The sequence below is a fragment of the Podarcis cretensis genome, assembly GCF_951804945.1.
Source record: "Podarcis cretensis genome assembly, chromosome: 12".
Taxonomy (NCBI): domain Eukaryota; kingdom Metazoa; phylum Chordata; class Lepidosauria; order Squamata; family Lacertidae; genus Podarcis; species Podarcis cretensis.
The window spans coordinates 6,254,749-6,398,927 of NC_137181.1; the positions used below are offsets into that span (position 1 = coordinate 6,254,749).

Consider the following 144,179-nt stretch of genomic DNA (forward strand, 5'->3'; position numbering starts at 1 on the left):
GGACTAGGATCTCAGTCACCACTGTCCCTGTTCATTGTTGTTTGTTGTTGGCATCCATCTGTCTCAGGAGATAATGGAGGGGTGCGCTTTTGGAGGTGAAGTCAAACTGTTGGAAGGTTGCATCGCCTGCTGTGACTGTAGAGACCAATAGGGAAGAGACATGTTTTGTTGCAGCTGGGGCAGATGAAGGCGTCCGGTTGTGCTGCAGCAGATACACCATGACATTTCTTCTCTCTGCGCTCCTCCCAGCGGTCATTCTTCCTCTGGTCCCTGCTATGGATGCACAACCTCACTGTCTGTCTCCAAGGGCTGCCGTCGTCTGAAAGGGATTCCCACAGACACAGATTATGCAGACATCTTTGTAGACATCTCTGTAAATTGGCAGAGTTGGTCCGCCAATGGGTCTGGTGCCTGAAGCTAGCTCCTCATACAGCACCTCCTTGGGGATCCTGCCATCTTCCATTCTGTGGACATGACCAAGCCAATGTAGATGCCGCCAAGACAGGAGTGCCAACATGCTGGGAATATGGGCTTGGAAGAGCACTTCTTTGTTTGAAACTCTGTCCTGCCATGTGTTACCCCAAATCCTCTTAATACGGTGCATGTGGAAGACACAGAAGCATTGCTCCTGAACAGTTGTCAGTTTCCCATGACTCGCTTCCGTAAAGCAGCATGCTCAACACGCAAACCTGGTAGACCTTCATTTTGATATCGGATGTAAGCATCTCGCATTCTTTCATACCCATTTAGAGAGGCAAACCATTGCCGTAGCTGCCTTGCAAATGCGTATGTCCAGCTCAGCACTGATGGAAAGGTTGCTGGTTATGGTGGAACTCAGGTAGACAAAACCGTCTACAGCCTAAAGCGTGTGGTCATCAATGATGATGTGCATATGCAAAGTGGGTGGAGCAAGGAATATAAATTTTATTTTTGTACATTATGCTGGTTTCTACAAACTATCCTCCATCATCATCATCATCATCATAAATTTATATTTGTACCCCTCTCTCTGGCCGGAGCCAGGTTCAGGGCGGCTAACATCATAAAACAAACATAGTATACAAAGAACATAAGAACAGGCAATCAATTAATTAAAATTCCTCTTAAAATTAGTTCAGAACAAATTAAAATCTGGACAGATGGCAGTTCATGGGTAAAATTGAGAGTGGTTCATATTCTCCAGGGCCAAATGTTAAAGGTAAAGTTAAAGGGACCCCTGACCATTGGGTACAGTCATGGCTGACTCTGGGGTTGCGACGCTCATCTCGCTTTATTGGCCGTGGGAGCCGGCGTACAGCTTCTGGGTCATGTGGCCAGCATGACTAAGCCGCTTCTGGCGAACCAGAGCAGCGCACGGAAACGCCGTTTACCTTCCCACCGGAGTGGTACCTATTTATCTACTTGCACTTTGACGTGCTTTCAAACTGCTAGGTTGGCAGGAGCTGAGACCGAACAACAGGTGCTCACCCCGTCGCGGGGATTCGAACCGCCAACCTTCTGACTGGCATGTCCTAGGCTCTGTGGTTTAACCCACAGCGCCACCCATGTCCCTAGGGTCAAATGTTACCACAGGTCTTATAAAGGACCTGTGAGCGGGCTAGGAGGCCTCTTTAATACTTGTTCTTATACAGAAAGAAAAGAATCAGACTGAACCCCGACCAAAGGCCTAGCAGAACTGCTCCATCTTGCAGGCCCTGCGGAAAGATGTCAAATCCTGCAGGGCCCTGGTCTCTTGTGAGAGAGCGTCCCACCAGGCTGGGGCCATGGCCAAAAAGGCCCTGGCTCTGGTCGAGGCCAATCTAATCTCCCTGGGGCCTGGGATCTTCAGAGTGTTATTATTTGCAGACCTTCAGGTCCTCCGTGGGGCATACCAGGAGAGGCAGTCCCATAGGTATGAGGGTCCTAGGCCATGCTGTCTGGGGCATGATGAGAGTTGTAGTCCAAAACGTTTGGAGAACCCCAGGTTTGGAAAGGCTGCCACAGAGCCTTCAAAGCATTTCTCATGCATTACATCATTGCATTCCTTAAAAAGGAATGCAGTCCCATCGGAAAGATGTAGAAGCCCCTTTCATGTCAGCCACAAGACCTGAATTGTGGCTTTCCTATTTCATAACTCTAGGCTTTTAACCACATTGTTACGCCGCTTCATTTGCTCAAAGGTCTGTTCCCTCTGTGGAATGTGACGGAAAAAATATCAATGCTAGTTTTTTCCTCCAAGTTGTTTCAAAGCCAGCAGACATTTTGCACCTCTCAAAGCTGGGGCCAGCTGTGTTCTATCACAAGGGGGCAGGCAGCGAGAAGGCCCTGTTTCTTGTCCATCCCTCCCACCCCACCTCCAAAGACATTTGTTTTATTAAGAGAGCTTCCACCGGTATGGGAATCATTAAGGGGAGTATCACAAATGTCTCAGAAGGGGGAGCATGGCAGAAGTGTGGATTTGCCTTTTCTTAACCATGAGATCCCATTTTTGCAAGCTATTTGCAATTATCATTGCCTCTGAGTGTATGCAGAACACCTTTCCCTCATCATTTATGAACCATATGTGGTACAGAGGAGGCCTTCTTTGTTTTTTCTGGTAGCACAGTTCTATAGAGAGGAACAACTGTTCCATATTATCAATCTATTCCACTCGTTAAAACAAAAGAAAAGAAAAAAAAATTCCTTCCAGTAGCACCTTAAGGACCAACTAAGTTAGTTCTAGGTATGAGCTTTCGTACCTAGTGTATCTGTATCTGTGTGTATCTGAAGTGTATCTGAAGAAGTGTGCATGCACACGAAAGCTCATACCTAGAACTAACTTAGTTGGTCTTTAAGGTGCTACTGGAAGGAATTTTTTTTCTTTTCTTTTGTTTTGACTATGGCAGACCAACACGGCTACCTATCTGTAACTATTCCACTCGGTTAATAAGGGCCATGTCAGCATCTATAATGGCCACAGGAAAATATATTTTCCGTGTCTTTTGTTGTTGTTTCGTCATTTAGTCGTGTCTGACTCTTCGTGACCCCATGGACCAGAGCACACCAGGCACTCCTGTCTTCCACTGCCTCCCGCAGTTTGGTCAAACTCATGCTGGTAGCTTCGAGAACACTGTCCCGCCATCTCATCCTCTGTCATCCCCTTCTCCTTGGGCCCTCCATCTTTCCCAACATTAGGGTCATTTCCAGGAAGTCTTCTCTTCTCATGAGGTGGCCAAAGTCTTGGAGCCTCAGCTTCAGGATCTGTCCTTCCAGTGAGTACTCAGGGCTGATTTCCTTAAGAATGGATAGGTTTGATCTTCTTGCAGTCCATGGGACTCTCAAGAGTTTCCTCCAGCACCATAATTCAAAAGCATCCATTCTTCGGCGATCAGCCTTCTTTGTGGTCCAGCTCTCACTTCCATACATCACTACATACATCATTTTGTGTCTTTTATCCCCCTACAAAAGTAACAACAGCTTGGGGCAGAGAAGCGGGGGAAATGGCATGAGAAGAAAAGGTTTAAAAACCCAGAGCACCACATCTCTGCTCTTCAGAGGTTGCTGATTAGCAGAGCAAAAAAATGACATTTTAATCAGCTGGGGCCCTACCATTTGCATCATGCCATTTGGGCATGCGTAATACTTCACAACCGAAGGGACGTGGGTGGCGCTGTGGGTAAAACCTCAGCGCCTAGGACTTGCCGATCGCATGGTCGGTGGTTCGAATCCCCACGGCGCGGTGAGCTCCTGTCGTTCGGTCCCAGCTCCTGCTCACCTAGCAGTTAGAAAGCACCCTTAAGTGCAAGTAGATAAATAGGTACCGCTTTATAGCAGGAAGGTAAACGGCGTTCCGTCTGCTGCTCTGGTGCCAGTTCGCCAGAGCAGCTTCGTCACGCTGGCCACGTGACCCGGAAGTGTCTGCAGACAGTGCTGGCTCCCGGCCTCTAGAGTGAGATGAGCGCACAACTCTAGAGTCTGTCAAGACTGGCCCGTATGGGCTGGGGTACCTTTACCTTTACCTTTAATACTTCACAACAAAGGGACGCGGGTGGTGCTGTGGGTTAAACCACAGAGCCTAGGACTTGCTGATCAGAAGGCCGCAGTTTGAATCCCCGTGACGGGGTGAGCTCCCGTTGCTCGGTCCCAGCTCCTGCCAACCTAGCAGTTCAAAAGCAAACCAGTACAAGTAGATAAATAGGTACCGCTCTGGTGGGAAGGTAAACGGTGTTTCCGTGCGCTGCTCTGGTTCACCAGAAGCAGCTTAGTCATGCTGGCCATATGACGCCGGCTCTCTCGGCCAATAAAGGGAGATGAGCGCCGCAACCCCAGAGTCATCCATGACTGGACCTAATGGTCAGGGTTCCCTTTACCTTTACTAATACTTCACTAACCCTACAAAGGTGGGTTAGCCAACATGGTGCCATTCAGATGCTGTTGTATTGCAACTCCCATCATCCTTATCACAGTGCCTGGTAAGCGCATTATGCTCAGAGGCAGGCTTTTGCACTGGTGGTACCAGTGACGTGCAACGCCCCCCGCCTGCTGAAATGCGAGAGGCTCCCTCAGTGTTGGCATTCTGCCATCTCTTGAAGACGCACCTGTTTAGGCAAGCGTTTCCCTGAAATGAACTTCTGGTTTCATTGTTTTAACTGGGGCTTTTTTTAAAAAAAAAAAAAAAGTTTTCATTGTTATGCTTTTTAATTGTTTGTATTTTAATTAAGGCTGATTTAATGCCCTAGTGGATTTGCTACTGTGTGTTTTAATTATGCCGTAAACTGCTCAGAAGGGGCCATTCTGGCATATAAGTAGCATATTAATTAAATTATCATTATCATTCCTGAACATCCACCAATCTGGCTGGGGCCTGTAGGGACTTGGGAGTCCAACCACTTTGAGTGAGAGTTGTGTTGGCTGCCCTCACTTGTGGATAAGTATTCCTATTACCAACAGGGCGAGAGGTGATGGCTTGTCTCAACCCACCTTCTCTACTCAAAGCTAAGGTGACATTTTCACCCAGGATTCCCTTGGCTGTCAGGCAACACATCTGCTGTGTGGGACATATATGTGTTATGGGTAAATGCATACCGCCCACAGCATGTTCACAAAGGGCAGGGGTGGGGAACATGCTTTCAACCCAAGGGCCACATTCTCATCCCAGGGTTTCCCAAACTTGGGTCTCCAGCTGTTTTTGGACTACAACTTCCAGCAACCTTAGCTAGCAGGACCAATGGTCAGGGATGATGGAAATTGTAGTCCCAAAACAACTGCAGACCCAAGTTTGAGAAACCCTGATCTAGGCAACTACGTGCCAGTGGCAGGCAGGGTAAGAGGGGGAAGCGGGTGGAGCAATTCATGTAAATGTTATCTTTGTAAGGTAAAGGTAAAGGGACTCCTGACCATTAGGTCCAGTTGCAGATGACTCTGGGTTGCAGCGCTCGTCTCGCTTTATTTGCCGAGGGATCCGGCGTACAGCTTCCGGGTCATGTGGCCAGCATGACTAAGCTGCTTCTGGTGAACCAGAGCAGCGCACGGAAACACCATTTACCTTCCTGCCAGAGCGGTACCTATTTATCTACTTGTACTGGTGTGCTTTCGAACTGCTAGGTTGGCAGGAGCAGGGACCGAGCAACGGGAGCTCACCCCGTCGCGGGGATTCGAACCAAGTCCTAGGCTCTGTGGTTTAAGCCACAGTGCCACCCACACGAGGGCTAATTTCTTCCATCCAGACAAAAGAGAGGCATCCCCAGAGTTAAGGGACGCATTCCAGCTTTGGGGAGGGGTGGATATTCAGGGTACAAAGTGAGGTGTGTCGTATGGAGAGATCTGAGGACCAAGTAAAGAGGTTTAGAAGGCCACATTTGGTTCCCAGGGCTGAGGCTTCTCCCTGCCCCAAAAAAGAAAACTGATTTAGGGTTGCCATACGTCCAGATTTTCCAGGACATGTATTCAGAATACTGCAGTCAGCAGCAGTGCCTGGGCGGAAATTGGGGAACTGTATGGGGAAATCCAGATGTATTGCAGCCCATATTGGCAGTTTTTGCCATTCTTCCATAAAAATAGCTCAAAAACTGCATTTTTGCGATTTTGTGCAATGAGCTCAACAACCTTTCTGTCCAGATTTTCACTGTTTGAAATTTGGCAACCCAACTGTATCAGGTTAAGAGAATGATCCCCTGAGCCACTTCTAGCAAGAGTAGTGGACATTTCTTACATATTTACATTCCGTTGACCACTTGGTCAATAACCCGAGTTCTCTGGGTGCAACACAGGTGGAGAAAGACTTTAAAACCACAGTTTGGAGCATGAGTCAATAACAGCACCAACACACAGGACAGCCACATCAAAGCAGAGCTTAACACTATTTCAGCAATGATAGGGAGAGCCACATGATACATGATACAGAGAGCCACAAGAAAATGTTATTTGCTGAGCTAAAAGCCACAGTTCTTAAACCACATTGAAATGCAGGCATTACAGTAATAAAATAATTGTTTTTAAAGGCTAGAAATGATGTTAAAGGAGGGGGCCAGGTGAACCCCTCTGAGGATAGCCTTTCACTATACTGATTTATTGTAATAATATGAACCTTTCAAAGCCTTTATCACCCTCACAATTAAGTTGTTTTAAATTGCTTTAAATAGTGTGTTGTGCTGCTGTAACCCATCCTGGGACCTTAGGGTGAAAGTCAGGTAATAAATTAATAACAATAATCCACATACAGATCTCAGAGTGTCCTCCAGAATATTATATCATCTGTGTTGAAGAAAACCAAGCATCAGCAGTTTAAAACTTTCCCCACAAAACAGGTAAATAACCCCACACAGCAAACCATTTTCATGGACCAGATTCTAAAACAGTTTTTTGGTGGGGGAATGGGTTGTATGGTCTGACATGTGCAGAGAGAGGGAATGTTATCATTCCACTTTTTACCATACATCTCCCCTTCGGAAAAGCTCTCTCCTCCCGCTGCTTCTGGTTTGACTCAGCTCACTTGCAGGCAGTCTTTTTATTGAGCATGTCCTGATTTGTAGGGATGCGGGTGGCACTGTGGGTTAAACCACAGAGCCTAGGACTTGCCGATCAGAAGGTTGGCGGTTCGAATCCCCGCAACGGGGTGAGCTCCCGTTGCTCGGTCCCTGCTCCTGCCAACCTAGCAGTTCAAAAGCACGTCAAAGAACATCCGTTCCGTAATAAAACGTAACTGGAAACACCTTCCTGGCAACAAATCTTTTCCAAACGAAAGAAAAAAGCACCGGAAAGTGTGGGATAACCACCACGATAGAGATATTGTATAACCTCCTCCCAGATTTACAAATCAGGTAAAAGGTAAAGGGACCCCTGACCATTAGGTCCAGTCGTGGCCGACTCTGGGGTTGCGGCGCTAATCTCGCTTTGTTGGCCGAGGGAGCCAGCATACAGCTTCCGGGTCATGTGGCCAGCAGGACTAAGCCGCTTCTGGTGAACCAGAGCAGTGCACGGAAACGCCGTTGACCTTCCCACCGGAGTGGTACCTATTTATCTACTTGCGCTTTGACGTGCTTTCAAACTGCCAGGTTGGCAGGAGCAGGGACTGAGCAACGGGAGCTCACCCCGTCACGGGGTTTCGAACCGCCATCCTTCTGATCGGCAAGCCCTAGGCTCTGTGGTTTAACCCACAGCACCACCTGTGTCTCTTATCTAACTGATTAGGTGAGAGATAAATATAATAAATAATACATAAACTTTAATGATCTCTAACCATTGGCCGTACTTGTAGGTGTTGATGGAAGCTGGAGTGTATCAAGTTCTAGAGGGCCATGGGGTCCTCATTCATGCTTTACATAAGAGCCCAAGAAGAACCTCACTGGGCTCATCTAATCCAGTGACCAACCAGGTGCCCATTGGAAGCCCACAAGCAGCTCCTGGGCATAGCAATGCTCTCTCGCCAACTGAGGTTTCCAGGCATACTGCCTCCAACACAGGTAGCAGAAGGTAGTTATCATGGCTAGTCGTTTTTATCAATGGTGCCTCTACAATGACTTGGCCATGTCCACAGAATGGAAGATGACAGGATTCCCAAGGATGTGCTCTACGGTGAGCTGGCTTCAGGCATTACAAAGATGTCTGCAAATGTGACATGAAATCTGGCAACATCAACTTCACCCTTTGGGAATCCCTTGCAGACGATTGCAGTGCCTGGAAGAAATGCTTGGTGCATCAGCATCAGCACAACCAGACGCCTTCATCTGCCCTGGCTGGAACAAAACATGTCTCTCTTGTACTGGAGTCCACTGCCACAGCACGTACTGCAGCCTTCCAACGGTTTGAGGCACACTCCTCCATTGTCTCCTGAGACAGACAGATGCCAGTAACAGTAGGATTGGTGTCTGTTAACTTATACACCGCTTCTTGGAAGCAAATGCCATTGAAAATGAGAGTTACTTATGCCTAGAAATGGTTAGGAGCCCCACTCACAAGTCTGACTGGGCAGCCTAAGCAAGGTTTAACTTGTAGACCAAGATCTTAAGAGACCTGAAAGCAGGAAGAGAAAGTGTATCAGCAACATCAGTTGCAGCAAAAATAGCTCTCAGCTTTGTCAAGTCAAAGCAAAGCAAGCCAATGTCTTTCCATTGGGGAGATTCCAGTTTCCCTAAATATGAGTTGACCGAATGTTTCTATTTCTGTAAATAGGGCTTTGTTGTTGTTGTTGTTGTTGTTGTTGTTTGTTTGTTTGTTTGTTTGTTTAAAAAAAGCTCCAACCCAACCCTATGTATATTTGCTCAGATGTAAGCCCCAGCTGGGGACGCGGGTGGTGCTCTGGGTTAAACAACAGAGCCTAGGACTTGCTGATCAGAAGGTCGGCGGTTCGAATCCCCGCGACGGGGTGAGCTCCCTTTGATCGGCCCCAGCTCCTGCCAACCTAGCAATTCGAAAGCACGTCAAAGTGCAAGTAGTTAAATAGGTACCGTTCCGGCGGGAAGGTAAACGGCGTTTCCGTGTGCTGCTCTGGTTCACCAGAAACGGCTTAGTCATGCTGGCCAAATGACCCGGAAGCTGTACACCGGCTCCCTCGGCCAATAAAGCGAGATGAGCGTCGCAACCCCAGAGTCGGTCACAACTGGACCTAATGGTCAGGGGTCCCTTTACCTTTACTAAGCCCCAGCTAGCACAATCAACCCCACTCTTGTGTCAGTGGCACCCGGTGCCTCAATTTATGCTTCAAGAGGGGCATCTGCAGCTCAGGTTTAGCAGTGGTAGTCTTAAACCACCTGAACTGATATCTTGCACAGCACGGTTGTCCTCAGTGATGAATTTCAGTTATGATTTCCAGGTTTTAAAAAATCATTAATTTTCAGAGGAGCTTAAAAAGGAGTGGCGAAGATAAGTCCACCAAGGGTTGGTGTCTGTTTGAAGAAGCATCCCATTGTAAGAGGGAAGGAGACACACCCCGCCATCCAGCCGGCTGTCTACCTCCCCTCCCTCCCCACGTCCCTTTCTTTCTGCTTCGCTCGGCTTGTGTATTAGAAGGACGCGTGTTTGGGTGTGTGCATTTCAGTCTGAAATAGAAGCAATTTCCCTTGAAAAGGCTGTGAAAATCCCCCTGCCTTTGAACACGGAGGCACTCGCTCCTTTCCCTGTAATGCTATAATTGCCTGGGATTTTCACCTAATGCAGAGGGAAAGTCCAAGAGAAGAGCGCGCGGCTGTTTTGCTTCTCTCTCTCTCTCTCCATCGCCCCCGCCGCTCTTTTTCCATTATCCCCACCGACAACCATCACCACATCAGATCCTCTTTGGCAGAAGCGCATACAGCAGAAGGCACGGGTGGGGTTCTGGGAGCGTCATCCGAAAAGATGCGAGTAATTGTGGGTCCAAAACTAAGGGGGTCGCAATCGCTGAGACACACCAGACTAGTAGCTGGCCAATCCCACGCCATTCAAAAAGAGCCCCCCGCCATATTTAAGCGCCAGAGGGGCTTCCAATGTGAAACCGGATTGACTCCAGATTGGTCGGCCCGCCGCAGAGATCTAGGTTGTGATCCCAAACACACTTTCCTGGTATGGGCGAAAGCCCCGTTGGCCACAGCTGGATTTCTTTGCATAGGGTTGAGCTGTGAACTAAGTATCTCAAAGTTAAATGCGTCTACTCGGGTGTAAAACCACACTGGTCTGCAACAGAAGCTACTTCCGAGTGGGCGTGTTTAAGTGGCTGACAGGGCAACCGTATTCGCGGGCTACTCAGGAGTAAATCCATTGTGTTCGATGTGGCTTACTCCCAGGTAACCGGGTAGAGGACTGCAGCTTAAAGGGCTGGTTTTCAAAGCGTATGTGTCTAGATTCGGAGTCTAAAGCAGATTGGAACTTTTAGTGGATTCAGTTCAAACAAATTAGCGCACAGTCGCGTCCGGATTCCTATAGATAAGCATGCATACGACTGAAATGTTAAATAGGCCGCGGATCGGGATCTCTGAACTCTGGGAAACGGAAGAAAGAGTACAATTGTGTGTTTTTTAAAAGAAGGATTTGGGGACTAAGGGATTCACATCCACATATTCATTCATTCATGTCTATATCAATATCTCGGATTCCTTAACACATCAAGGTTTTATAAATATAACCGCACTAGGGGGGTGGCCTTTAAAATATAATTTCCTTCCAGGCCTCGTTTGTGTGTGATCTTTTTTTTTAAATGATTAAAAAATTAAATTTTAATGTCAATATTAAGATGAGGTGGCATTTCTGGTACGTCTTTCAAGGCATGGAGGATGAGAGCGAGTAATCCCACCGGATGGACTGGGGCTTACTTCCAAGTAAGCGTACAGAAACCCAGGCTCTGAAAAGTTCCATCCCCAAACCTATATGGGACCTTCTAGTCAAGAAAAGTCTGGGGCGATGGGGAGTGGCAAGGAAGGTCTCCATTAGGGCCGAAATCTGTCAAAACGCACCGCCGTCTCCACCTCTTTGTCTAATGCCCAGCAAATAGCAAACAGAGGATCTGATGGGGATGTTGGGTGTTGTTTTGGCACGCGTGGGTGGATAGACTTCTTTTTCTAGCGGGTCTTCCTTCCTCTGTGCGGTAACGGACGCTGGTGCTCGCAGGAACCGAGGAGATTTGGGAAGGATCGCTGCTGGTGGGGGAGGCGGAAGAGATCCACCCTTTATTCTCCCAAACGGCTAAGGCTACATGCACTCGATCCTCTGAATCTGTACTGTGAAACGATCCCCCTCCCTCTCTCTGTCTCTCAGTTTGCCTTATTGGCGTGAGTTCCAGACGTTTAATAGAACACGTGCAAAGCAAATTCTCTAAGAGTGCACGCCTATACACGCCTCCTCAGAAGGTAGTCCAATTGAACTCAATGGGGCTTACTTTCGAGTAATTATAAGAATGCAGCCTCAAAAATCTAAGCCGAAGGAAGGCTACGATCCTGCTCCCCATGTTTACTGGAGCTGGAGGAAGCGCCGCTGAACTCACAGTGAGGACTTACCTCCGAGGAACTATCTCAATTTAGCGCGCGCCCTGCTTAATTGAGTTTTGGATCACGGAGTGAGATTCCACTCCACCTCCCTTAACGCTGCAAGGGCGATCCCGATTCTTATGTGCGGTGATCTGTTCAGAGTTCAGCTAGGCATCGATTTAAGCGCGCCGCCGAACTAGAGGATATGGAAATTAAGTGTGGTGGAAATCCCAGGTAAATGTGTCTCTCTCGGTCTGGAATGTGGGCTCCTGAGGATTCATCCGGATGAAACCCGTTTAAATCCAGATTCCTCAACTTGAATGTGTTGTGGATGAGAAATGTCTCTCCCCTGCCCCGGGTGCCATAAGGAAATTGACTCTCCATCCCTCGACAGTGAAGCAATCTGCCGCAACAACTTCACTGCCCGGTGAATTCGGAGCGCAACGGATTCGGTCCTGCTCCGCTTAACCGTCCCAATCCTAACCACGCGCGCAGCTCCAAAGTAACTCCCTGGTGTTTTTAAAGGGGCTTACTCCAGAGTAAGAGGGCAGAGGGTCGCCTCCAAGTTCTGCCTTGGAAGCAAACCCAAAAAGGAGCCTTTGAAAGCAAAGAGTTGCGTTTCGGGGACCCGTGTACTCCGCCTCAACTAGGTCGTGCGGCTCTCTCACTTACACACTTAAGCCGGCTGCTTGGGAACAACGCTGTTGGGCGCGAGTATTTCCTTCCGCTCACACATAATAAAATAAAATAAAAAACATTGCATGCACACGCCAACCTAACGATGATTTAGTCGGGTAAAAGCAGAGATCGTTTGAACGTCGACTGGAACGTTCCGCCGTGGGGGGCGGGCGGGCGTGGATGGGGGGGGGGGAGAGAAATAAAGATCCCCCCCTCCCAGATCACACCGGTTCCTCAATGGATGTCTCGCCTTGGCTGAAAGTTCCTGAATTCCTCCGATTTTGTTGAAATGTAAAACAAGAGGGTTGGCTTGCCGGGGGTGGGGGCGGCGGAGGAGGAGGAGGGAAAGTCCTTTGAAAATGATTATTAATAGTGCGGGAAAGCGACTCTTAACATTGAGCAGGAGCCTGATGCTGGTGTTTGGGAGCGATAAAACAGATATATTATATTTTATTTATTTATTTATTTATTTATTTATTTATTTCGGGTGTGGGGGGGGGGGTGATAAGCATACCCGCTCCCACATGCAAGGAAAAGATCGGCGACTCGGGTCTTTATAACGACCCAATCCTACTTTCCCCCATATTTTATAGGTGGGTTTCCTCCCCCACCCCTCTTCTTTTAAAGCATTTTAGTGGCTCCTTCCACCCAGGGAGTGAAGTCCGCACAGGTTGTTATAGCTACCCTGAGCCACAGGGGTTCCCCCTGTCTATTTAAACCCCCTAAATCTTCCTTTCCCCTTTTCTTCTTCTCCGCCCCCCCCCTTTTCTTAAACCAACCCCCCTCTCTACTTCCCATCCTCCCCACCCCTCCGGGGGCTGGTGGGCCAACATGTCCTTAATGAGTATTAAAACACTATCTCTTCGCAATTAGCTCATTCCTTCGCCTGGCTTGCTGGATTGACGCACAGCGCAGAAGGAGCTGGAGAAGCCCCGGCAATTTCCCCTTTGGCGATAAGTGCTGATTGGGTCTCTCGCTCATGCAAGCCTGCTCCAAACTTTTTTCTTCTTCTCCCTCCTCTCTCCCCTGCTAAATGTTTGCCTTTAGTGTCTCTTGGCTGCGAGAAGAGGGATTTCCCCCCCCTTAAAAAACCCACCTCTCCGATATTTATTTTTTCTTATTTATTGTTTTCGTCTTCTTTGAGAGAGAAGACGAGAAAGAAGATAATTTCTATATAGATATTTATATATACCTATATACACCCATAGATAGATATATACAGGGAGAACTAGCTACCTCCTTGGGCTGGGTTGGTTTTTAATTTTTTCTGGGGGGTGGGGGTATTTTCTCCGCCCCCCTCCCCTGCATCCAAGAAGAGAAAGTTGGACGTTTTGCTGCTTTTAGAGGGGGCAGATATTAAAAGGCTTTTTTTGCCAACTTTTGAGGGGCGAGATGGCCCTTTTGGGATATTTCCTGTTTCTTTGTGGGTTGACCCAAGGTCTCTCAAGCTATCCCATCTGGTGGTAAGTTGACTTTCTTATTGATTGATTATTTGGGGGGGGGGTAGAGTGAACCCCTTTTTCTCCCTCTAGCGCTCGCTTTTCAAAGAGATGTTGGATCCCTCCCGTTCCCGAATATGTTGAATGTGGAGGGGAAAGAGATTGTGGTTCCTAAAAGGGTTTTTTTTTTTTTTTTAAGAACGCACTCCCCAGCCCCTGACGAAAGTCTTTTTATTTATTTAAGCTGTATGTTTATTTTGACTGTGTTAGCCCTGATCTACCGTTCTCCTACTGTAAAGTTAAAAAAAAACCCAAAAACCTGAAAAGGTGGGGAGGGGGTGAGAGAGAGAGAGAGAGAGAGAAGAGATCAGAGTTGCTGGGTTGTGTGTTTTTTTAAAAAAAACTTGCTTTGATCCTCTCCTGCCAAGAACAAAAGGTACTGAGTGAATTAAACAGATAATGATACAAGTCGACACGAGTTTTTCAAGGTGATTTTAAGCTAGTCATGTGGAAGGAGAGGAGGAGGAAAGCATACGCTCTCCGACAAGAGGAATATATATATGTATAGATTGACGTGCAAAATAATGTGTACGTGTGTTTTTTAAAAGCACAAGCAAAATATTGTACAAGCGCGCAAAATATATATTTTTTTCGTGGCGACCGAGATGGACTTGCCTTCGCCTTGGTAAGGTGGGAGCCTCCCCGCCCGCTTCTTAAATAACAACAAAAACAACAACCGACAATCATGGGATCTTGAAACTTGGAACGAAATTCCTAAATATTGTGCCTGGATGAAATTCTGTCAACATGTGGGTCCCAGGATCTGCGTCAATGCTCTTTCGGTAGAACTGAGAGGTGTGTGTCTGTAGATACCTATCGCCAAAATATACACAGATTTTCCTTGGTCTCTATAGTGGCTGCAGGCAGATTCAGTGGGACAGGGCATCATCGTCACCCCCCCCAAAAAAAATCTTCTATTCCGATTTGAGACAGTGAAGGTTCTTTAAGCACTCAGTGCAGAGATATGGACTCTGTATCTAGATCCCTAACTACCTGGCGTCCTCTCTCCTTCAGAGATGGTCCTACTTAGGTTCTTAGGCTATTCGATCCCTCTTTTACGCCTGGGTCGAGGCGCCTTTTGGATCCGGCTCTTCCTCCAAGGAAACGGCTGAGAGGCTTGTGCGCCTCGCTGGTTCAGTCTGGGGAGTCCTCAACTCCTGGAAAAGGATCCCCTTTTCTCTCTTTCTGTCCGGCCAGGCTGCACAGAGACTGTAGGCGGCGGCGTTTGAAATTGACCAGCCTCGAACGAAAGACTTCGGGAAGGGAGGCGAAATTGACTGGGGCTTGCGCGGGTGTCCGGAAGGCGAAGCCTCTTTTTCCTCTCTCCACCCCACCCCGCCCCCGTCCCGCAACCATTCCCAATGATTCCTGGAAGCAAAGAGAAACGCGACCCAAGAAGGAAATCTGATTGAGGGTGGTGGCGAAAGGTTAGGCAAAGATTAGGGTTTGGTGGCGGGGGGGGGGAGGGAAGGATTGCGCTCGGAATGGAGAAACCATCAAGACTCTTAAATGAATGGCTGTCAGACGCTCGCTTTCTCCATCAAAGCGCAGAGCGCTCGCCCAGTTGGTGTTAATGTTTCTGATAAAAAGTCTGGGAAAGGTAAACTGGGAAAGGCTAGCGACGCTGCGCCCTGCCCCTTTAAGAGCTCGGATTTGGGTCTTTTTGCGGCCAAATGTGAAGGGACTAAAGGAGAGAGAGACTTGGAGAGGGAGAGGGGAGAGTTAGGCGCACGGGCGTGTTGCGGCACATCAGCCCGATCGGCGGTAATTACAGACTCCAGGGAGTCGGGAAGGAGGAAGGAGGCGGCGGCGGCGGCGGAGAAGCCACCGCGGTCGTTCGCGGGCTTCAGCCGGGCGGAAAGTGCGCCCCCGAGCCGAGCGCCGCAGGAGCGAACCCGAGAGCAGGCTTCGAGGGGGGCGGGTAGCGCTCTTCGCCCGCCGGGGCGCGCATTCCCACGAGCGCAGAGGAGGGAATCGAGGCCTTGGCGAGCGCTGCAAGTTCTTACTAGAGGCTGGGGGCGTTCCTGGAATTTTAATAGCCCTCCGCCACCCCCATCCCCGGAGGTATTGCCTGAGCGCCACCGACTAGCAAGCTGCAGAGCCGAGTCTTGTGTCGAGTCGCCCCGCAGGCAACCCCACACAGAAGCCCCACACACGCACGTGCTGCCTCCCGGCAGAGGCTCCGCTGGAGCAGTTGGTGCACTCGGGAGAATAAAGCGGCATAAGGGTTCACGGACTGGGACACTTTAGGCAGCCGTGGGGAGGGGAGGAAGGGGAATGGACCCGCACGACCGTCGTCCCACCGGCAAATTTCCTTGCACATGGAAAAACAGCACCGTCTTCGGGAGTACAAGAAAAGGGTGGGTGGGTGTGTAAGAGGGAGAGAGCGCAAACCGAGCGTGCAAACCTCCCCAACGCCCAAGTGGTGCAGTCCGGGGTTAGTTTCACCACTTGCTCGCAGTTTGCGCATAAAAAGGCCCTCTGTGCGCAAATGCACCTGCCTGTTTGTAGCTCAGATGCCCTTTCTTAAAATGTTAAAAAGTGTGTACAAGGTCTAAACCAAAGGTTTACACATACATGGATGGTTCCTTGTTTCTCGGTGTTCTGCTTCTGGGGATAACCTTTAGGACATTTTAAAAAATTAAATTAGATTTGGATCTCATGAGTAATGCCTTGTGTCAGATATAGGCATTGACGAAGACGGTTTTTGCAGAGCATCTATGCACATCGTATTAAAATATTAAGCCCGGCTACTGCCTGAAACACAGGACAATATAAGGAATGGATGTTCATTTCGTTAGGGTGATCTAAAGACAGAAGAAGGGCGATACACTCGATCAGTCTCTTTTTTTTTTTATGCGATCATAAAGCCGAACAAGCTGATACCCTAGCAAAAGTCTGTGTTGGAAATACAGGAAGAGCATCTGCTGGTGTACAAAAACGCAATTTCCCTTGCACACACTTTTTTTTAAAAAAAAGCCGTTTTAGTCTCCTTAAGCCACCTTGCTTTTTAAAATCCGGAGGAAAGGACAAAACTGGCATCTCCTAAAAAGCTCGTGTCTGTGTTTGTACTCACCATTCGCCTTTATGTCAAAATGCGGGGCGGAGAGCTGGGGTCACCCAGATTCCCAGAGGAAACAGAAGGGAGTTAAGACAGTTTCTTGAGAGTAATTCAGTACTCAGGTGTATAATGAATTACTGCTTCTACAGCTCTATATATGTGTAGGACAGTGGCAGACTGAAGCACACTTGACTTGCACGTTCAGTTTTCATTGAAAACAACAGACCATTCCTTGCAAGTAACCGTGTTTATAGGATCAGCTTACAAAGGCTCCTTTTATAGCAGGTCCGAAAGTGGTTACAGAATTTTGAGGGCTTTTTATACATTGTTTGTGTGTGTGTGTGTGTTTTAGAGGCACGTATAAAGCAATTTGAAAGAAGCGGCTCCCTTTACTAGCAATGCAATCCTTTACATGTCTACTCAGAAGTAAATCCACTGAATTCAGTAGGAATTGCTCCCGCGTCAGTAAGCATATGATTGCAGCCTAAATGATCAGCAATATGTGAGAGATTGCAAATACGACTTCGACCCAAAATCCAAAATACTCTACTTAAAAAATCGCTTACAAACATTCCCTCCCCCCTCCGGAAAGAATTCCAAAGAACATTCGTTTTTTTCCATTCCCTAAAGAACGATATTTAATTAATATATAGGAAACTGGGTGGGCAGGGGGAAAGGCGGGAGAAACTCTCCTTTTAGAAAATAAGATCGATTAAGGCTGCAATCCTATAGCCACTGAGATCAATGGGGCTTGCTTCTGAGTAGACCCATAAAGGAACGCGCTGCGGAGAGAAAGTAGCAAGGCGGGCGTGTGAAGAGGGAACGCGGTTGAGGAAAAGGCCACCGTGTCTGTCAAGCGCGTTTGTTTTGTCTGGACTGCTATAATGTACACGTCTCTGAACATACATTCTCTCCCTCTCCCTCTCCCTCTCTCTCTCTCTCTCTCTCTCTCTCTCTCTCTCTCATTTTCTCATTCTCTCATTTTCTTTCGGGGCGGGGGGGGGGGGGAGGCGGGCGTCGTCGACGGCAGAATTCCCCAAATAGTTCAGGTATGACAAAGGGCACAAGATAATAAAATGTAAATATTAAATCCTTGATAAGACAGGTTACCTCGCACACCTGGGCTGCAAGCAACGTGGGGGGAGGGAAAACAAGTAGCTACGCATTTATTCTAATTCGAAAAAAGCCCCAATAAGCGAAGCCCTTCAATTTCACTATAAATGCCCCCCCCCAAAAAAAAAACCCTATGGAAAGCGACAAGGAAGAAGAGGGCAATTTCCTTATATTTTCGCTCAACCCGCCCCCTATCCCGCCCTAAAAAATATAGGTTACGACCCTACACACATTTATCTAGGAGTAAGTGTCATTGAACTCAGTGGGCTTACTTCTGAGTAGGCATGGCTAGACTTGCACTTGCAAGTCAAGACCAGAATCTTCAGTGCAAGCGTGATCTTTACAGGGTAATCCTAATCAGATTTATTCAGAAGGAAATCTTTCGGATCCTGGGATTTATTTTCCAGATAAATATGTTCAGAACTGCAGCTTCTGTTTCTTGAGGCGGGGGTTCAAACCTGCCTGGGAATGATACTCGCTGTCTTTGCTCCCAGTCTGCAAATGAGATGGCAGTGTTTAGTCGGCAAGCGCTCTACACATGCTCAAAGGCACTAAAATCAGATTGAAATGCTGAAATCAAAGTTTATTTTATACTCCTTGCCGTCCAAAACAGGTTACACAGCGAACAATTTATATTAAGCATCTCCGCCATGCCATCAAACGCGCACTGTATTAATTTTATTTATGGGGGTCGTGAGCTCTGAAATCTTAACTAGTGTTCTTCCAAACTGGGGTGGTTGGGGTATCGTGGCGAAGCTCGTCATCAAGGTATAAGCCAGCGAAATAGGTGCCCCAGTTTACGGTCTGTCTGGAAGCCTTAGTACATTTGCACCTTTTCACACGTGACGTCTGTTTGCTTGTTTAAAATCGTGTGCGTTGCAAATGCAAACCCCTTGTCAACCAAAACATACATTTTAGAGTCTTTTCACACCCTATGCTAAAAGTGACTTTGAAGCTCTGCTATTTGTGGCACGTGTGGATGTTGTTAATCCGAGCAAGAAAGCTGAGTGGTTGTATCGAAGCTATACACTGTAGCCAAGGTTCTACAACTCCGTTACAGACCGACTCCCTTTCATCACGTGCTATCCCATTCACACGTGTAGTAAACAGGCAATATCCTTTTGGGGGCACGTGAGAATGCAGACTTCAGGTGTTGAAACCTGGCTATTGTTTTTGATAGAAGACTAGTAGATTTCATTGAACTGCGGTTTTTTCTTTACTACCGTCTTCCCCTTTTAAAACTGGCTCAGACCTGCTGTAATAAATAAAACCCTGTTTCAAAATAAAATAAAAACCAAAGGACTGGAGGAACTCAGATTTGTAAAGTAACCACTCATATTAAATTCAGGGAGCTTATCTCATACCTCATCCTCCTAAACATGATTGCTTGGGAATAAGTAGACTGGAGGGCACAGTTTTAATGTTCAGATCCAAACGTTCCCATTTAGGATTACACTCCATTGAAACCTACTAGACTTATTTCCAAGTTAGGACAAAATCCTTGCCATGCACACTTCCTTGAGAGTCAATAACCCTCATGGATGAATACAGTGGGATTTAGTTTCGAGTAAACACACACTAGACCTGACTGCGTCTGCCTTTGGAATCTGCAGTGAAATGTCACATTCAGAAGAATTCTAAACTCTTGGAATGTGATTGGGACCATTTTGGGGGGAAGCATGATAAGTTCCACTTAGTTCACTTACACAGGAGTAAACCTCAAGAATTTAACCAACAACTTCTGATCATCTGACTGGCCACTGTGAGAAGAGGGTGATGGACTAGGTGGGCCCTTAGTCTGATTCAGCAGACTCTTCTTGTGAGTAGACATCATCGCTGTGAGACGCTGGTCTATAAATTAGAATTGAAATAATGGGATCCCTTTAGAGAGTACCTTTGCCAACACCCAGCCTGATCCTATGCACATTTATTCCCACTGGGTTCAGAAGTAACATAGCGTCATAAGCACCTCGACTCAGAATAAGGTTTTATTGAATTGAATGGGTCTAGGATTGTAGCCCAGAAATCCTCCGCTTTCGTACCCCAGTTCCATATTATCTGAAAGGGGTTGTAAAAGTCACACCCCTCATTAGCAGCCCTCATTACCTTTGTCCAAACCCTCCTCTCCCCCCCCCAACCCAGCCATTTCCATTTGATTTAGGAACCTTATCCAAACCATTTCAGCAGCAAGATCCACAAACAGCTTTTTGTTTTTGTTTTAACTGGCCTGAGTGGAAAAAAGCCAGCAAAACCAAGGCTGCCATTCCGTCACTGCCACCACCCTGCAAAAAAGCAAAAAAAAATTAATTTCACAAGCATAATATAATAATCCCTGTAGCGCCTGCCTCTAGAAACCTGTGCTATTTTTATTAACGCATCTGGAGTCACGCCTCTTTTGAATTATTATTTTTTAAAGAACAAATTGTGGGGTGTTTTTTTTTTAAGAACAAAGACGTTTTCTCTTATAGAAAAAGGAGAGAGAGAGAGAGAGAGAGAGAGAGAAGGCCATCAAATCTTGCATCTCTTGGTGTGCATATTTCTTCTCCATCAGACCAAGATTTGAACTGCAAAGGGCGGGGGGGGGGGGGGCGTGTCTGGAGGTGGATGTTGTGGAAAATGCAGTCACCTGCCTGCTGAGCAGCCACCCCTCCACACCTAATTTGTTTCCTTGTGTAAACTAGTTTCTGGATAGTTAATGACATTTAATTATTATTTTTGGGTGTGTGTGCTTGTGTGAATAGGCAAACTGTCCTGGACAGTTAGTTAATCCAGCTTCTCTTAGCCTTTCCCCATTTCAGCTCGGTGTGTGCACATCTGCCTTAGCGAGCTGGGTTGGAGCCCAGGTCACACGGCCTCTTGGAATTCTTCACCCAGTTTTGTGGGCATGGAAACTTGGGGGACCAGTTCACCCCATTTTTCTCCAGAAATGGAGAAGAAACTGTCCCAACAGTTTCCATTTTTGGGTTTAGCAGGAAGTACTTTTTACAGAGCACATAAATTATGGAACTTGCTCTCACATGGAGCAGGGACGGCCACCAACTTGAATGGCTTTTAGAAGAGGATTTAGACAAATTCATGGACAAGGGGAGAGTGCTCCTGTGCTCAAATCCTGCTGGCTTCCCACAGTGGGCAGCTGCTTGGCCAATGTGAGAAGAAAGAAGATTCCACCTAAACATTAGGAAGAACTTCCTGACAGTGAGAGCTGTTCGACAGTGGAATTTGCTGCCAAGGAGTGGGGTGGAGTCTCCTTCTTTGGAGGTCTTTAAGCAGAGGCTTGACAGCCATATGTCAGGAGTGCTCTGATGGTGTTTCCTGCTTGGCAGGGGGTTGGACTCGATGGCCCTTGTGGTCTCTTCCAACTCTATGATTCTATGATTCTATGATTCTAGAACAGGGTAGTGGACTGGATGAGCCACTGGCATTATCCAGGAGGCTAGTCTTATGTTCTTATGTTCCCCTTCCAGCTGCAACCATGTTGGCATCCCATGGCCATCATTTTGCATCATCTGCAATGCCCAGGACCCTGGCTTCATTCCTAGCATGGAAAGTGGAGGGGAATGGTCTCTGTCACCCAAACATGGTTGAGACTATTCAGAGTAAAAACCGAAAAGTGGCCCCTTTTTGGGGGGGGGGTAAAAATGTCATAAATGTTCTCAAGAAACACATTCTCTGAGAAGCTTCTTCTCAGCTCTACGCTGGTGGAAAGCTTAGTCCTTTGCACAAATCCTAGAAACTAAGGCTGTAACTAGCCCCTCCCCCCTTCGCCTTGAAGTAAGCTGCATAGGTCCTGATTTGTAGGGACGCGGGTGGCACTGTGGGTTAAACCACAGAGCCTAGGACTTGCCAATCAGAAGGTTGGAGGTTTGAATCCCCGCGACGGGGTGAGCTCCCATTGCTCGGTCCCTGCTCCTGCCAACCTAGCAGTTTGAAAGCACATCAAAGTGCAAGTAGATAAATAGGTACCGCTCCGGCGGGAAGGTAAATGGTGTTTCCGTGCACTGCTCTGGTTCTCCAGAAGTGGCTTAGTCATGCTGGCCACATGACCCGGAAGCTGTACGCTGGCTCCCTCGGCCAATAAAGTGAGATGAGCGCCGCAACCCCAGAGTCGGCCACGACTGGACCTAATGGTCAGGGGTAGCCTTAGACTAGCATTAAACTCAGTGGGACAAGAGCAACTGTGCACAGGGTTTTATTTTGGCACAGCTGGATTAGTAGCGTTGAGTGCAGAATTAAGATCTGCTTTGTACCCAATATTTATTCATCCAGCAGCAGTAGATCCAGTCAACACACTGGATGTTGTTATGGCAGTCAGCGGTTTGCCCCTCCCCCCCCCCAGCATTTTGTCCAGAAAGCTTCAAACATTTTTCCTCTGAGGGATTCTAGGATTGGCCAGCAAGTGTTCTAGTAAGTAGCCAAGTTTCTCAAATCGCTCACCAGGGACCAGCCATCTCTGCTATGTCAAGAGATTTTGCTCAAAGTGAAAATTGTGAATTGAAATCTGAGGACTTTCCCCTTTCAAAATATCTGAGGAATTTTGTGAGAAGCTCCCCCTCCCCCCAAAAAAAAAGATGGAGGGAAGGGAAAGCAAGCATAAGAAGAGTCCTGTAGCTTCAGGCCAAAGGCCCATCTATTCCAGCATCCTGTTCTCACAGTGGCCAACCATTCACCATGGATATTTTGTTAACCCTGGTTGATGGGATATTGAATGGAATAGTTAAATAGTGCAGTTGATCTATTAGATTCACTCCCACAAGCTAAAGCAATGGCCAACAACTGGGGTAGCTTTAAAAGAAAACTTGACAAATCCACAGAGAATTCCCCCTCTGAGTGCACAGAGTTCTTCTAAACTATCAATTTGAACTGGGTACCACCTTTTGAAAAGGGACGCGGGTGGCGCTGTGGGTTAAACCACAGAGCCTAGAACTTGCCGATCCGAAGGTCGGCGGTTCGAATCCCCGCGACGGGGTGAGCTCCAGTTGCTCGGTCCCTGCTCCTGCCAACCTAGCAGTTCGAAAGCACGTCAAAGTGCAAGTAGATAAATAGGTACCGCTCCGGCGGGAAGGTAAACGTGTGCTGCTCTGGTTTGCCAGAAGTGGCTTAGTCATGCTGGCCACATGACCCGGAAGCTGTACGCCGGCTCCCTCAGCCAATAAAGCGAGATGAGTGCCCCAACCCCAGAGTCGGCCACGACTGGACCTAATGGTCAGGGGTCCCTTTACCTTTACCTACCACCTTTTGAAGGGAGCCAGCAGTGTGAGCTGCATGCACTGAGTCCGTTGCTGGGTGCAGGGGTGGTGCTGGAGGCTCTTGTCAAAGCCTCCAGATTTGACTGTAGCATGGGAAACTCTGCAGCCAGGATCTGACACCTCAAACAACCTTCTCTGGTTCTACCTTGACCCGGATTGTGGGCCAGGGGAAGAGCAAATGAAGGTGACTTGAGGGAACCAGATGGCTGGAAGTGGTTCTCCATGGTTCCAGGACAGGGGTCTCTCGCAGCCCTACCTGCAGATGCCACTGCTTGAACCCAGGACCATCAGCATGCAAGTCAGCTGCAGTACCACTCAGCTACAGCCCTTCTCCATACAAGGAACATAGTGATCTGCCTTGCACCACCAGAATGTTGGTCCATCTTGCTCAGTATGGTCTGCACTGACCAGCAGCAGTTCTCTAGGGTCCCAGGACAGGAGTCTTTCCCAGCCCACCCTGGAGATGCCAGAGGTTGAACGGCCCTTACCTGAAGTATTCCAATCAAAGGTATGCATTAAGTTGAAGGAGTTAGAATCACTCTTTCTGGAACTATTTAAAACTGGATAGGACAAAGCCCTAAAGAATTTACAGTAGGAAACACGTCCCCGGGGAGAATGGAACGCATGAGCTCATCGTAAGCCTTCCACACTCTGCACTCAGGTATGTGAGTCAGGGAAGGAAATGTCTTTTTAAGTTTATGGGAGCTGCAATGTTGTCACAAAACACAGGCTAGGTAGGGATCACAGCAAGTGCCATACCTTTGTAAAGGGTGATGGCTATGTTCTGCCTCCACTGTTGGAGGCAGCAATGCAATTCTGAGTTTCAGTTGCAAGAAACTGCAGGAGGTTTGTGTGTGTGTGTGTGTGTGTGTGTGTGTGTGTGTGTGTGTGTGTGTCCTTGCATTCATGTCCTGCTTGCATGGGCATCTGGTTTGTCACTGTGAGAACAGGATCCTGGACTAGACGGGCCACTGCTCTGATCCACCAAGGCTTTTCTCACATCCTTAGGAGAACAGCAATCCTCAGGAAAAGAAAGAACACAACATCTTTTCTGGAGATGTCTCTACATTGGTTCCTGTTCCTAGAATGCATGGTTTGAGTAACAAGCCTGCTGACCTGAAAAGGACTTTATGAGCCATAATAATAGCATTTACCAAACATTTCACAAGCACGTGTCGCAAAGGGGAAATCCTCTCTGAGTCACACTGCATCATGTTTGGATGGCTGAGGTTTTTACTCCCACCAGGTGTGCAGGTGCTGGGGCACCTGAATGAGAATATGGCATTCCACGGTCTGTCCATAGACACCACTGGGATGTTTCTTAAACTAGGCCTGTGCTTTGCAGAAACCTGGCCTCTATTTTGTCGAAAGCTTCCTCCCTCCCCCCAAAGAGGTTTCCATTTTTCGGCCTCCTTTTTCAGGCACTTAAGAATTTCTTTAGAGGGTTTTGAGTTCCCCTTATCATTAAAAGGCAAATTGGGGGTAGGGTTGCTAGACATCTGGAGTTGACCTGAAGCTTCCAAATTTGCCTGGCCCCCACCAGGTGGCAGAGGGAGGGCTTGAATCTCGAGGTGGACAGGAGTGTCTTTAAGTTTAAAAAAACATTAAGAAGGCTATGCATACAACTTGCAAGCTTCAGCCAATTATTCCATCGTCTCGGGGAGGTGGGATCTATCCTCTTCTGCTCCCTTCTCCCCTCTCCCAATTAACCTCCATCTCCAGGGCTCAGTGGCGAGAGGGAGAACAGAGGAAGAATCGTTACAGCTCACCCCCATAATATCATTAGGGGATGCCCCTAGGTCTCATGTTTGTGCCCTGAAATTTGAGGGTCTGGGCTGCTCCTGACCTGGCAACCTGGCAACTGGCAGTGGTGTGTAGTATAATAATTCAGACTATTGATCCATCTAGCTCAGTATTGTTTTCACTGAGTGGCAGTGACTCTTCAGAGTTCCAGACAACGGTACCTCCAAATGCTACCCGGAGATGCTGGGGTTTGAACCTTGGACCTTCTGCATGAAAGTCAAATGCTCTGCTACTGAGCTACAGTCCTTCCCAATGTGTTTGTTTGGTCAACCTGCCCAGCCAGCATGGTTAATGGTGAGGGTGTGTGTGATGAGAATTGTGGTCCAGCAATGTCTAGAGGGCCACAGGTTCTCCATTCCTCCTGTAAAAAGAATCGCCAGCTCTCTGCAGCCTCCCTGCCTGCCTAATCTGGAAAAGCCCCAGGGTAGGAGTTATTTAGTAATGTCTTTCCATTTTCTTTCATGGAAGTACAGGCACCCAGTAAGGCTGCTGAGGGCAGACAAATAGTGAGATGATTTGTAGAATGAAAGGAAGGACACTCACAAACACCCCACATCCATATTATGGGGCCCAGAATGGAGCTATACAAACATACAGACACAGGCAGTGGCATAGCGTGGGGGGTGCAGGGGGGGCCGGCCGCACCGGGCGCAACATCTGGGGGTTAGGGTTTGGGGGCGCAAATCCACGGGTTAGGGGGCACAAATTACTTGCCTTGCCCCGGGTGCTGACAACCCATGCTACGCCACTGGACACAGGGACATTGCAATGAGAACAAAACCTGTTCTTGGGGAGAGGCTGCCATTTGCCTCTGAATATGGAATGTAACAGGCACCTTGTAACCTATGCCAGGGGGTGTCGGCATCACACAGTCCTGCCCATCAGAGTGACAGGCATTTCACTAACTGAAACTGCAAAGGCATGACTGCAACGAAGGCTTTGTGTGTTGCTCTTTTCCGACAGTGTGGAGCTAAATGCTGGCATCATCTTCCAGTGTGGAATGAAAAGCGGTTAATAGCTGTCTTCAGTTGATGTTGGCAAGCAGACAGAGTGGGCCACCTCCATCGCTATTATGATATCAGCTTAGCTCTAACAAAGTCATATTAAGTTACAGCACGGAGGTGTCTGTGCCAAGGAGCGAGCTACTGATATACGCCATTAATTTGTGGGTTTCCCTCCACATTTTGGCGCTGACGAGACCTAGTGTTCCTAAGGGCCTCCACAAAGCAGTTTGCCACATGGGGTGGGTGGACATTCCTGTCCCCTCCAGGAAGCAAAGCAGAGAAACATTAAAAATTAAAAATTAAATGCTATGAGGAAACCAAACCCACCCCACCATTTATGATTAAGAAGCTGAATGTTGGGAGATTCAGAACACATAAAAGAAAGTATTTCTTCATGCAGTGCATTTTTAAACTGTGGAACTTGCTTCCAGAAGAAGCAGTGATGGACATGAATTTGGATGGCTTTAAAAGAGGATTGGACAAATTCATGGAGGAGAAAGCTATTGAGGGTTGCTAGCAGTGCCGGATTTATGTATAGGCTAAGTAGGCCGAAGCCTAGGGCCTTAGATGCACTTTCTTTAAGAGATAAGCTTAGGATAAAATCCTTTATTCCTATATTCCTATATTAGATGCACTTGAAGCCAATTTAAAAAGAAGTACTGTGTACAGTGATGTTGCACAATTGTTTTCCATTCTTGCTCCTCTGAAAGCATCTAAGGAAGAAATTTAGCAAGGTGTTGAACTGTTGATGGAAGCATACCCAGAAGATATGGACCTAAAACTTATTTAACTTTGCACTTTCACCTGTACTTGACACAAAGCCATAGGCTTACAGCAGAGCACTCTCTGACTCATACAGACCTTTATAAAATTATATACAAGGAAAAAAATCAGGTGGCCTTTCCTAATGTGGAAGCAATCTTGCGGCTATTTCTTAATTTTATGGTCACTAACTGCTCGGGAGAGAGGAGTTTTTCAAGACTCAAAAGAATTAAAAATGAATTAAGGGCAACTGTGTCTCAAGAGAGGTTGTGCGCACTGAGCATTCTGTACACTGAAAGTGGCAAACTTAGACAAATTTTGATGAAGTTTTCTAATACCCTTTAGAGGAGAAATTGTGAATTGAAGAATTTTAAATACCCATAATCATCCTTGGCTTCACTCAATGTTGTTTATAACACTTCCATTTTCTTCTAGTCGTGAGGGTGGAGGATGGGGGGGGGGATGCTCACAAGTGGAGTAGCCTAGGGCCTCTCTTCATCTAAATCCGGCCCTGGTTGCTAGACACGATGCCTATGCTCTGCCTCCTTGGCAGAGGCAGTAATGCTTCTGAATAACAGTTGTTGGGAACCACACGGGGAAAAGAGTGATCAGATGCTACTTGTGGGATTCCCACTGCTGGTCACTGGGAGAACAGGATGGTAGACTTGATGGGCCATTAGTCTAACTAAGCAGGCTTATGTCCTTAAGCAATTATGGAACATTTTCACCAACTGGAAACCAAAGTTGCGTATGGACATTGGGCATAATCCAGCAAAGTGTGATTGAACCATGGAATGGAGCTGAGGACAGGGTAGAGGACTTAGCCATGATTTGGTGCCATAGCTCAGTGGTAGAGCATCTGCTGTGAATGGTCACAGGTTCTATCCCCAACATCTCCAACTAGGATTGAAGGAGAATGCTCCCTGAAACCCTGGAGAGCCACTGCATGTCCGTGTAGACAATAGTGAGCTAGATGAACCAATGGTCTGACTTGGTATAAGGTAGCTTCCTATGTTCCTTACAAATATCTCATTTCTTTCATTGGCACTTAATAGTGACCAGTTTTTCAGGACTGTGCTGCATTAGCTCTCTGGAGCAACAAGAAGACACACACTTACCCCTATCATTAACATAACCCTGTTCAAGTACATTGGTAGTGTGGCAATGATACAAATGTAAAGAAGGTGAAGGTGGTGAGGGCTCCAGTTGTCACTGAACTACAATTCCCATCAGCCCCAGCAAGCATGATCAGTAGCCAGGGATTATGGGGGTTGTAATTCAGCAACATCAGGAAAGCTGAAGTCCACACCTAGGGTATCTCTTCTGTCTTTCTCTCCTCCTAAGTGCCCCTACCTCCAAAGCACAGCCTCATGCAAGTTAATGGAATGGTGAAATTGACTAAACCAGACAAGTTTGGTCTAGGCAATTTCATGCATCAGGGAAAATTCAAGTTTGCTGAACATCCTCTACAGCTTGAACAATCCACACAAGTGTGGATATGAGGATCAGTGAACTATACTAATTGTTGTAATTGTGAAGCTAGAACATTACTGGTGGAAGGGCAATTTCCATGAGTGCTATGTGTACAGTGGTACCTCAGGTTAAGTACCGTATTTTTTGCTCTATAAGAAGCACCAGACCACAAGACGCACCTAGGTTTTAGAGGAAGAAAACAATATTCTGAATCTCAGAAGCCAGAACAGCAAGAGGGATCGCTGCACAGTGAAAGCAGCAATCCCTCTTGCTGTTCTGGCTTCTGTGATAGCTGCGCAGCCTGCATTCACTCCATAAGACGCACACACATTTCCCCTTACTTTTTAGGAGGGAAAAAGTGAGTCTTATAGAGCAAAAAATACGGTACTTAATTCGTTCCAGAGGTCTGTACTTAACCTGAAACTGTTCTTAACCTGAAGCACCACTTTAGCTAATGGAGACTCCTGCTGCTGCTGCGCCACCGGAGCCCAATTTCTGTTCTCATCCTGAAGCAAAGTTCTTAACCTGAAGCACTATTTCTGTGTTAGCGGTGTCTGTAACCTGAAGCGTATGTAACCTGAGGTACCACTGCACTTGAGTGCATTATAATGTTGTGAAAACAACTCTCGTTGATGTCTAATGTCCAGTCATGTGCAATAATACAGGTGCATAAATTTGTGTGTGTGTGTTCAGGACACTGCAAAACCATGAAATGTTCCCAGAAAGAAGCGTCTCATGAAAGATATAGCAATCTGCTGTGGGCAAAAATCCAGTTTGATTGGTAGAGGTCAAGGGTCTTTGAGTGACCTTGCATGACCTCAGTGATTTACTTTCCACCTTCTGTTTCCTGCTGGATTATCCAGCTTTCCCCAAACTGCTTCTATATAGCTGGGCTTTGGTTTCTATCTTCCCTTCAACTCAAAGACTCTGTTGAAGAAAAGGGTGATATGGACGCTCTATTCCATATCACTTTCTAACACCTCTATACTGCTATCTGTGCTGTTATCTGGACAAAAAGAGATCAGCACAGGTGAAGATAGGCTACAGGATTGGAACAGGGGAGGTGATATGTGGATTTGAGTGGCTAAGCTTAATCGACTTGATCTATAAACTGTATGATTCCTTAGAGCTGCTGCAGATAGTGGCAAAGACAGTAAGCTAAGAGATTCTGAATTCTAATCTTAGGGACTCAGATGATGGTCTTAGAACAACCTTGACTGCTGAGCCTCAACCTCCCAGCTGGAGTATGCTACTGGCTGACCTGCCAGGGAGATTCTGTTTGTAAGGATTACCAAAAGAATATTTGTGAAGTGCTCTGAAAACATTCAAGTATTAGATAGGTAAAAGGTAAAGGGACCCCTGACCATTGGGTCCAGTTGTGGCCGACTCTGGGGCTGTGGCGCTCATCTCACTTTATTGGCCAAGGGAGCCGGCGTACAGCTTCCGGGTCATGTGGCCTGCATGACTAAGCCACTTCTGGCGAACCAGAGCAGCGCACGGAAGCGCCGTTTACCTTCCCGCCGGAGCGGTACCTATTTATCTACTTGCACTTTGACATGCTTTCGAACTGCTAGGTTGGCAGGAGCAGGGACCGAGCAACAGCTCACCCCGTTGCGGGGATTTGAACCACCGACCTTCTGATTGGCAAGTCCTAGGCTCTGTGGTTTAACCCACAGCACCACCCACGTCCCTTCTCAAGTATTAGATAGATGCCAAGTGTTATTAATTATAATACTGTGCCCTCCAAAAGTGGGATTCTATCAGGGCCAGGCCACCCATGAGGCAAGATGAGTTGACTGCCTTATGCAGCAGGATCCATAGGAGCATCAGATCTGAATGTATCTCTTTTATTTTCCCCTGCCATTGTTCCTGATGTAGATCTTCACACACTCCTTCTTTCCTGGTGGGAAGGGGCCCCCATTTTGTGATTGGGCTGTCCCTGAATTCTACTACTTGTGTACATCCAGCAGCTTAAACAATTTACATACATTTCCTTAAATTGTGTAATATCTGCAGCTTCTGGTAGATTTTTTGGGGGTTGGGGTTGGGGAGCAATAAGGAACACAGGTCACAGAAGCCTCATTTTCCAAGCACTTCACTCTCTGGTTCCAGAGACTATCCCAGCCATTGCCAAGACACTTTAAAGTTTACAATAAGCATAAGGGAACATAAGAAGAGCCTTCTGGATCAGGCCATTGTCCCACCTAGCCTAGCTACCTGTTCTCACAGTGGCCAACCAGATGCCAATTATGGGAAGCCTGCAGGCAGGAACTGAGGTTTCCAGCAAGTGAGATTCAGAAGCTCTCCTGCCTCCATTTGTGGAGGCAATCACAGCCCTCATAGCTTCTCTGCATGTATTTTCAGGGAATCCTGAATCTTCTGTGAATCAGTTTTTGGACTGAATACAGATTTCTGCAGGATGCGGGTGGCGCTGTGGGTTAAACCACAGAGCCTAGGACTTGCCGATCAGAAGGTCGGCTGTTCAAATCCCTGCGATGGGGTGAGCTCCCGTTGCTCGGTCCCTGCTCCTGCCAACCTAGCAGTTCGAAAGCATGTCAAAGTGCAAGTAGATAAATAGGTACCACTCCAGCAGGAAGGTAAACGGCGTTTCCGTGCGCTGCTCTAGTTCGCCAGAAGCGGCTTAGTCATGCTGGCCACATGACCCAGAAGCTGTATGCTGGCACCCTCGCCCAATAAAGCGAGATGAGCGCCGCAACCCCAGAGTCGGCCATGACTGGACCTAATAGTTAGGGGTCCCTTTACCTTTGCCTTACAGATTTTTGCAAGGAGATCATTGCTGCATTTTCTCGCAATGCAGAGATCATGTAAACAACAGACAAGCCACCCCCAGTGCTATATTACATGGAACTAAATCCCGTTTATACTCTCTCCCGATGTGTGTGTGAGAGTCAGTATAACTTGCACCCGACCCGTGTTTGTGATCTATTATCATGTGATGGTTTGGCCGAGCTACACATACTTTGCTCTTTGAAATTCCTCATCCCCTCTGGCCTTGCTTTCAGCACCTTGAACTCCCTCCAGTCTGTCTGCACCTATCTGGCAACAACACAAACGCGGAGTCAAATGCAACCATCCCAGGTGCAAAAATCCTTAACTACAAAGCTCGGGGGCCTCCGTCCTGGTCTACGAAGGGCCTCTTAGAAGCTGCAGGGGGGAATTCTGGTGGGCAAAAACCTGGGCTGTTGTATTTAATGCTGCACAAGATCCTTCATCCACAATGGAGGCTCTCCTCTGTGGTAGGGATGGGGGAATCTGTGGTCCTCCGGCTCACACTCGCCAGTCCCAGGGATGTTGGGAGCCGACCTCCAGCAACATCTTCTCCACCACTGCTTTGTTCTTTGAGCCATGGTGATTGTGTATGGGGGGTATGGCAAGGCCCACCACATTTTAAACTGTAGCTACTTTTGTGACTTTTTATTTTATCCATTATGAGTAGGGTTGAGTAGGGAGGATTCCAGAGGAAACAGAAAAACAGGAGCCCAAATTGCCACTGTTTGGTTATTGATCCCATGTCTGGAATGGAAATCAATCTGTTGTTGTTGCTTTCTATCTACAAGCAATATGTAATTGATTACATCCTCTGCCCCATTTACATTCGGTTTCCCTTGCCTTGAAACTAATGGAGTGGAATAATGTAATGACAATGTTAAGTTACATGATTATGCTGCAAGGGACAGCACAATGAATTGACCTAGTTTTTTGATGAAAGGCGAATTGCAGGAGAACAGAAACCCCGCTGCAGACATGCGGTGAATGCAGGGCAGAATGGAAAATGTTGCTTTCTTACATCTCTAGTCATCCATGTTTATTGCCATCATCAATAGCTCTTGTGAGGGTAATCTCCCTAGTTTAATTATGCACTATGTAAATAGGTACTTTCTTTGATTGTTCCTTCCAACATTCAGCTTCACTGGTTGCAAGTATAGTGGGGGAGGGAGGGAAAAATCAATGGACGAGAGAATCATGTTGTTGTTGTACTATTTATATAGCACCATCCGTGCTCATTGTGCTTTACATACAACAGGTCCCTGCCGTGAGGACAAAGGGGTTGGTAGAAATATGCCTATGGGGCACAGGACCCAAATCATTTTATTTATTTATTTTAAAATTCATATCCTGCTTTTCATCATGTAGGCCTCAAAGCAGCTTTCAACAATAAAAGATGATTTGCAGGGGCTAGTGAAATGGGGTGAAAAGAAGAATTGAATTGATTTGAGGCAGCATCTGTTGGCAATTAATTGGGAGTAAATGAATGGAGGAAGAATTCTATCAGGGTGGGATGAAACTGAACTGAAGAATTTACCTGATTTGGAGAGGTAAATTATTTGGGTTGCTTCTGTAACATTTGTATTATCAATGTGTGTGTGTGTGTGTGTTTATAAGCATGTGCCAGTTGTATGCACATTTGTATCTATCAGCCCATGCCCTGAATCTTTTAAGTAGTAATACTCTTTCCCGATGAGCTTACAATCTAAAATTAGAGACAGGGTCATAGGTGTACACCGAAATGGGGGGAGGGGGAGGGGAGGCAGGGGTAAACATTGGGGAGGCAACACATGGTTGTATCAGTTGAACATGCTTTTAAAGAGTTCATCCATACTTCCACTTGTGTTGTGCCTAGAAAGTATGGGTCCAAGCAGTTTCTCCCTTGCTCTGCTACTTTCAAAGGGAAAACCCACTCTTTAGCATTAGATCGGAACAAATGGCAATCTGGGGAAAACCTAAATTGCCATTTTCTCCAGTTGAGCACTAAAGAGTAGTTTCCCCTGGGGAAAAGCAGCAGGACAAGTGGAGGTGTGGATAAGCCCAAAGTTTAGGAAATTTGCAGACGGATGCAGAAATGTCATGGAACTTAAGATTGTAAGAATGAGAAACAGAAACTGACAGATTTGTCCATCCGGATTCACAACCAGGGAATAGCTTCCTGTGTGGAACTCAGGGAAAGGGTTTCCTTGGAGAAGATCCAATTTCCAGGCAGATTTGAAACTCAGGAGTTTTAATTTCAAACAATAAAACCAGCAAGGTATCCATCATGGACATAGTTTGGGAGCCACTGGAGATGAGCTCCAGGCAGAGCGTCAAGGCCACCGCAGAGAGGGAATTTCACAAGAGGTTGCTCTTTGGAAATTTCCAATCCAAAGTTTAAAGCACCTGGGGACCTGGTCTCTCAGTGAAGCATCCGAATAATTTTGGGTGCTTATCTCAAAATGCCCCAAACTTCATTGACTTTCATCATTTGATCTTTGCAAAAGGACCCAAAGGGAGAAATAACTGCATTGACAGAAGACAGAAAACTCTCATGAATGGCAAGATTTTGCTACAGGCTGTTCCTATCCTTTTCAAAAATCCATATCAGATAGATAACAATAAAGGACACATATTTTAGCTCAGGTGATCAGCCTTACAGTTCAGGTGGTTATCAAATTATCTGGCTGTATTTCACATGTCTGTGGGCCCATCACACATGGAGTTGTGTGATTTGGCATCCACAGCTTTCTTCCTAAAAGCTGGTAACTAGGCTTCTAGCTTTCAGGGTGGTGGAGATAAGTCCAGTGTGTTTCTTGAGTATGGGAAGAATTAAAACTTGGAATAATTGCTGTAAAAATCTCAGAAGAGCTTCTTCTGACTTGAGATCTATAACTCTACTCCTGTTGGGAGATTGTTCTATGTTCAGAAGTATGTGGCACAACAACAAACTGAAGTTAAAATGTTCTGGCTCACCGTATGAAGTCCATGATCATTCCCACCTAGGTGTGTCTGGCACCTTCATTGTATAGCTTTTGTCGTATACACTGAAGATGTGCCTCTTTACCCTGGATATCACATTTGCACCATACATTTAAATGATGTGGCTTCCCTAAAAGAAGCCTGCAAACTCTAGTTTACCCTTCATAGAGCTACAATTCCCAGCACCTTTAACAAATGACAGTTTCCAGGATTTTGTGGGGATGCAGTGCTTTGAACATGCTATGGATGTATGTGTGTGTATTTTTAGTGGCTTATTTTTAGTGAACTCCAGAGTTTAACTCTGCGCTGTGTGAATAGATGCTTTCTCTTGCTTCTCTTGAATCTTTCAGCATGTGTTATTTTAAAAAAGTAAAGGACCCCTGACAGTTAAGTCCAGTCGCGAACGACTCTGGGGTTGCAGTGCTCATCTTGCTTTACTGGCCGAGGGAGCCGGCGTTTGTCCGCAGACAGTTTTTCTGGGTCATGTGGCCAGCATGACTAAGCCGCTTCTGGTGAAACCAGAGCAGCGCACGGAAACGCCGTTTACCTTCCCACCAGAGCGGTACCTATTGATCTACTTGCCCTTTGACGTGCTTTCGAACTGCTAGGTTGACAGGAGCTGGGACCGAGCAATGGGAGCTCACTCGGTCACGGGGATTCGAACCGCCAACCTTCCGATCGGCAAGCCCTAGGCTCTGTGGTTTAGACCAGTGTTTCCCAACCTTGTGCCTCCAGCTGTTTTTGAACTACAACTCCCATCATCCCTGCCTAGCAAGACCAGTGGCAAGGGATGATGGGAATTGTAGTCTAAAAACAGCTGGAGGCACAAGGTTGGGAAACACTGGTTTAGACCACAGCGCCACCCGCATCCCTCATGTGTTATTTTAGTTAGCTGCAATACCCGTAGGCTGGCCATGTGTCCTTCATTAGAGGAGCAGTCCTCTACCTACACTGAAAGTCTGGCAAGAGGACATTATAATGATGGGGTGGGATTGAGTTGTCTCACTCTAAATGCTGAGCACTGACTGTGGCCCTTATATAAAAAGAAACAGTCTGGAAAGGGCTTATATGGCTGGAAGCTAAGGGGAGGCTTATCCAATGCTCATCTGGGCAGCTATTTATGACAGGACATGCTTACTGGACCATTCCTCCTATCTTAACGCTTTGCCGCCACCCCCCCAGGATGTTTTGCGGGGGGGGGGTAATTGTTGATTGCATACAGTGGTACCTTGGGTTAAGTACTTATTTCATTCCAGAGGTCCATTCTTAACCTGAAACTATTCTTAACCTGAAGCACGACTTTAGCTAATGGGGCCTCCCGCTGCTGCCGCGCTGCCGCTGCACAATTTCTGTTCTCATCCTGAAGCAAAGTTCTTAACCTGAAGCACTATTTCTGGGTTAGCGGAGTCTGTAACCTGAAGCGTATGTAACCTGAGCTATCACTGTACATTGGGAGCTCAGTTCATGATGCTGTGTAGTGCTTGAGCATGGATCCTGGAGATTTGAGCCGGGAAGAGGAGAGAGGGAGCCTGGGCCAGGAGAAAGTAGTAAGGGTTTTGTTGAGGCCAGGGCTAATCTGCAACTAGGGGTGAGGAGAAATATGATTCAGTTTACATTTAAAGGTGAACCTACTTAATTCACACTTTCCAAAGCAGCCATCCTTCAAAATCCACACTTTGCTGAATTTTGCAATGCAGTTCTCCAGTGATGTGTACAAAAATGCATATAGAAGTGTCCATTAAAATGAGTAACTTGAAAGGAAACATTATATTAAGGAAATTGCTTTGCATAAATGTGAATATTAGGCAGAACTGCATACAAACATGTACATATGAGGAGAAATCCACACTAAAATACTGATGAATTTTCGTGAGGACTTTTTGAAAATGCAGACTGATGAAGAAATATGAAGAACTGAAGTTTAGAAACTGAAAATAAAGCAGTCTAACGGATGGTGCAAGGAATCCTCCAAAATCCATGTCAGTGGGGTTCCAGCAATGTAAGCAAATGTATGATTTGCACAAGTTGCTTAATTTCAATCAACATCTGGGCTGAATGGTTGATTAATATGCCCATTAACTGCATAATCAGTTGTTCAGTTGATTACATGGAAATATATCTGCCAGCACTTCAATTAACATGTCTTTTAAGCACAACTAAAGAAGAATAGGAACTTTCCCTTGATTTCCAAACTTCAGACTGTAAGTGCCAATAGTTATGGAGCCAAAACAGCACCATCCCAAGCACAGGAGAAAGGAATTGGCAGACTCAGGAGAACAGAAGTAAAAAACCAAAAAGAAGGTTTTTTTTAATTTTTTTTTAAAAAATCCTAAGTGGGTGGGTGATTGTCAAGACAGAGCAGTGAGAAGTGAAAGTGCTGAGTGGTCACAGAACACTGTCCCACCTGTAACTTACAATTTACTAAGTAAATCCTACTGCTCAGCGGTCACATGCACACCATATATTTAAGGCACATTTGAAACACATCCTGTGCACTGCAGTTTATCCTTCACAGACCTACAATCCCCAGCACGCTTGACAAACTACAGTTCCCAGGAATCTTTGTGTAGATGTGACCAGTGTTAGGTTAGATAAGGGATGCGGGTGGCGCTGTGGTCTAAACCACTGAGCCTCTTGGGCTTGCCGGTCAGAAGGTTGGCGGTTCGAATCTGCACAACGGAGTGAGCTCCAGTTCGAAAGCACACTAGTGCAAGTAGATAAATAGGTACCTCTGTGGCGGGAAGGTAAATGGCATTTCCGTGCACTCTGGTTTCCATCACGGTGTTCTGTTGCGCCAGAAGCGGTTTAGTCATGCTGGCCACATGACTTGGAAAGCTGTCTGCGGACAAACGCCAGCTCCCTTGGCCTGAAAGAGAGATGAGCACCACAGCCTATAGTCGCCTTTGACTGGATTTAACCATCTAGGAGTCCTTTACCTTTAACCTTTAGGTTAGAATCCATCTCACTGATAGGGTAGATCTCTCTCTTGGAATCAGAGAAGTGTACAGTTGGAAGAGACCCTGAGGGTCATCTAGTCCAACCCCCTGTGATGCAGGAATCTCAGCTAAAGCATCCACGACAGATGGCCATCCAACCTCTACTTAAAAACCTCCAAGGAAGGAGAGTCCATCACCTTCCAAGGGAGTCTGTTCCACTGTCAAACAGCTCTTACCATCAGAAAGTTCTTTGTGATGTTTAGTTGACATCTCCGTTCTTGTAACTTGAAGCCATTGGTTCACATTCTACCCTCTGGAGCAGGAGAAAACAAGTTTGGTCCATGTGACAGTCCTTTAGATATCTGAATTTGTTAGTTTGGGCTCAGTTCTCCAATCTGTTAAGGTCATTTTGAATCCTGATTCAGTCTTCTGCAGCATTGGCTACTCTTCCTAGTTTGGTGTCATCTGCAAATTGGATGAGCATTCTCTGAATTCCTTTGTCACATTTAGAAAGGTGTTGAACAGCAATAGGCCCAGGACAGAACCCTGTAGCACCGCACTTATCTCTTTTTTTCCAGGATGATGAGGAACTATTTGGGTTTGGTCAGTCAACCAACCAGCTAACAGTTATCTCATCCAGCCAACATTTTACCATCCTATGCAAAAAAACAACAACAAAACATTTGGGTACTTCATCAAAAGCCTTACTGAAATCAAGATATACTATATCCACAGCATTCCCCTGATCCACCAAATTTGTAACTCTATCAAAAAAAGAATGACTTATTTTTGACCCATGCTGGATCTTAGTAATCTCAGCATCCTTTTCTAAGTGCTCACAGACTGACAGTTTAATTATCTGTTCTAGAACCCTTCCTCGTATTAATGTCAAGCTTTAGTCAGTGGTTATCTTCTTTTTCTCCTTTCTGAAGCTGGGGTCCACATTTGCCCACTCCAGTCTACAAGGATGTTCTCCAAGAAATCTCAAAGATTATAGACACAGGATCTGAGATTACATCCGCAAGCTCCTTTAGTACCTTTTGGTGCAGCTCACCAGCCCCTGGACATCTGAATTCATTTAAAGTAGCTAGGTGTTCCCTTACCATCTCTTTTTCTATCTTGGGCTGCAGCTCCAGCCTTGCTTAGTTTATTCTGTTATCTCCATGTTGGGCACTGCTTTCTCTCTGTGTGTGCATTCAAATTTTATTTTGCATAGAGTCCGTCCCCCGTCCCCCCCGGCAGTCTGAAATGGTGTAATCGACCCTCAACTGATGTTCTCCTCCATGAGAACTAGGAGGGCCATCCAAATCCCTGATCCTCCTTGCTGAGGTTGGAAGCACTGACCCAGCTTTCATAGAATCATAGCCAGAAGATCAGTAGTAGTGAGCAAACGTTCATGAGAAACAGCTTGCCCACAGCTCCCATTTTTCCTGCAGACCCAGGAGAATGTTGTGTGTGTTCCAGGTAAGGATCAGCAGATCTGCCACTTTCACTCAATTCCTCCTTTTTCAGTTCCCTACATTTCCACATCAGTTTTGTTTTGTTTTGTTTTTAAGATGGTCAAGTCCTCACATTATGGAAAACAGGTACAGGGCTCCAGCTACTGTTTGAGCATAAATATAGAATTGTGCCCTTCTTCTGTTGTGGTTTACAAGGGATATCCTAAGGGACAGACATACACATGCTAAATGGGCAAGTGTGGTTGACCTGTCAAGGATGGGGAATCTGTAGCCCTCCATAGGTTACTGGACTACAACTTCCATCATCCCTGACCATTGACCATGATGGCTGCTGGTGGCTGCTGGGATATGTAGTCTGAGACACCATCTGGATTGCCACGGTTCTCCAACCCTTTGGTATCTCAAAGAAGGTGGGAAAACTGGAAGAAAGGGCATCCAAACAGAGCTATAACTAGTGGGAACACTACTGAAAAGACACCAAACATTATTGAGGTTTAAGAAATGATGCATGCTGTGTGGGATATGGCTAAGAGTGTTTCTTCACATCCCAAAATGCTAGAACTCAGGAGGATCAGCTGATGAAACAGATTCAGAAGCAGAAGTGGGACAAAAATAACCAGAAAAAAAATCAGAAAAATAAAACCAGAAAATCAACCAGAAAATCTGTGGCCTAAAAAGTTATGAGATTTCAACAGGAAATTATGAGATGTGCACTGATTGGAAATGAAGCCATGTGACTGCCGCAAACCTGCAAGTATTATTGAAAGTGGGATTCATATGATTGCCCTGATAGCATCATGAGCACAAATCATCATGAATGAGCAATTAAAAAGACACCTGGAGGGACTCTTAGTTGCTTTTAAAGGGGGTTTAGAGACATGAATGGTGGAGGAAAGGTCAACTATCAGCTATATTAGCTGTGAAATAGAACCTCCATATTTTGGGGCATGATACTTCTGATGGCCTGATGTTAGGGGCAAAACAACGGAAGACATCTATTCCTTTATGCCCTGCTTTGAGAGCATCCTAGAGGCATATGACCATTAGCTGCTATAGGGAGCAGGATACTGGGCTTGATTTCATTCTGGCTTTGCTCAGTCCATGATGCTGAGGTTCTCCAAGCCCCTGGAACCACCACTTTCCAAGCCCAGAACGCCATAGGGCTTCCTTCACAGGCCCGTTGTGCAAGGATGTTACAACCTCTGCACAGCCGCCGCTCACCTGGATGTCTCTCCCTTTTTTGCTCGCTGTGGCTTTTTCCTGTGTGCTCCAGATAAATAGCTTGGGGTGAAGGCCTGCTGCTGTACATTCTTTATTAAGCAAAAAGAAAAAATGCTGTCAAAGTAAGGAGGCAAAATCTGTGGCCCGGGGCACCATGTGCAAAGGAAAGCGTCTCCGATCCTTTGCACGGGCTTGTTTGAAATATGCAGCAACAGCAGCCGAAGTAGCTGTCTTCTGCTTGGAAGGAAAGCGGGGGAGGTGGGGAGAATCATCCAGTTTGGTCAAGCAAGCAGATTAGTATGGAGGTGAATGGGGGTGTCTGGCATTTAGCAGGACAGTCTTAAACACACCTAAGTACATAGCAATCCAAGTGTGTGTGTGATATGTATATCTTATATCTTATATATATTTATATGCACACATATGCTCTGTGTGTATGTACAGTGGTACCTCGGGTTACATACGCTTCAGGTTACATATGCTTCAGGTTACAGACTCCGCTAACCCAGAAATAGTGCTTCAGGTTAAGAACTTTGCTTCAGGATGAGAACAGAAATCGTGCTCCAGTGGCGCGGCGGCAGCAGGAGGCCCCATTAGCTAAAGTGGTACTTCAGGTTAAGAACAGTTTCAGGTTAAGAACGGACCTCCGGAACGAATTAAGTACTTAACCTGAGGTACCACTGTATGTGTGTGTGTATAATACTTGGGGCTGTGCCTCTGCTCACCAACTCCCCGCCCCCCCACCATTCCTCCCATATTAACCCCCTAGAGATTCTCTCCTCCCACTCTTAAGCAACTATTAAGTTCACTTTTTACTTTCCCAACTCCATTTCTTCATGCAAATCCAGGTTTGATGTAGCAGTACAAACCCTCCAATGGGAGCTGTGCAATGACAGCCTAACGTTTTTATGTACATTGGAAGAGATATGCTGTCAGAGCTGCCTCTAGGTCCCAGCTCACAGAGGACCAACGCTAGGCTGTCGTAATGTACAAAAGTCTTTACTGAAGTTCAATTTCCATTTCAAAGCCGCAGCGCGCAGCCCTACATCTTAAACCCTAGACCGGCGAAGTCCCATCTGAGTCTCCTCCCCTCTGACACCAGTTTAAGATCCTAGCCCTGCTCCACCTTTTCCGCTGCTCTCTCCTCTTCTGGGTCCTCCTGCCCGCTGGGGCATTGCCCTTTCTGGACTCTTCCGACGCTGAGTCGCTTAGCTCCTCCCCCTGCCTCCTGCGGGCTTTAGGACCCGGTTCCCAATCCTCATTCTCTGCTGTCCCGCGCTCCTGTACATTTGAACTTGCCTCTCGTGCCAACCCAGTGACCTTTCTCCTAACCGTTACACTACTTCGGTCACTGCTTCCCTCTTCCGGGATACTGGCCGGATCTGACCTCCCCTCCGTTGTCCGACTTTCTGATGGAGGCGTGGTCAGCCCTGCCTCATCTTCTCTCCCTGGTGGGGAATGCACTGGCCCCGATCCTTGGGACTCTTCCCCCCCACTCTGCTCTGGTGGGGAAGCTGGTCCTGATTTCCAACTACTGCTCTGGGAGTCCCTGCTGCCCCCTTGCTCCTGGGGCGTTCCCCTTGGGAACCCCCTACCCCTGGCCACTGGCGCCCCCTTCTGTGAATCTTCCGATTCGCTGGAGAGGCTCATGGAATCCCTCGGTCCACTGTCCTCTTCTCCTACGCTCCCCTCGGATTCTTCCCCTTCGCTCTCCATCTCCTCTCTTCCCTGTGCCTCTGCTCCTGAGCCCCTGACATATGCGTATGGCTTAGGTCTCCTTCACACATCACACATGCTTCTGACTTCGCTATGACATTGTCTCGAGTCACCCCACAGATGTTTAAAAGCCCAGAACCACATAGGATGAAAGGAGCCAGTTGTGTGGCTGAAAGAGAGGCTGAAAGAGAGGCTGAAAGAGAGGGTGGTGATTGGTAGGAAGAGCCCAACTGATCAGCCTCGCCCCTGCGGCCCATAGCTTCTTTGGTGGCAGCAGCATCAGAAAAGGCTACGGGGAAGTGGGGTAGCCTAGAAAAGAGAGGGAGCAATTATTCCATTGTAGTTTTCAGGATCAACTGAGCACAGCCTCTTGACTTTATCTTCATCAATGACGGGGATGCTAAAGAGGGGACTAGTCTTTTTTTTTTTTTTAAATAATATTTTATTAAATTTCCACAATAAAGAAATTATAAAGCAATAAATGGGAAAAACACAAGAAAATACAAAACCACAAAAATACCAAAATACCAAAATACAAACACTTAACATAAAGAAAAAAAGAAAAAAGAGAACACTCTTTTCAAAATTCATATCCTTCATAACCTTATTTTCCTGACTTCCACCTGCCCTCCTTTCTTGTATTCCTCTTCAAATTTAATTTAGCAATTTCATTTATACTAGTTTTATCCTTTAAAAGTTCCTCCAAATATTATATTATTCAAATTTTCATCCAATATCTATCCCTTCTTTCATATTCTTATTTATCTTATTCACTTGAACCTCTTCGTTTCATTTCAGTGTCCTCAGCATTCAGAGATTTTACAGTGTTTTTGTAAGTAGTTTTTAAACTTCTTCCAATCTTCTTCCACCTGCTCTTCTCCTTGATCTCGTATTCTGCCAGTCATTTCTGCCATTTCCATGTAGTCCATTACTTGCATCTGCCATTCTTCCAAGGTGGGTAGATAAAGAGGGGACTAGTCATAGCTCAGTGGGTGGAGCACATACCTTGCATGTCTCCCAACTTTAATCCCTGGCATTAACCATAACGACATTCAGAGTAGAAAATGCTGGGCTAGATCGTGGCTGGGGAACTTCAAACGCGGCCCTCCAAACCTGTCTGCCTGAATCTCAGGATTGTGTTCCCAGGCCACACACCCTCCCCCTTAAGACCATCCTTGGACAATTTTGCCAAAGTAAAACGTGTCCCTGATACTTTCTTCGGTTGCTCCCTGTGTTGAAGTTGAGAGTCATGGGCATGTCTAACTGGATGGCACCTTCCTGTGAGATGTCAAATTTAGCCTTGCAGAGTCCCTTGGCTCCTAAATTCCAGCCCCAACCTTACCTCTGAGTGTATAACCTCAGGCCAGTGGGGAATGAACGTGCTGCCCTAGACCTCTGTACTGGGCCCAGATCCCCTCACTGACCGAGCTTCACACCCTGAGTGTTTTTCTCTTGCTGGAATGTGTTGTTGAACTCTGATAATGTCTCTTGTTCACCTGGAAGGGGGACGGAGAGGGGTGTGTGACTTAGAAACTAGCCTAGTGTACAAAGGAAAAATTCGCGTCCATTACTCTACCCACTTTTGCCTCTGGCCCTGCTTACCACTGACCTGTGGCCCTCAGAAGATTGCCCAGAAAGAAATGTGGTCCTCAGGGTGAAAAAGCCCATCTGCCCCTGCTCTAATTGCTGCCTACAGCTTAGTCCTTAGTGGCATGAGGCATGGCCAATCCAGAGCCTTCATCTTGCCAACCAATCATAGAAGCCAAATGCTGCGTGCCTGTTCCTTTCTGTGCTTGAAGGGGGCTCCGAGGTTTGAACCCCGACTGTCCAAAGTAGCTCGTTAGGCCAGCTTCAGTTCACAAAGTTCCTTCACCAGAGTTCTGCAGGTTTCTTTTGGGTCCAACCCTCTCTGTACATCCTACCAAGGTGGCTTCCACGCCCTTAGGCCTTCACAAGCACCTTTAGTTCTGCACCTGACTTTTTTATGTCCCCACCCTGCCAGATCCTCCCCTGACAACATTCTTCACCCCATCCCTAATCCTCCAGTGTTTTGGAGCTGTGAAAGGAGTGTTTGTTGTTCTCCTTCTGGATTCCAAAGCTCTGTTCCGCAATCCTGGAAGTCTTACGGCATTCTCCCAAGAGTCTTAATTCCTCCTCCTCTGGTACAAATGTTAGTTTAGCAGCTGTCAGGCTGGCACAGGTTCAAGTATCTCAAGGAACGGAACAGGCACGGGTCTCCTCAATTTGTTTTGGAGAACCAATATTTGCATTAGCTTTGGCCTCCTGGAGAATTGCCTCCCAAGTACTCATTTGTGACCCAGGTCAAGAGAATGGCTTCTTTGCAAGCTGAGATTCCTCGATGGATTCCTTGCCTAACGGAAATCTCCCACCACTCAACGGAACCACGTGGGGCTCCAGTTGAGATGATCCTTCCTTAGTTGGGCCAAAGTTGAACAAGCTCTTAATTTGTGTGCCTCCTGCTGTCGATTAGCAACTAGGGTCAGGAGCAGAGTTTTAAGGAGGAAGATGCAAAAATAATTGCATTTCCATTTATTTATGGTTAAAAGAGGGGTTTTGGCCAAAGTAACCCCAAAGCATTATGTGATATAAAATGCAAACCTTACAACAAAATAGAACAGTCAACATGTGCAAAATTCATCTCTATTTCCCCCTCTCTCTCCAAGGCTGTGTACATACCAACCCATTATAGCACAAAAAATATATACTTTTTCTTAATCAGGAATTGTTCATGCTCATGCTCAGCATGCTTCTGATCTAGATTGATTCTAGTTGCTGCTTCCTACAAGGGTGGGTGTGGCGCTTGATACATGAATCATAGAATCATAGAATCATAGAGTTGGAAGAGACCACAAGGGCCATCGAGTCCAACCCCCTGCCAAGCAGGAAACACCATCAGAGCACTCCTGACATATGGTTGCCAAGCCTCTGCTTAAAGACCTCCAAAGAAGGAGACTCCACCACACTCCTTGGCAGCAAATTCCACTGTCGAACAGCTCTTACTGTCAGGAAGTTCTTCCTAATGTTTAGGTGGAATCTTCTTTCTTGTAGTTTGGAACCATTGCTCCGTGTCCGCTTCTCTGGAGCAGCAGAAAACAACCTTTCTCCCTCCTCTATGTGACATCCTTTTATATATTTGAACATGGCTATCATATCACCCCTTAACCTCCTCTTCTCCAGGCTAAACATGCCCAGCTCCCTTAGCCGTTCCTCATAAGGCATCGTTTCCAGGCCTTTGACCATTTTGGTTGCCCTCCTCTGGACACGTTCCAGTTTGTCAGTGCCCTTCTTGAACTGTGGTGCCCAGAACTGGACACAGTACTCCAGGTGAGGTCTGACCAGAGCAGAATACAGTGGCACTATTACTTCCCTTGATCTAGATGCAATACTCCTATTGACGCAGCCCTCCTCTTGATTAGGCTATCCCCACTTCTTTCCTCCTCAACATGCCCCATGTGAATGAAGAAGGAAATGGGGATTGTGATCAAAGTCACAGGGCGGGGATTAGGACCACCTGTATTGCTAGGACCCTCCATTGCTAAGACCACCTATATCTGTTTCCACCTCTTTTGAAATGGATGCACTGCAAGGTAATGAAGAAACAATCTGCAACGAGCTTTTATTTTCAAAAGGAAACCAGGTTTTCAAGAAGCGTTTTTCAAGAGCAAAAAAAGGGCAATGGATCTAGATTGTGTGTGGACTGTGGGGGGGGGGGTAAATGACAATGAAAACACGAACCACACGCCTTCTGAATAGTTTCTATCCAAGAGCTCTGATTGCACTAAACAATGATCTCAGGGCCAGTTGTAAGAAATAGCAAGCAGTGAGTAGTAAGGAATGAGATAGGTTTTAGGTTATGCTATGCTTCTAATAGGTTGTGTTATATTCTGGATTATGTATGTTTTAATAGATTATGTCTGAATAGGATGAGAGTGTTGGAGATACGTGCAAATGTGTATGTGAATCCGGTCTTGGGTGTTTGATTTTTGTTGTTGTGTATACTGTGTATATACGGACAATGACAATAAATTTATCTAATCTAATCTAATCTAAACCCCATAAGTACCCAGTCTCCATTGATTTTAGAATAATATATTACGCACCCCACGTCAGCAGCAGCCAAACAGCATCAGAGTTGCTTGCTTGCATCGCTTCTTGGCCTTTTGGCCAAGATCAAGTGTAGTATCTGTTCTTATCAGAGTTGCTTGCTTGGAACATTTTGGGGGGAAATTAACAACATGACCATAGAGCTGCTCTAAGCAGTTGTAAAACATTGAAGATAGAAATAGCCAGTCCACATACCACCTCTGAAGTACTTTTCTTTCTTTCTTTCTTTCTTTCTTTCTTTCTTTCTTTCTTTCTTTCTTTCTTTCTTTCGGCAGATTTAAAAATGATTTAGTCCTTTTAAAAACTCTGCCCACATATGGGATGAAATGGAGCCAGTTTTGCAACAAACGCAACCAGCAGGGGATGGAAACACACCAATCCCCAAAGGAACCTCTATCGCTTAAGGTCCCTTTCTAAACAACCTCCATTGCAGCCCTGGCCAAGCTGAGGCTGATGGGAGTTGTATGGCCCCAGGTTGGCCAAGGCTGTTCCACTCGATCTCCAGGACTTGTGAGATGAAAGCAGGGCATCAACACCCTAAGCCCTAGAAGCTGCTCCTTTTCTGTCCATTCTTCTCACTCAAGTCGTCTAATCATGGCCCTTATTGCATAATCCTCCAAGGCAATTGTACCATCAGACTGACAGGTAACACACAAGGAGCCATCTGTCAAACCCAATAACCCTGCCACTTTTATCACAAGGAGGAGGAGAAGAGGGTTTGTCTCCGGTTTCTAAAGCAAACACACATGGGATCTTGGCACAGCCTTTGCGGATTCGCTCAATGCCTGCTTGCTGCTTCTTCCCCTCCTTTGGCAAGTCAAAGCTGGTATCTCTAGCTAACCGTGAGCAAGTGGCTGTGTGTGCTAGCAGATCACTAGCTGGAGGCCAGCCAGAGCTTCTGCAGTGCTGTGTGAAAGAAATCATTAATGGGAGTTGCACTGCCGAAAGACAGTTGGGTGCTGTGAAGTCTGCACGCTGCATGAAGCTGAGCATTGCAAGATTCAGGACAGAAGACCGAAAGTACTTCTTTTTGCAGCACATACTTAGAACTATGGAATTTGCTGCCACAAATGGTAGCGGTGGCCACCAAGTTGGATGGCCTTGAAAGAGAATTAGACAAAGCCATGGAGAAGGCTTTCAATGGCTAATGGCCACAATAGCTATGTTTTACCTTGACTGCTGGCTGCAGTATGATGTTGAATACCAGCTGCTGGGAAATGCAGGTGGGCAGAGTGTTGTCGGACTTCTGTCTTGCTTGCAGGCTTCCCACAGGCATCTGCTTGGCAACTTTGAGAACAGGATGGTGGACTAGATGGGCCACTGGCCTGATCCAACAGGCTCTTCTTGTGTCCTTGTTATACCTCTTCTCCCCAGGCTGCACCCATTACCGGCCTGGCTTTGCACACTCCTCAAATGTTTTTGTCTGGCTGGAATGTATTCCTGGACTCCAATGATGCTTCTTGCTTGCTTGGGTGGGTGGGGAAGTGCAGGTCGGGTTCTGCTTTCAAACTTCCTAGGCATCTGGTAGTCCAAAGCGCTGGACAATATGGTCCATTCACCAGATCCAGCAGCCAGGCCCTTCTTATGCGTTATGTGCTCCTCTTAACCTAGAATGTTTGATGTTTTCTCCCCATCTACCCACATCCAATGAAATATCCCTAGCTTGAACCTCAGTCATTTTGTCCCTGAAAATACCCATGCAAAATTTTAGAGAGATGTTGATACTTTCTCTGGGTGTTTTAATCCTGTTAATCTTTGTTTATTGTTCTATATATATAAAAAAAACTGTTTTCTATTTTGTAAGCTCTTTGGGAGCTTAGGTGGGGTAAAAATTGTAAACAAAATGAAGTGTGTGAACAGGGTGTTGCGCAGACACAGAAGGCCCTCAGCAGGGGAGGCAGGAGTGGGTGGCGTCCTTGCAGGTGTTGTGAAAAGCACCCATTGACAAAGAAGTGTCACATCCAACATCTATCCAGTCTTCTGCTCAATTTGTGAGTCTCCCAAGCTGATAGCTATGTGCTAATTTTCACACGTCTTGCAGCCAGCCCTCTCGATTGGGGGATTTGACTAAGTAAGAAATGGACCAGCCGGATGAAAGCAACAGGGAAAGTTCTCCCATTGCTATACATATTGTAACCTGGCGAGGGATTTTGGGGTGGGCAGGGGGAATAGGAAAACAGGGTGTTTCTCAATCTCCTGATGGACCCTTGTGCTTAGCTAATGTGCCAGTTGTTGGAAATCACAGAATCATAGAATAGAATCATAGAGTTGGAAGAGACCACAAGGGCCATCAAGTCCAACACCATGCCAAGCAGGAAACACCATCAGAGCACTCCTGACATATGGCTGTCAAGCCTCTGCTTAAAGACCTCCAAAGAAGGAGACTCCGCCACACTCCTTGGCAGCAAATTCCACTGTCGAACAGTTCTTACTGTCAGGAAGTTCTTCCTAATGTTTAGGTGGAATCTTTTTTTCTTGTAGTTTGGAACCATTGCTCCGTGTCCGCTTCTCTGGAGCAGCAGAAAACAACCTTTCTCCCTCCTCTATGTGACATCCTTTTATATATTTGAACATGGCTATCATATCACCCCTTAACCTCCTCTTCTCCAGGCTAAACATGCCCAGCTCCCTTAGCCGTTCCTCATAAGGCATCGTTTCCAGGCCTTTGACCATTTTGGTTGCCCTCCTCTGGACACCTTCCAGTTTGGCAGTGTCCTTCTTGAACTGTGGTGCCCAGAACTGGACACAGTACTCCAGGTGAGGTCTGACCAGAGCAGAATACAGTGGCACTATTACTTCCCTTGATCTAGATGCTATACTCCTCTTGATGCAGCCCAGAATTGCATTGGCTTTTTTAGCTGCTGCGTCACACTGTTGGCTCATGTCAAGTTTGTGGTCAACCAAGACTCCTAGATCCTTTTCACATGTACTGCTCTCAATCCAGGTGTCACCCATCTTGTATTTGTGCCTCTCATTTTTTTTGCCCAAGTGCAATACTTTACATTTCTCCCTGTTGAAATTCATCTTGTTTGTTTTGGCCCAGTTCTCTAATGTGTCAAGGTCGTTTTGAAGTGTGATCCTGTCCTCTGGGGTGTTAGCCACCCCTCCCAGTTTGGTGTCATCTGCAAATTTGATCAGGATGCCCTTGAAGAGGAGAGTGTTCTTGTGCTTGACGGTTTTCCACAGGCATCTGGTCGGCCGCTATGAGAAGAGGATGCTGGACTAGATGAATCATTGGCCTGATCCGTCAGGGCTCTTCTTTTGTTAATGGACAGTATTTGGCTTGGAAAACCACAACCTGTGTAAGGGCCCCTCTGGGTCTTCTTTATATGGTGCATCCGTGATGATTTGTGCTTAGGTTGTATTGGAGCAGCTATATGCAAACCCACTTTTAATACCATTTGTGCCTGCAAAAGTTTTGGTGCGGACATACTGCTTTGTTTCCAACCAGCTTATGTCCCCAAATTCCATGCTGAAATTCTGAAACTTTTCATACCACAAATGTTCCAGGTTGGGTATGTTTGCCCTACTTACATTGTGCTATGATGAAAGAATGCCCCTCCATATGGCACTAATGGGGAAGCGATGAAGAACAACTAATAAAGCGGAATGATATGTAGATAGTCCAATATAAATCCACCACTATGAGTTTATCCACACATCCCTTGCCCTGCTGCTCTCCCCTGGGGGGGGGGACCTGCTCTTTAGTGCTCAATCAGAGCAAATGGCAATTTGGGATTTCCCCAGATCACCATTTGTTCCAATCTACCACTAAAGAGCAGGTTTTCCCTTGGAAAGGAGAAGGGCAAGGGAAAGAACTGCTTGGACCTGTTCTTTCTAGGCATGGCACAAGTGGAAGTGCCAATGACATATTGCAGAATATACTCACAAAAAAATAGCACCCAGGCTCGAGGACCCTAAGCATCTTTTGTCCTGTGCTTTCCCTCCCAATACACCTTTTATTTAATCACCTCATTCCTTTTCTTTCCCTTCCTGTCCCTTTCTTTTTCCTCACACTTTTTTCATGGCCTTGCCTTGCACCTTGTCTAGCAAAGGCCATGGCTTTCTCAGAGAGATTTGCTAATCGTCCTTATACCTAGTCAGAGTATTTTAATAGCAAGTATCTCTCTCTCTCTCTTAGGGACGCGGGTGGCGCTGTGGGTTAAACCACAGAGCCTAGGACTTGCTGATCAGAAGGTTGGCGGTTCAAATCCCAGCGACGGGGTGAGCTCCCATTGCTCGGTCCCTGCTCCTGCCCACCTAGCAGTTCGAAAGCATGTCAAAGTGCAAGTAGATAAATAGGTACCACTTCAGCGGGAAGGTAAACGGTGTTTCCGTGCGCTGCTCTGGTTCGCCAGAAGCGGTTAATCATGCTGGCCACATGACCCGGAAGCTGTATGCCGGCTTCCTCGGCCAATAAAGCAAGATGAGCGCTGCAACCCCAGAGTCGGCCACAACTGGACCTAATGGTCAGGGGTCCCTTTACCTTTTTATCTCTCTCTCTCATAGGGTATATGTTGTTGTTGTTGTTATGTTGTTGTTGTTGATGATGATGATGGTATGAAACTCGCTCCCACAAGAGGCACTGATGGCCATCTTGGGTGCCTTTAAAAGAGGACCGGACAAATTCATGGAGGAGAAGGCTTTCAATGCATACTAGCCACAACAGCTGTCGGAGGCAGCAATGCTTTCAGAAGAAAGGAGGGGAGAGGGCTTTGTGCTCAGGTCATACTTTGCGTTTCCTACAGGCATCTGGTTGGCCACTGTGAGAACAGGATGCTGGACTGGATGGGCCGTTGGCCTGATCCAGCAGGCTGCTCTTACCTTAGTACCGTATTATTATTATTATTATTATTATTATTATTATTATTATTATTAGCTACTCTAATTATTTGCCTGGGATACTGAATTTAAAAATTGCATGATTCTATCGTTGTTGTAACTTGTATTGGGAAGGCCAAGCAATCAACCAGATAAAAAAATAAATATTGGTCCATCTCACCCCAGATGCTCAGCTCTGACTCACCATCACCCTTGGGGAATCCACCACTGGGGTTCCTGTCCAGTGTTAGGATTCAGCAGTAGTCCATCAATCTTCACCACCAACCTTCTGTATTGCAAAGTACTGACTCATCATCAGAACTAAGACTTACCCAATCCTGATAAAGCTCCGTGGTGATGAGAGACAACAGGCTGCTGAGTCACCCACGAGGTGCCAAGTGATGTATTCTGCAGTTTGGGAGAAGAAAAAAGAATAAATCTGGTGAACAGGCATGTACAGCCTCCTCTTGCCTCTCTGCCAATTGAAAAGGTGGCACATTTCACTGGTTGTAGATCATTGTCTTAAGAACTGGGCGCAGTTTAGTTTTTTTAACTAAAAAACTAGTGAAGGAGGCATGATAACCAAAAATTGATCTGCCCACTCCCCCTCAAAATGAAGAACTAATCTGATGCCCTTCACATTCTTTGGGACATTTGAAGCAAATTGCTATTTTATTTTGTCCTCTAAAATGCTTGCAATCCATCCTGGTTTTGTGTCACTGTGCATTTCCTTTTATGAATGCTCTTCCAACTAACATTTAAGGGAAGACAGTTGGAAAGCTAAGATGCCACAGAAATTGCAAGTACTCCTAAGTACCGTGTTAAAATCTGACGGTTTTGTGGTGCTCTGCACAGTCCACAGTGTAAGATATGTTTTGCAAATCTATAGATTTCTGTGGATTTTCATCATGCCTGCACAATGTATAATCTAGTGCATGTGCATTTATGCAGGAAGACGTCTAGGGGCACTTCTAGACATCATTTTTATTGCACGTATATGATGATTTGTGCTCATGATAGTATTGCGGCAGTTACATGTGATCTTGCTTTTAATAGTGTTTCCGCCTGTAAAGGTTTTGGGAAGGGCACACTCCCTTGCTCTCAATCAGTGCACGTTGCATAATTTCCTGCTGAAATCTTGTAACTTTTTATACCACAAATTCTCTGCAGGGGTGGGAGGGTTATACTGCTTTTGTTGTGCTATAGTGCAAAAGTGCCCCTCTAGACGGCAATAATGCAGTAGCATTGAAGAACAACGAATAAAGCAGAACACTGTATGGATGATCCAGTAAAAATATACTACGAATGCACTCCTATTGCATCCATGGCATTTGGAATTCAAGGTAGCCTACAACATACATACATACATACATACATACATACATACATACATACATAGTTTTATTCATATGCTGCTTTTTCATAGACAAAATCATGCTCAAGGTGGCTTACTGTGATGGCCTGGGAATCCGATTCAGAGGCTGAACTGGAGGAATCCCAGCCTGCACAGGAGTCCCCGCCTGCAGGGCTGGCTGAGCTGGGGCAGGGGCTTGAACCTGAAGGGCCCTCACCTGTGCCGGATCCTCAGGAGCAGGCACCAGGTGAATCCGCTCTGGCTCCTGAGGTGATGGAGGACCCATTGCCTACAGGTGAGTCTCCCCCTGGGTCCAGTAACCCTTCAGCCTCTCCTGAACTGCAGAGGCGAAGGGCAGAGAGGCGAAGGGAACTGGTTTCTCCCAGGAGGAGTGCTCGCCTTAAGGCCAGGAGAGGCGGGTCACCTGGGGGCCGGGGCCGCCCCTGGCCTCAGACAAGATAAAGGCCAGTCAGCCCAGTCCCAGGTTGCGGGAGCAACGACGTTGGAAACCTGCTTCTGCCAGCACCCAGACCTGTTCCCCCAGAGTTCCTGTCCTTGCCTGGCTTCTCGCTGTGGACCCCGCTTCGCCCGTGGAGGACTGTCTGCCGACCCTCAACTCAGGTCCTGGACCTTGCCCCACGGTAACCTCCCCCCTGGACCAGCACACTTACAAAATAAAATTTAAAATTACAAAGTTACGAACAAAACAAAAGTAGCCATAAATAATAAGTAAAATATCAAAAAGTACACAGCCCAATAAACAATTTCCACATAAATCACAATGAGATCTAAAATAAAGATACAAAACATTAATATCAAAAACAGCAACAGTACCCTCCAAACAATACCTCAACCTAAGAGTCTGTTCAGCAGCCTCAGCTTTTGTAGCTGGAGTCAATCCGGGCCCCATAGTCCCAGGTCAGGTGGAAACAGGCCTGCAAGGCAGGGCTGGGGTTTTCCAGGCCTCCCAGCCCAGATGCAATACAAAAGTATGTGCAAGGTAATAAAAACAAACTACCGTCTGATCGTGTCCTGCACAAGGGTTATGTTCTGGAGATGGCATACATACACAAAAACACGTATACCTTTGTATTTTGCAATCTTACTTCCCAGTCCATCCCTAACGGGTTGTTGTGTAGTACAGTGGAGTGTGTGGTGAACCCAGAAGATTCAGAACAAATAAAAGAAAGTACAGTACAGTGGTACCTCTGGTTAAGTACTTAATTCACTCCGGAGGTCCGTTCTTAACCTGAAACTGTTCTTAACCTGAAGCACCACTTTAGCTAATGGGGCCTCCCGCTGGCACTGCGCCACCAGAGCCCGATTTCTGTTCTTGTCCTGAAGCAAAGTTCTTAACCTGAAGCACTATTTCTGGGTTAGTGGAGTGTGTAACCTGAAGCGTATGTAACCTGAAGCATATGTAACCCGAGGCACCACTGTACTTCTTCACATAACACATAGTTGAACTATGGAACTTGCTCCATTGGAGGCAGGGATGGCAACCAGAGAGACAAGGGTAGTCTATCATTGGAGACTTGGCAACTGTTGGAAGTCTAACCAGGAAGCTGTTGTAAGGCGTCAGGTAGGAACCACATAACAGCACATTCGGATCTATTGTCATTTCCCTATTGATCTATTTGGCTGTGCCTTATTTGGTCAATAATAATAATAATAATAATAATAATAATAATAATAATAATAATTTAATATTTGTACCCTGTCCATCTGGCTGGGTTTCCCCAGCCACTCTGGGCGGCTTCCATAAAAACCAAAAATACACTAAAATATCACAGATTAAAAACTTCCCTGAACAGGGCTGCCTTAAGATATCTTCTGAATGTCAGGTAGTTATTTATCGCTTTGACATCTGATGGGAGGGCATTCCACAGGGCGGGCGCCACCACCGAGAAGGCCCTCTGCCTGGTTCCCTGTAGCTTTGCTTCTTGCAATGAGGGAACTGCCAGAAGGCCCTCGGCGCTGGACCTCAGCATCCGGGCAGAACGATGGAGGTGGAGACGCTCCTTCAGGTATACTGGGCCGAGGCCATTTAGGGCTTTAAAGGTCAACACCAGCACTTTGAATTGTGCTCGGAAACGTACTGTGAGCCAATGTAGGTCTTTCAAGACCGATGTTATGTGGTCTCGGCGGCCGCCCCCAGTCACCAGTCTAGCTGCCGCATTCTGGATTAGTTGTAGTTTCCGAGTCACCTTCAAAGGTAGCCCCACGTAGAGCGCATTGCAGTAGTCCAAGCGGGAGATAACTAGAGCATGCACCACTCTGGTGAGACAGTCCGCGGGCAGATAGGGTCTCAGCCTGCGTACCAGGTGGAGCTGGTAGACAGCTGCCCTGGATACAGAATTGACCTGTGCCTCCATGGACAGCTGTGAGTCCAAAATCAAGAGTTTTGCAGTGCCAGCTGCAGGCAAAATCACAGCTTCATATCTCTTGGGACCAGTGGGCGGATTCTGTCCAAAGCCCCTCTCCCCAAATATGGGAATACTACTGGAAAAAGGAATAGTTCAGTGGAAGAGCATCTGCTTTGCATGAAGAAGGTCCTGGATTCAATCCCTGGCATCTCCAGATAAGGCTGGGAACATCTCCTGCCTGAACCCCTGGAGAGCCACTGCCTAGTACTGAACTGGATGGACCATTGGTCTGGTTCAATATAAATCAGCCTCTGAATTCAAGCACAGGGCGAGGGAAAAATTCAAGGAGGATAACATTTGTGGTTCCATAAACAGCTGTAAGGTATGTCTCGAGTCGAGTCTGACCGGTCTACGTTGACAAGGCAATGCCTCCAATTATACAGCATGCTCCGGCCTGCAAGAGAAAAATCAATTTGCTATGTATATTTATTTATTTATTTATTTATTGTTATGAGAGTATGGAGGGGAGGTGGTATGCGCATTTCTGAAGGCTGGGAAACCCACTGCAAACCAGAGAAGACTCTGTATGAATCCTGTCATTTATGAGATTCTCATCTTCTCCCTCTTTTAAAACTAAGAACAGCCACAGAAGGAATTATCTGGATCTAGACCACAGCCAGAGGGGAGTTATTATTATTAATTTTAAAAGAAACCTATACCATGCAACATAAAATAAATTGCTCGGCTGAATTTATACATAAACATAATAAAACAACCAGAAAGCTCATTAAAAGTACATGCAAATGGGGCAAGTGCAAAACAGCACGAGCAGACGGAAACATTTAAAATGTTGGAACAAAGAGGTAGCTTTTGACTTGAGATCCAGTGTAGCGTAGCAGTTGGAATGTCATGCTTTGTTGTTTAGTCGTTTAGTCGTGTCCGACTCTTCGTGACCCCCTGGACCAGAGCATGCCAGGCACTCCTGTCTTCCACTGCCTCCCACAGTTTGGTCAAACTCATGCTGGTAGCTTCGAGAACACTGTCCAACCATCTTGTCCTCTGTCGTCCCCTTCTCCTTGTGCCCTCCATCTTTCCCAACATCAGGGTCTTTTCCAGGGAGTCTTCTCTTCTTATGAGGTGGCCAAAGTCTTGGAGTCTCAGCAGGGTTTGAATCCCAACTCAGCCAACATAGCTGAATGGTTGACCTTGGCCTAGTCAATGTCTCTCAGCCTAACCTACAGGATTGTTGTGATGATAGAGTGAGGAGGGCGGGGAGTAGCCGTAAGCTTCTTAAAAGAAATGTGGAATATAAATGTAGCAATGACATAAACTTTGTGCCTGAGTTATAACAGTGCCTGCCATGCTTCAGAGCAGAGGGCATCCCACAAGAAAGGGACCACCACCAAATAAGGCTCAGTCCCGCATTACTACACAACAGATTTCATTTAGCAGCAAAGCATGGAGATGATTCCCTGAAGATCTTAAGGCACAGCTGACCCTTCTCCTTCTGTACCATTTTCCTGGTGAAAATTGCCCCCGAAGGTATTTGCTGCTATTGGCAGCTTAAAGGGAGGGGGAGGGGTATTCTCGTCAGGAAAATGGCATGGAGGAGAAAGGGTTAACACTCCCTCCCATGTGTATGGCATGGTCAGCCAGTCATGGGATTCACAGGACCCCTCCAGAAGGACCAGGTGCGCAGCCTGGGAGTCATTTTGGACTCACAGCTGTCCATGGAGGCGCAGGTTAACTCTGTGTCCAGGGCAGCTGTCTACCAGCTCCACCTGGTACGCAGGCTGAGACCCTACCTCCCCGCGGACTGTCTCGCCAGAGTGGTGCATGCTCTGGTTATCTCACGCTTGGACTACTGCAACGCGCTCTACGTGGGGCTACCTTTGAAGGTGACCCGGAAACTGCAATTAATCCAGAATGCGGCAGCTAGACTGGTGACTGGGAGTGGCCGCTGGGACCACATAACACCGGTTCTGAGAGATCTGCACTGGCTCCCAGTACGTTTCCGAGCACGATTCAAAGTGTTGGTGCTGACCTTTAAAGCCCTAAACGGCCTCGGCCCAGTATACCTGAAGGAGCATCTCCACCCCCATCGTTCAGCCCGGACACTGAGATCCAGCGCCGAGGGCCTTCTGGCGGTTCCCTCATTGCGAGAAGTGAGGCTACAGGGAACCAGACAGAGGGCCTTCTCGGTAGTGGCGCCCGCCCTGTGGAACGCCCTCCCATCAGATGTCAAAGAGATAAAGAATTACCTGACATTCAGAAGACATCTTAAGGCAGCCCTGTTCAGGGAAGTTTTTAATATGTAATGCTGTACTGTTTTTAACACTGATTGGGAGCCGCCCAGAGTGGCTGGGGAAACTCAGCCAGATGGGCGGGGTATAAATAATAAATTATTATTATTATTATTTCATCTTGATTTGCTTGCAAAAAGCCTTACGCAGTGATTAGACTATGCCCAATATCCATTGAGCATCCTTATGATTTCCTTATGAGGGAATGAGACTCTTAATTTCAGGGCCATAGGTTTCAGGCCCACATTGGGCAAAATGAATTCTGCATTGCGGGGGGGGGGACTAGATGACCTTCAGGGTACCTTCCAACTCTACGGTTCTGTGATTCGATACAGTCATGACCACTCATAATTCCTTCATCCGGATTTGCTTGCAAGGTGATTACGCGCCTTGCCAGGGGTTGTTTGTTCATCCCATACGTTTCCCACTTTCCAAACTGCAAAGAGTCTGATGTTTGTTGTTGTTGTTGTTGTTTTGTGGGGAGAAAAGGATTTGTTCTTCTGCCCCAGGCTTGGGGAATCTTTGCCTCTCTAGACATTGTTGAACTACAACTCCCATCAAGCCCAGAAACAGTGGCCAATAGCCAAGGAGGATGGAAGTTTTAGTTCAGCAACATCTGGAGCTGCAAAGGTAGGACGACAGAATGCTTTAACCCCCTACAGTTGTGCAAACCTCAAGTTTTCATCCATTCTGCAAATTACTGACAGTCTGGAGGTGCACATAGAGTCATTTAGCGAACCATGTGTTGCTGAACCCAAAGTGTCCCATTTTGGGCTGGGTCCTATTGGGGTATTCTGGCTAGGCATGTCCAAGATTCAGGTCAGTGCACAGATGGGGGCTTCAAGCATGGGGGTCAAATGCAGACACCCAGGCCAGTCTGGCCTGTGGGGCTCTTCCTCAGCTACACCCCTTCTTCCAAGATCACACCCATCACCTGCCTTGCTTTGCACCCTCCTTGAATGTTTTTGCCTGACTGGAATGTATTTTTCGACTTTGATAATAGTTATTGCTTGCTTGGGTGGGTGGACAGGTGCATAGATGGCTAGAGAAGGCTATGCAGGTGTGTAAAGAAATTAGCCTATAGTACAAAGGGGGGAAATCACATCAAATGCCCCACCCACTTTTGCATCTGGCCCCACCCACCATTGTCATGTGGTCCCTGGGATATTAGCAAGTGACTAATCAGAACCACGGAGAGCTCACTGGGAATCTGGATGTACAAACAGGCTTGATACCAGAATACAGTCATACCTCGGGTTGAAGTCGCTTGAGGTTAAGCCTTTTCGGGTTGCGCTCAGCGGTGACCCGGAAGTAATGGAGCGTGCTACTTCCGGGTTTCGCCGCTCATGCATGCGCAGACGCTCAAAATGACGCCGCTCATGCATGTGCAGAAGTGGCAAATTGCGACCAGCACACACGCAGACGTGGGTTGCGTTCGCTTCAGGATGTGAACAGGGCTCTGGAACGGATCCCGTTCGCATCCAGAGGTACCACTGTAACTTAAAAACCAGGGGCTTAGAGGGTAACCACTGGTCTGCTGTTGACTGAGCACTGAATAAGTGTGGGAAAGAGGTGTGTAAAAGGTAAAGGTAAAGGGACCCCTGACCATTAGGTCCAGTCGTGGCCGACTCTGGGATTGCGGCGCTCATCTCGCTTTATTGGCCGAGGGGGCCGGCGTACAGCTTCCGGGTCATGTGGCCAGCAGGACTAAGCCGCTTCTGGCAAACCAGAGCAGCACACAGAAATGCCGTTTACCTTCCCACCAGAGCGGTACCTATTTATCTACTTGCACTTTGATGTGCTTTCGAACTGCTAGGTGGGCAGGAGCAGGGCCCGAGCAACGGGAGCTCACCCCATCACAGGGATTCGAACTGCCAACCTTCTAATCGGCAAGCCCTAGGCTCTGTGGTTTAACCCACAGCACCGCCCGCATCCCCTAAGAGGTGTGTATGGGTGTTTAAAACTCCACTGCCCCTGAGGGACCTGCCCATGATTTAAAGGGGCAGTACTCTATTATGGCAGCATGTGTGGGCGTAGTCTCAATGGACTCTTGGCATAGTGATGCTAATAGCTCCCCTCCTAGTCCTGACCACTCCTCTGGCATATCACATGCCAGTGTCCACCATTACTTGGGCCCAGTGCCAGCATTCTCTAGGCACTAGAAACTCCCTAGCCCTGGGCTGGCATACCTGAACTGGTGCAGCAAGACTGTTACTGGAAGCCAAGCAGGGTGGATCACCTACTTAACATACAGAAGTTTCAAAGTTCAAACCTCAGCATTTCCAGATAAGGCTGGGAGAGATTCCCTGGAAAGCTGCTGTCAGTTGGTGTAGATAATATTGAACTAGATGAACCAGTGGTCTGTTCCTTTATAAGGAACTATACCCATGATGCACTACCCAGCCAAGGAAAGTATGTGTGTGATCCTAGCAGGTGCAGAACCAACCAGGACCATCACCTACACAGTCAGGATTGACAAGTGTTGGCAGGCAATGGCAATGGTGGCAGCAGGGGCCCTGACAAGGTGGTATTATTCCTGGTGGCCCTGGCAGTTGCCTCAGTAGACCAGGTGCTGACACCAGGTCTGGTTGTATCCCAGCATTGCCGGGATGCTTATGGCCCATGTGCTTGGTCTTCCTGGCCCGCAGGTGGGTCTGGGGAGGTTGGAGAGTCAGGTACCTCCTTCAAAGCAGAGGATAGAGCTCTCACTGCCCCCTGGAATTTTTCATCAGTAGACATTTCTAGTGGGGCACCTACTTCACTGATTACCCCATTTACTTAAATAAGTATCCGTTTCATTTCTGCCCTACTTTTCCTTCAATGAGCTCGAAGCAGCGTATATTCTCACCCCCCTACACACAGGTTTTTCCTCATGATCACCCAGGAAGGTTAGGCTAAGGGAGAGTGATGGGTTCAAGGTCCCATAATGAGATTCTTGGCTGAGTAGAGATTTAAACCTGGATCTTCCCAGTACTAAGAAGATCATCTAACAGTTAGAGAGATCTACCACTGCACCACACTACAATGTTTCAGGACTACAGTCACTGAGTCCTTGGAGCTCTTCTCTGGGGGTTGTGGGGCGGGGGACGTCCTGGTCTATGACACAAATCAGTGGCAAGTTCTGGTCTGCAGCTATGATGAGAAATGACTCCAAACATGCCAACATTTCCCTGAAAAAGCCAACTAATCTTGACTTACCACCCCACTTCGTGAATTGCCCCAGGCTCGTCTAGAAGAGGTGCGCTTTGTAAAGGCAGGATGATAACTCCAGTATGGAATTGCCAGTCCCTTGCAGCTCTTACCCCCAAAGTGTCATCTCTTCCCCCCCCCCCCCCCCACAGCACACTGCATTTCTTTGGGAAATAAATCACTAATCGGCTCATTACTCATTATCTAGTGAAGTGCCTTTCAGAAGGGTGGGTGAAAAATAGGGAAACTGCCTGTCTAAAGGTGTGTCCGGACCAACACATTCCATTTCTCATCATGGTGGCTGATTTAATTTGTCTTCTCCCAGTACCCAAAACAGTTTACAATTTTTTGAAAACGTAATAAGCATTCTCCTCTTTTCAAGCACAGCCGCTTTTCAAGCACAGCAAACCTTCCTCCTTTGGGGCAGGTGAGTATGGCACAGGCCAAATGGGACAGGCCTGGTGGGCCTAATTAGGCTTGTGGCCAGAGGTTACCCACCCCTGCTTTACATGATCATAAATTCTAAGAGGAAGAAGAAGTGAATCAAAACCCTTTTGGGTTGGCTGGTGATTCTTTTCCAACTCATTCCGACCTCTGACTCACCACTTGAACACACAAACCAACAATGAGCTTGGAGTGAGTTCAGGGGGTGACAGCATTTCAACCATTTATATCTCACCTTTCTACATTGAAGTGTTCATAAGGTGTCTTGCAGCAAAACACCAACAACTAAGAAGCTTAAATACAAATTGTAAAAGCAGATCAACAAAATAATGATGTAAACATTCAGCAATTAAAATATTAGTAGAGAAGCCAGATTAAATCAATGCTCAGTGGAATGGGACAACGTGGAAGCCAGCTGCACCTCCCTTGCAAGCTGGTCCGTCAGCTGGGGCCATACCTGATGGGTCTCCCCTCTCTCATGTCCACTCAGTGCCTCAGAGGGTCTCCATTTATTAATGTTATGTAGAAATATTTATAAAGTGTGCAATCAAAAAGTGTACATAAAATAAAATTTATTTTATTTGACAGAATTTGCATCCCACTGAATCATAAAAAAACTCCAAGCAGTTTACATAAAATTTAAATGTCATATAAAACAATTATCAAAACATGGTGAAAGTTCCTAGGACAGTTTATGGCGGTTTGCATATTGTGCAGCCAAGATCTGCCACAAATATGTCACTGAGTACGGATCTGAAACCACCTCTTAGGGCTCATCCATACTTCTGCTTGTCCCACCACTTCTCCCCGTGGAAAAGTAGCCCTTTTCTGCTGAATCAGAGTCCAGCAACATCTGGAGGGCCACATTTTAGGCCATGTATACCAAACTATCTCTCAAGACAAAAAAAATTCCTTCCAGTAGCACCTTAAAGACCAACTAAGTTAGTTCTTGGTATGAGCTTTCGTGTGCATGCACACTTCTTCAGATACACTGAAACAGAAGTTTCCAGACCCTTCTATATAGTGAGAAGGTGGGGAGGGGTATTACTCAGAAGGGTGGTGGGAATGGGTGATTGGCAGATAGCTGTGATGAGCCTGTTGACGACTCTTAACGACTGCAATAGGTCTTACAGGAAAAAGCAAGGGGTGAGAAGGTGAAAAGTGGCCCAGAGAAACCAGTAGGAGAACACTTCAATCTCCCAGGACATTCTATACAAGATCTCAAAGTAGCTGTTTTACTACAAAGGAATTTCAGAAATAGACTGGAAAGAGAAGCTGCTGAATTGCAACTTATCACCAAACTTAAAACCATGGAGAGTCCTGGTCTGAACAAAGACCTTGGATTCTTATCTCATTATACATGACAAAGCCACTTTTCACCTTCTCACCCCTTGCTTTTTCCTGTAAGACCTATTGCAGTCGTTAAGAGTCGTCAACAGGCTCATCACAGCTATCTGCCAATCACCCATTCCCACCACCCTTCTGAGTAATACCCCTCCCCACCTTCTCACTATATAGAAGGGTCTGGAAACTTCTGTTTCAGTGTATCTGAAGAAGTGTGCATGCACACGAAAGCTCATACCAAGAACTAACTTAGTTGGTCTTTAAGGTGCTACTGGAAGGAATTTTTTTTGTTTTGACTATGGCAGACCAACACGGCTACCTATCTGTAACTATCTCTCAAGAGTTGTATCTGGGAAATTACAGATCTGCATAGGCAGGCTGGATGTGAGAGGCAAATGGGCTTGGGGAAGGGCTTTGGTTCTCTGTTAGTCAGTTGATCACTTCTCTTGAGAATGGAAAAGACCACACTGTTCTCCTTCTCTTCTTAGGTCCTTGGCGATTGGCCATCAATATTCCTCCTTGGGAACTCAGCCCATCCTTTGTGGCAGCATCCCTGGCTTGGTGCCCAAGCAACTACGGTTCTGTCGGAACTACGTGGAGATCATGCCCAGCGTAGCCGAAGGGGTGAAAATCGGCATCCAGGAATGCCAGCACCAGTTTCGCGGTAGGAGGTGGAACTGCACCACTGTAAACGACAGCTTGGCTATCTTTGGGCCAGTGTTGGATAAAGGTGAGTACACAATGTTCTAAAATGAATGACATAGATGATCAATTTGAGAAAATGGAATTGGGGGGGGGGTGAGAGTTTAGCTGATGAAATCTCTTGAGAAATAGACAATCTCTGTAGTGTTTTTTCCTGTCTGGGGAGTCAGACTGTGCTTGTGGTTTCAGTTATGCTCCAATGCAGTTGTTGTTGGCTTCCATCTGTCTTGACATACAATGGAGTGCACCTCTGAGGGTAAAGTCAAAGCGCTATGTTAGCAGCACCAAAGTGACCTCCTTGTGTGCAAGCCTGGGCATGTGTATATGGGGCCTCGGCTGCCCAGACAACAGAAGCCTCCTCTCGGCTTCACTGATGTGGTTCAAGGAAAAGCAAAGCAATATGTTTAGCATCAGCTTTGCTGCAGGAGACGCAGGTGGCGCTGTGGGTTAAAGCCTCAGCGCCTAGGGCTTGCCGATCGAAAGGTCGGCGGTTCGAATCCCTGCGGCGGGGTGCGCTCCCGCTGCTCGGTCCCAGCGCCTGCCAACCTAGCAGTTCGAAAGCACCTCCGGGTGCAAGTAGATAAATAGGGACCGCTTACCAGCGGGAAAGAAGGGACGCAGGTGGCGCTGTGGGTTAAAGCCTCAGCGCCTAGGGCTTGCCGATCGAAAGGTCGGCGGTTCAAATCCCTGCGGCGGGGTGCGCTCCCGCTGCTCGGTCCCAGCGCCTGCCAACCTAGCAGTTCGAAAGCACCTCCGGGTGCAAGTAGATAAATAGGGACCGCTTACCAGCGGGAAGGTAAACGGCGTTTCCGTGTGCGGCTCTGGCTCGCCAGAGCAGCGATGTCACGCTGGCCACGTGACCCAGAAGTGTCTCCGGACAGCGCTGGCCCCTGGCCTCTTAAGTGAGATGGGCGCACAACCCCAGAGTCTGTCAAGACTGGCCCGTACGGGCAGGGGTACCTTTACCTTTACCTTTACTTGCTGCAGGAGTTGGTGGAAGGAGACATGCAAGGCACCATCCAATTGTCTTAGGGACTCCACTCCGGATTTGTGTAGGGTTTTCTCCTTAGCCTTTTCTTCTCCCAAAGAAGGCAGCAGAGGTTTAGGATCAAAGCTTTCCTTCTCCTACACAGGCTACTTTCCCAGGTTGATGAGCCCCATCTGCCCCTCACTTCCCTCTACAGCACATGCAGAAACGACCTTCTTGATCGCTGGACCCACTTTTGGTCTCATCCACTCAAGTTGGTAGAGCATGTCTTCACATGCAGGAGATGTTCCTTTTTTTATAATAATATTTATTAAAGTTTCAAAAGAATTACAAAAATGAAAGAAGAAAAAGAAAACAAAAAATACAAAATACAGAAAAAGTAAAAAAAAGCAATTAAAAACATTTCAATCTTTCCATATCTTATCTTTCTTTTACTTATTTCCCTGACCTCCTCACACCTCCCTCTTTTGTATTCTAGTTCAATTGTTGTTTCAGCAAATCCTTACCCTTTTTGCATTTATCTTGATACTTTATCGTAATATATTATAGCTTTACATTTTTACATGTTAACAATCCATTTTTACGTACCCCTTGACCACCTTATTGCTAAAAGCACTTAGCTTCGTTCCAACCTCCTTCTAACATTCCTTAATTTTACAGTGTTTCTGTAAATAGACTTTAAATTTCTTCCAATCTTCTTCTACCGACTCTTCTCCCTGGTCTCGGATTCTGCCAGTCATTTCTGCCAGTTCCATGTACTCCATCACCTTCATCTTCCATTCTTCCCGGGTGGGTAGATCTTGTGTCTTCCAATACTTCGCGATGAGTATTCTTGCTGCTGTTGTTGCATACATAAAGAAAGTTCTGTCCTTCTTTGGCACCAATTGGCCTACATGCAGGAGATGTTCCTAACTTACCAAGGCTTCGAGACCCACCAAGTATCCTCACCTAGTTTAGTCAGGCAGTCAAAACAGTTTCCTGGGGTGCGGCTGCTGTCACAATGCAGTGGTAGAATTTCAAAGACGATGATAAGCAGGCATTGGTACCTGAAGAGATGAGTATTGTGCCCAGGGAGGGTAGCTGGGGAGTGCAGTGGCCAAGGGCAGATGGCCAAGGGCAGAACTCGTTCTAAGATGATAGGGTGGCTATCACCATCTGGTTGCCACCACTGTGTGTACATACAACACTCACAGTGCTGAGTTTGGATGATGTTGTGGAATGTTCCCAAACATTCTCACTGATTAGATGCAAGTTGACAATTAGAGATGTTTGACCACGTGTAGATTTGGTGACAGAAATATAAGATCAGCTTGGATGGGAGGTAAACCTTCCACAGGATGTTGGGTCAAGAATGTCTATGTGTTTTTGATAGGAAGGAAGCACCAAAGCACAAATATTGAGGAAGTCTGGGTGCCAAGTGAATTCAGGTGGAAGTAAACCAAAGGACATGGTGTCCAAAACACAGGTTGGAAGGCTGAATGCTCTATATGGCTTTGAAAATCTCTCCCAAGATATAGAGATGCTGGTTGGGGAATCGGGATTTGTTCTCAAAGGTGCACTCAGTAATAAGGTTTGCTGATGTGTAATGCATGAAATGGGACTTAGACTTCCTTATGTCGGCATTTGTTTGTTGATTTAGTTTATTCATTTATCTACCAGTTAGTGATTTGCATGAAATATGGAATATAAAGTTCCCAATAAAAGAAGTTAGCCTAATTTTCTTCAAAATAAAGTTAGCAGTACACACACACACACACACACAGAGAGAGAGAGAGAGAGAGAGAGAGAGAGAGATTATAAAATGAAATTACATATTAAAATACATGTCTGAGTAGGTTTGATTAAACAAATTATCTTAGCAGATGCTAAAAATGGTCCAGTGAAGGACTCTGCTGAATACCATCAGGCAGGGAGCAGTCAAGTGACCATATTATGGGCTAAGGGAACCCTTCAAGTAAACTGTTTCCAAGCTGTACTAGGCTTTATATACATTGAATTTTGCCCTGTAACAAAACAGCAGCCAGTGAGGATCTCTGAGCTGAGATGCAACATGCTGACAGAGTTTCACTCCTGTCAGCAATAGTGCCACAACATTTTGCATTAACTGCTACTTCCTGGGCTATGTGAAAGGAAACCCCACATAGGGCTGCTTTTTCTGCCATTTTCTGCCAGGAAAGTCCACTCAGAGCAAACGTCCACCGGGTTTTATGCAGATTGATGTTTGCTCCAACTCAGAGAATCACAGAATCATGGAATTGTAGAGTTGGAAGGTATCCCAAGGGTCATCTAGTCCAACCCCCTACAATGCAGAAATCTCAACTAAAGTATCCAGTGGTAAAGAGGGCCAAACAGAGAACCACTCAGACCCATGCCCAGAAAGCACAGCACAAGCGGAAATCCTCTCGAATTAGTGCTTTTTAGGCATGATTCAAGTGAAAGTGTGGACAAGCCCACAGAATGCATTGCAGCATCTCTGCATTCAGTTATAGGTAAAGGTAAAGGGACCCCTGACCAATAGGTCCAGTCGTGTCCGACTCTGGGGTTGTGGCGCTCATCTCACTTTATTGGCTGAGGGAGCTGGCGTACAGCTTCCGGGTCATGTGGCCAGCATGACTAAGCCGCTTCCGGCGAACCAGAGCAGCGCACGGAAACGCCGTTTACCTTCCCACCGGAGCGGTACCTATTTATCCACTTGCATTTTGACATGCTTTCAAACTGCTAGGTTGGCAGGAGCTGGGACCGAGCAACGGGAGCTCACCCTGTCGTGGGGATTCAAACCGCCGGCCTTCTGATCGGCAAGTCCTAGGCTCTGTGGTTTAACCCACAGCACCACCCGCCATTCAGTTATACGTATCCCCAAATTTATTTTTTGAACATGACCTCTGTTGAGATCAAAAGCCAGAGTCCTGCTTTGGAAGGAAGCAACTTTAGCATAAACACAGGCCTGGTTTAACTGGACTGAACTTAAGCCTCTCTGGGTGTAATTATGGAAATAGCAGCCTCATACACTTCCCCAAGGGACTGACACTGCTGTTAAGATTAGCTTACCCTAATGCTAGAGCAAACACCAATTGACCTCCCGTCAGAAGTGCAAGGCGACCCTTAGAATATGTTTAAGAGAGTCCATCTTGATGGTGATTTGTACGGTTGACCTTCTAAGTTCACCCTTGGGGGAGAAAAAGGCTAGGGCTTTCACTAGCAAACAGTATATAGGGAAATTGTAGAAAGGACTCTCCTTTCCTTATTTATGTGTACTGAATGAGGCTATGAAGTTGGTTATAGCAATTCGTTAATAGCAATTCCTAGTTCCCAGTTTTGATTCAGTTGTAGTGGAGGAACTGTGCTAGCCTGGACATCTCTGTACCTGAAAATAAGCCCTAAACTACCCCGAAATTATATATGTCCACCATCGGCTGACTCTGCCCCACAGACTGCATCCCAGAACAAGCCTTAAGAACACAAGAAGCTGCTCTGCGAATTTCCTAGATAAGATCTAGGGAAATAGTTGTAGCTCAGTGGATGCAGCAACCTTGTTCTTGCAACCAATCCATATTGTATACATACTTCATACATATCCAATAAGGAAACTTAGTGGCAGAGCACCCAGTTTGAACATGAAAGGTCTCAGGTCCAATCCCTGGTGTCTGCAGGTAGGGTTGGGAAGGAATCTTCTCTGAAATCCAGAATAGTCCCTGCCAATCCCAAATACTGAGTTAGAGGGACCAACAGTCTTATTTAGTATAAGCCAGCTTCCTCTGATCTAGTATGGGGAAGGGCTGTAGCTCTGAGGCACAGCACTAACTGGGACAGAAAGTCCCAGGTTCTTAGATACCATTGTGTGTCACACAGACCTCAAGGCCGTTTCCATACAAATATAATTATAATTACAAAATCAACAAAATTTCATAAAATACAAAATGCACACCTTACTTTATAACCATTTCGTGACATTTAACAGCAGTAGCAACAGATAAAAATAGTCATCCTCCAGAGATTTTTAAAAACAAATGAGCTTTCACCAACCAGTGAAAGCACATTGATGTTGTGGCTATGCATGCTTTCAAGGGGAGGCGTTCCACAACTGGGGAGCCACTGCAGAGAAGGCCCTACTCCAGGTCCCTTTACAACAAGCAACACCAGTGGGGCCTCCTCTGCTGTCCTCCTATATACAGAGCATCACACTCTGACTCTCAGCTTCTTTGCTTATGAGGGTTTGATTTCATGGTCTGGCTCCAGTGATGAGCAAATCTGCCCATTTTAATATCTTCCATTTTTTTTTCATTTTTCCAATCTAAAATTAAGTCCCCCACCCTTCCACATCAGTTTGCAATTTAAAAAATTACATTTGTGAAAATTCATTAGCATTTTAGTGTCCATTTCTCCTAATTTACATATTTTTGCAAAGTAATTCCCCCTAATATATGTTATTTTTATGAATATATGCATTTTTAAGGCATACTACTATAGTATACGTATTTTTCTACACATTACTAGGCTGAAGAACTGCATTGTAAAATTCAGAGACATGCGAATTTCAAAGGATGGCTGCGTTTTGGCTCGTGTGTTGTTTCCGAAAGTGCATATTTGATAAATTTGCCTTTGAATGCAAGTTGAATCAAATTTCTCCCCCATTCCTACCTGGGTCCTCAACAAACCTAACCCCATCCTGAAAGTCCCACATTTCCTAGGCCCTCTAACACCACAGCTGACCAATAGCCAACCCATATTTTGTGAATTGCACAAGAACTATGTGTAGTTTGATTTTAAATTATATTTGAGATTTGTTGCACCGGAAAGCAGTGATCTGTGGGTTCCAAACAATTTGGGAGTCCTTTGGGAAAAGTACTATCAGGTCTGTACTTGGCTTTGGAATCTTCTTCTCTGGGCCTTGAGGGGCTTTTGCAAAGACATCGGGTCTCTCCAGACATCCTTCCTATTGTGTATGCATGAGGATTTGTGCTAATTCTGATATCGGGGTAGTTACCGTATTTTTCGCCCTATAGGACGCACTTCTTCCCCTCCAAAAATGAAGGGGAAATGTGTGTGCGTCCTATGGGGCGAATGCAGGCTTTCGCTGAAGCCTGGAGAGCGAGAGGCGTCGGTGCGCACCGACACCTCTCGCTCTCCAGGCTCCAGGAAGCTATCCGCAAGCCTTGCGTGCCTGGGGGAACTCCCCCCGGGTGCGTAAGGCTTGTGGGCGGCAGCCTGCAGCGCAGAGCAAGGGGCGCCCTTTGGAGGACGCCCTGTGCTTCGCGCAGGTGTCCGCAAGCCTTGCGCGCCCGGGGGAACTCCCCTCGGCGCGCACAGCTTGCGGGCGGCAGCCGGCAGCGCAGAGCACGGGGCGCCCTTTGGAGGACGCCCCATGCTTCGCGCAGGTGTCCACAGCCTGCTGCCCGGCGGGTGGGGCGCCCTGAAGCAGAGCGCCCCGCACGCCGGACAGACATCCGCAGCGTGGGGAGCCCTGCAGGAGTTCCCCGCAGGGCTCCCCACCCTGCGGATAGCAGCCTGCCGCCCGGCTCACATGGCGCCCTGAAGCAGAGTGCCCCGCACGCTGGACAGACATCCGCAGCGTGGGGAGCTTCCTTTATTTCCCCCCCAAAAAAGTAGGTGCGTCCTATGGGACGGAGCGTCCTATGGGACGAAAAATACAGTATACGCAATCCCACTTTCAATACTATTCATGCCTGCAAGAGTTTCAGGGCAGACATACTGTTTCATTTTCGATCGATATATGTCCTGTAACTTCCTGCTGAAATCCTGTACAAAAATTTAATACCACAAATGTTCCAGTTTGCTTTTTGGCCCATTTTTGTTGTGCTGTGGCACAAAAGGGCCCCTGCACATGGCACTAATGCAATAACATTTAGGGAGCATTCCCAAAAAACCAAGGAAGAGACTGAGGCACTATTGCCTCAGTGACATGTTGCAGGAAGCAACCACCCACCCAAACAAAACAACACACCCGTCAGGAGGGGCCCATCTTCCCACTGGCCTAGGAAGTTCTGTGTAACCTTCACCCTTCAAGGTATGGATCAGAACCTCCAACAAAGTTATGTGGAAAGGGCCCAATCTGTGCCCAATTTCCTGCCATCTCTAGAGATACCCTGCTTCATACTTCCATTTCTGCATGGTACATTTATGATCATTTAGTTATCTCCCGCTTGGACTACTGCAATGCGCTCTACGTGGGGCTACCTTTGAAGGTGACCCGGAAACTACAACTAATCCAGAATGCGGCAGCTAGACTGGTGACCGGGGGCGGCCGCCGAGACCACATAACACCGGACCAGAAAGATCTACATTGGCTCCCAGTACGTTTCCGAGCACAATTCAAAGTGTTGGTGCTGACCTTGAAAGCCCTAAATGGCCTCAGTCCAGCATACCTGAAGGAGCGTCTCCACCCCCATCATCCAGCCAGGACACTGAGGTCCAGCACTGAGGGCCTTCTGGAGGTTCCCTCCCTGCAAGAAGCAAAGCTACAGGGAACCAGGCAGAGGGCCTTCTCGGTGGTGGCGCCCGCCCTGTGGAACGCCCTCCCATCGATGTCAAAGCGATAAATAACTACCTGACATTCAGAAGACATCTTAAGGCAGCCCTGTTCAGGGAAGTTTTTAATCTGTGATATTTTAGTGTATTTTTGGTTTTTATGGAAGCTGCCCAGAGTGGCTGGGGAAACCCAGCCAGATGGGCGGGGTACAAATAATAAATTATTATTATTATTTATTATTATTATTATCACTCTGCATATGGGAACTATAGTCAGAGGCCTCTGCAAAAGCCCAATAAAGTGTTTAAGTTGTAGAGCTGCGGTGTGTGTATCTGAAGGCAGCCCTGTATGGGGAGGTTTTTAAGGCTTAATGTTTTTGTTTTAGATATGCTGCAAGCTGCTCAGAGTGGCTGGGGAAACCCAGCCAGATGGGTGGGATATAAATAAAAAAGTTGTTGTTGTTGTTGTTGTTGTTGTTGTTGTTGTTCACACACACCCTACCTTTTTGCTACAAAAAATAAGATTATCACAGAAGAAATACAAAACGGCATCCAAATATGTCTAATAATATTCATATTATATATGAATATTTATGTACTCAACTATAAATTAAATTATGCTTTAAAGAGCTTTGCATACATTTATTAAGTGTCCTTATTTATTATGTGGTTTTAAGCAGAATGTTAAATTATGTGAGTGAAAGTAATATATAAGGTTAGACACTGCTTTATGATTTTGCGTTCCTATAATTGCACTGTAACCGGACTACATCTTTCAATGAATTTGTTTCATGCACGTTCCCTTTTATAATATGTAAACTTTGTCAACAAAGCTATATCCCATGCACTTTTATACCATTGCAAGGTATCATCTGGTTTATATAATTTCCACTTTCTTGCTATGACTATCCTAGTTGCAGCAATCATAGTCATTGCAAGTTTCAAACCTTTCTTGTTTGCCGGGCTTCCCAGAGATCCCAACAAAGCATACTTGGGTATAGCAGTGCCCTTAAATCAACCCCCTGAATAATGTTGAAATTTGAACCATGAGGGTGGAAAGTGGATGCCCATATAATACTATTCAATTCCACATTAATGATGGTGACAATGGGAATTAGAGTGTAATAGGAATCAGAAATGATGAGAGAGAGCTTATGTATACACTGCTAAAGTTCCCGTTGTTCCTCCCAACTAGATCGGCGAATTCTACACCACACTGGCTCCATAATGGGCTAGATTGGGTGTGACCAGGGCCTAACCAAGGAAAGAGCATATAACCTTAAAAAATTAAGTGCCACGTGCTATTCTGAGGAGATGTTGCAAGAGGAGGACAGCAAGACTGGACTACTAGAATACTGAAGGCTCCCCTAGTATTGTTTTCTGAAAACATCCACCTATGACACAGCGAAGTGGCAAACTTTTGGCCTTAGGGAGATGATTTTACAGAACATCTTTTTTGTGTCATTTTCACAAGAACCTTGCTTACCTGGTTAAGCTGAGAAAGGCGATGACTTGCCCAGAGGAGCCACTTAAGTGCCTTCACACCTGAGCAAGAGGTTGATCCTGAGCTCTGACCCATCCATGCCTTTACCTACCAGTGGCCACCTCACCACACTGGAAAGTGAAATGCCTTCATTCCCCACCCCCGCCACAAACCAGTTGGGCAAAAAGTGGAGGGCAAGGAGGGCGGGGCAGTGTGTATGTCGGGGCAGGTGGGGGGTGTTGCTACTATTTCATAATTGATAAATGTTGTCCCTCGAGGGAGAATCAAGCCCCGCTTCAGCTCTGCTTCACCTACATCGGCGGCAGGGGGAAGGGAGGAAGGTAAAGGAATAAACATCTCAGACGCCTTCTTCAGAGCTCCCTCAGGGGAAAAATATACTTGAGCTACCCAGGAAAGGGCTGGATTTCAGAGCTTAAAGCAAACGCCAACACTCTCACAGAAGCTAAGATTCTTCTCTGGTCCAAGACCAAATTCACACCATACATTTAAAGCACTATACCACTTTAAACAGTCATGGCTGCCCCCAGAAAACTCTGGGTGATATAGTTTGTTAAGAGTGCTGAGAATCATTAGGAGACCCCTGTTTCCCTCAAAGAGCTGCAATTTCCAGAAGAGGGATTGATGGTTAAACTGGCATTTTTGTTGCTCATCTCTGAACCTTTCACAATGCTATAATATCTGTCACGAGGCGTGGGACCCAGAACTGTACATGGTAGTAATCCATATGTGGCCACACCATAGATTTGTATAACAGCATTATAATCTTGGCAATTCTATTTTCAGTCCTAAATATCTCTAGCGTGGAATTTGCCTTTCCCCCACACAGCTGACTGATGTCAAGACAAGGGGGAGTGAAAATGTGCCTCGATTTCCTATGTTAAAATGTGCATTTCCTATACATGTTGAGTAGGGAAGCAACTCTCTCTTCCTGTGGTTCCTCCAGCAACTGTATTCAGAAGCATTGCTGCCTCTGACTGTGGAGGCAGACCACAGCCATCATGGCTTGTTGCTGTCAATAGCCTTCTCCTCCCTGAATTTGTCTAAGCCTCCTTAAGGCATCTAAGCAGGTGGCCACTATTGCATTCTGTAGCTACAAGTTCCATAGCTTAAACTATGTGCTGCATGAAGAGGTACTTTTTCTGATGTCCATTTTTTCTAGTGTTATCCGAGAGGGAACTTTTCTCTATCAATTGTATACATGCCATGCATAATTTTATAAACTTCTATCATGTTGCCTCTCACTTGCCTTTTCTACAAACTAAAAAGTCCCAGCCGCTGATACCCTTCAACCATTCTCTCCATGGCAGCTTCAGGAAGACATTCAGAGCTGCCCTCAGCGACTGCATTACGCTAGCAATCCTGGTCCTCATTAGAGAAAGAGACTCTCATCATTCAATTAAATCCCCTCATCCACCCATTTACAAGATGCCAACTGCTCCAGTGTTTTCAAATGACCACTGATCTCCTAAAACAACTTTTATTGGAAAATTCCTTCACTCAGAAAACTCCAGCCCTTTAAAAGTCCTCACAGCAGATAATTAACCCAGAATAAAAAAGTTCCCCTTCCCCTCAGCCCTCCCCTTTCCACTCAGAGTAAATTACTCACTGAGTATTTAAACGCCCCCTTCTTTTCACCCCCTTCCCAGCCCATTCATTTAAATGTTTCAAAAGGGAAGCCTTCTCCATCAGTTTCCTCTTGTTCCAGCCCCTCCCAGCTTGCCTCCTCTCGCTCCGCTACACACTGGCCAGAGCTCTAAACCTGCCAGACGGACTGAGAAATGGCCAGGAGTCATTGTGGAGAAGCAGCTTTTAATGAACTATTGGAAAGTGGATACAGTGATGGGTGTTGAAGTCACCCGGGTAAAGAAACCAGTTCTCAGTCTTGGGCTATTGTGGTGTAAATGCAACCCAGCCCCTCCTACTGTTTGGCCGGGGTTGAAGAGGAGAGGACAGAAGGGGGTCAACTTATAGGGTCTCTGCTCCAGTTAATCAATGTGATTGGATTAGGGTCACTGCGACCCCTAATAGTGTCAAAGGTCGTGCCCAATGGGATTAGAAGCTTTGTTGAGAGGTAGCCCGTATCCTTTCAGCGCTTGGGGATGAAGCTTGTTGATTAGCGTGTAACACTCCCACCACCTTTGAGGGAAACAGCGTCCCTTTCTGTGGCCTTATGTCTTTGCCCATGTGAGAGGAAAGGAGGAGGGAGGGGAGAAGGGTTGTACGTCCGCCACACTTAGGTGTTCAGGCTGGCCTTCAGAACACATGCATCAGATGCACGCCAAACACATCAGAAAGTCATAACAGGAGATTCAAGGAGTGTGAATATGTTACCCTTTGGCCTACAGAAGTGGTTTTCAAACTGTGTCCTGAGGAATGCTTCAAGGATTCTTGGATGAGACCGGTCATGATGGACAAGCCACCTCAGAGGACCACTCATCCACCACTATCACCTTCTCTGATAATGCACATTGGCAGGGGGATGTTGGCTACATTTGAGAACACACCTCTGTTTATGCAGAAGTGACCTAACGGGCCTGGTCGAAAACAGTGTGCGTACCCCAGAATGCTTTCCCAGGATCTTCTGCAACATACATAGGTAAAGGTAAAGGGACCCCTGACCATTAAGTCCAGTCGTGGCCGACTCTGGTGTTGCAGCGCTCATCTCGCTTTACTGGCCGAGGGAGCTGGCGTACAGCTTCCGGGTCATGTGGCCAGCATGACCAAGCCGCTTCTGGCAAACCAGAGCAGCGCACGGATACGCCGTTTACCTTCCCGCCGGAGCGGTACCTATTTATCTACTTGCACTTTGACGTGCTTTCGAACTGCTAGGTAGGCGGAAGCAGGGACTGAGCAACGGGAGCTCACCCCGTCATGGGGATTCGAACCGCCAACCTTCTGATCAGCAAGTCATAGGCTCTGTGGTTTAACCCACCGCGCCACCCACGTCCCACAACACACATAGAGAGGCACTGTATCAGATATGCAGAGGTTTCCTAAGCAAACAAGTACATGTGGGAAAGGTCTATGTGTGGTTGAAAGTTTGAAAAACACTAGCATACCATTTCATGTTTGTGGACTTCCCACAGGCACCTCCCAGGCACTGGGAGAATGGGATGCTGGACTATGTGGGCTTTTGGTCTAATCCAGCAGGTCTTTTCTTATGTTCCTATGCCGATTGGTTTCATATTGCGGAATCGAATGGTGTTTTTTCTGAGACAGGTTCACATGGTGGAAACTTTCCATAAGGCCTTAAAAATCCCAAAGGCCAGTCAGTCAGTCAATGGCTTTTAGTAAGCTATGAACCCCCTATCCCTCTGTGTACCAGTTGCAAGGGAGCAACAGCTTATTACCATCAAGTTCTGCTTGTGAGCTTCCTAGTGACATCTGGCTGACCACTGTGAGAGATAGGATGCTGGAATAAATGGACTCTTGCCCTGAACCCACAGGACTCTGTGTATGTGTTTGTGTGTTAGTGCATGCACACACACTTATTCTACTATAGGAAAGTATACAAATTTATGAATTAAATATCATTTTTAAAAAAACCCAACCTGGAGCTAAGGGTTGTGGTTGTGGGGAAAGGGTGGAATACAGGCTCCAACCAACCTTTGACTAACTTTATTTAGCTATTTTCAGCTCCTGGTACTTATCTCTATTTAAAAATGGGTCACTTGTAAATGTTTGGAGACTGAAAGGGAGAGAAGGCCCGTGATTAAGTAGAGTAAACCAATAGGTAGGCTGCCAATAGCTCTGTGTGTACACTGATCTCCTCATTGAGGAACCACTAATAAGCTTCAGAACTCCTCAGAAACACAGCACTACAGAAGAGAGACTCAATGGTGCACCTTTAGACCTTTTCCAGCATGCATTCCATTTTTAATAGCTCCTAATTTAATAATTTAATAGGGACGCGGGTGGCGCTTGTGGGTAAAACCTCAGTGCCTAGGACTTGCCGATCGTATGGTCGGCGGTTCGAATCCCTGCGGTGGGGTGAGCTCCCGTCGTTCGGTCCCAGCTCCTGCCCACCTAGCAGTTCGAAAGCACCCTTAAGTGCAAGTAGATAAATAGGTACCTGTCAGAGCTGCCTCCAGGTCCCAGCTCACAGAGGACCAACGCTAGGCTGTAGTTATGTACAAAAGTCTTTATTGAGATTCAGTCTCCATTTCAAAGCCGCAGCGTGCAGCTCTACGTCCCGAGCTTAGACCGGCGAAGTCCTGTCTGAGTCTCCTCCCCCTCCACACCAGTTTAAGACTCTCGCTTTGCTCCACCTCTTCCTAAATTCCTTTCTCCTCTGGGCCCTCCTGCCCGCTAGGGTCTCATCCTTCCTCGACTCCTCTGACGCTGACCCTGACGATTCTTGCCCCTCCTTCCGGCGGGCTTTAGGACCTGGTTCCCTATCCGGGCTACCTTCTGTGCCGCTCGCCTGTACCTTTGAACTTGGCGCGCGCGCCCAGCCTGCAACTTTCCTCTTAACCGTTAACTCGCTCTCCGATGGAGGCGTGGTCCACCCTGACTCATCTTCTCTCGCTGGTGGTGCATATGTGGGCTCTGACACCTGGGACTCCTCCCCCCCACTACGCTCTGGTGGGGAAGCTGGTCCTGATTTGCAACTGGTGCTCTGGGAGTCCCCGCTGGCCCCTTGCTTCTGGGGTGTCCCCCTTGGGTCGCCCCTTGCCCTGCCCATCGGCGCCCCCTTCTGTGAATCTTCCGATTCGCTGGAGAGGCTCATGGAATCTATCGGGCTGCTGTCATATTCTCCTACGCTGCCCTCGGATTGCTCCCCCTCGCTTTCCATCTCCTCTCCTCCCTGCGCTCCCGCTGAGTCCCTGACAGTACCGCTCTGGCGGGAAGGTAAACGGCGTTTCCGTGTGCTGCGCTGGTGCAGGCTCGCCAGCTGCAGCTTCGTCACGCTGGCCACGTGACCCGGAAGTGTCCTCGGACGGCGCCGGCTCCCAGCCTCTAGAGTGAGATGAGCGCACAACCCTAGAGTCGGACACGACTGGCCTTCGGGCAGGGGTACCTTTACCTTTACTTAATTTAATAATAGTCCTGCAGGGATGGACTAAGATTCCATCTAGTCCTGTATTCTGTCTCCAGTGATGGTCAGTCCACAAGAACATGGGAAACTGTCTTATACTGAATCAGACCCTTGGTCTATCTAGCTCTTTTCTCTTCGTCAACTGGGATTGGGTCTCCAGGGCGTCTTCCCTAGCCCTATTTACAGATGATGTGGGTTGAATCTGGGATCACCCTATATGTGCATAGCCCACAAGCAGGCAGCAAGGCCTTTCCCCCTTTTATGTCCCCCCATCAACTGATATTCACAAGCAAGATGCCTCTGAATATTGATGCACCACTGAGCAATGATGGCTAATTACCGCTATGGATTTATCTATGAATTTGATGGCCCATTAGAGAGCCTTCTCCATAATGGCCTCAAAACTGTGGGACTCCTTCTGTATAAAGGTGCATCAGGCACCATATGTTTACAAGCTTTACACAGTCACTGAAAATGTACCTCTTTCTCCTTGACCTTTGACACTTGAACTATTGTTAGTGTTCCTCCTATATACCTACTGCTTTGTTGGGAGGTAGGTATTTTTGGATGGGCTTCTGCTTCTCTTATTTGGTTGACTGTCTTATATTGTTTAGATGTACTCTGCCCTGGGATCCTATGAGTAACTAATGTTCATCATTATCCTCCTTTGAAATAAAATTGTGTGGAAAGGCACATTGTATTGAATAACAGAGTCTTGACTGGTTGTTAACAGGGCCTTGTTAACCATAGGCGCCAGGGGTGTGGGACACCTGGGCGCCGGGCTCTCTGGGGCGCCAGGCCAAGAGCCAGGGCCAGAGAGTTGGAGTCTGGGGACGAGCCCATCCATCGGCTGGAGCAGCGCGATGGGCTCTTCTGCTGAGGGTGGCTCTGCATCGCGAGTTTGGGGATGAGCGAGCCAGCGAGGAGCTCAGGTGGCCGGCCGGCTCCACCCTCCTGCATGCCTGGGATTGACGTAGGGCCGTGGAGAAGCCCGCCCAGCGCACGCTGCTTCCACCATGAGGCACCTGGCTCCACTCTGTTGCCGACGCCTCGGGCCGGTTTGTTGAGCTGGGCTCCTTATGTTTCCTGTTTTCTTTTCCTGAGCAGAGATAAGCGTGGTATCAGTTTCCTCCCTAAAAAAAGGTCAACAACTTTGGGGTTCCCCCCTAAAAACAGGTATGGGCAACCTGGTGGGCACCGGGCAGATCTTTGCCCCCCCCCCCCGGTGTCGCATATGCTTAAGATGGCCCTGCTTGTTAAGTAAGAAGGCAGGCAACTGAGAGCTGGCTGAGGACAGAATGAGGTTGGTGGAGCAAGTGCCCCATTTGTCCAAATGAACCATCCTCCACTGGTCTGCTCATACGCAGTGCACAATGTTCTGAGCTATGCATGAGCCACACCGCTTCATGGTCCTCGGCTCCCAATCACATTGGGGAATGTGTGTGCATATTGTGCGGGTGCAGTGATGCCATGGCAGGATTTCTAGTGCCTAAGCAGCTCGGTTGTAAGTGGCAAAATGGGAGAGGCAGTGAGCAGTGGTGAGTTATTAGAAGATAGAGCTGTGTGTTTCCATATGCTCTTTTCTACACCTACTAAGCTAGCCTGCTCCCCTTGTATTTTTTTTTTAAATGATGTTTATTAAAATTTCAAATAATACACAAAGACAAAACAACAGTACAAACAAACACAAACAAAAACAGGTATAGTTTCAATCCCTTATTTTCGTGTAACTTACCGTACTTCCCCGACCTCCTCATACCTCCCCTTTCTGTATTCCAATTTCTAATTATCTAATCAGCAAATCCTCTCCCTTATTTTCAATTTAATTTTTAACGTTTCTTTTCCTTTTCCTTAATCAATACCGCTGAAAACCCCTTAACTTCTGAAACCCACGTCATTCTAACATTCATTAATTTTGCAATGTTTCCTAAAATAGTCCTTAAATTTCTTCCAATCATCTTCCACCGTTTCTCTTCCCTGGTCCCGGATTCTGCCAGTCATCTCTGCCAGTCCCATATAGTCTATCACCTTCATCTGCCATTCTTCCAAGGTGGGTAAATCTTGTGTCTTCCAATACTTTGCGATGAGTATTCTTGCTGCTGTTGTAGCATACATAAAGAATGTTCTATCCTTCTTTGGTACCACTTGGCCGACCATACCCAAGAGAAAGGCCTCTGGTTTCTTCAGATAGGTATATTTAAATACCTTTTTCATTTCATTATATATCATAGCCTGCTCCCCTTGTAAGATCCACCACCAGTGTGGTAGAAGATGGGGCAAGCACCATCTTGTTCTTCAACACACAGTGCAATATGTCTTGGGCCAGCCCTGAGAGGCGGCCAGCACTGCAGGAAGATTTTCTTAGTAGAAGAAAGCGTGTTTGAGATGTTGAAGGGAAATCTGGAGGACTTGGCAACATCTTGAATATGGTAGACTGAGGGAAGGAAAATTGATGATCATCTGAGGAGTATGTGTCTGAGAGAAATGGGAGATAATGGTGTCTGACAGACAGATAAGAACATGGGAAGAAATGATATTAAGCTGTATGCTAAATGCCTAGGAGATATCACAAAAAGGATATTTTGGGTTAGAACTATTTCAGTAGTTGTAAAAGTCCAGACATAACTGAGAAAGAAAGTGATGATTCTTCTCTTCTCATGCCAACTGGTTAAATTGTGTCAGAAGACACCAGAGTGTTACATGTTTTCCAGAATTTTCTTTTTCAGTTGTCCCGTTAGCATGAATATTTTCCAGAATGTTCTTTTCCCACTGGTCCCATTGACATGGAATGTCATGTTCTCATGAACTGGAAATGAAAGAAGGGTGGGATAAAAAGAGGCGCTCGGGCAATTAATCATCTCTAAATTTGTGTTTAATTGTAAGGGCATGTATAAGGCGAAAAGGCTGAGAAACGGTTGGCAGTGTGATATTTGGTGAATCATTTCACATACTTCAGGTATGGTAATCTGATCTCAAAATGGCTGTGCCTTCCACAGCTTTAGTCAGCCAAATGAGGGCAAGGTACCCTTCACATGCATATTGCCAAAGTTTCTAATAAAGGATCTGTATTTCTTGGGGTTGGGCCTTTCCTGGCAACAGACAAACCAATGAAATAATTGAGAACCCTCCCAAAGGCCTCAGGCCTTCAACCCAAGCCGGTCATTAACTGTCAGGAATTTCCCTTCCCATAAATCATGGCTGGGCCTTAATCATTCGCAAGTCGCTCCAGTTTTGCCCTAGTCAGTTCCCCAGAATCTTTGGAGCTTCCTCAAAAATCAGGATAATAGCTGAGTCAGGCCCCCAATATCCAAAGCAAATTGTGCTACTGGAATGGAAACGGAGGAAGATCAAACACCAAACGTTCCCTTCACTTCCCTGCTACTAAAATGGAGCCCACATTTGCGCTGGTCTGCTAATATGAAAAATGTGGGGCCAGGATACCAGTGATGGGCAGGGCCAGAGGCCAAAATGCATAATGCAATTAATGTAAATTTTATCTTGGTGCCATAGGCTAATTTCTACATACAGTTGCACACCCCTATCCATCCTGCATCTATGTAACCAAGAGGCATTATAAGGGTCCAAGGACACATTGTCCTTGTTTCTCACTCACCTCCCAAACTTTCCTAGAGAATGCTGAAAGTTTTTTGCTTTTGGAGCAAGGCTTGCTCCCACTACTCATCACCCTCCAGGCCTCTCTATCTGGCCCTTAGGGTTCTCCTGCTCAGGCCACATCAACTCCCTATCATCTTGCATGCAAAGGACCCAAGTTCAATCCCTGGCATCTCCAGGCAAGACTGTCTGAAACCCTGGAGAGCTACTGCCAATCAGGGTGGACAATACTCAGCTAGATGGACCAATGTTCTGGATGGTGTAAGGCTGCTTTCTCTGTTCCCATAAACATGATCCTCTGATAAAAATGATATTTTCCCTATAGGCATGATCCTCACTGACCCCCTTTGCATTCACATTGAGTGTTTTTGCCTTGATGGAATGTGTCCTTGAACCCTTATAATGCCTCTTGGTTACATAGATGCAGGATGGATAGGGGTGTGCAACTGTATGTAGAAATTAGCCTATGGCACCAAGATAAAATTTACATTAATTGCATTATGCATTTTGGCCTCTGGCCCTGCCCATCACTGGTATCCTGGCCCCACATTTTTCATTTTAGCAGACCAGCGCAAATGACTAATGCAGGTGGAGGGTTACCTGAATCATTTGCTAAATGCGTTTGTTTCAGGTTACTGTTAAAAGCATAGGTGCAGATCAGAAAAAAGGAAGTTGGCAATAACTGTACACAACAGCATGAGGTGGAATGAGACTTCATCAGGCGCTGGGTTTCCATTGTTGAACAGCTCCTTTTTTCTTTGTTTCTTTGGTGATGGTGAAAGATACAATAAAAACCAAGTTGTGTCGATACCATCAGCATTACAGCCCTATGAGATCATTGCATTGCACACTTTGGAGCTCTTTAAATAGCAATTTCATTTCAGAAAAGGATTGACCAATTATGCATTTCATCAATTGCAAGAAGGTTCAGTAGTGTCTCCAGTTAGGGTTAGGCCCATTGGTTTCTTGAAGATATCTACTTCCCCTTCCCCTTCCCATGGATTCTAGAATCTGCTGGTGGTGATGGTGGAAAATCTCAGGTTATTTACTTAACAGCTTGTCACCATTTGACTTTAAATAAGAATGCACAGGATAGCCCCTTCCTACATTCACTCAAAGAAGTTCTCCAAACCCAGCCAGATGGGTGGGGTATAAATAATAAATAAATTATTATTATTATTCTCATAATTTCATTTTAGGTGACATTCACTAATGACACTAGTTACTTCAGACTGCAGAGCTTGTTGGGTGGTCCATCATGGCAAATGGCAGGGGCGGACTCTGGCGTCTCAAATTTTAACAGCATCCTGTGCAATGCCACACTTTGGTGTCCCTCCACTTTTCACCTTCCAGTCTACATAATAGCTGTGGTGCCCCTGAGGCTCTTCACCCAGTGCGACCAAACCAGCCATGCTCTCCTAAATCTGCCTCTGCAAATGGGACATTACCCCACCAAACTCAGCCAGCCCCCATCAATTTGCCTTCCTGCGGGTGGCACTGCCTGTCTTCTTCTTCCTCCTCCATCTCAGTGTTGCCCTAGCAGAACCCTACAGGGAGGATGAAGTGGACAAAACTAGAATTAGTTGGTTCTGTCTGTCATTGGCTCTAGCGCCACCTACTGTTGGGCTCCCTGCTTTCTGACCCATCAGCCTCAATGGGCATCAATCACCACTGGCTGCAAAGCAATATATGAAGAAGTATCAAATAGCCACTCTTGAGCCACTGCTTAATTTCATGGACTACAGAGGATATGTCATTCTGCAACCATTCATCTACTTCATGGCAACGAATTACAGGTCAATTATGACAATTCAAGTAAAACAACAAAAATGATAGCAGCAGAGATAGGGGAACCCAAAGCACAATATTTCAAATGCCTGGATAAACAGAAATGCTCCACCAACCTGGTCCCTCCAGATGTCTGGGACTCCAACTCCCATCCACCTCAGCCTGCACCAAACCATATGGGGGCACCAGGTTGGTGAAGGCTGGGGTAAGACAGAGGTTGCTAATGTGGCATCTTCCAGATGTTTCTGGACTCCAACTCCCATAATCTCTTATCATTAGCCACATTGGCTGAGGCTGCTGGGAGCTGGAGTCCAGTGGCATCTAAAAGGCACCATATTGGCTACCTTCAGGAGCACCAGCTATAGGGGGCGGAAGGGGCTTCAGCTCCCTCAAAATTTCTAAGCAGGGAGCTGAGGGGCCCACCCCCCCCCATATCTAGGGAGCCGCCATCCCCTGCTGCCCCCGGGCAAGTGCTCGCACCTAGCTTCAGTTCTGCTCCCGAGTCACGTCTGACAGCGCCCAGCTGTAGTTCCACTTCTGGGTCAGGTTTAACCCGGGAGGTGGAGAGATGCAGGAGAGTTGCAGCAGTGTTGCCGCCCCTCTCCTCAGCTGGGCAGCGCCACATGAACCATGTGAACTCTTTGTGAACCGAGAGTGCGTCCTAGAACAGGGGCTGATGGACTTCAACCCCGTGGGATCTACTTGGCTTTTTACTAGAGTACCCCAGTGTCCAACACCCGAGGCCAGGCACAAAATGGTAGTTCACATGGGATGGAGCCAGAACCTCGGAACCCCAGAATAAGTGAAAAATGTGTAGGAATGGGTGAATTTGCTGGCTTTGGTTCTCTGCATTTCTCGTTTTTCCATTCTTAAATTCAATTATCCACATTGCCTGCCACAGCAATTTGCATTTAAAAAAAAAAAAAATTACTCTCATGAATTTATTTATTTATTTTTTGTATTACAATGTGAATCTCTCCTTATTTTTGTATTTTGTATGTCATTTGGGCTTATATTCACATTTATGCAAATCCACTTGCTGAATGTTAGCTTCCCCTAACATAATGCACTGGACACATTGTTGGGTTTGGGAAACAGATAAAAGCACTTCTTCATGCAACACGTAATTAAACTATGGAACTTGCTCCCACAGGAGGCAGTGATGGGTACCAAATTAGATAGCTTTCAAAGAGGACTAAACAGAGTCATGGAGGATAAGGCTATCAATGACTACTAGGCAAGACAGCTATGCCCTGCCTCCACAGTCAGAGACAGTATGACAATGAATACCAGTTGCAGGGAATAGCAAGTGGCCAGAGAGCTGTTGCACTCATCTGCTGCTTACAGGCTTCTCACAGATATCTGGTTGGCTACTGTGGGAACCAAATGCTGGACTAGATGGTCACTAGTCTGATCCAACAGGCTCTTCTTAAGTTCTTAAATGAGGCACTGCCCCATGAACCTCAGTTTCCCACCTAGCTATTACCTTACAACCAGTCCAAAGGGTAAGGGACACAGGTGGCACTGTGGGTTAAACCCCAGAGCCTAGGACTTGCCAATCAGGAGGTCGGTGGCTCAAATCCCCACGATGGGGAGAGCTCCCGTTGCTCAGTCCCTGCTCCTGCCAACCTAGCAGTTCGAAAACACGTCAAAGTGCAAGTAGATAAATAGGTACCGCTCTGGCGGGAAGGTAAACGGCATTTCCGTGCGCTGCTCTGGTTCGCCAGAAGTGGCTTAGTCATGCTGGTCACATGACCCGGAAGCTGTATGCCAGCTCCCTCGGCCAGTAAAGCGAGATGAGCACCACAACCCCAGAGTTGGTCACGACTGGACCTAATGGTCAGGGGTCCCTTTACCTTTACCTTAACCTTAGTCCAAAGGGTGGCACTGCATCCCAGCTTGCTCCTCCTTTGTCTTAGTGTTGCCCCTTGTAGAACTTAGCAGGGAGAAGGATGGGGCAAAACTAAAATTTGTTTGATGCTGCCTGTCACTCACTCTGGCTCCACCTATTGTTGGGCTCCTGGCTTCTGCCCTACCAGCCCCAATGGGCAGCAACCACCAGTGACAGGCACTTTCAGCATGCTTTTTTTTAAAAAAAGCTTTTTTGGTGGACTGTGTAAGCCCGGCCTGAATGGGAAACCCAAAAATTCAGAAGCGTGTGTGTGTGCATTTGCAGATTGTACAGTTCCAGGAAAATCGAGAGTGCCTTGCTCACTCCACACACCCCAAATTCAGCAGACTTCCAGGGCTGACTTTAAGAGCTGTAAAAGGTAAAGGTAAAGGTACCCCTGCCCATACGGGCCAGTCTTGACAGACTCTGGGGTTGTGCGCCCATCTCACTTAAGAGGCCAGGGGCCAGCGCTGTCCGGAGACACTTCCGGGTCACGTGGCCAGCGTGACATCGCTGCTCTGGCGAGCCAGAGCCGCACACGGAAACGCCGTTTACCTTCCCGCTGGTAAGCGGTCCCTATTTATCTACTTGCACCCGGAGGTGCTTTCGAACTGCTAGGTTGGCAGGCGCTGGGACCGAGCAGCGGGAGCGCACCCCGCCGCAGGGATTCGAACCGCCGACCTTTCGATCGGCAAGTCCTAGGCGCTGAGGCTTTAACCCACAATTCTTCATACTGATTTTGTTTGTGTGTGCACAGTGATAGAGATTTGGTGTTTTGCTGAAACAGTCCCCACTTTCTTTATAATACATTCCTGAAAATATGGTTATGGTTTATTTTTATTTTTATTTTAAAAGCAAGATTCTTTATCATACTGAACCTGATGGCTTTGATTTTGGCAAAGGGTGGGGGTGGAAGAGAGAGAGAGAGAGAGAGACTTTGCAACATACTTTGCTGGCATATACTTCCTAATTGGAATATGCCCTTTAGATATTTGAAAATTGGCCCAGATATGGTCTTTAATGAATAACACTTTAATTAAATTTTTACATATTTAGCATGCAGCAGGAGAAATAGTTAGGCAAATGGCACAAGCATTAATCACGTACAAGTGAGTCAGTCCGAGCAAGCATACATTAGCAGCGCTTAGGAAACACCCTTTCCTTTGAAGGTGATGTAGAGGATGCTGGAAAAGCAAGGCAAATAATTAAAATGGGAGATGGATACAAACGATAGGAGATAAAGCGTGTGTGTGTTGAGGGGTGTAGGGAAGTCTGAGTAGGAAACATTTAGAACCACAAAGGATGCTGCAAAATCCTTCGGTGAAAGCTTTCTGCACTTAAAAAGAGATATTGCTAGAGCTAGCTCTAACATGAATTGAGGTTGATATGTAGGTCCAGCAGCAGAAAAATGGCCCCATACTGGGTCAGGGGATCAGGAGTGTTCTGAGGTCAAAGAAGATTAATCAGCTAAGATGTTTTTTAATTAGCTGGCATCCCTGCTAAAGATGTTTATATTTATCTATTGCCTTCAGCCCTCTCTCTACCTTTGTTTCTTCCCCCTTTAGGGTGAAGGCAGACATATTTAAACACTGGGTACAGCCAGTGGAGGCTGATCCATCAGGGCAAATGGGGCACTGCCCAATAACTTCAGACTAACCTCAGCCAGCCCCTACTTGCCTGATGTCTTGCTTAAAGCCAGTCCAAGGGGTGGCAATGCCTATCAGCTTCCTTCTCCTTGGTGTCAGTGGTGCACGTGCAAAAATTAACAAGGAGGAGGATGGCAACAAAACTAAAATTACCGTATTTTTCGCTCTATAAGACGCACCAGACCACAAGACGCACCTAGTTTTTAGAGGAGGAAAACAAGAAAAAAAATATTCTGAATCTCAGAAGCCAGAACAGCAAGAGGGATCGCTGCGCAGTGAAAGCAGCAATCCCTCTTGCTGTTCTGGCTTCTGGGATAGCTGCGCAGCCTGCATTCGCTCCATAAGACACACAGACATTTCCCCTTACTTTTTAGGAGGGAAAAAGTGAGTCTTATAGAGCAAAAAATACGGTAGTCAGCTTTGCCTGCAATTGCCTTTGGCTCCATCTACTGTTGGTCTCCCTGCCTTATGGCTAACCAGTCCCAATGGGCGCTAATCACCACTTGGTACAGTACCAGTGTGATCCTGCCTTTGCAACTGAAATTGCACCTGTGGGTTAAAGCCTCAGCGCCTAGGGCTTGCCGATCGAAAGGTCGGCGGTTCGAATCCCTGCGGCGGGGTGCGCTCCCGCTGCTCGGTCCCAGCGCCTGCCAACCTAGCAGTTCGAAAGCACCTCCGGGTGCAAGTAGATAAATAGGGACCGCTTACCAGCGGGAAGGTAAACGGTGTTTCCGTGTGCGGCTCTGGCTCGCCAGAGCAGCGATGTCACGCTGGCCACGTGACCCGGAAGTGTCTCCGGACAGCGCTGGCCCCTGGCCTCTTAAGTGAGATGGGCGCACAACCCCAGAGTCGGTCAAGACTGGCCCGTACGGGCAGGGGTACCTTTACCTTTACCTTATACAGCCAATTGAGCACTGTATCCGTCTTTTCTTCCACCCACCCACATGCCCAATGATTCAGTAAATTGCTTACAGCAAGGCTGGGGACCCTGGTGCCCTTAGTCTATTGTCATTTGGACTTCAATTGTTGTTGGTTTTTTTTCCTTATTGGTCATTTTATCATTTTATCTTTTTTGTAAACTGCTTTCAGGGTTGTTGTTTTTTCAATCAAGCGGTGTATAAATTTCATTAAATAATAATACATATGTTGTTGGATTACAACTCCCATCATTTTCTGTTTATTGGATTTCTATCCTGTTCTTCATCCTAAAGATGTCCAGGGTGGCTAAAATGGTTCCCCACTACTAGTTTGTAAATATTTTCACTCAGGGCCAACAAACTAGAAATGCATGTGACATATGGTTTTGGGGTTTACTTGCCTGCAGGTGTGGGGGATGGGGTTCTGAATGGTATCAGAGCAGCAGAGGAGAGAAAAGATGCTTGTTTTAACTCTTTTCCCATGGTGTGTTTTCCTAATCAAAATATTCTTCCAGGTGCCTTCCTACCCATGGAGCTGATGGTACATGGGCACCTTTCTCACTGTAAGGATAAACGCAGCTGAGGCAATGGTGGTTTTGAATGTGAAAAGGATTCACCGGGAGAGGAGTTAAGCATCTCTCTCCTCCCTGCGCCCCCTTAAGGTCTCCCATATTACCATATTTTTTGTCCTATAGGGCGCACCGGCCCATAGGACGCACCTCGTTTTTTGAGGGGGGGAAATGAATTAAAAAAAATTATTTTCCCCCCAGCCGCGGCTGCCGCCCCAAGCCTTGCACACACCTGCCCGAAGCACAGGGCACCCTCCGGAGGGCTCCGCGTGCTTCGGGCTGCAGGCTGCCGCCCCAAGCCTCGCGCGCTCGGCGGGACGGCAAGGCTTGCGGACACTCGCCAGGGCTGCAGGCTGCTGCCCGCAAGCCTTGTGAGCCTGCGGGAACTCCTGCCAAGGCTTGCGGATAGCTTCCTGAAGCCTGGAGAGCGAGAGGGGTCAGTGCGCACCGATTCCTCTCACTCTCCAGGCTTCAGCGAAAGCCTGCATTTGCCCCATAGGACGCACACACATTTCCCCTTCATTTTTGGAGGGGAAACAGTGTGTCCTATGGGGCGAAAAATACGGTAAGTTGAGTTAAGGTCTGCTACTCACATCTAGTTTGGCATTCAGCATTGAACTCGGTGGGATTTATGAGATGCACATGCAAAGGTCTGTGTGGTTTATCCTACTCTTCTTTTAAGGAGATCAGCTTACAAGTGTCTCAAATCCAGACATATGTGTTTAGCTTGAACTTGATTACATGCTCTCCAGTAGTCAAATGTTGTGTACGCACAGCATTTTAGTCTAGCATCAATGGAGATGGAGTACTTGTTTTTCTACACAGTCCACACACAATCCAGTCTATTACAGTGTGGTGTGGATATTGCCAAGATTGCAGGTGCGATCCCCATATGGGAAAGCAGCATATTCCTGCATTGGACTAGATGATCCTCAGGGTCCCTTCTAACTCTACAGTTCTATGATTCTTGAGAAACTGGTTTCTTTCAAAAAAATAAAAGCTTGCTGCAGATTAAGTCTGCATTACTCCACAGTGTGTCCATTTGAAAACAAATATAGGCGATCCCAGCATTTGAGGAGGGGGGTGTATCCACACCTGCCTCATGGTATGGGTGGGCATATACCAATATCACAATCTCCACTTCCTTCTTCATTAACTTGGGGAATGTGCAGAGAGGAAAAAGTGTGCATAATCCCATAAGAGGAGGGTTAGCAAAACTTTCCTTTTCCTTTTCTTTTTTAAATTAATTTTTATTAATTTTAAAACATAAAAATTGTCATACATTCCACAAAATTTCATCTCTTATACAATCTTTTTGGACTTCCATCAGCACCTCTGGTGATCTTCCATTTGTATAATTTCTTCTGCATTTCTTAAATTCATATTGCCTTTAATTATCATAACTAACACCATCCTTTTTGTCCAATAATGCAATAGTTGAAATTTTCCCCTTACAAAACTTCCTGCAAACCTACAAATGTAATTGGTCATCACAACTACTTTTCAAATAGTCCGTAAATTTACGCCAGTCTTCTGTGAATCTCTGGTCCCGCCGGTTTCGAATTCTTCCCGTTAGTTTGTCTAATTCTGCATAGTCCATCAATTTCATCCTCCAATCTTCTCTCGTCGGTAATTCTTCTTGCTTCCATTTTTGTGCCAATAATATTCTTGCTGCCGTCATTGCATACAAAAACAGCTTACAATCACTTGTATTTATATCATCCCCTACAATGCCTAGTAAAAATGCTTCTGGTTTTTAGCCAAACTTTCCTTTTCAAAGCGGCTTTTGAGTTGTAGATGGCTGGATTTTTTTATTCCTTAAATATGAAGATGCAGAATACAAATAAAAATATAGAAGATGTATACATATATAAATAAGTTAAAAATAATATAAACATACAATTTAACAGGATAAACAAGAAAACTACAAAGGAAATGATTCCTAATATTATTCAATTTATACTATTTCCTCAATAGCAAATAAGGGTTTCATTCATGCTTCATTCTCTCATTCCAATAGGAAACAAACTCCATTCTTTAATCAAGGTGTTATCACTTTGTCTTCCCTCACTAACCCTAAACATATTTATGAAGTTGATCATTTGGGCAATGTCCCAGATTTTATTTAACCAGCCTGTTTTGGGTACTCCTGGCTTTCTTGGTGCCTGAACTATGCTCATTCATGGTACTTTATTGCATTGGTTTTTGAGAAATTGCTTGTGTCTACTACTGCACTGTTAAAGTTAAAGGTTAAAGCCTCAGCGCCTAGGGCTTGCCGATCGAAAGGTCGGCAGTTCGAATCCCTGCGGCGGGGTGCGCTCCCGCTGCTCAGTCCCAGCGCCTGCCAACCTAGCAGTTCGAAAGCACCTCCGGGTGCAAGTAGATAAATAGGGACCGCTTACCAGCGGGAAGGTAAACGGCGTTTCCGTGTGCGGCTCTGGCTCGCCAGAGCAGCGATGTCACGCTGGCCACGTGACCCGGAAGTGTCTCCGGACAGCGCTGGCCCCTGGCCTCTTAAGTGAGATGGGCGCACAACCCCAGAGTCTGTCAAGACTGGCCCGTACGGGCAGGGGTACCTTTACCTTTACCTTTACTACTGCACTGAGTGCATCCTTCCATGAATGGTCATCACCAGTGCTTTTTTTCTTTAAAAATAATGTTTAGAGGTATCATTTTCCTACCGATATTGAAATAATGCCCCTCAAGGAGGTCAAACTTAGATTCAGAAAATGTTTAGGGGTATAAATACCCTCAGAAAAAAGCACTGGTCCTCACAATGCCACCAGCTACTGAATTACGGGGAGCAACAGGGTGCCCTTTACATATGCTTATTTGGACAGATCCACACAATATGCAAGGGGTGAGCTATACTAACTTTAGAAACCATTCCTATTGTTGAAACATAAGCATTAATTCTAATTAGGGAACAGAACATTCAGAACAATGAGTGCAGAACACAAAGGGTAATAAACTTAATAAACTTAAGTCCACTGATTGCCATGGGACTGCTCTGAGTATGACTAATGCTGGGTATTATCCTAATACAACCATTTTTTCCGCTTTAACAGCTATTCTAACCCTTTACCTGGGCTTTTATGACCTGAGGACACACCTGAAAATCCTGAAGGCCCACTTTCCCGCCTCCCCAGGCCTGCAGTTCCTCACCCCTGTTCTAAATGATAATAAATAATCACCTACTTCATCAGATAGGCACATAGGAAGCTGCCTTATACAGTGTAAAGCCATTGGGCCATCCAGTTCAGTGTAAAAGGTAAAGGAACCCCAGACCATTAGCTCCAGTCGTGACCGACTCTGGGGTTGCGGCGCTCATCTCACTTTATTGGCCGAGGGAGCCGGCGTACAGCTTCCGGGTCATGTGGCCAGCATGACTAAGCCACTTCTGGCGAACCAGAGCAGCGCACGGAAATGCCGTTTCCCTTCCCGCTGGAGCGGTACCTATTTATCTACTTGCACTTTGACGTGCTTTCGAACTGCTAGGTTGGCAGGAGCTGGGACCAAACAATGGGAGCTCACCCCATCGCAGGGATTCGAACCGCCAACCTTCTGATCGGCAAGCCCTAGGCTCTGTGGTTTAACCCACAGCACCATCCGTGTCCCTCCAGTTCAGTGTAGTCTACCCTTAGTGGCAGCAGTTCTTCAGGGTCTCAGGCAAAAGTCTTTCCCAGTCCCACCTGAGGATGCCAGAGTTTTAAACAGGGACCTTCTGTATGCAATTGGGGCCTTCCCTACAGGATATTTGTGAAAAGTAAATGAGTGTTGTGCTTTTATATATAAGGAGTGCTGTAAACAGGATAGGAAAAAGGAAACACCCTCTTCAGAGACTCCATAGAAATTCTTAATGATCAGAGGGTGTGGGATACACATGGAAGCTTAAGAGGCAACCCTATGTTCCCCCATTGGACTCCACTGAGCTCAGCAGGACTTGGCTTTGAGTAAGCATGCAGAGTATAACTGGACTGTTAGGTGTTTTTCCATATTTCTTTTCAATATATGCGTTTGTTTGTTTGTTTGTTTGTTTGTTTGTTTGTTTGTTTGTTTGTTTGTTGGTGATTCATATAGGCTACCTTCCATAAGAGCCAGTGTGGTGTAGTGGTTAAGAGTGGTAGACTCGTAATCTGGTGAACCGGGTTCGCTTCCCCGCTCCTCCACATGCAGCTGCTGGGTGACCTTGGGCCAGTCACACTTCTTTGAAGTCTCTCAGCCCCACTCACCTCACAGAGTGTTTGTTGTGGGGGAGGAAGGGAAAGGAGAATGTTAGCCGCTTCGAGACTCCTTCGGGTAGTGATAAAGCGGGATATCAAATCCAAACTCTTCTTCTTCTTTTTCTTCTTCATAAAAAATGACCCCAAAGTGGTTCCCATATCGCAATCAAATAATACAAAAAGAAATGGGAAAAAGAAAAGAAACATAATAAACCAACAGCAATCAATCCATCAATAAATAAAGCTGAACACGTAGAGACCAAGGAATCCCTCAGTGGTGTGAAATCTAATGCATCTAATGTTATTTTTACACAAATCCTTCCTACCCTCTTCCATAGCGTCCCTGGATACCTCAGACTGAACTATAAAAATATAAGAGTAGTTCTAGTGAGTCAGAACAAAGACCAGTCTCCAATGTAAGTCTGAACAGAGCTTGAAATGGGATGAGCATCCTCTGCTGCCTGTTTCTACCATTTAGTAATTGGAGGTACACTGCCTCTGATCCTGGAGGCTCCATTTGTAGTGATGGGGGCCAACAGTCATTGGTGACTGCTATCCTCAATAATTTTGCCTAAAAGCTGCTGGTGTTGGTGGTCTTTAATATTCAGTCCACCCCAGGAAAAAATTAAAACACCACCAGAAAGCCAGAAATGAACAGAACAATTGATCAAGGAAATTAATTGTCGGAAATGAGTTTCAGGAAGGGTGTGTGTGTTTAAGCCAGGTCCTTGGGAACAACTCTGATCTTCAGTCATCTTTTGAAAGGGGGGCTGGTAGACATCCCAAAAAACACAGGTTATGACCTGTGACCTTCCTATGAGAAATTGTTGCCTTTTAGGATGTGTTAGTAGGACCATCCTTTTCATCAAATGCGTGTTTCTCCTGGCGGTGGGAGGCAATCACACCAGTATATCATTAACTTGCAGAGAAAAGGGGCCGTAAAAGGACTTGATGGGGGACCTTAGCCCACACCCTGCTGGGGTCTGCTAGGAGCACAATATCCCAGAGACCAGGAGATTAAGCTAAAGAGAAAAAGTGAAAGTGCTTTTCACGATTCACACGCCCTTTAGATTGTTTTATTAAACCACTTGAATAGGGATTTCCCTTGCGGCCGGCGACAGGGCCCGGCCAACGCATAGTTCTAGGTTGCTATGACTTGGTTGGTTCTTGCTAATCAGTGCAAGGGCGAACTTCATATAAAATATCTTGGGCCATTGTTAGCCTAACGTGCCGTGACACCTCCATCACAAAAGGGGATTCATTCACCCCAGCAGGTAATAAGGACGACTTGCCATACCAACCAAGCTGGGCTGTCAAGAGGGATCATGCCAAGGGCGAGGGAGCTCTTACATTCCGTTCTCAGGTGGGCTGAGGGCGATCCTTTTGTCTAGCAGAGTCTGCTGATCACAGAAAATGATTTTCTGTAGAATGGATGGGGGAAGGGGGGGGTGTTTTGGTTGGTTGGTTGTTGGGGTTTTTTTCCTTGTTTTTAAAGTCGTTGTGCAGACCCCAGAAGAACTGCAGAGGAAGACTCATGGGGCTGGAAATATCCAGATTGTCCTGGGACAGGATGCTGCCCTACTCAGAATCATAAGGGTTGGGAGAACAAGGATCATTGGGCTTCAAAATGGCCTTGTGGTGGCGGCTTCTACCTTAAGCGGCTTTTAAAAAGGATTAGACACTAGGGATTGGCAAATCTGTCAGTTTAGGTTCCTCTCGGTTTCTCATTTTCCCAGTCTTAAATTTAATCAGCCACATTTCCACATTAGTCTGCATTTTTTTAAAAAAAATCATCAGCATTTTAGTGTGCATTTTTGCAAGGAAGTTTCCTTAATATATGTATTTTTATGCACACTTCCCCTTAAAATATGCAGTTTTGTACACGTTTGGTTGGAGGATTGTATCACAAAATTTGGAGATCTGCTAGTCTTTTGATATGCATGTTGTTTAGAGAATGGCAAATCAGATAGGTTCACTTTCAAATGTGAACCAAACCAAATTTCTCTCCCACCTTCATTACCCATATATTCTGTCCTTCCTATATACTATGCCCCCTCCCTTCATTTTGCCTTCATTCCAACCCTGTGTGGCAGGCAAAAAGGGAAGAAACTGATGGGCTCACGGTCAACCACTACGCTTTGTGGCCAAGCCCAGGGAATGGTTGCACTACAGGAGAACTGTGTCTCTGAATATCAGATACAGGGGCAGGGGGTACATTGAAGGCTCTTCTGTGCATGCTCTTCTTGTGCGTTTCCCAAAGCCATCTAGCTGCTACTTTTGGAAATAAAACATTGTGCTAGGCCAGGAGTGGGGAACCTCAGGTCTGGGGGCAGTATGTGGCCCTTCAGGCATCTCTAGCTGGCCCTTCAATCTCTCTCCAGGTCACCCCCTCTCCCCAGACTAAGCACCTCAATAGCCTTCTTTGTACCCTTCTTCTGTGTTTTTGCCTTTCTGGAATGTGCCCTTGAATTCTGATAATGCCTCTTGCTTGCCTGGTTGGAGAAGGAGGAGGAGGAGGAGGGTGTGTGTGGGTGTGTGGGTGTGTGTAGAAAAGTGTCTACCATATAAAAGTAACATTTGCATTCATTGTTCCACCCACTTTTGCCTCTGGATGGTTGCCCAGGAGAGAATGTAGCCTTTGGGCTGAAAAAGGTTCCTCAACCTTGTGCCAGATGGACCCCTGGTATGATTCAGCACAGCATATTTCTGCATATTTAGCTCCACACCAGCTCCCTACTCCCCTGAGAATAAAGGGGCCACTGAAAAACACTAGCACAGCAAACACATCCTGATGACTCAAGTGAGTGAGCCAGGCCACACACAACAATAGGAAGCAAACAAATTAATATATAAATGAAACCCTTGCTCCTTAGAGCAAATACATTTCCTATATGATGATGAGCCTGTTCCTGAACTTCACCAACCCCACCCACCACGTTTTCCCGTGGGAAATTGTGTTCTGCAGGAAGCCCATGCCATTCCCCACAACTATCTTTGTATTCCCTGACAATTATTTGTCCAGATTTTTCTTTTGACACCTCCCAGGGAGCATATTCTCTAACCTCCCAAGGTAGCCTGTTCCATTGTTGAACTACCTCTTAGACTTTGGAAGTGGACCCAAATGTTACTTATATTATATTGTGATTTTGATCAGTAAAGTCTCTTATACAGATTGGCTGAGCTGGTGTGATGGTAGAGAATATTCACAAACATTCTAACTTCTCAGTGAACAAAGAATGTTTGCAGTCCGATTTCTGTGAGGGAAGAAAATAGTGGTTGGTTGGGAGACAGCACTGGGACAGGCCAAAGTTAAGAGGTTACAGGAGTTAGGGGACCTAAAGGGCAAAAAACCCAGAAGCTAGAGGATGCAGAGGAGCCACCATATTAAGAAACAGGAAGTGTAGTGAAAGTATGCTTAAGGACATGGGCAGAGGTGACAAATAAAGGAACTTCACATATTGAATGAGCCAACTAATAATTTTGGTTATAGGCTTCTAATATTATATATTTTCCCCATAAATTAAACTTCATTCTCTACTGCCATAAGTAAATACAGTGGTACCTCAGGTTACAGACGCTACAGGTTTCAGACGTTTCACGTTACAGACTCCGTTAACCCAGAAATAGTACCTTGGGTTAAGAACTTTGCTTCAGGATGAGAACAGAAATCATGTAGCGGCGCGGCAGCAGCGGGAAGGCCCCATTAGCTAAAGTGGTACCTCAGGTTAAGAACAGTTTCAGGTTAAGAACGGACCTCCAGAATGAATTAAGTTATTAACCCGAGGTACCACTGTATGTAGGAAGGAATTATGAGGAGGAATTAAAGAACCTTTTAATGAGGGTGAAAGAGGAGAGCACAAAATATGGTCTGAAGCTCAACATCAAAAAAAGAAAGATCATGGCAACTGGTCCCATCACCTCCTGGCAAATAGAAGGTGAAGAAATGGAGGCAGTGAGAGATTTTACTTTCTTGGGCTCCATGATCACTGCAGATGGGGACAGCAGCCACAAAATTAAAAGACGCCTGCTTCTTGGGAGAAAAGCAATGACAAACTTAGACAGCATCTTGAGAAGTAGAGACATCACCTTGCCAACAAAGGTCCGTATAGTAAAAGCTATGGTTTTCCCAGTAGTGATGTATGGAAATGAAAGCTGGACCATAAAGAAGGCTGATCACCAAAGAATGGATGCTTTTGAATTATGGTGCTGGAGGAGACTCTTGAGAGTCCCATGGACTGCAAGAAGATGAAACCTATCCATTCTTAAGGAAATCAGCCCTGAGTGCTTACTGGAAGGACAGATCGTGAAGCTGAGGCTCCAATACTTTGGCCATCTCATGAGAAGAGAAGACTCACTTGAAAAGACCCTAATGTTGGGAAAGATGGAGGGCACAAGGAGAAGGGGACAACAGAGGACAAGATGGTTGGATTGTATTCTCGAGGCTACCAGCATGAGTTTGAGCAGACTGCGGGAGGCAGTGGAAGACAGAAGTGCCTGGCGTGCTCTGGTCCAGGGGGTCACGAAGAGTCGGACACGACTAAACAACTAAGCAACAACAACACCACTGTATGTTAAGTAGTATTTAAAAACAACTCCTAAGCCATTTGGGCCCTGCATAGTGTGTGAACCAAAGCATTCCTTACATTCCACTGCAATCTCTCAGATCTGCCAAGGCTACTAACTTGGGCTACGAGGGCATAAAGCCTGGCAATTTCATTGGCTGTCCCATAACCCCTCCCTGCAAAACATATGGAAATTCGTGACACAGAAAATGCTATGGCTCACCTGTAGAGCATAAACTTTGCATGCAGAAGGTCCCAGGTTCAATCTCTGCGTAAGGCTGTGAAGGATTACCTGAAACTCCACTGATCCTCTGCCTAGTCAATGGAACAATACTGAGCTAAATGGACCAATGCTGCAACTTGTTATGAGGTGGCTTAAGATGCTCTTAGGGACACGGGTGGTGCTGTGGGTTAAACCACAGAGCCTAGGACTTGCCGATCAGAAGGTCGGCGGTTCGAATCCCCACGACAGGTTGAGCTCCCGTTGCTCGGTCCCTGCTCCTGCCAACCTAGCAGTTTGAAAGCATGTCAAAGCGCAAGTAGATAAATAGGTACCACTCTGGCGGGAAGGTAAACGGCGTTTCCATGTGCTGCTCTGGTTCGCCAGAAGCGGCTTAGTCATGCTGGCCACATGACCCAGAAGCTGTACGCCGGCTCCCTCGGCCAATATAGCTAGATGAGCACCGCAACCCCAGAGTCTGGACCTAATGGTCAGGGGTCCCTTTACCTTTACCTTTTAAGATGCTCTTATTTATTTAGCTTGAACAGATCTTTTATCATGCATGGTTTTTAAAAATGGGATGGGCTTGAGAACCAAATGGTCAGGAAGATGCATGCCCTGACCAGCAAGCATGGCCACCTTCAACCACCATGGCCAACTGTCAGGAATGATGGGAGTTGTCACCCAGCTACAACTGAAGCATCACGGGTTCCCCACCCCTGTTTTATACTGGTATCTCTTTAACCCAACCATATGCCTTATCTTTAGTCAATTGTCTGTGTGGTATTCCTGGCATGATTTGCTCCCTTAATAAATTTTCCTTAATTATTTGCATGGCTGTTTATCTGATGGAAGCATTATGCCTCCTGAGGGTAATTTGGTGCATTCAGACTTCAGACATAACAAGGCCTTATCAAGAATTGCAGACAGTACTCTGACACTAAATCAGAGGTGGAACTTGGAAACCCGCAGAAATCTTCATAATATCCTACACAAGTCTCACAGTGATGGCTGGTCCATTAGGATGCGTGGAGAGCTGCTCCACCACGCTTAGTCTGCCCTCAAGCAGCCCCCACCCTAGCAGCCTTCTTCCCTACAAGCTGTCAGGGGGTTGTGGCTCTGCCTGTCATTGGCTCAGGTTCCACCTACTGTCGATCTCCCTACCTTTCACCCTACAAATCCCAAGGGCATCACCCACCACTGCTCTCTGAAGTGGGCATTTGTCACCCGTGCACAGCAGAACATCTCTTGCTTTGAGTCAGAGTACCAAAAGGTACAAACCTAGACAGCATCTTAAAAAGCAGAGACATCACCTTGCCAACAAAGGTCCATATAGTTAAAGCTATGGTTTTCCCAGTAGTGATGTATGGAACTGAGAGCTGGACCATAAAGAAGGCTGATCGCTGAAGAATGGATGCTTTTGAATTCTGGTGCTGGAGGAGACCTTTGAGAGTCCCATGGACTGCAAGAAGATCAAACCTCTCCATTCTGAAGGAAATCAGCCCTGAGTGCTCACTGGAAGGACAGATCCTGAAGCTGAGGCTCCAAGACTTTGGCCACCTCATGAGAAGAGAAGACTCCCTGGAAAAGACCCTGATGTTGGGAAAGATGGAGGGCACAAGGAGAAGGGGATGACAGAAGACGAGATGGATGGACAGTGTTCTTGAAGCTACCAGCATGAGTTTGACCAAACTGCAAGAGGCAGTGGAAGACAGGAGTGCCTGGCATGCTCTGGTCCATGGGGTCACGAAGAGGCGACACAACTAAACGACTAAACAACAACCACACCACCACAAGGTGCAGCACATTTTAGAAGAAGTGTGAGCTCATGAGAACAAACATGGAATCTTGGGTCAGGGTTTTATTTTCTTCTTGACTCAAAACCTGGTTCAGAATGTACACCAGGAAGGGGTGCATGAGAAGAGTCTGGCTGCTGTATCAGACTCGTGGCCCATCAGTTCCAGCACCCTTTCCTCACACTGGCCAATCAGATGCCTATAGGAGTCAGGCAAGTAGAACTTGAATGCAACAGCAACTCCTAGCAATTAGTATTCAGGGGCATACTGCCTCCAACTGCGGAGGTAGTATCATAAACCTTCATCCTTACCTCTGATTATCTATCTGATAGAAGTCCTTCCTGGATCTGGCTAAAATTACAGCTAAAAGCCACCTGTCAATACACCACCCCATTTTTCCCCCCGCTTCATAGGCCCAAGGCTATATTTTGCTGGTACACATCCTATTGCTTTGGCTGTGAAGTCATGAAGGTACATGGGAAATTCCCTCACCCAGGCACCTTTTTTTCCTGGGGCATTGCAAAGATAGAGAATACATGTATTTTTAAAGGCTTTTATGCTTACACAGGAACAGATAGTTTGGTAATCAAAACTATTAAACCTTGGCAGGGCACCAAGCCGAGATGGAGATCATCCCAGAAAACAAAACAAAAAAAAGAGTTAGAAGAGACTTGGAAGTGTTTGGCATGTATGTAATTTATGGAGAATGCTGGGAATGTGTGGGAGGGAGTGCCCAAAGGCGGGAAGGGAGTAATATGTTGCTTCCATCCAAAAAAAAAAAAAAAAAAAAAAAAGGAAGATCCAAGCTGTTGGGAAGCTGACTTCGCTTATGGCAAAAATATTGGGAACGTTGGAAACCAAATATTGACACAAAGCTGCTTTTTAGGGTGAACTCAACTGAGGTAGTGAACTCAACTGGAATAAAGTGAAGAAAGGTTTTTCTTCAAAGGCATAAACCTTGTGGCTTCCATTGAAGTTGACCAAGTTAAAATAAGGAGATAAATCCTGTAGATGTAATGTTCACATAACATACTATCCCACTTCTTGTAGATCAGGGATATGGAATGTTACCTCTAGACATTGTTTGACTCCAACTCCCACCAGCCTCAGACAACACGGATAATGGTCAGGAATGATGAGCAGTGGTGTTTGAATATCTGGAGAGAACCAGGTTGCCCATCACTATTATAAGTGATTGCATGGGACTCTGGAAAGTTCTACTATGTGAGGGTGCTCACATAGAAAGCTCTTCTCTTCTTTGTCTCAGAGCTGTGCCTTTTCTATGGTGACAATCCTGGTGATAAATGCAGGACCCAAGATGGGGAGGTGGAGCTTTTCATGGGCCCACAGGCCCATAACCAGGTGGGGGGAAACCCAAGGCATAACTGTAGAATGGGGTGAGGAACCTCAGGCTCACGAGCCAAATGTTGCCCCCAAGGCCTCTCTACCTGGCCCTTGGAACTCTGTATTATATGGACTGTCCAGATCTTACTAGATTTGCTTTTGAATAGAAAACACAATATTCAGAACCCAGATCTGCTTGCTCCCCAGCATGCAGACATGTGATGTGCATGTACAAGAGAGAGAGAGAGAGAGTTTGCAGTCTGAGAGACAGAAAGGGGTTCACCCCCTCACACACTGCAAGCTCATGTGAGAGGTTTGTAGGGTTGTACTGATTAGCACCAAACCCTTGCCAAGGCAATTTTGGTCACCACTACTGAGTCGTACATCTAATTCATACTCCCTGGTCACCACTACTGAGTCGTACATCTAATTCATACTCCCTGGTCACCACTACTGAGTCGTACATCTAATTCATACTCCGGATACTTCTTTTTGGCCCTATTTGATTCTTTATTCTGACTTTATATAATATGGACTCTTTTTGACTGCCATTGAGACTTGTATAAAACATGTTGTGTACTGGTATTTTATGTACCTTTATACTATATCACTGCATATTTGAAACTACATTATTTCTGCACTTAAACGTTGTGTTTAAATTTACTATTATTTTAAAACTGTCGCACTTATACGTTGTGTTTAAATTTACTATTAGTTTAAAACTGTTATTCTTAGCAGAATGTACACGTTTTTCTTTTCAACTCTCGAGTAGGAATTATTCCTTGTATTGAAACTTTTGGCCAGAGCTCTTGGTATATCCTTTTCAAGGCAATTTTGCAGACATCACCTTCCCATTGCACACACATTTTGGTTGTGTGAAGGGAGCATATGCATGTATGGTCCCTTCACAAATGCATGGTCAACAGGAGGCATGGGCACTAACCATTACAAACCCAAGACACCTTCAATACATGAAGGTCAGAGGCAGTGTGCCTTTGAAAACCAGTTGCTGGGAACCACAATGAATGGGGAAGTCCTTTTGCACTTGGCTCCTGTTTGTGGGCTTCCCATCGGAATCTGGTTGGCCACTGTGAGGACAGGATACTGGACTGGATAGGCCATTGGCTCTTATGCTGTTATGACAGTCCTTCATTTGAATATATTTGAAGAGTTGTGTGGTCCACGTCCAGTTTAAAGATAATGAACTGCTAGAGGGGGCAGGAGGGGCCTTGAAGTTGCCTATCAACAGTTAGCAGCAGGCAGGCTGGTCACCTGGTTACAGTCTTTTCAACTAGGATAAGATGTGTTGTATTTCTATTTCAGTTATAGAAATTGTTTGAAATATGTGTGTGTGTGTGTGTGTGTGTGTGTGTGTACGGTGTGTGTGTGTATGTATATATATATATATATATATATGCAAATGCAAATTTTGTACATACTCTTTGCACTTTTGGGGGGCTGCCCAACTTGAAATCAAGCAACCAAATGCATAAAAGGTAAAAGGTAAAGGTACCCCTGCCCGTACGGGCCAGTCTTGACAGACTCTGGGGTTGTGCGCCCATCTCACTTAAGAGGCCAGGGGCCAGCGCTGTCCGGAGACACTTCCGGGTCACGTGGCCAGCGTGACATCGCTGCTCTGGCGAGCCAGAGCCGCACACGGAAACGCCGTTTACCTTCCCGCTGGTAAGCGGTCCCTATTTATCTACTTGCACCCGGAGGTGCTTTCGAGCTGCTAGGTTGGCAAGCGCTGGGACCGAGCAGCGGGAGCGCACCCCGCCGCAGGGATTCGAACCGCCGACCTTTCGATCGGCAAGCCCTAGGCGCTGAGGCTTTAACCCACAGCGCCACCTGCGTCCCCCCAACCAAATGCATAAACAGCTTAAACAAAGGGGCTTAAAGAAGCAACAGGACACCAATCAGTCCTCTAGTTTTCTAAAACAGAAAAGGGAGCATAGTATAGTAGAGTAGAGTATAGTAGTGAGTCAGTGAGTGGGGCCCAGGGAAATTAATCATGAGCATTTAGGGAAATGCATTCCCAAGGTGAGTACCAGCCTCATTCTCAGGTGGAATTTTGCCAACAAGTTAAAAGGCAGCTTATTTTTTGAAAGTGTTCTCTATTGGTTGATTTTATCTTCTTTAAGCTTGCTTCAAAGCAGTGATGATGTAATGTAGTTTTCTTACAGTTGGGATTTTCTACTTTATATATGGCATTTTAGTTTATGATGGTTATAGTTGGGTGGTTTTATCATTTGAATTCTGTACAAATGGCAAAGAATGAGGCCTCAGGATACCTAAATAAATGAGATGCGATTATTGCTGATTGGCTGGTTAGGTGAACACTAGTCAGATCCTGTACAGCAGTCCTACAAGACTACTTGATATGGCTTATGAATACAATGCAATTTTAAAAAAATATTATATAAAATCAGTATTAAAATAGCAGTTCCAAACACAGGTAGCAATCAGTTCAGAGTCAGAAAAGAGCTGCTTTAAGTAAACAAAGGCATTATATACTTTATGAACAGTCCTATATCTGGAATTTTGTTTGTGTGTTTAGTGGATTTTGCTTGTAAACTGATTATGTGAAAACCATAGGACTTGCTTTTAAAAATAATTTTTAAAAAAATATTTTTGAGAGTTACTTCTAGGAATGGGCGAATCTGCTAATATTTGTTTCTCTGGGTTTCTTATTTTTCCAGTCTTAAGTTCAGTTTGTGATTTCTTTATTAATTCTCATGAAAATTCATCAGCATTTTAGTAGAAATTTATCCTAATATACAGGGTTTCTTGAATATAATTTTGCCTAATATACACATTTTTGCAAATCAATTTCCCCAAAATAATGCATTTTTCTATGTGATCTTCATGAATATATGCATTTTTATGCACACTTTACCCTAGTAACACATTTTTGTACACATTACTAGAAAACTGCCTTGCAAAACTCAAAGAAGTGCAAATTTTCATGGTGTTTTGGAAAATGCAAATTAGAAAGGTTTAGCTTTAAATGCAAACAGAATCAAACTTTCCCCTCATCTCTAATACATCCAAGGGATATTATATTGCACACCAAGGTCAGCCTTGGTGCACTGATATTGCATAGTGTGACAAGGATGGTTTCTCTGTAGCATTAGCTTTTAGCAGGGGTGGGGAATCTTTTTAAGCCTAAGGGCCACATTGTCTTATGGACAACTCTCCAGCAGCTGCATGGGTGGGGCCAGAGGCAAAAGTGGGTGGAGCAACAGATGTGACTATTACCTTTATCCAGAAGCTACATCCCAGCCACAGGAAAGTCAGAGGTTCCTATACAGTGGTGCCTCGCAAGACGAAAAGAATCTGTTCCGCGAGTCTCTTCGTCTTGCGGTTTTTTCGTCTTGCGAAGCAAGCCCATTAGCGGCGTAGCGGATTAGCCCTATTAGCGGCTTAGGGGCTTAGCAGATCAGCTGATAAGCAGCTTAGCGGCTTAGTGGATCAGCTGATAAGCGGCTTAGCGGATCAGTTGATAAGCGGCTTAGCGGATCAGCTGATAAGCGGCTTAGCGGATCAGCTGATAAGCGGCTTAGCGGATCAGCTGATAAGCGGCTTAGCGGATCAGCTGATAAGCGGCTTAGCGGTTTAGTGGATCAGCTGATAAGCAGCTTAGCGGATCAGCTGTTAAGCGGCTTAGCGGATCAGCTGATAAGCGGCTTAGCGGCTTAGCGGATCAGCTAATAAGCGGCTTAGCAGATCAGCTGTTAAGCAGCTTAGCGGCTTAGCGGATCAGCTGTTAAGCGGCTTAGTGGATCAGCTGTTAAGCGGCTTAGCGGATCAGCTGTTAAGCGGCTTAGCGGCTTAGCGGATCAGATGATAAGCGGTTTAGCGGATCAGCTTTTAAGCGGCTTAGCGGCTTAGCGGATCAGCTGTTAAGCGGCTTAGTGGCTTAGAAAAAGGGGGGGGAAGGGAAAAAAACCCCGCAGGAACTCGCAAGACATTCTCGTCTTGCGAAGCAAGCCCATAGAGAAATTCGTTTTGCGAAGCACCTCCAAAACGGAAAACCCTTTCGTCTAGCGGGTTTTCCGTCTTGCGAGGCGTTCATCTTGCGGGGCACCACTGTACACCCCTCTCTCTATCCAGGCCAGCAAGAGGCATCATCCTAGTTCAAGGACACTTTCAGCTAGGCAAAAGCACTCGAGGAGAGCAAGGAGCCGGACAGGTGAGGAACGGGGATCTGGGAAGAAGGGTTGTTCCCTGTCCTGGTGGTGTTGCTTGCAGACAGCCCAAAGGGCTGGAAATAGAGGCCCAGGGGGCTGCATTTGACCTCTAGGCCCAGGGTTCCCTCAACCCTATCATAGCTGGCTTTGAAAGGGGAATAGATAAACACTTTTGAAAGGATATGTGCTAAGTACACTCCGGTGGGGCTCCTCCTCTGTCGGTGGGCCTTGTCAGGTTTCTCTGGCAAAGGCAGTGGGATCAGCAACACTGACACTGGAATTGTCCACAGTGCTCCAGAGTGGTGCTGCCACATTGGGAGCATTGTGCAAAATTTAAAATGGCACCTAAACGCTGCTGCTTGAAGCACCACGCCAAGCCCCAAATCTGCCGTGGACCCTACTAGGGTTTGGGGGCTACAGCAAGCAACCCAGAAATTCCAGGTGCTGATGCTACCAGTCCAAAGCAAACTAGTTTCACAAGCCTAACTTCTCCTAGCCCACCTACTGGGTCTGTAATACAGGCAGCTTGCATCTCACAGGAGGATTCTGTTCCGGATGTCCACACATAAATGCAAAAACATGTAAAGCCAGTAACCTCCCAGAACCGCCATCGTGCCAGGTGGAGGGATGCCTACTCAGCTTTGGGAAGGTGGTGCAAGGGCTCTGGCATGGTCCCAGAGCCTTCCCACCTCCTTCCCAAAGCCTGGTAAGCAGTTGCCTGGCTTTGGGGAGGAGACAGAAGCACTCTAGGACCCTGTCAGAGACCTTGCATCTCCTTTCCAAAGCCCAGGTCCTCACTTACCGGGCTTTGGGAAGGCCACAGCCCTCACACTGCCTTTGTCCTTTGCAAAGCTGGGTAAGCCCACCATCATAGCTTGGGGTGGGGGTGTGAGGGAGGGAATAATTGAAGAATAAGTTTCCTCCACACGCCTTTTATTTATTTCCCCCCCTAACATGCACAAAGCTGCAATCATGTAAGTAAAATAAGTAGAATCGTAGAGTTGGAAGAGACACTGAGGGCCAACCCCCTGTAATGCAGGAATCTCAGCTAAAGTATCCATGACAGATGGCCAGCCAACCTCTACTTAAAAACCTCCAAGGAAAGAGAAGCCACAACCTTCCAAAGACCTTTCCACTGTTGAACAGCTCTGTCAGAAAGTTTTTCCAGGTGCTTAGTGTAAGATGCAAGTTACCAGTACAGTCATACCTTGGACCCCAAACATCCTGGAACTCAGATGTTTTGGCTCCTGAACGCCGCAAACCCAGAAGGGGTTGTTCCGGGTTGCAAATGGTATTTTGGAACCCGTACGTCCAACGGCTCTTCCGCGGAAGCTTCCTGCAGCCAACCAGAAGCCACGGTTTGGTTTTTGAACGTTTTGGAACTTCCAAGGTATGGAACTTCCAAAACGTTTTGGAACTTCCAAGGTATGGCTGTACTTTTCAGGGCGCCTCCCTGTCTCCTCAACCTCCATCGCCACAGCCAAGCCTCTTCATAAAGTGCACCCCACAGATGTTCAGTTCACCCCCCCCCCCAATTTCCTCACAGCCTTGGAAGGAGCTCCTTTGGAGCCTTCATGAGAACTAAAGAAGAGCCTTGCTTGATCAAGTCAAAGGTCCATCTAGCCCAGCATCCTATTCTCAAAGTGGCCAAACAGATGCCCCAATGAGAAGCTCAAAAGCAGGAACTGGGTGCCACAGCTGCTCTCCCCACCTGCAGTTCCTCGCAACTGGCATATGGAAGCACATTGGCTTTGACTTAGAGGTAGATCGTGGCTGCTAACCACTGACAGCCTTTTCCTCTGTGAATTTGCCAAGGTGTGTGAAATGGTGTAGGCTGGCTTTTCTCTCGCTTCCTTTTGCGCTCCTCTGTTAGGAATGCTCTCTGTTCCCTCTAGGTAAGGATTCCTCCCCGTACTTCTGTTCACTGACAGCTGACTTTCCAGAAAGGCCTCGTCTCTCTCAAGTCGCGACCTGCTGCCTGTCTCTTCTGCAGCAACCAAGAACCACCCAGGCTGGCTGACAAAAACAAGCCCTGCCGTTCGCCCTCTCCCTCCTCTTAGCTGAGGCTCTTACATTTTTATATGGCAGCTAAATAACCCCTCATTTCCATTACAAGTGCGTGCTTTTCCTCCTGTTTATCTTCATCTCCAAGGCCAGCCTTTCTCTTGGCCCTGAGGCCCAGGCCGCCTCAGGTAAGCTCACCAAAGCTAAAGAGGGTCAGGCCACCTATTAGCCATTGATGGTGGTGTGTGGGGAGGGGAGGGTTAGACAGACAGAGCCAAACCCTTTATCAGGCATAGGAAGCAATTCACAAGTCTCAGAGGCCTTTTCTCTCTCCCCTTCTCCTTCTCTGCGTCAAAGCTGAACCCAGATTGCTTGCTCCAGAGATAGGAGTAGGGGAGAAATTTGGTTTGGCTTACATTTTCATGGAAACCTATGAAATTATTTGATCCAATCTAAGTTGTTGTGTCCATCATTCATAACCACTCAGGGAAGGTAGGAGTGCAGAGCCTGGGCACGCAATAACTACAAAAATGCACATATCAAGATGCTTATATTAGTGAATATAATGTGTGAAAATGCACTATGTTAGGGGAAGTTCCTTGCAAAAATGTGTAAATCAGGCAAAATTCCATACAAAATATGTGTATAATAAAGATAAATTAGCACTAATATGCTGGTGAATTTTCCCGAGGACTTTATTTTCTTTAAGTAAATGCAAACTGATGTTGGACCACCCTGCGTTAAGGTATTCATTCATTCATTCATTCATTCATTGGAGGTCATAGCTATTAAACAGGTTAGGTATTGGATTCAGTTTGTACTGTAGACATGAAAAGGGCTCAGTGAGTCTTAAACAATTATAACCTGGGATGGCTATAGGTTTTTAATGAATGGCCTCCAATATTAAAGGGGAGGTTAAGGTTAAGGGTCCACATCTGAGTGTGGGTTTTGATTGGACAATAGCCCAGAGCAGTAATTCATCCAGAGCTGCAACCAGCAGCACACTGGAAATAATTCTGGTTTCCAGTATTTCTAACTGGTACATTTAACTCCTGTGTATAATATTAATATAAATAAATAATTTTCTATTAATGTGGCTGATGAATTTTCTACTCCAACCTTCCAGTCTCCGAGCTATATTTGTGAAAGTAACCCCATTGTCCTTGAGTAACGGATACTGAGCATGATGTTCATTTTTTCCCCCCGCAGCCACCAGAGAGTCAGCCTTCGTTCATGCTATCGCCTCTGCTGGTGTGGCTTTTGCAGTGACCAGATCCTGTGCGGAAGGATCGGCCACCATCTGTGGCTGTGACACACGGCACAAGGGTCCTCCAGGAGAAGGTTGGAAATGGGGAGGCTGCAGCGAGGATGTGGAGTTTGGGAGCATGGTGTCTCGGGAGTTTGCGGATGCACGAGAGAACAGGCCAGATGCTCGGTCGGCCATGAACAGACACAATAATGAAGCTGGAAGGACGGTAAGGAAAACCGTGGTTTTGTTCTATTCCCTCGGAGGTGACTACAACACTATGCTAATTTAGCAACTTGCTTCAGATATAAAAGCAGGCACCAAATTGCACAATCAGTGAATCCAGTTGATCCTGTTGCGTGGCGAGTTCCCGCCCCCACCAGGGTAAATAAAGACACGAGACACCATAATTAAGGTTAATTGGGTGAATTAGGCCACAACTTTATTGAATTCAGGAATGAGAGGCATTGACATAGGCATTGGTCCTAACGACTATCTGGCTCCAGCCCATTTGCTGGAGACACGGGGAAGGGTTAACACTATATCGGGGGAGTCTCCTGCCGAGGCACGTCGACTAGGAGCTCCCCCGGGTCACCGCTCTGGGGCGTGCCTTTGGCCCACACCTCCATAGGCTTCGGACAGGGCCACGCCCCCCGGAGTCCTTTAACGGACCACCCTTCGCTCGCTGGGGGGAGGTGATGGCGTTCCTCCCCCCCACACACACATCCTCTTAACCCCTTCTTACCAATGCCTACCGCCAATGCCGAGAAGTTGTGATGAGTTGCTACGTGGTAGGCGAAAAACCAAAGGCTAGAAATTGCCAATTGGGAAAAATTCCTACCATGCCCCTTGCGGCGACAGACCGAAGTCCATAGCAATTCCAAAGATCTACCTAAGCCTAAACCTTCTTAAAGGGAGGGAGGGTGGGAAAACGTGAGGGCGAGCCGGCGAAAAGAGGGCGAGCCCCCTCCGCGCCGGCCCTAAATAGGACAAGCCACGCCCCCCAGCCAGCCAGCTGATTGGCTGGCTGGGGGGCAGGCCCGACGGGGATTCCCTTACTCTCGTGTGTGCTGGAACCAGCCCCCGCTCACGTGGGGTGGGCGTGAAGCCCGCAACCCCACCTCCTGGGGCAGGCCCAGAAGTGGCTTTCTCCTTGACTGCACCACTTAAGGCTGCTAGGGGGCAATCATCTGGCTGACGAACTTTTCCTCCATGGTCAAAGGAGGAGAGAAGGAAAAAAACAAGCAAGTTGCATAGTCACTTACAATCTCATCACTTTCACTATACTTCTACTCTACAGCTAGCTAAGGTTTTACTGTCAAACATATTGGTATCTGCCTTATAACAAGTCAGACCCCTTGTCCTCTAGCACAGTATTGTCCACATTGGCAGCAGCTCTCAATGATTTCAGACAAGTCTTCCCCATGAAGATGCCAGGGATCTTCTGCATGCAAAGCAGATGCTCTTCCAAATGTCAAAAAAGACATCCCCATAGTGGCAACTGCAACAGTAACACGTAATGGTGGCAGGAACATTCAAATTGCTCTGTAGAACAGAAAGCAGGAACCTCTGGCCTGTGGGTCTAATTAGGCACATCTAGGAGGACATTATGTCCAAGCTACACCCACCTGCCTTACACCTGATGTCATATGTGACATCAGGTGTAGGGGAGGTAAAAGCCTGGCACAGCTGAAAGGAATTTTACCCCTAATCTGCCTGATTGAGCTTCAAAATCTGACCTTGCACCTTAAAATCAGTTGGCAACTCTCAGGACATGGACATAACAAAAGTACTAAAGTGAGGGGTCCAGCAAATGCATGCATATTAGACTGTAAACTGGTACTGTGCCAGCATCCTAAAATGCTGAGATATTTGTTGTAGCCATTGGCAGAGCTGCGGCACACACCTGACTTCCTGCCACAAGTGTCATTGCTGTTTACCCAGGAGGGAAAGGGGTGAGGTCGGTGCTGTGCAAATGCACCAGCGGAGCCAATCTGTCATTCCAGCTGGTGCATTTGCACCGCGGCAACCATGCTGCCACCTCTCTGCTCCCCCTCCAGGTAAACCACAATGACAGGAGGTTAGATAAGCAGAATTGCACCACCAACCACTACTGGATAACTGGGAACTGCCAACCTTCCAAAGTTTAAAAATGCCATATTGAATGTTTCCTCATACTACAAACTAATGTTGTCTCTCCTTCTTCTGCCTTCCTTGCCATTCTTTTTTTTTTTTCCCTTTCCTTTTTCAGTCTATTATTGACCACATGCACCTCAAATGCAAGTGTCATGGATTGTCAGGCAGCTGTGAGGTAAAGACCTGTTGGTGGTCCCAGCCTGACTTCCGGGTTATTGGCGACTATCTCAAGGACAAATATGACAGCGCTTCAGAAATGGTGGTGGAGAAGCACAGGGAGTCCCGCGGCTGGGTGGAGACACTGCGGCCCAAATATAACTTCTTCAAAGCACCAACCGAGAGGGATTTGGTCTATTATGAGAACTCACCCAACTTCTGCGAGCCAAACCCTGAGACTGGCTCCTTTGGCACCCGCGACAGAATCTGCAACGTCACTTCCCATGGGATTGATGGTTGCGACCTCTTGTGCTGCGGGCGAGGACACAACACACGGACTGAGAAGAGGAAGGAGAAGTGCCATTGTATCTTCCATTGGTGCTGCTACGTCAGCTGTCAGGAGTGCATACGAGTCTATGATGTCCACACGTGCAAGTAAGATGGGATGGCCACGGAAAAAGAATCAAAGATTACTTTTTTCTATAGGAGAAAGTTGACTTCTTGAGATCCACACACACACTACACACACACACACACACACACACACACTCACAGAAGCTAGCATTGGTTGGCTAGAATAGGTATCATTTCTTCTCGACCATCACATCTGGATGTTAACCTTGCAATTCCTGACAAACCGAGATGCCAACTAACCAGCTGTTTTTGACCTTTTGCGCCACAGGAGACTGGTTTCTTTAACTAGTCAAGAACATAGAGCTGGATAGTGGATGGCGAGCAGGTTTCCAGAAGGTTCTGGAGTGTCTGCTCTTTCCTTTCAACTCACATGGCAAAACTCGTGCTATTAAGTGTCCTTTGAATGTTGTGCGTCTTCCTGAAACATGGCCTATTTGTGCATTATGAGCATGGAAGAAGCTTCTAGCGCAATGACTCTTAATGTTCCAGCCCAGCCTGTAGCTAAGTTTCTATGTATAGAATTAACAACAGGTGGTGTGTTGTTGTTTTTAAAGGCCCTTGTTCAACCTCTCACAGGAACTGGAGGAACTTGCAAATGACTCTTCACTCTGTGGAACTGCCAAACTTTGTAATATATTCAAATCCTGAACTGACTGACAATTCAGACAATGCTTCTACTATGGGAGAAGGAAACAGGAAGCGAGGTGGCACTTGTGTGTTATGCTTGTTAAACAATGTAATAGACAGCCCACAACTGAGACATTATTTCCTATGGTAAAAATCCCCCCCCACACACACACTGTTACATATATACATACATATGTACACCATCTCACAGTTTCAAGTGGGCACTGCTAAGGCACTGCTTATTAGCCCACTTGTACTGCGTGGGATTTTACCATAGGAAATAATGTCACAGTGGTGGGCTCTCTACTGGGAATATAACATTGTGGCTTAAACAGTTGGCTCCCTAAGGATCAACAACAGGCCTCTGAGGACAAAATGGCTGCCAGGCCTTACTGCACTAGATTGTTAAATGACATTAAATTACAGTAATTAATAGGATAGGAAATTACACCCTTTCACCTTCATACCCTGGGTCTTCATCCAAGCCATGCAATATGAGAAGTGAAATGTTGAATGGGCATTCTTTGGAGCCATCATGAATGTTCAGGCAGGTTTCTGATCAATGAAACCATTTCAGCCAGAGTTTTGCAACTGATATGTGCAAATTGTCCTTTATCTAGACATACCCCCTCAAGCATAACCCCAGAATGGTGTATCTGCAGTTCCCACAAAATCAAAAACTTGGTAACTGACTCCTTTTTTATGTAGGTCATGTTTTCAGAAGACAGCTGAAATTTCAGACATTGCAAACACACACACCCCAGATGGTTCAATTTCCTCAGCAAATACCTTGTTGGGGGTGTTTTCCTTGTTGATATATACAGGGGCCAACAGAAGTAGTTCCAGTCAACAAAGCTGGCCTCCCACATTGAGGACATCGATCTCGGAGGGGGCAAAAGTACGTGTCTTTCCCTAGCACACTCCCTAAGTTCCTAGTGTGCCCTGCAACACGCAAGCAAAAGTTCAGGAAGCCCTTTCAAGATGGAATGATGTGTTGGCTGTGGAGATGTACTTGAGGGTGAATACAGATAGCCATTTACCTTAGCCTTACAAAGATGTCCAGAAAAACCCATTGAAAATATGCTGACTAGCCTTCCCACACATTTCTGGATTTCTCATGTGTGGCAGGGAGGGCCAGCTTGGTGTCTCCAAATGTTATTAAACTCCAGCCCCTAGGAACCCCAGCCAGCTCCACCACTGAGCTACAGTTCATGTAAAGGGAGGCAGAGAAGGGGAGGGAACGCATTATTGGGGAGGGTGTTGACACATCTTCTATAATCTCAACTGCAGTGGTACCTCGGGTTACAGACACCGCTAACCCAGAAATAGTACCTTGGGTTAAGAACTTTGCTTCAGGATGAAAACAGAAATCGCGCGGTGGTAGCGTGGTGGCAGTGGGAGGCCCTATTAGCTAAAGTGGTACCTCAGGTTAAGAACAGTTTCAGGTTAAGAACGAACCTCCAGAACAAATTACCGTATTTTTCGCTCTATAAGACGCACCAGACCACAAAACGCACCTAGTTTTTGGAGGAGGAAAACAAGAAAAAATATTCTGAATCTCAGAAGCCAGAACATCAAGAGGGATCACTGCACAGTGAAAGCAGCAATCCCTCTTGCTGTTCTGGCTTCTGGGATAGCTGTGCAGCCTGCATTCGCTCCATAAGACGCGCACACATTTCCCCTTACTTTTTAGGAAGGAAAAAGTGAGTCTTATAGAGCAAAAAATACAGTAAGTTCTTAACTGTAATGGTTTGATATAAGTCGGGGGTGGGGGATATGACAAGTTGAATCCAGTCAAAATTGCAACTATGACAAAGTTAAGCACACACTTAATTCTCTCCTACTGAAATAAGACTTTACGAGTTTCTCAGTGTCAGCAGGATTGTGCCCCAATACAAGTGTAGATATATGCTGGACTGTGCGCTAAATAGGCATAGATCTTTTCAGTGCCCTCGACGGACTTGAAATGAATTGTTTGTGCTTTTCCAGTGATCACAGATAGTTTAAATGGTAGAGAGCTTAAGAATCCCTCTGTATTCACCCCAGGGCAGAAACACAGCTGCAATCATAGCGGAAATATGATATGTCGAGTCTCAAAATGAATGAGGTCCTCTTCAGTGAGGTTGTTTCTTTTACTTTTCATTAGACATCTCTCTCCCTCTCATTCCAGCGTCCCAGGAGGCTTTCAAAGGACCCTGGAGAAGGCTCAACAGCCCTGCTGAGAAACATTTTAAAATCCTTTTGTTTCCATTTTTCCAGAATTCTCAACTCTATTTATTCGTATTTATTTGTGATTGTGACTGACCTCTTGGAATCATCTCTCACTGTTACAAATGGCCTTTCCCAGTCAGTAGCTCCTCATTCTTTAGCTGGAAAGACATCTCAGGGTGAATATGTAGCAGCAACCTTGTGGGGCCCTTTGTAGGTCATGAGGAGCTCCCAGGAAACCCCTACCCTGTTCCCAGGCAACCATGGGCAGAACTACGTTGATTCTGCAACTTTATAAACCAAATCTCTTGTGCTTAGCAGCTTAGCCCACACAGTCGCAATCTATGACAGAGTAGCCAACACTGTGCCTTCCAAGTGTTGCAGATGCCCAACTCCCATCAGCTTCTTCCAGCATATTCAATAATCAAGGCAGAAGGGGGTTGTAGTCCACAACATCTGGACAGCACAAAGACCAGAAAACTGTGATTCTCCGGAAGCTATTTTTTGTTGCCCCACAAGAGAATGGCAAATGGTCAGGGATTCTGACATGGACTGTCACAGACCTGGTTTAGATTGAGGGGGTAAAGCTGTATTGCAACTGCAAGGGTGGGGTGGGTCACAAAATGTCCTCTTAACATCTAGTTTGTATGCATGTTGTGCATGTGCTGATATGGGGTAATACTGAAGTCAAGTCTGAGGTGGTAGTCTCCGAACAAAAATTTTCTGCCTGTGTGAAAATAATGAGGTCACAGTCTTAAGAATCTACCATTCTTAGTTGCAGATTATATAGAATGCATGTAGGGTGTCTCCAGTCAGTATTTTGTGGGAGGGATTCATGTGCATACCAGCAAATTTAGATTTTTACAATTAATGGGGATTAAAGAGTTTTGTGGTCCTAGAGCTGAATCCACACCATACATTTAAAAGCACCTCCAATCCCCAAAAAGGAATCATGGGAACTGTGGCTTGTTAAGGGTGCTGAGAATGGTAGCTCAGTGAAGGGTAAACTATAGCTCCCAGGTTTCTTTGGGGGAAGTCGTGAGCTTGAAATGTGCAGTTAGGAAAGCAATGGTTAAATACACTAAAAAGTGTGAGAGAAACAAATGACCATACCATACAAGTAAAGCAGGATGAATGATCATTATTGTATAGCCTCCCTGCAAACAAATCAGAATCAACACTATAAAATCTAACTTCCTCATGAAGTTTGTGCAAGCAAATCAAGATGAATGGAGGAGTGCTGGTTATTTTGTTGCTGTAAATTAGCAGCCACAATGGATGAGGAATGGGACCATGGTGAACGGAACAGCGGGGTTTAACACTTACTCCATGTACTGTAATCCTGAAACCCACCCATCACATATATATATATATATATATATATACTGTATATCTAGAAATTGGAGCCGGGAAATGGCGCCCCCATCTGGAATCTGTGGCCACTAGCAGCTGTTTCACATTGCTTCATGACTGGCCCAACTCAGATGCCCCTATTTCCTGTTCAGTCACCCTTTATAATGAACCCATTTATTATCAAAAATAAAGCAAACCCTGAAATTCCAAAGCTATTGTACAAAAGAAGAGTTGCCACCTTTCTCTCTTTATCTTCCTCCCCCTCTTTGGTATTTTGTTAAGTCTGATGGGTTTTTTATGATTATTTATTTTATGAATAAATGTATATATTAGTAAGAGTATATATTTGCAGAAATAACTCCTTGGGAACAGTGTTGTCAATCTGCTACTTCACTTGTCATCTAAGTAAGGAGCGATCTAGTAGATCACATGAAACTCAGCCTGAACAGGGCCTGCTACGATCTCCCTGTGTTTAGAAATATCCTGCACACACTTTGGAGATGCTTGTACAATGCTGTTGAAAATGGGGTGGGCCACCCTTTGCTCAAGTGGATCCCTTCCATTTGTGTGTTGCAGTCTGCAGAGTCCTGGATCATGGCGCCCTTGTCTTTTTATCCTGTTTTTTACCGACAACCTGCTAGCAATGTCTTGTATTTTTTTTTTTTACCAGTTATGTTTCATAGATGTGTTTAACTTTATAATGAAAATTAAAAAATATGCATTAATTTTAATTTTGTTGCCTTAAAAGTTATTGTACTGGGGGGAAACAAAGGAGTTGTATTGTTTTTAAAGGCCAAACTATACACTTGGTGTTTATCATGTAGCTTGGCCTCGAGTGTCAGTTCACAACCGGACATTGCATATCTTCCAACATTTCTCTAATGAAAATAGAGATGTCCCCTCCAACATTCCTCCAATGAAAACAGGGATTTCCTACCATGCCCTTCAACATTTCTCCAATGAAAATAGGGACATCCTAAGGGAAAGCAGGACATTCCGGGATCAAATCAGAAACTGGGGTGGCTCTGTAAATCTGGGACTGCCCCTGGAAAATAGGCACACTTGGAGGGTCTACAGGGAGGGGGTTGCACCCTGCTGTGGTTCTCATCTGGATCAGGCCCCCTCCTCAAGCCTGTAATTTGCATTGGTTGAGGGACTCCCCTTTGATCTACTGAGAGGTTTCCCCCCCCACACACACACACTCAATGCATTTGTAGGAACAGCGGGACCCCAATCCGGATCTGACTCACAGCAGGAGTCACATAGAGGAGGGAGAAAGGTTGTTTTCTGCTGCTCCAGAGAAGCGGACACGGAGCAATGGTTCCAAACTACAAGAAAAAAGATTCCACCTAAACATTAGGAAGAACGTCCTGACAGTAAGAGCTGTTTGACAGTGGAATTTGCTGCCAAGGAGTGTGGTGGAGTCTCCTTCTTTGGAGGTCTTTAAGCAGAGGCTTGACAACCATATGTCAGGAGTGCTCTGATGGTGTTTCCTGCTTGGCAGGGGGTTGGACTCGATGGCCCTTGTGGTCTCTTCCAACTCTATGATTCTATGATTCTATGATTCTAGGAGCAAAGAGTTAAATCATACCACCACCGATGTCTCATCCCATTCCATTCAAGGAGGAACCATGTGATTAGTGTCACATGTCATTTGGGCCTTGAAATCTGCCCACTGCCATGCTGAAGTAGATCAATGGTCCTTATTGTTGCTCAACAGTCTCCCTGTTAAGAACATAAGAGCATATGAAGAGCCTGTCTGCTGAATCTGTCCAAAGGCCCATCTGGCCCAGCACTCTGTTCTCTCACTCACCAGCCAGATGCTCCATGGGAAGTTGGCAAGCAGGACCTGAGCTCAACAGCACTCTCGCCTCTTGTGCATTCTCTCAAGTTATGGCTAGTAGCCATTGATGTTGCTTAGTCGCTTAGTCATGTCCGACTCTTTGTGACCCCATGGACCAGAGCACGCCAGGCACTCCTGTCTTCCACTGCCTCCCGCAGTTTAGCCAAACTCATGCTGGTAGCTTCGAGAACACTGTCCAACCATCTCGTCCTCTGTCGTCCCCTTCTCCTCGTGCCCTCCATCTTTCCCAACATCAGGGTCTTTTCCAGGGAGTCTTCTCTTCTCATGAGGTGGCCAAAGTATTGGAGCCTCAGATTCACGATCTGTCCTTCCAGTGAGCACTCAGGGCTGATTTCCTTCAGAATGGAGAGGTTTGATCTTCTTGCAGTCCATGGGACTCTCAAGAGTCTCCTCCAGCACCAGAATTCAAAAGCATCAATTCTTCGGCGATCAGCCTTCTTTATGGTCAAGCTCTCACTTCCATACATCACTACTGGGAAAACCAGAGCTTTAACTATACGGACCTTTGTCGGCAAGGTGATGTCTCTGCTTTTTAAGATGCTGTCTAGGTTTGTCATCGCCATTAATTGATGCAAGCAGCCAATTAAAGTCAACTAAGAAGCTGACATACGAGGGCAGACTATTGGTCCCATCTAGCCCTTTGACTAGCAGCAGCTGTTCAGGGTCTGAGGTAGACAGGGGTCTTTCCCACTAGTCCAATCCCATCATCAACCAGATGCCTCTGGGAAACCCCTAAGCAGGGCCAATAGTCCTCCCCTACCCTTGGTCCCCTTCAAAAGTCACACTTCTCCAAATTTTGCAGTGCAGTTCTCGAGCCAAGTAATATGCACAAGAATGCATATACCTGGATGAAGTGTGCATGGAATGCATTAATTAGTAAAAAAAACCATATAAAAATTCATTATATTAGGGGGAAATGCTATACAAAATGTGTAGATTAGACAAGGACCCCTGATCATTAGGTCCAGTCGTGGCCGACTCTGGGGTTGCGGCGCTCATCTAGCTTTACTGGCCGAGGGAGCCGGCGTACAGCTTCCGGGTCATGTGGCCAGCATGACTAAGCCACTTCTGGCGAACCAGAGCAGCGCACGGAAAAGCCGTTTACCTTCCCGCCGGAGCAGTACCTATTTATCTACTTGCACTTTGACGTGCTTTCGAACTGCTAGGTTGGCAGGAGCAGGAACCGAGCAACGGGAGCTCACCCCATCACGGGGATTCGAACCGCCAACCTTTTGATCGGCAAGTCCTAGGCTCTGTAGTTTAACCCACAGCGCCACCTGCATCCTACATTATACAAAATTACCTGCAAAATTGTGCATATTAGGAGAAATCTGGACTAAAATTCTGATGAATTTCGATGAGGACTTTGGCTTTTTTTATACGTACATGCTGAAATGTGGAAATGTGGAGAACTGAAGATTGGAAAAATAAGAAACTGAAATGCATCCTAACAATCTCTCAGCCTAATCTACCTTACAAGGCGGTTCTGTGGATAAAAAAATCAGGGGGGGGGCATGCATATCACCTTGAGCTTCTTGGAGGAAAAGTGGGATATAAATTTAATGATAATTAATAATTAATTAATTAATTAATTAATTGCCCCATTCATTCTCCCGCAGAGCCCCATCCTCTACAGAAACACCGAACACTGTTTGACTTTGCCTGCGTGAACCCAGTCTTAGAACATAATCAGCAACTGGACGTCTCTGTGCCCTGGCTCTGGAATTTGCTTGCTAGGGATACTTTACCCTTTATTGGCAGGTGGAGAGTCAATGTGTGTGTTCCATTATAAATGCACTCTTAGGCACTCAGCCAGAATGCATTCCTTGGGGCTACAAGTTACTCTGGGGCTTACCTGTGTGTGTCAGCAGGTGAAAAGTGTTAAGCAATGAACTCTGTGGTGGGAGTTAAGGAAAGGTCAGTGCCGTCCATCAGAGGGCTGGCTCAGAGCAAGGAGAGTGTGGCAGGCCTCTAGTCGAAAACAGTCACAACAGACCAGAGCATTGACACACATCCCTTCTGTGGCCTCCTTGAACCACACCTGGGTGGGCATAGCATCAGTTCCAGCTCCACCCCCACTTCTAGTTTATCTTGTCTTGACTTATCACTGACAGCCAGCTTGTAGTTGGTGAACATCCTCAATATATCTGACTTTTTAATTGCTTATATATCTGACTTTTTAATTGCTTATATTGGTACCCAGGGACCTTCATGGACAGCCAGGGATTCAAACTCACAGAGGGAAATGCTATTAATGGCTACTAGCCATGATGGCTGTCCTCTGCCTCCATGGTCACTGCAGTAATGCTTCTGAATACCACTTGCTGGGAAGACTGCTTTTGTGCTTGTTCTGGGAGACGATTTATAATGATTGGATTGGAAAAAATTTAAAGTATATCTTCAAAAATATCTTCAAAAAGTATATCTTCAAAAATATTGTAAACTTAAGGACTGTTATCTGATTTTTGTTTTTCTTTTGTCTGTTTGGTTGAGTTTTTATTACTTGTTTGAAAAATCAATAAAAATTAATTAAAAAAATGTATTGTTCTTTTTTCTTTTTGTAACTTTTAAACTCCGAATAAATATTATAAAAAAAAAAAAACTGCTTTTGTGCTTGTGTCCTGCTTGTAAGTTTCCTGTGGGTATCTGGTTGGCTACTATGAGAAAAGGATGCTGTACTAGATGAGCCATTGGGCGGATCCAGCAGGCTCTTCTTATGTTCTAATGCTTTTGTGAACTCATGTCTTTCCCATCCAAATCTGACACCGATATGTGGCCTTTGGAGTGGTGTGGTCAATGAGGGATGGACATATTACTAATTAATTAATTAATTAATTAAGGAATCACTTCCTGTGAAGCATCACAAAGTAATTTCACAATGCAATTAAAAACATAAAACAGCTGCATCTATAAAAACAAATTTGTGAACATTACTCATATTAAAAACAGTTAAAACAAAACATACTGTATATATATATATATATATATAAAATTCAAATCCAAGACAGATATCAGCTGGGTTAAGGATCTGCCTGCTATGTAATGCGAAGGAGTTCCAAAGGTTAGGTACCACTCCACTAAAGGCCCAATTCCAATATTTCCAGGATGGATCTCCTGATAAGCTGGTATCTGCACAATGCCCTTTTGTGGACAGTTCGGTGACGGTTTTGGTGCAAAGAAAACTGGGAGGTGTCACATAAAGGGCTACTTCGCACATGTGTCAAAGAATTATAGAATTGTAGAATTGTAAAGGATCACAAGAGTCATCTAGTCTTTGTTGTTGTTGTTTAGTCGTTTAGTCGTGTCCGACTCTTCGTGACCCCATGGACCAGAGCACGCCAGGCACTCCTGTCTTCCACTGCCTCCCGCAGTTTGGTCAAACTCATGCTGGTAGCTTCCAGAACACTGTCCAACCATCTCGTCCTCTGTCATCCCCTTCTCCTTGTGCCCTCCATCTTTCCCAACATCAGGGTCTTTTCCAGGGAGTCTTCTCTTCTCATGAGGTGGCCAAAGTCTTGGAGCCTCAGCTTCAGGATCTGTCCTTCCAGTGAGCACTCAGGGCTGATTTCCTTCAGAATGGAGAGGTTTGATCTTCTTGCAGTCCATGGGACTCTCAAGAGTCTCCTCCAGCACCAGAATTCAAAAGCACCCATTCTTCGGCTTTTGAATGATGGTGCTGGAACTTGATCTTGACTCAGAATCAGCACATCAAGCTCATGTTTTGACACCAATTCATTGTTGTTGTTTAGTCGTGTCCGACTCTTCGAAACCCCATGGACCAGAGCACGCCAGGCACTCCTGTCTTCCACTGCCTCCCGCAGTTTGGTCAAACTCATGCTGGTAGCTTCGAGAACACTGTCCCACCATCTCGTCCTCTGTTGTCCCCTTCTCCTTGTGCCCTCCATCTTTCCCAACATCAGGGTCTTTTCCAGGGAGTCTTCTCTTCTCATGAGGTGGCCAAAGTCTTGGAGCCTCAGCTTCAGGATCTGTCCTTCCAGTGAGCACTCAGGGCTGATTTCCTTCAGAATGAAGAAGTTTGATCTTCTTGCAGTCCATGGGACTCTCAAGAGTTGAGTCTAGCCCCCTGCAATACAGGAACCTTTTGCCCAAAGTGGGGCTCAAACCCACAACCCAGAGATGAAGAGTCTCCTGCCCTACCAACTGAGCTGGATCACCCTGGTGCTTCCCACAGAAATATGTGAACTCAGAATGGAAAAGGCATATCACTGCATACATTTGAAAGGCACGGGAATGTGAGTTCAATTCAGTTCTGATACTGAACAAATTCAGTTCTGATACTGAACAAAGCTTCTTAAGCACAGAATGTGCTCAGAAGTACCCTGTTCGTTCATTATAACTGTATGTCTTTCCCACCTGGCTCTGCTTTGTAGATCTTGGGGCTATAGTATAAAGCAAAGTACAATGGTACCTCGGGTTACAGACGCTTCAGGTTATAGACGCTTCAGGTTACAGACTCTGCTAACCCAGAAATAGTACCTCGGGTTAAGAACTTTGCTTCAGGATGAGAACAGAAATCGCACAGCCGTAGCGCGGCGGCAGCAGGAGGCACCCTTAGCTAAAGTGGTGCTTCAGGTTAAGAACAGTTTCAGGGTAAGAACGGACCTCCAGAACAAATTAAGTTCTTAACCCAAGGAACCACTGTCGTTCCAACAAGGCTGAAGTCTGCACACCCCTGTTGTAGAGAAGTGGCAGGAAGAAGATAGGTTGTGGCCTACTGGACCATTGGCCAGTTTCCAGAATATCCTGTGGCTGCTGGGAATCTTGAGAAGATTGTTGGACTCGTCAGCAGTTGTTAAGAAAGTAATTATCACTTGGCATTTATTAGTAATGCCACACCTGTAAAGAGATCCTCACTGCTACTGTTGTTTTGAACACTGAGAAACAAAACATTGGCAGACCTTTTTCCCGGGGCAGAAAGAGCAAGAGACATGCAAGAGCAAGGTCCCACTGCTATAGAGAAATAATAATAATAATAATAATAATAATAATAATAATAATAATAATTTTATTATTTATACCCCATCCATCTTACAGCACATAAAAAATTGTAAAACATCAGACACTAAAAATTTCCTGATACAGGGCTGCGTTCAGATGTCTTCTAAAAGTCAGATAGTTGTTTATTTCCTTCACATCTGATGGGAGGGTGTTCCACAGGGTGGGCACCACTACAGAGAAGGCCTTCTACCTGGTTCCCAGTAACCTCACTTCTCACAGTGAGGGAACTGCCAGAAGGCCCTTGGAGCTGGACCTCAGTATCCAGGCTGAACGATGGGGGTGGAGACACTCCTTCAGGTATACTGGGCCAAGGCTGTTTAGGGCTTTAAAGGTCAGCACCAACACTTTGATTGATTGAAATATTCTGGGAGCCAATGTAGGTCTTTCAGGACTGGTGTTATATGGTCTCGGTGGCCACTCCCAGTCACCAGTCTAGCTGGTGCATTCTGGATTAGTTATAGTTTCCAAGTCACCTTCAAAGGTAGCCCCACACAGAGCACATTGCAGTAGTCTAAGCACAAGATAACTGGAGCATGCACCTCTCTGGTGAGACAGTGTGCAAGCAGGTAAGGTTTCAGCCTGCATACCAGATGGAGCTGGTATAACTCCCAGGCTGCGCACTTGGTCCTTCAGGGGCACAGTTACCCCATTCAGGACCAGGGAGTCCCCCACACCTGCCCGCCCTCTGTCCTCTGAAAACAGTACTTCTGTCTTGTCAGGATTCAACCTCAATCTGTTAGCTGCCATCCATCCCCCAATCACCTCCAGTCACTCACACAGGACCTTTACCGCCTTCACTGGTTCTGATTTAAAAGAGAGGTAGAGCTGGGTATCATCCGCATACTGATGAACACCCAGCCCAAACCCCCTGATGATCCCTCCCAGCAGCTTCATATAGATGTCAAAAAGCATGGGGGAGAGGACGGAGCCCTGAGGCACCCCACAAGTGAGAGCCCAGGGGTCTGAACACTCACCCCTGACACCACTTTCTGGACATGGCCCAGGAGGAAGGAGTGGAACCACTGTATCACAGTGCCCTCAGCTTCCAGCTCCTCTAGATGGACCAGGCGGATGTCATGGCTGATGGTTGAAGGTTCAGAGAATAGTGATTAAAATGCTCAGGAGGCTGAGCACACTGCCTTGTGAGGAAAGGAGCTTTGCAGCTCCTGAATAAGAAAGAGGAGGACATTCAAGGAGGGAGCAAATGTTTATAAAATGACAGCTGATTTAGAGAGAAAGACAGAACCCAAGAGACCAGGGTTCAGATCCCCATTCAGCCAAAGAAGCTCACTGGGTGACCCCGTCAGTCTCTTAGCCTAACCTACCTCACACAATTATTGCAAGGATAAAAATGTGAGGGGTGGAGAACCATGTAAGACACCTTGAGTTACTTGGTGGATATAAAAGGTGGGATATAAAAGTAATAATCAAACAAACAAACAAACAAACGATGTAGCATCAACCAATGAAACTGACCGGAAGCAAAAGCAAACCAAATGTAGGCTTTTCATGGTGCAAGGCTTCCTTGATTTTATGGGATTCAGTTCCATAGGATGTGACGACTATTAGCTTAAAACAGCATTAAAAGAAGAGTAGGGAAATTCAACAAACCGATCCATTCTTAAGGAAATCAGCCCTGAGTGCTCACTGGAAGGACAGATCGTGAAGCTGAGGCTCCAATACTTTGGCCAGCTCATGAGAAGAGAAGACTCCCTGGAAAAGACCCTGGTGTTGGGAAAGATGGAGGGCACAAGGAGAAGGGGACGACAGAGGACGAGATGGTTGGATAGTGTCTTCGAAGCTACAAACATGAGTCTGACCAAACTGCGGGAGGCAGTGGAAGACAGGAGGGCCTGGCGTGCTCTGGTCCATGGGGTCACGAAGAGTCAGACACGACTAAACGACTAAACAACAACAAGGGTTTTAGCGGCTGAAAAAAAGTTGCTTGTTCAGGGGGCATGGTACTTCTTATTTCCAGCTGCCAAGGAAGAAACACGGGAGGCACGTCTAACACCACCATGCTTGTGAGCTTCTCGGGATGCCTGGAGACAGAACGCTAGGCGTGATGGACTTGTGGCCTGATGCAGTCAGGCCATTTCTAATTTTCATTTCTGCAATATGGAACATATTATTCGGATGCATCAGAAAGCTTTGTTATCATTTGTATGCTTCTCCCTTTTTCTTCCCTTTGTGTGTGTGTGTTTGACCTCTCCTACATGCTACATATATTTTAGCAAGATTTATACTCCAGGCGCAAAATAATAAATTATTACAAAACCACATTATGCACCACTGGTTCCCAGCAAATGTAATGTGCCCACATCAAAGGCAGAGGGGAAACACCCTCCTTATTCGCCCTATGGTGTGATATTTGAGGGGGTGGGCCGCTAGGAGCCAACTGGGGCGGGGCAGGTTATAGTAATGCAAAAATTTCTTCTGGCCCTCAGGCATTATCCGCATTAGCCTAGGGATCTTCTCTCAGGTGGAGATGATGAGAGGGTTAGAGTAGTTCTGACTATTGGGGGTGGGTTGCATTTACAGGGGTCATTAGTGGAGGGACCAGCTTCCCAAATGGTTCTCACGCCTCTGCCAGCACCCTCCCCCATGGCTTCACCCTCCATTTCACACCCTCTCAAGTACTTGCTAACTTCCATTTCCCTTTGGCCAAAGTGGCAGGCCCAAGAGCCTATATCCTCAATGAATAGAGAATCCAGGGAAATGGGGATGAGTTCAGGGCTCTATTGAAACCCAAAGCCATAAACCCTTTCAAAGGCAGCAAGGCACCAATTGATGCTGTCTTTTCAGTTGCAATTTCCAACTGCTTTTGTGGGCTTCAGCAGGTTCGGGGCAGTATAGGAAAGGGAGGGGCAGAGAGGAAGAGGAATTTTTCACCTAGAGCAGTCTTCCCAAAACTTGATGCCCTCTAGATGTTTATAACTCCCATTAGCTCCAGCCAGCACAGCTATAATCAGACGTTTTGCCTGTTTTTCACACAGGTAGGACCCAGAAGGCATGAAGCCCCTGCAAGTTCTTGCTGTGCTAGCTGGGGCTGATCAGAGTTGTAGCCCAAAACATCTGGAGAGCAAGAGGTTGGGGAAGCTAGACCTAGAAAGATCCCTATGACACAATGCAGGCCTCACACCAAGAAGACTATAGGGGATAAGGAAAAGGCATTAGATGTGTATAGGCTTCCTATGATCATAGGAAGTTGTCTTATACTGAATCAGCACACTGGTCCAACTGGCTCAGTATTCTCTTAGACTGGCAGTGGCTCTTCAAGTTTTCAAGCAGAGTTCTCTCCCAGCCCTACCTGGAGATGCCAGGGACTGAACCTGGGACTTTCTGTAGTCAAAGCAGATGCTCACCCACTGAGCTGTGGCCCATCTAGACCTAGAAGTATTTTCTTACTGCTGGGAGTTTCCTCTCATCGATTTGGCATGACATACTTTGATTACGACAGGGGGTTGGACTCGATGGCCCTTGTGGTCTCTTCCAACTCTATGATTCTATGATCTGGTGTACACCTGCTGGCACCCTGGGGGCTCCCAGACCCATTTCTCCCATTAACTGCCTGTCATTGTTAGTGATGCTTGGCAGAGCTCACATCTGATTTCCAGGCTGGGGAAGTGGGCCCAATAGGAGGGCTGGATGCACAAGTGACCAGCCCTCTGTGAGCCACTTTGATTGGTGGGTGTACAGCCATTTTCAAGGGGCCGGGGGGCGGGGGGAGAAAAACACATAATAATATTTTGCCTCTTGAGTGTGGAGAGATCATAGTGAATGTTGGTTGGCAAAATTAGTGAAACATTATCTTGTCACGTTACAAATACACTTGCATACATGTGCCATTAGGGGACGCGGGTGGCGCTGTGGGTTAAACCACAGAGCCTAGGACTTCCTGTTCAGAAGGTTGGCGGTTCGAATCCCCGCAACGGGGTGAGCTCCTGTTGCTCGGTCCCTGCTCCTGCCAACCTAGCAATTCGAAAGCACGTCAAAGTGCAAGTAGATAAATAAGTACCGCTCCGGCAGGAAGGTAAACGGCATTTCCATGCGCTGCTCTGGTTTGCCAGAAGCAGCTTAGTCCTGCTGGCCACATGACCCAGAAGCTGTATGCCGGCTCCCTCGGCCAGTAAAACAAGATGAGTGCTGTAACCCCAGGGTCAGTCCCTTTGCCTTTTTTTACATGTGCCATTTCCCACACAATCACTAAAGGTTCATCCACATTTCCATTTGCCCCAGGAAAAGCCATGCTTTAGCGCCAAATCAGAACAAATGGCAACCAAGTTTTCCACAGATAGCTGTTTGTTCCAATTTAGCACTAAAAAGCATGTTTTCTGGGGGAAAGCAGCAGGGCAAAGGCATAACCGCTTGGACCCGTGCTTTCAAGACACGGGACAAATGGAAGTGAGGACGAGCTCTTATTGTGAAGCAAGGCATCTAAAGCATTATGCTTTACTATAGCTACCAGCCTATTTTTATGTGGTCTTACCTTGAAGAAGGGACGCAGGTGGCGCTGTGGGTTAAAGCCTCAGCGCCTAGGACTTGCCGATCGAAAGGTCGGCGGTTCGAATCCCTGCGGCGGGGTGCGCTCCCGCTGCTCGGTCCCAGCGCCTGCCAACCTAGCAGTTCGAAAGCACCTCCGGGTGCAAGTAGATAAATAGGGACCGCTTACCAGCGGGAAGGTAAACGGCGTTTCCGTGTGCGGCTCTGGCTTGCCAGAGCAGCGATGTCACGCTGGCCACGTGACCCGGAAGTGTCTCCGGACAGCGCTGGCCCCTGGCCTCTTAAGTGAGATGGGCGCACAACCCCAGAGTCTGTCAAGACTGGCCCGTACGGGCAGGGGTACCTTTACCTTTACCTTTACCTTGAAGACAAAGCTTCATCTACTAATTTCGCTTTGACATTCTAAATTATCCTCTGCTGTAAACAACAATAAATCAAGATAATTGAATCTCAGTTACTATAAATCATTGTATGCCACCCTCTTCATGAATAATCTTCCATCAATTAGGCTCTTTTTCATTTCCTTCATTATAAAGTCATCTGCAGAGGTAACTGCAGCTTCTCTCAAGCTTAACCTTAGGGAGAGAGTGCTTAAAAGTTTTATTTGTGCAGAGAACAGCAACACCCACTACCATTACTCCTTTTTACCCTTAATGTTTACTCAAAGCACATCCTACAGAACAGAACCCCATGATTAGCTCCTTATCGCTCTCCAATATATTTATACATTCATATTTCAGTTCCGAACTCTTAGTTCTTTAGGCTCTCCACATGTCTACCCCTGACCAGGAACACCATTAGCAAAACAGCTAAACATATCAAGCTGTGTGCTGGTTCTTAAGGTCATGACTGCCAGTGAGTGGTACAGCTTCAGACTCCAGATGGGGGCTTACATAATTGGCTTTCTGTACAAAATGGAAAACTATCATGTCAGGAATAAGAATTTTAGTCTGGACATCTCTTTTACATGCTAGTTTTCTACACACAATGATTGTTTTGGTTTTGCATGGAATCCCATTCAATCACATGAGCCCCACCCTACTCCTTACAGCTTAAAGTGGTGGAGGCCCAGAAGTAGGCTGGGACTATGGGCAACTCCAGATGACCTGTTTATTGAGCATTCATCCTGATCTATTTATGAAGAGAAGGTCTAATGATGTCGCATGAGGCAAGTGTTATTCCCCACTTTCCTTATCGCAAAAGGTCTGATCTTTTGGAGAAGCAGGTTTGTTGTGCAAAACCTCCCAATTAACTGTAATTACTTATATGCGGAATTCATCATGCGAAAGGCTGGGCTGGATGAATCCCTAGCCGGAATTAAGATTGCCGGAAGAAATATCAACAACCTCAGATATGCAGATGACACAACCTTGATGGCAGAAAGTGAGGAGGAATTAAAGAACCTTTTATTGAGGGTGAAAGAGGAGAGCGCAAAATATGGTCTGAAGCTCAACATCAAAAAACGAAGATCATGGCTACTGGTCCCATCACCTCCTGGCAAATAGAAGGGGAAGAAATGGAGGCAGTGAGAGATTTTACTTTCTTGGGCCCCATGATCACTGCAGATGGTGACAGCAGCCACGAAATTAAAAGACGCCTGCTTCTTGGGAGAAGGGCAATGACAGGCCTAGACAGCATCTTGAGAAGCAGAGACATCACCTTGCCAACAAAGGTCCGTATAGTTAAAGCTATGGTTTTCCCAGTAGTGATGTATGGAAGTGAGAGCTGGACCATAAAGAAGGCTGATCGCCGAAGAATTGATGCTTTTGAATTATGGTGTTGGAGGAGACTCTTGAGAGTCCCATGGACTGCAAGAAGATCAAACCTCTCCATTCTGAAGGAAATCAGCCCTGAGTGCTCACTGGAAGGACAGATCCTGAAGCTGAGGCTCCAGTACTTTGGCCACCTCATGAGAAGAGAAGAGTCCCTGGAGAAGACCCTGATGTTGGGAAAGATGGAGGGCACAAGGAGAAGGGGGCGACAGAGGACGAGATGGTTGGATAGTGTTTTCGAGGTTACCAGCATGAGTCTGACCAAGCTGCGGGGGGCAGTGGAAGACAGAAGTGCCTGGCGTTCTCTGGTCCATGGGGTCACGAAGAGTCGGACACGACTAAACGACTAAACAACAACAACAACAAACCTGAATTTGCTGGTATGCTATTGAATCCCACTTGACAATAATGACAGTCATGAAGTGCTGTATATTACTCCAGTTTGCAATGTTCTCCCAGGATGAAAACAAAGCCTCCCACTGCAAGGCTCCAAATGTCTTGAATCCAGGAGTGTGGTAATAATAATAATAATAATAATAATAATAATAATAATAATAATAATAAATTTTATTTATATCCTGCCCTCCCCAGCCGAAGCCGGGCTCAGGGCAGCTAACAACAATAAAACAGTACAAAAGTACAGCACAAACAACACTCTAAAATCATTCATTATAAAACTAATTAAATTCAAGCCACTGGCCACCATTGGGCCAGAGCTCCGCGAAGATTGCCTAGGGAGGGAGTCATCATAGAATCATAGAATCATAGAGTTGGAAGAGACCACAAGGGCCATCGAGTCCAACCCCCTGCCAAGCAGGAAACACCATCAGAGCACTCCTGACATATGGTTGTCAAGCCTCTGCTTAAAGACCTCCAAAGAAGGAGACTCCACCACAGGCGGAACAGCTCTGTCTTGCAGGCCCTGCGGAAAGATGTCAAGTCCTGCAGGGCCCTAGTCTCTTGTGACAGAGCATTCCACCACGTAGGAGCCACAGCCGAAAAAGCCCTGGCTCTAGTTGAGGCCAGCCTAACTTCTCTGTGGCCTGGGACCTTCAAGATATTTTTATTTGAAGACCATAAGTTTCTCTGTGGGGCATACCAGGAGAGGCGGTCCCATAGGTACGAAGATCCTAGGCCGTATAGGGCTTTAAAGGTTAAAACCAGCACCTTAAACCTGATCCTGTACTCCACCGGGAGCCAGTGCAGCTGGTATAGCACCGGGTGAATGTGATCTCGCAGCGAAGACCCCGTAAGGAGTCTTGCTGCAGCATTCTGCACCCGCTGGAGTTTCTGGGTCAGTCTCAAGGGCAGCCCCACGTAGAGCGAGTTACAATAATCCAGTCTGGAGGTGACCGTCACGTGGATCACAGTGGCTAGGTCAGGGCGAGAGAGGTAAGGAGCCAACTGCTTAGCTTGGCGGAGATGAAAAAAATGCTGCCTTTGTTGCAGCTGCAATCTGCGCCTCCATGGAAAGGGAGGTGTCGAAGATTACACCCAAACTCTTAACGGACGGTGCTGGCACTAATCGCGCCCCCGCAAGAGATGGGAGTTGCCCCCCCAATCCCATATCGTCCCGTCCCAGCCACAGGACCTCTGTCTTCAAAGGATTTAGCTTCAACCGGCTCCCACGTAACCATCCAGCCACATCCAGCCAGGTAGCAGGGCCTGACAATATCTTGACCCCTTTACAGTAACTTGCACACAGCAGGGACCTAATATGTGCTACATGCAGCATCACCAGATTTACAGAAGCCGTCCCGGTCCCACTTGTCCTTAGGTCTAGGACATCCCTATTTTCATTGGAGAAATGTTGGAGGGTATGGCGTTATCTAAGCCCTGAGTCATCTGAAAGAGTGACTGGGGCGACCAGGCCCAAACTTTTCCCACCTCGCATCCTTGGCTATCAAGCCTGCTTGCCTTTTTGCTCCAGGAACACAGGATGACCTTCCATCAAGTCAGACCATTGGTCCATCTAGCTCAGTACTGTCAGCTCTGACCATCAGCTGCTCTCCAGGTTTTCAAGAAGGGTTCCCTCTCAGCCATAGCTGGAGACAACAGGGATTGAATGTGGGACCTTCTGCATGCCAAACAGATGTTCTGCCACTGAGATACAACTCTTCTGCTGATAGATGGATTCCTAAGGTAAAGGTAAAGGTACCCCTGCCCGTACGGGCCAGTCTTGACAGACTCTGGGGTTGTGCGCCCATCTCACTTAAGAGGCCAGGGGCCAGCGCTGTCCGGAGACACTTCTGGGTCATGTGGCCAGCGTGACATCGTTGCTCTGGCCAGAGCCAGAGCCAGAGCCGCACACGGAAACGCCGTTTACCTTCCCACTGGTAAGCGGTCCCTATTTATCTACTTGCACCCGGAGGTGCTTTCGAACTGCTAGGTTGGCAGGCGCTGGGACCGAGCAGCGGGAGCGCACCCCGCCGCAGGGATTCGAACCGCCGACCTTTCGATCGGCAAGCCCTAGGCGCTGAGGCTTTAACCCACAGCGCCACCTGCGTCCCTTAGATGGATTCCTAGGAAATCCTAAATTAGTGCCTTCCCATTCAGTCATGGCCTGTTCTCAGGGCTGTCAGGAGCAAAGCTACCTGCTGTCCCAGGACAAGAAGCTTTGGGAAACAACTGGACATCTACGAGTAGAGATGGTACAGAGAGGATTGTTGTGCCAATCTCTTCTGATCTCAAGGTAGGGCTTTAAGTACTGATGAAAGGCCTCACTTTCGGCAAAACTGCAGGAATACTGGGGAATATCAGTTTTCCGAAAGAGGCAGCTAAAACCACTAAATGGGCAGTTTCTTATCTTCAAGTCACCTCTGCCCTAGGTTGGCTCCTTGGTTGGCTCCTTGGTTTTCCAGAATACTCAGGTCCAGGGCCTGTTCATGGTCATAGCTCAGTGGCAGAGTGTCTGTCTTGCACTCAGAAGGTCCCTTGCTGGCCTCTTCAGGTAGGGTTGCAGAAGGACACCTCTCTGAAACCCAGGAGATCTGCTAATAGTTAGTATCAGGGGTGCCAACTTGAATAAAATATGGGGAGGGCAGGTAAGCACTGCCCTGCATAATCAATCACATGACACAGTACATGCACACCATTTGAATGGAAGTCACAATCAACTTGGGGGAGCGCCCCCTCAAATATTTTATGGAGAGGGGCGAAGACCCCTCAGCCTCGATGGTCAGTATAGACAATCTGGAGTTTGTTGTCCACAAACACCCTGGGTGGGGGGGGGGTGTTTGTGTGCCCCCCCCCCCCCGCAGGAGTGCACTACCCCAGCACTCGTCACTGTGAGGGGGGTGAAGAACACCCTCTACGTTCACCCAGCGCCCAGCAGCTGACGGGGGGGGCTCATGCTGGGCACATGGGGATGTCAGATTTGCATGCCCCAATATTCTGCACCAGGGCCATGGCCTCCCTGACCTGACCTCCCCCAAGCCACTGGATGGGCCAATTGTTTGACTCAGAATTCCTATGTTCCTCTCTTCCCAGGCCACATCCATCTCTGGCCTGATCTACACCTCAATTGCTTTTTGTCTGCCTGGAATGTGTCCTTAAACTGTGATAACATGTCTTGCTAGCCTGAATGAAGGCTGGAGAGGTGTTTTTTATGGGAGGATGTGGAAATCTTCAGACTTCTGCTTAGCTGGAATGTAGCCTACTGTACAAAGGTAAGAGTCATATCAATCACTCCACACACTTTTGCCTCTAGCCAGTGGCGTAGCATGGGGGGTTCAGGGGGGGCTGGCTGCACCGGGCGCAACATCGGGGGGGGGGGCTCGCCGCCTCCGGAGTCGCCGAAGAGCCTCGGGCAAAGGCTGTAGCAGAGCCCCATGTTTCGCGGAACCGACGAGCTGTGCACGCATCCGGGCTGAAGGCGTCCGGCAGGCAGCAGGTCTCAGCGTCAGGGCCGCGGAGGGCGCACCAGGCAGCCCCTCCTCACAGCCCCGCCGCCACCGCTGCTGCTGCAGCTGCTGGGCCATGTTGCATTTTCCTCGCCTCTCTGCCCTCATCCTCCGGGCAAGCGGCGTTGTTTGGGCGGCAGCGCCAGCGGCAACTCGCCTCAGATCACCTGACACGGACCCGCCCCCGCCGCCGTGGCTACCTTACCGTAAATACCCCAGCCCAGGCAGCAGCAAGAAGAAGCTGGCAGCGGCGGCAGGTTAGGGGTTAGGGGCGCAAATTACTTGCCTTGCCCCGGGTTAGGGGGTGCAAATTACTTGCCTTGCCCCGGGTGCTGACAACCCACACTACGCCGCTGCCTCTAGCTCTGCCCACCCCTAGCATGTGGCCTCCCAGAAGGCTGACCACAAAGAACCCCCAGACTGAGAAAGGTTCCCCACCCTTAGACAATAGCTTAACCAGCTAACTGAGGGAGTTCAGTACAGTGCAGAACTGTGCTATGGGGTCTAATCTTCATAGCAGAGATCGTGTTTGGGCCCACAGGTGATTATTGGAAGATGACAATTACCACTGTTCCATACAGGTTAGAAGGTAAGTAGGTGTCCTTCACCTTTAGAGGCAAATTCTGTATATTCCAAGATCAGCCTCGGATGGCCCAGTCCTGAGGAGTTCCACATGCCATCCCGCCTGTCCATTATGTCTGGAGGGCAACTTCAACGCGAGAGGCGTGAGTCTGGCTGCTGCTGCTGCACACAGAGGGTTAAACGCCAGTAGACTGAATGCCAAAGGACTTAGTAACGATTTGCTGCTCACCACACTGCTCTCTGGGAGCAATGCAGCACAAGAAAAAACACGTCAAGAAATGCCAGAAAAATGCAGTGCACCAAATACACACACACACACACACACACACACGGTGGGAAGACGGTGGACGTAAAAATGTAGAACCTTCATTAGCAGTTAGCTGTGGGCAACAGTGTTTCCAGCTGATATGGAGATAGACATAAAATTTTGGAATGTGCGATGCATGAGATATTAGTTCCTCCTCACTGACCTTAGAAGTGCCACCCCCCCCCGACATTGCAACACCCCCTGGCCTTTTACACTACCCTGGTAAGTGATACAGGCTCTCTGTATGCTGGTGGCACTTTAGAGGGGAGAAAAGGATTGTTTATTATTATTATTATTATTATTATTATTATTATTACTACTACTACTGCTACTACAATAACGATAATTAGCATTCCACTCTCCTTCCATTGAAGTCTCCTTCCATTGAAGTCAGAGTGATCTACAAGATTGTGGGATATCCTTCTTCTTCCTCACAACAGCCCTCTGCAGTAGCAGGCTGAGAAAGAATGAGTGATATATAAATTATTGATCTAGGATTACCCGGTGAGCTTAAAAACATAAGATCTCTGCTGTAGCAGGCCCTAACCCTAACCCTATTCTCACAGTAACCAAACAGATGTCCCAATGGGAAGACCGCAAGCAGAATCTGAGTGCAATAGCAACACTCTCCACACCTGTGATTCCCATAAACTGGTATTCAAAAGTTTTCTGTAGACTGCTGTTTGCTCAGATTCAATGGTAAACAGCGGGTTTTTCTGGGGAAAGCTGCAGGACGAAACAAAAAGCACTCAGACACAGACCTGTGTCTGGAAAGCAAAGCGCAAAAGCAAGTCTGGATGAGCCCTTACTTAGAAGCTAGTCCTACTGAACAAAGTGAAAATTTAGTAGAGTTGGAAGGGACACCTAGAGTCATCTAGTCCAACCCCCTGCAATGCAGAAATCTCACCTAAAGCATCCATGACAGATGGCCATCCAACCTCTGCTTAAAAACCTCCAATGAAGGAGAGTCCACAACCTTCCAAGGGAGTCCGTTCCACTGTCAAACACAACTTACCATCAGAAAGGTCTTCCTGTTGTTTAGTCAGAATCTCCTTTCTTGTAACTTGAAGTCATGGGTTCGAGTCCTGCCCTCCCGAGCAGGAGAAAACAAGCTTGTTCCATCTTCCACATTACAGCACTTTAGATATTTGAACATAGCTAAAATATCTCCTCTCAATCTCCTGTTTTTGGCCTGACCTCCACCCTGCACATGTTGGCTCCTCATGTATACTCCTCCTTCATGATTTCCCCTTTCTTCCATTTCTTATACATGGCCTTCTTATGTTCAATTTGCCTTCAGTACTCCAGATCAAGAATCTCTTCACAAGTACAAATCCTTTACATATAATGCTACTCCTTCTTCCTTCCTACTTACCCCTCAATTTCTACATTCCAGCTATAAGCCTCATCCCACCAGGTTTCAACAATGCCTATTAGGTTATACTGTGTTTACCATCCTGTGTTCAAAGCTACAATTTGTCTTGCTTGTTTCCCATACCCTGTGCATTAGTATAGGGACAACTGAAACCATGAGATTCCCTCCACCTGCTTCTTTCTTGTAGTTTTCTGCCCTTTAGCAGGTTTGGGGGCACCATCTCAGTGCCCTGTACATCAATGAAGCTATTATCCCCAGTACCAGGTGTTCTCTTGTTGTCTGGAATGTTGTCTCCCTCCCCTTCAGGATTTAGTTTAAAGCTGTCCAGCTGTCCTGATCAGGTTCTTATCAAACACATTGTTGCCAACTGCTCTGAGATGCTGCCCATATCTTGCCAAAAGTCCTTCCTCAAGGATGTGCAGACCATGGTCCAAGAAGCCAAACTCTTCCTGACAACACCACCTGTGAAGATAGTGGTTTACATTCAGCATTTTCCCTTGTCTTCCAGGGCCACAACCTTCAACAGGAAGGAGGGGTGAAAAAAACACCAGTGCCCCAATGCCCTTCAGCTTCTTGTCCAGAGTCTCATAGTCCCTTGTATATGTCAAATGTGTATGGCAGAAACCAGAGGCCTTTCTCCTAGGCATGGTTGGCCAATTGGTGCCAAAGAAGGACAGAACTTTTTTTATGTATGCGACAACAGCAGCAAGAACACTTATCGCAAAATATTGGAAGACATAAGATTTACCCACTCTGGAAGAATGGCAGATGAAGAGGATCGATTATATGGGATTGGCAGAAATGACTGGCAGAATCTGAGACCAGGGAAAAGAGTCGGCGGAAGAGGACTGGAGGAAATTTAAAGACTACTTGCAGAAATATTGTAAAATTAATGAATGTTAGAATGATGTCGGACAGAAATTAAGTGGTTACCAGCTGTAATGTAAAGGTTGAGCAATAAGCTAAAATATGTTACAATAAGTTAAATAAGGATTTGCTGAGTTAAGAATGTGAATTGGAATACAAAAGGGGGAGGTGAGAGGAGGTCTGGGAAACAAGTTAATGGAAATAAGTAATGGAAACTATATTTGTTTGTTTTTTTCTCTTTTTTAATTGTGTATTTCTGTATTTTTGTTATTTCTTGTGCATTTTTTTGTTTTTTGTTCGCTTTTTGTATCAAATTGGAAACTCTAATAAATATTTAAAAAAAAAAACAACAAATGTGTATGGCAATATTGTTTGTACCCACATCAATCAAAAGGAAGGGTTTGTAGCCAGTGGACTTTACAAGACTTGGCAACTTCTCTGTCACATTCTGAATCTTTGCACCTCCCAGGACTCCGCGTTGTTTCCACACACTACCACCTCTATTCCCCTCAGTAGAGAGTCATCTACCAACACCACACATCTCTGCTTCCTCTGTAGAGTGGCAGGAATGCTTGTTTTGGTGGGGGGTGTAATTTGTATATGATGATAAATGTTTTGGAATATTTTTGGATAAAAGGTAAAGGGAACCCTGACCATTAGGTCCAGTCGTGGCCGACTCTGGGGTTGCAGCGCTCAACTCACTTTATTGGCCAAGGGAGCGGAGCCAGCGTACAGCTTCCAGGTCATGTGGCCAGCATGACTAAGCCGCTTCTGGTGAACCAGAGCAGCACGTGGAAACGCCGTTTACGTTCCTGCCGGAGTGGTACCTATTGATCTACTTTGACATGCTTTCGAACAGCTAGGTTGGCAGAAGCAGGGACCGAACAACGGGAACTCACCCCGTCACGGGGATTCGAACCACCGACCTTCTGATCAGCAAGTCCTAGGCTCTGTGGTTTAACCCACAGCGCCACCTGCGTCCCTATTTTTGGATATTTAATAAAAATTATAATGAAAAAAGTGTGTACTTAAATCCCTGTTGCTGAAATAAATTAAAAGCAGAAGCATTTTAGATGGATTGTGTCCATTACTTGGACCAGTCTGTTAGGAGTATGTTGGATAGGCACAGATATTTGGTTAACAAAAAATCACAATAGGCATCAATTCATGACTATCAAGTTCTTTCCAATCCTTCAGAGAACCCCAGCCAAAATTGCCACTTTCCAACAAATTCCCATTTCTTCTTCCAAGCCTGGAGCTACACAAGCATCTCTGTTAAAACTCCCAATCTCATCTTGAAATGAAAAATGAAACAGCGTTAGGGGTTTGGTTGTCAGCCAGCGTGTTGACAGAGCTCTGACATGGTTTCAATGGTTCTAAAGGGTGCAACATTGCCAAACATCATCAGAATTGTTTTTCTTGATAATTGTTTTTCCCCAAATTATTTTTACAGTCTAATTAATTTCCACGTACCTTTTGTAATACAGTCAGCATAAAAAAACCCAAGCCATTTTAACACATACTAAACAAACAAACAAAAACAAACAAACTACAGTATCTATGGACTATATATAGTCTGGTGTATGGATCTTTAACGAGCAAAACCATAACAGGGGGCAGGGAGGAGAGACAGCTGAACTTTTATCCAGCCAGTTCATATCCACTCTGTCTGAAATACAGGAATGCCAAACGATGAGCTTGGTTCCATGCAGATAAATACAAGCCTTTGTATACAGAAAATTAAATGTAATTTTTGTCTTTGTATATAGAAAATTAAATGTAAACATTCACCCATTTTTAATAGTGTGCACCATAAACTACCCAACACGAACAGTCTTTTCACTTTTCTGAAGTAGTTTAATATAATAGACTAGATGGCAGGACTAGGGGCTGAGAGAGGGGAGGGAGGGGGGGTTGGGGTCCCCAACTATAACCACCGAGATGCAGGTCAAAAAGCCTATGTTATCTCAACTTAATACATGAGACCCAACTGTTACGTGAAAGTGAGTCACTGAGGAACAAATGCAAGAGGCACTGAGATTATGAAAGGCTTCCAGGCTGCTAAGGCTTCTGGGAAACAACCTAAAAAAAAGAACCTTACAAGTTTTTAATGAACTTGTGCAACCCACCCACCCCCCAAACTCTGCCTCGGCTGTTGCTTTGTCCATGTTTTGTAATTTGTGTGTGTGTGGCACAATTAAGAACTGATATGCTTAATATGAATGGAAATACTTGCGCTGAATAGAGACAGCAACTCCCGAAACACTGGGGGGGGGGGGATCCACTTCCCCCTAGACAACACCCCCCCCCCCTCCAGCTCCCCGGCTTCCAGCTACCAACTCCGCCTGGGAGGGAAAGTTGTGTATCAATCTAGGCCTATAATGGTGTAATTTAGTAGGTAGGCCTGGACTCTGGTGGTGATATTGTACTGGAATGAATGAAACTGTGGGCTTCAGGCTGCGCCATACTGCTAGGCCCTGCCTGGTTCTATTCAGCCCAGCCCTAATCTGATTCATTTCTTCTCTACACCAAAGCTCCCTTCTCAGTAGTAGGTTTTTCTCTGGGTTTTGTTACTGTTTCTTAAAGAGCTCAGCTGGCTGCTGGGGCTGAAAAGAATCAAATTATTAAAGATTTTGTGGAAAATCCAGTGAGAATAGGGCCATGTAATAATGATAGCATTGTGCCACTGTGGACCATTCCCAGCTTCCACTGGGGAGAAATTGTCAAGTCTGCCTTTGTTTTCTTAACCCTTTCAATAGAAACAAAATAATATTTAGCTTAGCACAAAATACCTTCTTTTTTATTTCTAATCCTTTAAGGGTTTTTTTTTTCCCACCCCTTATCCCCTCCAACCCTCCCTCCCTCTCTTATTTTTTGGCTACTCTCCCAAAATAGATTTATATATTCTATACATTCTGCTTTTCCGAGCATTTGGCTGGAGGGCTATCTGTTATCAGGAAAGCACTACTTGTTAATTAATATGTGAAATGAATAATTAAACCGGCAACCAGACAATACAGAGGTACCTAGATGGGGGGGGGGGGCATCAAAAACAAAAGAGAGAGACTTTTACAGCCACCATCCAACACAGAGTTAAGTATTTATATTTGGGTATTATTTTCCATCAGACATTCCTATGCATTGTTTAATTTAACCGTTATGGGTAAAGTTCACCGCTGCAAGCCTCAGTGAGCATTGGTGAACATGTGTGGGCTTCATGTGGGCGGGGTTCACATGCAAGAACCGTCTCTGAAACACACACACTTCAGAGGTTGGAAGTAGGGCCAGAGAATTTTAAGAGTGGGGCATGTATGCCTTTGCTCCCTTCCCCACTTTAAACCCACACATGTATATCGAAATGCCTGAATAGGGTTAGTTACAAGGTGGTTTCATGTGATTGTTGGGAGCCCCATGAAGGCCCATAGCTCAGTTGCAGAGCATCCGCTTTGCATTCAGAAGGTTGCAGATTCAATCCACAGCAACTTCAGGTAGGGCTGGGAGAGAACCCTGGAGAGATGCAACCAATCAGTTTAGAGATAATACTGATCTAGATGCACCAATTATCTGGCTCCAAATAAGGCAGATTCCTATGCTCCTATGACTGTGAGCACTTCACAAGTGCTGACACTGTTATGTAAGAAGGTTGCAAATTTAGTTAATGTTACACTCTGGAGCAGGGACGTGAGTGGTGCTGTAGGTTAAACCACAGAGCCTAGGACTTGCCGATCAGAAGGTCGGCGGTTCGAATCCCCGCGACAGGGTGAGCTCCCATTGCTCGGTCCCAGCTCCTGCCAACCTAGCAGTTCAAAAGCACGTCAAGTACAAGTAGATAAATAGGTACCACTCCAGCGGGAAGGTAAACGGCGTTTCCGTGCGCTGCTCTGGTTCGCCAGAAGCGACTTAGTCATGCTGGCCACATGACCCGGAAGCTGTACGCTGGCTCCCTCGGCCAGTAAAGCGAGATGAGCGCCGCAACCCCAGAGTCGGTCACGACTGGACCTAACGGTCAGGGGTCCCTTTACCTTTACCTTACACTCTGGAGCTAATGGTATAAAGGACTCCCACTTTAGATGATAATGTGTAGCACATGATTAGTTTCAAAATGTGTCAAAGCTGCATTTGGAGGGGCCCCCTGCTCATGATGCTGAGTGGGATCATGGACTTCTGCCCCAGACGGCTTCCAGTACCATTGATTCCTTGGGCTAGCATTGTATTGCTAAATATGAGGCTGGATTCTCATTTGGTGCAACCATCTTGGCAAGATGTGTGAAGATGCCCAGCGAAGGAGGATGAGCTGCTTACACAGAAGGTTTTGAAATCAAGGCCACACTCCTTTCTTAAAGATACACATTTACCAGTTAGAAGAACCATAGCTTAGTGGTAGTGCTTTGTGTGCAGAATGTCACAGGTTCGGTATGTGGCATCTCCAGGCAGGGCTGGGAATGTCCCCAGGAGATCCGCTGCCTGTCAGTGTAGACAGTATTGAGACAGATGGACCAATACTCTGACTCAGTCAGTATGTGGCAGCTTCTTGTGTTTCTACGTTCCTAAAGAGGTGGGCTTTTTAGCTTAGGCACCAGAGAGTTCACAGGACATCTCATATGCCATTGCTGGCGCCATTGTCCCCTTCCGTCTTTAAAATCCTACTGTCTGCAAGAACAATGCTGAGCTTTCCCACATGGTGAGCAGATAACAACATGTTAACATCAGTTAATAAGCTGTGCTTGGCCCTATACAGAATTCCTGTGGATTTTGATGGAAATTATAGGGACTGGAAGACCAGCTCTGACCGCTTCGATGTTCTTTATGCTGTGGGCAACACAATTTCATGGGCTGCAATTGTTGGCTAGGCGGGATGGAGGGGAGCAGACATGCCATAACAAAGCACAGGTCTATTTGCATCAGGCAGTGGGGGCAGGGATTTCATACAGACCCATCATGTTTTCCAAACAGCATTTACCGTTTTCCTAATGCATAATAAAACAAACAAACACAGATTGCAACCTCATGCTTAATAACAACAACAACAACAATATCAATTTCAAGAGGCTTTGCAAGCCATACAGAAGTGAAGCAGCTTGCTCCTGCAATGAAGTGTAAAAGACTATTTTGAAAGGTTAAGTGAGTATTGTATACCTTTAATTCATTTCTAATAAATGCTGTTTTGTTATTGTTTTTATTATTTTATTATTATGCCACCCATCTGACTGGGCTGCCCCTTTTGCCGCTCCAAGAAGATAGGCAGCAGTTATCTCAGTATCCCTCATATTGTGTAAGGAAGTTCCCACAAAAGGTCAGACTTTTTGCAATAAAGAAAGGGATGGGGAAATGCACTGGAAAGTGTTAGATCACCCTTGATAGATGTAATATCATCTAATCTTCGTGGCTTGAGAGCAGTACATGTGAAAAGGATCTAGGAGTCTTGGTTGACCACAAACTTGACATGAGCCAACAGTGTGACGCGGCAGCTAAAAAAGCCAATGCAATTCTGGGCTGCATCAATAGGAGTATAGCATCTAGATCAAGGGAAGTAATAGTGCCACTGTATTCTGCTCTGGTCAGACCTCACCTGGAGTACTGTGTCCAGTTCTGGGCACCACAGTTCAAGAAGGACACTGACAAACTGGAACGTGTCCAGAGGAGGGCAACCAAAATGGTCAAAGGCCTGGAAACGATGCCTTATGAGGAACAGCTAAGGGAGCTGGGCATGTTTAGCCTGGAGAAGAGGAGGTTAAGGGGTGATATGATAGCCATGTTCAAATATATAAAAGGATGTCACATAGAGGAGGGAGAAAGGTTGTTTTCTGCTGCTCCAGAGAAGCGGACACGGAGCAATGGCTCCAAACTACAAGAAAGAAGATTCCACCTAAACATTAGGAAGAACTTCCTGACAGTAAGAGCTGTTTGACAGTGGAATTTGCTGCCAAGGAGTGTGGTGGAGTCTCCTTCTTTGGAGGTCTTTAAGCAGAGGCTTGACAACCATATGTCAGGAGTGCTCTGATGGTGTTTCCTGCTTGGCAGGGGGTTGGACTCGATGGCCCTTGTGGTCTCTTCCAACTCTATGATTCTATGATTCTATGAAAACAAATGCTCAATAAACAGATTCTCTGGAAGCACCCAAGACACAGCAGCAGTTCTTATTTAAAACTCAGCATGAAGATGACTCTTTTATGCGGACCCCCAAAATCCCACCAGATTCCCACCAAATCCCACCCTGTCTCATAACAGAGACAGCGCTGAATTTACCTGACCACACCTATGGAATAGGGACATGGGTGGCGCTGTGGGTTAAACTACAGAGCCTAGGACTTGCCGATCAGAAGGTCGGCGGTTTGAATCCCCGCGACGGGGTGAGCTCCCGTTGCTCGGTCCCTGCTCCTGCCAACCTACCAGTTTGAAAGCATGTCAAAGTGCAAGTAGATAAATAGGTACCGCTCTGGCCGGAAGGTAAACGGCGTTTCTGTTTGCTGCTCTGGTTCGTCAGAAGCGGCTTAGTCATGCCGGCCACATGACCCGGAAGCTGTACGCCGGCTCCCTCGGCCAATAAAGTGAGATGAGCGCCGCAACCCCAGAGTCGTCCACGACTGGACCTAATGGTCAGGGGTCCCTTTACCTTTACCTATGGAATAGAACATTTTTCAGTCACTTCTGCCAGACAGATGCACACATGCCAATGTGCTGGCAACCATTAGTTAGTAACAATGGAAGTAGGTCATGCTGGTCAATAGGGTCAGTTTCCTGCAGGCCCAATATGTCTCTCATGTCTCTCTCATCCTTTGGGGTGGGAGCATTGCAACAAAAAGATCTTCTGTCTCTTTTATCCAGCCTGGAAGCAGCACATTGTTTTACAAGGAGAATCCGGACCAGCCATTTCCCTCATAACACATGGGAGGGTACCATTCCGGGTGGCAGTTTTGCCAGTTGGCTTCCAGACAGGCAAAGCTTATTCATGTTTCCAAGTCCCAGCCAAGTTCAGCAATGAAGCCTGGAATGTTTTAAAGTGGGAGGGGGGGAAAGGACTGGGAAAACATCCAGGACACACTGGGTAGTTTTGTGCCAGGAAGAGAATGGATATGTTTGTTATTTATTTCAGAGACAGTGTGAAATGTGTGTGAGAGGCAGCTTCCAAACTGGGCATTTACCATGGAATAGCCATACTTGTTTCATTCACAGGGCATCTGCATGACGCTGTGAACAAAACATCATTCTCTCGTGTTTTCCCTGTTCAATGTCTGTTCCCCCCCAGAGCTCAAAAAATGCAACTTTTTTAACTGCTTGGAATAGCTGTATAATTTATTCAGGCATAGACAGCCTATTGTGCAGCTATTCTAGCCAATAGGATTGCCCTACAGTTTTTCTAGTTATACTTCTTTATATAATAATGATAATAATAGTCTGTCTCTCCTCTCTAAGAATGAGCTCTATCACTTTAACCCTTCCCTTTCCGAATGCAAGGGACGCAGGTGGCGCTGTGGGTTAAAGCCTCAGCGCCTAGGGCTTGCCGATCGAAAGGTCGGCGGTTCGAATCCCTGCGGCGGGGTGCGCTCCCGCTGCTCGGTCCCAGCGCCTGCCAACCTAGCAGTTCGAAAGCACCTCCGGGTGCAAGTAGATAAATAGGGACCGCTTACCAGCGGGAAGGTAAACGGTGTTTCCGTGTGCGGCTCTGGCTCGCCAGAGCAGCGTTGTCACGCTGGCCACGTGACCCGGAAGTGTCTCCGGACAGTGCTGGCCCCTGGCCTCTTAAGTGAGATGGGCGCACAACCCCAGAGTCTGTCAAGACTGGCCCGTAAGGGCAGGGGTACCTTTACCTTTACCTTCCGAATGCAATGGCTGCTATCTATAATTCCCAAGTCCTAATTGCAGCATGGGAGAAATCATGGTTGCAGTGGGGGGTGGGAGCAGTGTTTAACCCTTTCCCCCTTCACAATGGTCCCAATGAAAATTGAGGGGGGGCAACATGTGAGACTGGGTAAAGCAGGACTGACAGATGAGCTGAAATAAGGAGCTTACAGATGAGCTGAGATTTAAGAAGGGCGTGTATAAAAATGGAAGAAAGGGGAAAACACAAAGGAAGAGAATACATGAGTAGTCAACAGTTGCAGGGTGCAGCTCAGGCTGGCTAAAGCTCAGAAGGAAGTCAGTTTTGCAAGAGAGGTTAAAAATAATTTTTAAAGTTTTTTTGGCTGTGTTAGAAGCAAGATGATGAAGAAGCAAGTGGTAAATCCTCTGTATGGAGAAGACGGAGAAATGCTATTGGGTGACAGAGAGAAGGCAGAACGACTCAACACCTATTTTCTTCTGTATTCACCCAAAAGAAAAATGTAGCCCAACCAGGTGATAACAGAATGATGCAAGGAGTGAGCCGCATCCCAAGATAGAAAAAGAGATAGTAAGGGAACACCTAGCTAATTTAAATAATTCAAATCTCCAGCACCTGATGAGCTGCACCCAAGGGTACTAAAGGAGTTTGCAGATGTAATCTCAGAGCCTTTGTCTATGATCTTTGAGAATTATTGGGGAACAGGTAAGGTCCCTGCAGACTGGAGGCAGGCAGATGTTGTCCCCATCTTCAAAAGGGCGAGGGGACCCAGGTAACTACCAACTGTGAGCTTGAGTTCACAAAATGTCCTAGAACACATAATTCAACAGTTGGTCTTTGAGCACTTAGAAAAGGATGCTGGGATTAATAAAACCCAATATGGGTTTCTCAAAAATAAGTCATGCCAGACAAATCTCTCTTTTTTATGGATTTACAAGCTTGGTGGATTAGGGGAATGCTGTGGATATAGTGTATCTTTGATTTCAGTAAGGCTTTTGACAAAGTCCCCTGTGATATTCTTGTGAGCAGGCTGGTAAAATGTGGGTTAAATAAGGTAACTGTTAGGTAGATTTGTAGCTGGTTGGCTGACCAAACCTAAAGAGTACTCATTAATGGTTCCTCATCATGCTGGGGAAAAACTGACAAGGGGAGGTTCTGCAGGTTTCTGTCCTGGACTCTTTATTGTTCAGCATCTTTATAAATGACTTGGATGAAGGAATTGAGGGGATGCTCATCAAATTTGCAGTTGACACCAAACTGGGAGGGGTAGCTAATGCCACAGAAGACAAAATGAGGATTCAAAATTACCTTAAAAGATTAGAGAACTGGGCCCAAGCTAACAAAATGGGCTAACCAAAAAGAAATTTCAATAGGGACAAATGTAGGGTTCTGCACTTAGGCAGGGAGAATCAGATGCACAAATGATCAAGGGTTTGGAAACCAAGCCTTATGAGGAACGGTTGAAGGAGCTGGGTATGTTTAGCCTGGAAAAGAGGAGACTGCGAGGAGATATGATAGCCATCTTGAAATATCTCAAGGGCTGTCACATGGAAGAAGGAACAAGCTTGTTTTCTCTTGCTCTAGGGGTTAGGACCTGAACCAATGGCTTTAAGTTACAAGAAAGGAGTTTCCAACTAAACATCAGGAAAAACTTTCTGACAGCAAGAGCTGTTCAACAGTGGAATGGTCTCCCTTAGGAGGTGGTGGACTCTCCATCTTTGGAGGTTTTTAAGCAGAGGTTGGGTGGCCATCTGTCATGGATGCTTTAGTTTAGATTCCTGCTTTGCAGGGGGTTGGACTAGATGACCCTAGGTGTCCCTTCCAACTCTACAAAAGTTTCACTTTTGTAGTAATAGTGGAAGTAATAGTGCCACTGTATTCTGCTCTGGTCAGACCTCACCTGGAGTACTGTGTCCAGTTCTGGGCACCACAGTTCAAGAAGGACACTGACAAACAATAAAACAAACAAACACAGATTGCAACCTCATGCTTAATAACAACAACAACAACAATATCAATTTCAAGAGGCTTTGCAAGCCACACAGAAGTGAAGCAGCTTGCTCCTGCAATGAAGTGTAAAAGACTATTTTGAAAGGTTAAGTGAATATTGTATACCTTTAATTCATTTCTAATAAATGCTGTTTTGTTTTTGTTTTTATTATTTTATTATTATGCCACCCATCTGACTGGGCTGCCCCTTTTGCCGCTCCAAGAAGATAGGCAGCAGTTATCTCAGTATCCCTCATATTGTGTAAGGAAGTTCCCACAAAAGGTCAGACTTTTTGCAATAAAGAAGGGGATGGGGAAATGCACTGGAAAGTGTTAGATCACCCTTGATAGATGTAATATCATCTAATCTTCCTGGCTTGAGAGCAGTACATGTGAAAAGGATCTAGGAGTCTTGGTTGACCACAAACTTGACATGAGCCAACAGTGTGACGCGGCAGCTAAAAAAGCCAATGCAATTCTGGGCTGCATCAATAGGAATATAGCATCTAGATCAAGGGAAGTAATAGTGCCACTGTATTCTGCTCTGGTCAGACCTCACCTGGAGTACTGTGTCCAGTTCTGGGCACCACAGTTCAAGAAGGACACTGACAAACTGGAACGTGTCCAGAGGAGGGCAACCAAAATGGTCAAAGGCCTGGAAACGATGCCTTATGAGGAATGGCTAAGGGAGCTGGGCATGTTTAGCCTGGAGAAGAGGAGGTTAAGGGGTGATATGATAGCCATGTTCAAATATATAAAAGGATGTCACATAGAGGAGGGAGAAAGGTTGTTTTCTGCTGCTCCAGAGAAGCGGACACGGAGCAATGGTTCCAAACTACAAGAAAGAAGATTCCACCTAAACATTAGGAAGAACTTCCTGACAGTAAGAGCTGTTTGACAGTGGAATTTGCTGCCAAGGAGTGTGGTGGAGTCTCCTTCTTTGGAGGTCTTTAAGCAGAGGCTTGACAACCATATGTCAGGAGTGCTCTGATGGTGTTTCCTGCTTGGCAGGGGGTTGGACTCGATGGCCCTTGTGGTCTCTTCCAACTCTATGATTCTATGATTCTATTCTATTCTATGATTCAGTAGGACTGGCTTCTAAGTAAGGGCTCATCCAGACTTGCTTTTGCGCTTTGCTTTCGAGACACAGGTCTGTGTCTGAGAGTTTTTTGTTTCGTCCTGCAGCTTTCCCCAGGAAAACCCACTGTTTACCATTGAATCTGAGCAAACAGCAGTCTACAGAAAACTTTTGAATACCAGTTTATGGGAATCACAGGTGTGGAGAGTGTTGCTGTTGCACTCAGATTCTGCTTGCGGTCTTCCCACTGGGACATCTGTTTGGTAATTGTGAGAAGTCCACTAGGAAAGTCTGAAGTTGCTATTCCACTTCTAGGTTGAAGCAGAACAGCGACAATTGGATGCTGCTTTATCATATGTCACCAATGTAGCACCTGCCAAGTGTCATGTGTACCCACAGAAGCCTTGCTTGGTGCCTACAGAGTTG

The 144,179-nt window shown here is 46.4% G+C and overlaps 1 protein-coding gene and 1 long non-coding RNA gene across 2 annotated transcripts; both read left to right on the top strand.

Moving 5' to 3' along the window:
• Positions 1 to 12,942: 12,942 nt before the first annotated feature.
• WNT3A (Wnt family member 3A) lies at positions 12,943 to 109,738 on the top strand. The gene is made up of 4 exons (XM_079947009.1): positions 12,943 to 13,531; positions 61,545 to 61,786; positions 105,746 to 106,011; positions 108,034 to 109,738. Exons 1-4 carry the CDS (start codon positions 13,461 to 13,463, stop codon positions 108,511 to 108,513), a joined length of 1,059 nt encoding a protein of 352 aa, XP_079803135.1. The 5' UTR covers positions 12,943 to 13,460; the 3' UTR covers positions 108,514 to 109,738.
• Positions 109,739 to 110,428: 690 nt separating this feature from the next.
• LOC307199354 lies at positions 110,429 to 113,407 on the top strand. The gene is made up of 2 exons (XR_013831918.1): positions 110,429 to 110,590; positions 110,850 to 113,407. It is a non-coding gene; the product is annotated as an uncharacterized lncRNA (long non-coding RNA).
• Positions 113,408 to 144,179: the final 30,772 nt, after the last annotated feature.

Excerpts from the sequence above, each read along its gene's own strand:
- WNT3A (XM_079947009.1), top strand. The coding sequence starts at position 13,461 with ATGGCCCTTTTGGGATATTTCCTGTTTCTTTGTGGGTTGACCCAAGGT. Across the intron at positions 13,532-61,544 it reads TCAAGCTATCCCATCTGGTG|GTCCTTGGCGATTGGCCATC; the intron begins GTAAGTTGACTT and ends TTCTCTTCTTAG. Across the intron at positions 61,787-105,745 it reads TGGGCCAGTGTTGGATAAAG|CCACCAGAGAGTCAGCCTTC; the intron begins GTGAGTACACAA and ends TTCCCCCCGCAG.